The sequence below is a fragment of the Oncorhynchus tshawytscha genome, linkage group LG17, assembly GCF_018296145.1.
Source record: "Oncorhynchus tshawytscha isolate Ot180627B linkage group LG17, Otsh_v2.0, whole genome shotgun sequence".
Classification (NCBI taxonomy): Eukaryota; Metazoa; Chordata; class Actinopteri; order Salmoniformes; family Salmonidae; genus Oncorhynchus; species Oncorhynchus tshawytscha.
In genome coordinates this window covers 22238249-22382427 of record NC_056445.1, presented here as the reverse complement: position 1 = coordinate 22382427, position 144179 = coordinate 22238249, and the positions used below count along the sequence as shown (strand labels likewise).

The 144179-nt window shown below is 41.7% G+C and overlaps 4 protein-coding genes across 9 annotated transcripts; all 4 read left to right on the top strand.

Annotated features, from left to right (window-relative positions):
* The first annotated feature begins 57817 nt into the window (after positions 1–57817).
* On the top strand, positions 57818–60628 carry LOC112234253 (normal mucosa of esophagus-specific gene 1 protein-like). Its single transcript, XM_024402311.1, has 4 exons — positions 57818–57904; positions 58202–58290; positions 58651–58711; positions 60491–60628. The coding sequence occupies exons 1-4, from the start codon at positions 57869–57871 to the stop codon at positions 60626–60628; spliced, it is 324 nt and encodes a 107-aa protein (XP_024258079.1). The 5' UTR covers positions 57818–57868.
* A 10371-nt stretch (positions 60629–70999) lies between these two features.
* On the top strand, positions 71000–73364 carry LOC112217278 (normal mucosa of esophagus-specific gene 1 protein-like). Its single transcript, XM_024377542.2, has 5 exons — positions 71000–71123; positions 71275–71333; positions 71600–71688; positions 72075–72135; positions 72866–73364. The coding sequence occupies exons 1-5, from the start codon at positions 71015–71017 to the stop codon at positions 72932–72934; spliced, it is 387 nt and encodes a 128-aa protein (XP_024233310.2). The 5' UTR covers positions 71000–71014; the 3' UTR covers positions 72935–73364.
* Positions 73365–79373: 6009 nt separating this feature from the next.
* LOC112234263 (normal mucosa of esophagus-specific gene 1 protein-like) lies at positions 79374–81763 on the top strand. The gene is made up of 5 exons (XM_024402319.2): positions 79374–79522; positions 79674–79732; positions 79999–80087; positions 80474–80534; positions 81265–81763. Exons 1-5 carry the CDS (start codon positions 79414–79416, stop codon positions 81331–81333), a joined length of 387 nt encoding a protein of 128 aa, XP_024258087.2. The 5' UTR covers positions 79374–79413; the 3' UTR covers positions 81334–81763.
* Positions 81764–92471: 10708 nt separating this feature from the next.
* Positions 92472–133903, top strand: LOC112234216 (anoctamin-4-like). 6 transcript variants are annotated; one of them, XM_024402253.2, is made up of 30 exons: positions 92472–92741; positions 92843–92918; positions 94093–94173; positions 98349–98585; positions 110699–110893; positions 111163–111299; positions 111625–111777; positions 112633–112733; positions 113102–113146; positions 113256–113387; positions 113735–113841; positions 114187–114242; positions 114592–114713; positions 114971–115105; positions 115404–115500; positions 116123–116183; positions 122743–122825; positions 123915–124055; positions 124323–124487; positions 127262–127298; positions 127504–127615; positions 127722–127779; positions 128309–128406; positions 128506–128648; positions 131877–132029; positions 132346–132493; positions 132638–132757; positions 132856–132964; positions 133066–133269; positions 133620–133903. In XM_024402253.2, exons 1-29 carry the CDS (start codon positions 92694–92696, stop codon positions 133255–133257), a joined length of 3342 nt encoding a protein of 1113 aa, XP_024258021.1. In that variant the 5' UTR covers positions 92472–92693; the 3' UTR covers positions 133258–133269; positions 133620–133903. The 6 variants fall into 6 exon arrangements, with proteins under 6 accessions (XP_024258021.1, XP_024258022.1, XP_024258019.1 ...); XM_024402254.2 differs by lacking the exon at positions 94093–94173; XM_024402251.2 differs by having other exon boundaries at positions 92472–92918.
* Positions 133904–144179: the final 10276 nt, after the last annotated feature.

Here is a 144179-nt window from a genome sequence, read left to right as displayed (position 1 = left end):
CTGTACTGACCTCGCCTTCTGGATGATAGCGGGATGAACAGGCAGTGGCTCGGGTGGTTGTTGTCCTTGATGATCTTTATGGCCTTCCTGTGACATCGGGTGGTGTAGGTGTCCTGGAGGGCAGGTAGTTTGCCCCCAGTGCAGACCTCACTACCCTCTGGAGAGCCTTACGGTTGTGGGCGGAGCAGTTGCCATACTAGGCGGTGATACAGCCCGACAGGATGCTCTCGATTGTGCATCTGTAAAAGTTTGAGTGCTTTTGGTGACAAGCAAAATTTCTTCAGCCTCCTGAGGTTGAAGAGGCGCTGCTGCGCCTTCTTCACCACGCTCTCTGTGTGAGTGGACCAATTCAGTTTGTCCGTGAAATGTACGCCGAGGAACTTAAAACTTACTACCCTCTCCACTACTGTCCCGTCGATGTGGATACCCCCTATCCACATCGACGGCCACGCAGTCGTGCTCCCTCTGCTGTATCACCGCCACGCAGTCGTGCTCCCTCTGCTGTTTCCTGAAGTCCACGATCATCTCCTTTGTTTTGTTGACGTTGAGGTTATTTTCCTGACACCACACTCCGAGGGCCCTCACCTCCTCGCTGTAGGCCGTCTCGTCGTTGTTGGTAATCAAGCCTACCACTGTAGTGTCGTCTGCAAACTTGATGATTGAGTTGGAGGCGTACATGGCCACGCAGTCGTGGGTGAACAGGGAGTACAGGAGAGGGCTCAGAAGGCACCCTTGTGGGGCCCCAGTGTTGAGGATCAGCGGGGTGGAGATGTTGTTACCTACCCTCACCACCTGGCGTAGGGAAACATTTGACATTGGCGCCAGAGAAAATGCTATAACCAATTTAAAAGCTTTTTTTTAAACACAAGCCAAAACAATCTTTGCATACAGTATTTCTCAACTACATTCCCTTAGTTCCCACTCAACTACATTCCCTTAGTTCCTACTCAACTACATTCCCTTAGTTCCTTCACTCAACTATATTCCCTTAGTTCCTTCACTCAACTACGAAATCCCTTCTCTTAGATCCCTCTCCTCCCCTATTCCTCCCTCTCTTCTCTATTTCCCTCTACAGCCAGCTCTTTCCCTCTCCTGCCCCATTCCTCACTCTCTTCTCTCTTTCCCTCTGCAGCCTGCTTTTTCCCTCTCCTTTCTTTCTCTTTCTCTCTATGTGCTCATTCTCTCCCCTCTGCTTTTCCTATCTTCCTCCCTCATCTCTCTTCCTCTTTCACTCTCTCTGACCCCCCCCCCGCCACACTCCACTCCCCTCCCCACTCCTTTTCTCTTGATTATGCCGAGCCTGAGAGGGGGAAAGAGTCACTATGGAAACAGGGGATGAGGAAGTGTGTGAGAGCTCTCTTTCGTAGTGAAGGGAAGAGCACAAAACAGAGGGGGGTGGAAGGTGGAACACCGACTGCAGTCAGAGTCCAGGGATGATCTCACCCGCTTTCCCTCTGGCACTGATAATGGCAGGGAGAGCACTTCACCTTTTCTGCCATCATCAGCTCAATCCTCTGAGTGTGTTTCTGTGTATGTGAAGAGACCACTCCACTACTCTACCATTCAACTGCTACAGTGGCCATAAGCCTACACACACACACACACACACAGCACACCTCAACCTGTTTCTATACTTAATTCATTGTTCCTAAACCACACACACTCAGGCCTGGACAAAGGGTTCCCATCCTACGTATGCAGAGGGACAAGCGATACTTAGTCAACTCCCTCCATTCAGGACCTCTAAATAATTCTCAAATATTCATAGAACATCAGAATTTCATAGGGATAAAAGTGATTCTAAAGATTGAGAGTAGTAGGGTTGTGTAGGGAGGGAGAGAGAGACAAGTCAAGAAAAAGGTGGGCAGAGTAGGAGAGAGAGAAAGAGTTGGCTAGAAAAGGGGGGAATGTAGAGGGGGTAGAATGAGGGGAGGAGAGAATGAGGGGAGTAGGGGAAGGGAGGGAGCGAGACGTAAGGCAGAGAGAGTGGGGAAGCGAGTCAGAGAGAGGGAGGGAAGAGAGGAAACAGCTCCTCTCCTGTTAAAGGATGCCAAGTCTTCAGCTGAGAGCTGTTGAGGAGCACTGATCCATCCATCCTTCCTACTCTGAGAGCCGTTGAGGAGCACTGATCCATCCATCCGTCCTGCTCGTCCAGATGAATCTCACCACTGCGACTCCACAGCCTCGGCACAGACTTATAGGTATGTACCCCTCTGCTCTACTCTCTCCATTCTATTCTCGCCGCTCTACACTCTCCTATCTACTCTTTCTGCTCTATTGTCTCCACTGTACTCTCTCCGCTCTACTCTCACCGCTCTACACTCTCCTATCTACTCTCTCTGCTCTATTGTCTCCAGCTCTACTCTCGCCACTCTACTCTCTCCTCTCTACTCTCGCCGCTCTACTCTCGCCGCTCTACTCTCTCCTCTCTCCTCTCTCCTCTCTACTCTCTCCTCTCTCCTCTCTACTCTCTCCTCTCTACTCTCGCCGCTCTACTCTCTCCTCTCTCTTCTCTACTCTCTCTGCTCTATTGTCTCCTCTCTACTCTCTCCTCTCTACTCTCTCCTCTCTACTCTCGCCGCTCTACTCTCTCCTCTCTCCTCTCTACTCTCTCCTCTCTACTCTCGCCGCTCTACTCTCGCCGCTCTACTCTCTCCTCTCTCCTCTCTACTCTCTCCTCTCTACTCTCGCCGCTCTACTCTCGCCGCTCTACTCTCTCCTCTCTCCCTCTCTACTCTCTCCTCTCTACTCTCGCCGCTCTACTCTCTCCTCTCTCCTTTCTACTCTCTCCTCTCTACTCTCGCCGCTCTACTCTCTCCTCTCTCCTCTCTACTCTCTCCTCTCTCCTCTCTACTCTCTCCTCTCTACTCTCGCCTCTCTACTCTCTCCTCTCTCCTCTCTACTCTCGCCGCTCTACTCTTTCCTCTTTACTCTCTCTGCTCTATTGTCTCCGCTGTACTCTCTCTGCTCTATTGTCTCCGCTGTACTCTCTCCGCTCTACTCTCTCTGTAGTGTTCCCAATATGTCCCTCAGCTGTACTGACTGCCTATACTTAGCTCAGATCAGATGGGCTCTTGTGTGCTTAGCTCTATAGCGAGGGAGTGACAAACTCTACCGAGTACAAAGCAGGTTAGTCAATGGCAGGTTGGAGGAATGTGTGTGTGTGTGTGTATGTGTGTGTGTGTGTGTGTGTGTGTCCGCATGTGCAAGTGTGTCAAAAAGGAAAGTTTGCCAGGTGCACTTTTTTTGAGAATTTGAGTCGGCTAATAAAAGAGAGCAGATTGTCTGTACTTACTGCATTACGTCAACAACAAAGGAAACACTGGATTTACAGGAGATTTACATGAGGTTTACAGTAGGTTTACAGTAGGTTTACAGTAGGTTTTGTGAGAGTCTGCATCATTTTCAGCTATTGTGTTGTGTTTCGTTCAAGAGAGACATGGTAAGTTAGAACATTGTGTCAGTGGTGTACGTGCTCCTCTAAGCCAAGAGAGAATCGATTTGACTTCTAACTGTTATGCTTGCTGATTTATAACCTGTGTGATTGTGGATATATTTTGTGTACATTTTAACAGGATGAATGCTGCTATATATAATACTAAACATATATTACTAAATAGCCCATGTGGTTGTTGCCTTTGTGGTCTTAGGTAAAATATGTTGAAAGATTTCATATAAAGTTGGTTGAGCAGTGACAAAAAAATATTAACCAATGTGCATATATGCGGAGTGAGGCTATTCACATAGGTAGCTCACTGACATTAACCGTCCTCCTGCGGCCAGGTTGCTATCCTTCCATGTTGTTCTACTAAGTGTGCATGAATTTACATACACGTATGCTCTATTCATCAGCTCTGTTCTCTATTTGTATTCATCAGCTCCAGCTATATGTCCAAGAAAAGCCTTGTGGCGGTTTCCAAATGGACAGTGATTTACTTTGTGAAAAATAAAATAGTCATGATACCTTTTCTATCAGTCGTTATGGAAACTGTTCTACAAGCAGTCAAACAATTTGCCAACACAATCCCACAGTCATCATAGGGCACAGTGTAATTCAGTGGGTGGACAAAAGATCAACATTTCATAGTTTCCCTTTGAAATTCGACTTATTATGGAGGAACGTCTAGTTTTGAAGCATTAATTCTGCGCGGTACATGGGTTGATTCCGTGTGGTTACAGAGTTAAAACTGAAACAACTCAAAGGTTAACAGTTTAGACTTTAAGTCTGAGTGGTTAAGGTTAGGGCTATGGTTTGGAGCAGGCTTAAAACAAAATAATAAAAAACAATGCCCTGTTTCCATCAACTATCATCAAGTATTCTCACGGCTTGCTAGAGCATTGTGAACTGCGGTGACGCGGTGGTCGAAGCAGCGCACTCCGGCTCTGAACATCGTGAGTTCGTGTTCAGTGCTGGGCGAGCGCAGAGGAAGGCAGATATCGATGTTCTCAGGACCTTTTCAAATCGAAGTCTATTTCTAGTGATCAGGCTGGGACAAAGGCACCTCATTAGTCCTGTGAAGGTCATGTAAACACTGAGGAATATGTTGAATATAGCTGAACGGAAGGAATCAATACACATATTTGAAATTCAGAAGAGAGACAAGAGCACTGAAGATGCCAGTGCCTTGGGAGAGTATTGTATATACTGTATATGTAGTGCTATAAAGGCCTTATCACATGGGAGAGTATTACTGTATATGTAGTGCTATAAAGGCCTTATCACATGGGAGAGTATTACTGTATATGTAGTGCTATAAAGGCCTTATCACATGGGAGAGTATTATGTTTGAACATAATGAGAAATTCATTCTAAATCTAATTCTTTAAGAGGTATGCTTAAACAGTGGAAAGTTTAACATGCATATATAGGATTTTGTGTCATTTTGTATCAGGCTCACATGTGGCTTATGTTTGAGTGAGTGTGAGTGATTGTAACGAGTTTGTATTTAGGTGTGTGTTTGTTGTGTGTGTGTAGATGTGTGTGTGTATTTAGGTGTGTGTTTGTAGTGTGTGTGTGTAGATGTGTGTGTGTATTTAGGTGTGTGTTTGTAGTGTGTGTGTAGATGTGTGTGTGTGTGTATTTAGGTGTGTGTTTGTAGATGTGTGTGTGTAGATGTGTGTGTGTGTTTGTAGTGTGTGTGTATGTGTGTGTGTGTATTTAGGTGTGTGTTTGCTCAATCTGTTACATCTGTTTCACTGCCCGTCTCTCGTAATGTGATCATGGGTAACTGTGGGTCCCTTGAGAAAGGTTTTCCTCGCTCTCTGTAGACAGCTCTCTTCATTAGCGCCATTAGGAAGTGGCTAACGTTATTCTGAAGATTGGCTGTATCGATCTCCAACCTCTCCCTCTGGGAGCAATGGACGATGCAGCTGCTGATCTGAATGCAGCTTTTCAGTAATTCTCAATTTAACATCTTAACAAACCAAGTGTCATATATTGTATTAATGAGTTAAGATGCTTTTATCACACTGATCATTTGGTAAGTTTAGGAATAACTTCCACCTGGGGAATATTCCTCAGAGATGATCCTAGGTCTGTACTTAGGGTTAACCTCTAGGTGGGGTGTATTCCTCAGAGCTGATCCTAGGTCTGTACTTAGGGTTAACTTCCACCTGGGGTGTATTCCTCAGAGCTGATTCTTTCTCATCTCCTGTCGTTCTCCGGGGGATCATCCCTGGAGGGTTTCCCATGATTCACTGTACCATCAGTTCCTAACAGGCTGTATTATAGATCGAAAAAAAAGAATGTGGTCAACACAGTATTCTAATTTTTAGTAAACCTTGTATACTACTGTAGCCCAGCCTTCCCCCGCCTTGCCCTGTCCTTATTCGTCCAACTCTCTTGCGATAAGAGCGTTGTTAAGAACATGCACTTGTCTTGTTTTCCATGAGCATTTATACTCGTAGATAAAATACATTTAGTACTACCAGCATGGTTACCCTAGCACTGTTGCAATGCCCTCTTTTTGAATAGGTCAGATGTGTTTTACAGCTCTCTGCTTTGCTTCTGAGTGAATGGGACTGTGCAGTCAATATTACATGGGTGATCTGGTGACCACAAGTTGGTGAGCACTCCCTGTGAAAGATACGTTTTGACATGCAAAGCACACTCAAGGTGCTGTCAAAAACAGTGAAAGAGCCATTTTGCATCGAGACCCATGATTTGTCCTTGAATTTCTCTCGAGAATGTCAGACAAATAGCTGTGTTTTATCATCTAACATTCACATACAAGGCTGAAAATGGTGCATCGTATTACTTTAGCAAGCCAGGCCCAGGGGAAATAATTTGCTTATTCAATTATATGATCATGAATTGAAAAATCCATTTGATGAACTAACTAGACTTACTGAGGTTATTTGGTCACTGGAACAAAATCAGCATAGGGTGTTCTCGTAGGGTGTTCTCATAGGGTGTTCTCATTGGGTGCTTTCGTTGGGTGTTCTCACAGGGTGTTCTCACAGGTTGTTCTCACAGGGTGTTCTCACAGGGTGTTCTCACAGGGTGTTCTCATAGGGTGTTAACATAGGGTGTTCTCATAGGGTGTTCTCATAGGGTGTTCTCAACAAAAACCTTGATTTGTTTCTAGGCTTGTCAAATTAGATTGACCTCTTATTTCTGTTCAGTCTTTGTGAAGCAATTCCAACCAACACCACAACCGATGGTTACAACAATGGGAAATATGTCTTTCTATGTACATAGTCCATAACAATCATTTGCCAACGTGTATGTTATGAGGTATGACACGAGATATAAAGAGAGCATGAGAACGTACTGAGTATAAAATAAAATGGAGTCATGCAGAGGCTACAGTTAATGAGGTTTACAGGTTTATACATGTCTGATAGTGTGTCATATTGATTACACCCTTTGGCCTGGATAATGTCATTCTAATCCACTGTAATAACTGACTGTATTGATATTACTAGTTTGCCTGATTTCCAGATTGTATTTGACAATAAACCTAATTTAATAGTATTACAATAGATTTATTATTTTAATCTTCATGTTTTTTTGTAGATGTTCTCATCATAGTTTGGGTTGGTTAGTATTGCAAATTAAGTCAGAGACCTATTTAAATTCTAGGTTGAAATTTGTGTACAATTGACTGCAATAGAGAGCAATAGTAAAGGCGTCTTTTTGTAGGCACTAACTCTAACTGTAGGCATGGCTTGTTGGTCAAAGCCTATTGGGAAATGAATGGATTTTTTCTAGGTGTTTTTGGATAAACACCGACAATAAGGTATGTGGTTAACACAGGCTTAAGAGATCTTATATATTTTGTTCTATGAGATCATCTTCATCAGCGAATGTCACGTTTTGTACATTTTTTCACATTTATGTAAATCAAAAAAAGCACATAAAGGCTTCATAATTCATAAAGGTCATGTTAACTGGCTAATATTATCTCATAGAACAAAACATAGATCTCCTAAGCCTATGTTAACCACAGACCTTATTTTTGATGTTTATCGCAAAACCCTATTCTTTCTCCATCCATTTCCCCCATAGAAATGGCTGAACGAACCTGAGGTTACTTATTTCTGACTACACGTCGGCTCTCTATGGAGAGTTGAATTTAAAAGAACCAATCACTGCAAATAAAAATGTCAATTTACTTTTTCAAACCAATTAATGTTCAAATGAGCCAACTTCTTCACATTTTTATTTAATTTAATTGCTAGATATTATGAAGTTGAAAGGGCATAAAGAAGTAAGTGAACTATAATATAATATATTTAGATGTGGACTTGCATTTGTAATGAGAATCTAAGGGGATCTGAATAATATCATTGATATTAACTAAACCGGAATGATTTATGAGCAACTAGTTTTCCTGCTTTTTCTTTACTGTGTTTAAATACAGCAATGACCTCACGCAACTACGGTAATTCGTTGATTAGTTCGTTGTGACAATACGATGGAAGAGTAAATTAACAAGGCACTTGTCATGGCTGTACTGTTTCTAATACTCTGTTTGGCACCGTGGGGTGTCTACATAGAGGTTGTTCACTTGTGTTTGATGTTTCATCACAGACTCAATCTGCTTCATGCGTAGCTGTGCATGCCCGCGGGTGGGACTGAACGTATGTGTTCGTATGTGTTTCGTATGTGTTTTGTATGTGTTTTATATGTGTGTGGGGGTGCTGCAGAGAGAGAGAGTGTTTGGAGATCAATGTGAGCAGCTGTTCTCTCCTCACTTCAAACGCCGCCTGTGTTGTTGGTGCGGCTGGGCTTCCGACAGCCTTCGCAGGGGGATCAAAGGGTAACGAGACAGGCAGCGCACACACGCCCGACAGCCCCATGAATATTGATATGGCTCGGGAGAGAGATGGAGGCAGAGCGTCTTCAATCGCTCATCAACCTCCGCTGATGAACAGGACAGGGGGGTCGTGGGTAGGTGGGTAGGGGGTGGTGGTGAGGGCTGAGGTATGGGACAACATCTGCGAATAGCTCCATTTGGCCAACAGACTGACACACCCTTAACTTGGGCAGTCGAGTTAATCGAGGTGAGGGATATATTAATTTCTCCTTCCTGTTTACCCTTTAAAATGGAGTCTTCTTATCTGCCCTATGTGACGTCCATTCTAACACAGAAAATGACAGTTTGATTACCCAGACTCCTCCAGGGCAGGTACTTTAACCTGAGCTATGTTGCATATTAGCCATGTTAAATGGCAGACAGACAGACACTGGAGGGTGGACAAGCGTGGAGGTGGGCAGACTGGTGTGAGCATCATGCTAAGCCCCACTGGAGGCAGGTCGTTTGTGGGGGCGGCTGTGGTGGATGGGGGTGCCTCAATCTTGGTACTCTGGTCGTAAATTAAGCTGCCTCTCAGGGGCCGTTATCGTCAGTCTCAGGCCCCAGGATGGCTTGTTCTGTGTGCTGCAACCACGGGGCGAGGCGAGGCAGATGCGACGGTTGTCACAGTGGTTATCGATCGTGTGGGATGAGTGTTGCCATGGGATTCCAGTCCTGGCTCAGTCACTGACATATCTCCTGTCTAGAGACTAGTCGACACAGTCTAACGAATGCAAAGACACGAATGCATTACAGACACAGGTCCGAGTGCTCACTCAGTTTAATTACGACATCAATCAAACATCAGCCAAACACTCTTTTGACTTGCATCTTAATTAACTGAACATAACTTGATAGCCCAAGTTGCCAAAATTATTTTTCAGAAGAATTGTCAGTTATGTTAGACCACCAGGATCTGGAATATTTTGTAGTTATTTGCGAGTCGAGGAGTTGAGGCTCATTGGAGGAAACCTCCCAGATGGTCGAGGTGACTTGGATTGCCTACGTTGGTGTCAAGTGAAACATCAAGCGGATATGAACTCAAACAAAGTCCCCCTCTTCAACACCCATTTAACCCATCATCCTGTTAGGCATCATCAGAACCTCCTAGTTCTTTGTTCTCCAGCAGACAAGTTCAGGAGCATCACCTCATGTTGGGTATCTCTGACTGACAGAATAGTTTCTGAAACTCTACCTTTACAGCTGACAAGAGCTTTGCCACTCGGGGAGGCAGACCCTGAGAGCATTAGAAAGCAATTTCCCTCTAATCAGGTTCACTACAAAGCCCTCACATCCAACCACCCTGGTATGCCGCCATTGTTGCCGCTGTTCTATTCCTCTAGGCTCGTATTGTTTTTTAATGAGCGTTGCATGGTGCAGACTGTCGATTGAAGTTTGAGGTTTTTTTCTCCCATTGCCTTCATGTTCACAGTTCTTTGAAAATGGGGATGAATGCCGTTGATTGACTTCATAGAAAAACCGGGTTTCACCGGATAGCGAGACCCCAGCAAGTCAAAATGACACACTGTTGAAGTCAATCGCTATAGTGATGCACTTCATTGTTGAAGATATTCCTGTTTTTGTTCATCTCTGGGCTGTGGTGTTGACAGCGTACCACCTGACATTCTTGGAAACAGAAGTGCTATCTAGAACCTAAAAGAGTTATTCAGGTGTCCCTATAGTTGAATTTTTGGGATCTAGACAGAACCTTTTTGGTTCCAGGACAGGTATAACCCTTTTGGGTTCCATGTTAGAGCCCTTTCCAAAGAGGGTTCTACATAGAACCCAAAAGGGCTCTCCTATGGGGACAGCCGAAAAACCCTTTTGGAACCCTTTTTTCTAAGAGTACCATATGAAAATGTGCCCAAAGTGACACATCTTGAACCAGTGTCAAGTTGGTTTTAGGTTTGATGTTGAAGACCTCTATTGGTCATGTCAAAGAAAAAAGAGAAAGTGAAGAGAGAGAGAGTGAAGTTAATCCTTCGTTAATGTATTCTTCATGATTGTCCTTCAGGTGGAGTAGACGAGGAGCTGCTCTGTGCCATGAAGACGAAGGTGAAAGTGTTCTCCTGCCCCAGGCTGAGTGGAGTGCACTGCATACAAAGGTGTGCCATTCTCCCTCCTGTCAAATATCCTCATCTCGTTGATGACTAGCTTCAGCCAGGATCGTCGGGTGTCATTGTGATGACTCCAGCCGATGTGATATACAACTACTACTGTTGGGCCTTTAACACTCCATTAAGGTGTGTGACTGACATGTTCCCATGTTCCCAGGGTTATCTGTGATCACCTGTTGGTCTGGGTTAGAGTGCATTACTGGGATGCCTTCTTTCCGTGGGTGTGATGTCACCACTTCTCCCATGCTGTAGTGTTTTGCGATTCTTTCCTCCCTGTTGCTCATTGGCCAGACTGAACTGCTAGTGTAAAATGTCACCCAGAGTGTGTTACTGAGACGGCCGTTGGCTGAGTCACACTGTAATATTTACCAAACCATTGCAGCAGTAGATTTCACAAGACAGTGCTCTGATTCCCTGGCAGACGGATGGAGGAGCTTCACTTAATGCTCCCTATGGTGCTCCCTCTCCTCATCTGCATGGGTTTCAGACTTCTCTCTCTCTCTTCCCTCGTCTTCAGTAGTGCCAGTTGCTTTCTACGATCGACAGGCTCGCCTCCCCATTCTCGGTTTGTGTCGCAAATGTTAATTAAACCCTCTAATTAGCTTTCCTCGCTAAAAGGGTGAATTAAATCAGACCCAGAATGGCAAATGATTCCTGGCATTAGCATAATTGTGTTTTTGAAGTGTAAAGATCCAGGCATTAGGATGCCGGCAGCAGGCGTTGTGCAGTGATTTGTTGTGTTTGTGCTGAGGCCCCAGGGGATTGTGGGATGGCTAGGTGGTGCACTCTGACCCCGCAGGGGTCTTTAATGAGACCTGCTCCAAGACGTGTGTGTGTGTGTGTGTGTGTGTGTGTGTGTGTGTGTGTGTGTGTGTGTGCACCCGCTCTAGGTGACTGTAGCCCAAAATCATATACTGCACTGCAGGTTTACAACATTTTTTGTGAAGGTGTATTGTTAGGACAGGTGTTGTTTTGCCTCAATATCCAATGACATTGTTGGTGGACAGCTTGCAGGGTATGTTGTCTGAATGTAGTCATCACCCCGGATACAGCATTAACATTCTAAGTGAACTTGCAGTTTGGTTTGCCTGCACCTGGTAATTGATTGTTGTGTGCTTGAACGAGGACGTAAAGAAGCAAGTAGCCAACAGCGGGAAGAAAAATAGAGAGATTGGGTTTGTGAATACAGATCTGTGTGTCCGTGTGTGTGAGTGTGTGTTTCACAGGAGGTTGACTTAATTGGGAAGGATGGGCTCGTGGTAATGGCTGGAGCGGAAGTGGTGGAATGGCATCAAATACATTAAACACATTGGTTTCCATGTGTTTGATGCCATTCCATTCACTCCATTCCAGGCATTATTATGAGCCATCCTCCATTCAGCAGCCTCCTGTGGTGTGTATGTGTGTGTGTGTGTGTGTGTGTGTAAGAAACACAAGACTGGCTTCTCTGCTCTTTTTGGAATCCTGACATTCATTTGGTCAGTGTTCCCCACTGTTAGATTGATGGCAGGAGTGCTCTAACAACAGAGAAACCAAGGGCAACGCCACAGAGCTGCAACTCCACTCTGAGAAAAGCAAACAGCACAGGACAGAGACTGAGAAAAGGTCAGAGAGGTCCAATAAAGACGACAGATGGAGAAAGTCGGCTGAGACGATAGAGAGGATTGTAGTGCGAAGACAGAAAATGTATTAAAGAACTAAACGAGCTGAAACGCAGCATACAGTATGTGGAAATGCAGAAACACATTAACAGAACATTCATGTCCAGATCCAATCGCACCACTGACATTATGAGCATCGTAACAGCTGACCTGTATGACAACAAGACTCCTCTAACACATGAACCCCCACACACATAATACACGGTGTCTTCAGAAAGTATTCACCCCTTGACTTTTTCCACATTTTGTTGTGATGAGACACTATAACAAAAGGTTTTAAGGATCGGCCTAAAATGACATACCAAAATCGAACTGCCTGTAGCTCAGGCTCTAAAGCAAGGATATGCATTGTCTTGATACCGTTTGAAGGAAACACTTTGAAGTTTGTGGAAATGTGAAAGGAATGTAGGAGAATATAACACATTAGATCTGGTAAAAGATAATACAAAGAAATAAAACAACTTTTTTTGTATTTTTTTTGTACCATCATCTTTGAAATGCAAGAGAAAGGCCATAACGTATTATTCCAGCCCAGGTGCAATTTCGATATTGGCCACTAGATGGCAGCAGTGTATGTGAAAAGTTTTAGTCTGAGCCAATGAACCATTGCATTTCTGTTGTATCAAGACTGCCCAGATGTGCCTAATTTGTTCATTAATAACTTTTCATGTTCAAAACTGTGCACTCTCCTCAAACAATTGATTGCATGGTATTCTTTCACTGTAAAAGCTATTGTAAATTGGACAGTGCTGTTAGATTAACAAGAATTTAAGCTTTCTGGCAATATCAGATATGTCTATGTCCTGGGAAAGGTTCTTGTTACTTACAACCTCATGCTAATCGCATTAGCCTACTTTAGCTCAACTGTCCCGCAGGGGACCCACCGTTAAGTACTTCAGTGGAATGTAAAGGAAATCACACTACAAACTATCACCCTCATGCACTTAAGGAGATCGCGAATATCATGGACACATTGCAACTAATGGATATACTGTATGGAGGCTAAACGACCCTGGCCTAGTCAGATATACAGTCCCTTCAGAGTGTACTCACACCCCTTGACTTTTTCCACATTTTGTTGTGTTACAGCCTGAATTTAAATTGAGATGTTTCGTCACTGGCCTACACACAATACCTTGTCATTTTCAAGTGGAATTATGTTTTTAAATTTTTTTACAAATTCATAAAAAAATTTAAGCTGAAATGTGTTCAGTCAACATGTATTAAACCCCTTTGTTATGGCAAGCCTGAATAAGTTCAGGAGTAATAATTTGCTTAACAAGTCACATAATAAGTTGCATGGACTCATTCTGTGTGCAATAGTTTTTTAATGACTACCTCATCTCTGTATCCCACACATACAATTATCTGTAAGGTCCCTCATTCGAGCAGTGAATTTCGAAAACAGTTTCAGCCACAAAGACCAGGGAGGTTTTCCAATGCCTCGTAAAGAAGAAGGGCACCTATTGGTAGATGGCAACAACAAAAAAAGCAGACATTGAATATCCCTTTGAGCGTGGTAGGGTTATTAATTACACTTTGGATGGTGTATCAATACACCCAGTCACTACAAAGATACAGGCGTCCTTCCTAATTCAGTTGCCAGAGAGGAAAGAAACCACTTAGGGATTTCACCATGAGGCCAGTGGTGACTTTAAAACAGTAACAATGGCTGTGATATACACTGGTTGCTTACCAAGACAACATTGAATGTTGCTGAGTGGCCTAGTTATAGTTTTGACTTAAATCAGCTTGAAAATCTATGGCAAGATTTGAAAATGGCTGTCTAGCAATGATCAACAATCAGCTTGACAGAGCTTGAATATATTTTTTAAGAATAATGTGCAAATATTGCACCAACCAGGTGCGCAAAGCCCTTAGACTTACCCAGAAAGACTCTCAGCTGTAATCGCTGCCAAAGGCGATTCTAACATGTACAGTATTGACTCAGGGGGTGGAATACCCATCTAGTCAAGATACAGTATATTAGTGTTTTATTTTTCATTCCACTTTGACATTAGAATATTTTGTGTAGATCGTTGACGAGAAATTACAACTAAATCCATTTTAATCCCACTTTGTAACACAACAAAATGTGGAAAAAGTCAAGGGATGTGAATACTTCCTGAAGGCACTGTATGCTTTCTGACATTTTCTCAATACACACACACGCACAACACACACACAACACACGCAAACATACATCTCCCCGAGGCCTGATTGAGTGTAAGTGTCTGCGCTGCTGGTCAAGGTCAGCTGATAATGGGAGTGATTGAGAATGGGGAGCAACAGTCTCAGGTAATGAGATTTACGACCCTGAGCCCCCCTCCACCTCCCCGTGTCCACCCTCCACCTCCCCCTGTCCACCCTCCTCTCCCACTAACATGATTTATGGCTCTAATAGAAGTCTATGCTCCCCAGATAGAGGCTTCACTGCACACATTACCACTGAGGGAAACTCATCCTTCCACAATGTGTGGGTGACCAGAGAAACAACTCTACCAGAGGCAGAACTAGGTTAGAGCTGGCAAAGTGCTATAGCCAAAGCCACACTGCGTAGCCTCTCTACCCTATGTTAACTACTAGTATACCACACAGGAAGAGCTTTCCACCAGGATACTACACAAGTAGAACACCAACATTGGTATTTGTAATATCCCAAGTGTTTGGTGATCACAATGTCAGCACATCTCGAGTTTGCTTTCATGGTGTATACTGTAGCATACATAGTCATAACTTACCAATGGCATACAACACTGCTGTTACTGCCACGCTATACCAGATCGCATCAGACAATAAAAGGACGTGTCCAGATTTACCTAAACATTGATACACATTCTAGGTTGTTACCTTTTTTTAAAATCTCATACACAGAAAATAGTACATTCGTTGTCTTTTCTGCTTTTGTTAACAGAGGCTTCTGGAAACCAAACTACAGCGAAACAGTCAGATAGCATCCCACTAGTTGTGATGCTAATATTTGCTGTGACGCAAACACCAACTGTACGTGTTGAAAATGAAGGTGAGTGGGATTTGGCTTCTTGTTCTGTTGTTTGCACTGAGCCGGTCTCCAGGCTCGTTGTTTTAACGTAGGAAATGAGACCCTGTTATAAGCTCCTCTAAGCCGAGGTTGGCAGTTATTGACGTGCCTTGTCCTTGGCTGGAGGTTTATTTTGTTGATTTTTCCCTCTGCCAATCAGAAAAGTCGCAAGTAGCAGTCACTTTGAACAGCCTGTTAATCTATAATCTCATATCACTACACCCTGGCAGGGAGTGGGTGGAGGGGACTGCATCGAAAAGCAAAAAATAGATGATGGTGTAGCGTAGCCTATGACTGTTGATGTTATATGAGATGTGGTGACTGTTGGTGTTATGTGAGATGTGGTGACTGTTGATGTTATGTGAGATGTGGTGACTGTTGATGTTATGTGAGATGTGGTGACTGTTGATGTTATGTGAGATATGGTGACTGTTGATGTTATGTGAGATATGGTGACTGTTGGTGTTATGTGAGATATGGTGACTGTTGATGTTATGTGAGATGTGGTGACTGTTGATGTTATGTGAGATATGGTGACTGTTGGTGTTATGTGAGATATGGTGACTGTTGGTGTTATGTGAGATATGGTGACTGTTGATGTTATGTGAGATATGGTGACTGTTGATGTTATGTGAGATATGGTGACTGTTGATGTTATGTGAGATATGGTGACTGTTGATGTTATGTGAGATATGGTGACTGTTGGTGTTATGTGAGATATGGTGACTGTTGGTGTTATGTGAGATATGGTGACTGTTGATGTTATGTGAGATATGGTGACTGTTGGTGTTATGTGAGATATGGTGACTGTTGGTGTTATGTGAGATATGGTGACTGTTGGTGTTATGTGAGATATGGTGACTGTTGATGTTATGTGAGATATGGTGACTGTTGATGTTATGTGAGATGTGGAGAACTCTCACTTGGTCATATTTTGGTTTGTCAGAAGCATGTTGTTTGAGACTGCTTTCTAAAGTCTGTTGGTAATTTTACTGCTGACCAGACTTGGGTTTAAATACTATTTTGGGTATTTCAATTACTTTCAAAGACCTCTGAAAGTAAGTATTTAGATATCTTTTTTTGAAAAGTACTTGAATATTGGAATGTATTTGGAAATACTCAAATACACTGACTCAACTACACTTCCATGCATTTAACGCAAGTATTTTAAAAATAGTCTTTGAAATAAGTGTTTGAAAATACTTGAAAATACTTCCAATAGAAGTAGTGTTTTCAGGTCACATTATTTGTATATACTCAAATACACAGAAAATAAGTATTTAAATAACAAAACAAATAGTTGAACCCAGGTCTACTGCTGATTTTTTAAGAGAATAAACCACAATCAAACTGTAACTATGTATTTACATGGTCGTTCTATAGACAGTTACAGTTTAGTTACACATTGTTACACATTAATACCTGTTTGCAGCATGCATCCTATTTCAAGGATTTACAAATTAACTCACAATCCTAATCACAACTAATTACATGATCTGAGGGACACTTATTGTAAAGTGGGACCAGCTTAGACAGAGAGGTCAAAATTGGCCAAAAAACATATTTCTTTGAAAAAGGACCTCCATGTTTAAAAAAAATGTAATAAACACTTCCTTCTAATTTCCAGAGTCACTGGCCTATAGCGGGGGAAGGCTAGAGGCAGATAAAAATAGAATAATTGAGAAGGGAAAAAAATGGCAGTATTTTAAAGGCAGTATGTCACTCCTGTCGGTCTCTAAGGGCTTCATTAGGAGAGCCCCATGTCTCCTCTCTGTGAGTCCCTGTAAGGTCTCTGCAAGCCTCCACCTGGCTTTGGGAGCCCCCCCCTGCTCTGGACTGTTTAAACCAGCTTTAGAGCCCCCATGACCTAGATGGGGAAAAATGTTGCTATTTTTATTGTCTCTAGTGAGGGAAATTCATTCATGGGAGGTATTGCTCTTGCTAAAAATCTGCCTCTGTTTGGACTAACATCCAGATAGGTATTTGTCACAATCATTTGAATTATTAAACTATGTGAAAAGGAACTAGTGACTTGGAAAGTGGATCTACCGATTATGACCAGATTGTCTGTACAAAATCCACTCCATCACCCAATGAATCGTAGATAATAGATTTTGTGGCAGTGTTTGAAAGAATGAATAAATGGGGTTATATGTCTTAAACGATGAAGAGCATGATCCCATTCATGATACCAGACTGGAGACGTGCTAATATCTTCTCCATGGTCTCCCCAGGGAGTTACAATGGTGTTAAGTTGAAAGGGCAGTTTTAATTCTCTGTACAATATATGCGGCTTGCTGTGGCTGCTTTGATGCTCATACTCGACTGGTTAGAGAGAAACTCCTATCATCTCACATTGACTGCAGGGTACTTGATGCTGCCATGTGTCAGAACGGCTGAGGATGCACTGTAGCTGATTTGCCACCTGTCAGCATCAAACGTCTAGAGGAAAGTCAGTAACCTCACACAACTCCCTGCTGAGGTACAGAGTATGTTCTTCTTATGCTGGAGAAATGCGTGTTTGGATATTTTAGTCATCTAAAGAATGTTCACTGCGCTGGTATCGGTTCAAACGTACTATTATTGAGTCTGTGCATGGTACATGTATTGCTCTGCTTCGAATATTACACCCACATTTGTTGAGGTGTTACAATCATAATCACCACCAGCCTTTTCATTGAACTTAACAATAAACGTGGACAGTCCCTGAACCAGTAACTATTTCACTGGGAGAGACTTTGCCTTTTGTAACCCAGCCATCATGTTAGCGTCACACAGATCCCAGTACAGCTTGAGTTTGGACCGGAACGAGGACCAACAGACGGGAGAGAAACGACTAGTTGGATGACTCAGTCAGAGGCAGCAGCTTGTTAGAGTGGAAATGGATTAGCCGTGGCACAATGGGAGTCTTAGGCGTGTCTTAGGCGGCTGCGCTACAGCCTGCCTGTGTCACCCGGGCTGCTAGACTCATTTGTGCCCAGCGGTGCATGCACCAGCCAACTCACACACTGTTTTTCTAATTGCCACAGTTTCACTGTCGGCATCAGCCAAAGCTCAGATTTACCCTACGGCGTCTCGATCTCATTCTGTCTGTGATGTGAAAAAAATGTATTCTTGAAAATGGCACCTTTGCCAAACATTGCTCCTTATTCCATCAGAACGGAAATGATTATGCGGAAATCATAAAAATGACTTGACATGAGAAGCTTTTTATGTTGTATGCTAGAATGATAATGTCTCTTTCACCTAAACCCTTACATACACTGCCATGTCTCTTTCACTGAAACCAATTTGCACCTGCTCTACCACTGGAACTGAACAGCACATCATTTATTATACATTACTTGCAAACTAATGCATATTGCAAATTTCTATATAATACTTACATTGTACTTAGTTACAGCTTATACACAATCTAACAGTTACTTATACACAAGCTGATCCTGGATTTTCAGCCAGTGAGAACTTCTCCTAATCATCATCAGTCTCTATTTAAGCAATAAGGCCCAAGGGGGTGTGGTATATGGCCAATATACCACGGCTAAGGGCTGTTCTTAGGGATGATGCAACGCAGAGTGCCTGGATACAGCCCTTAGCCATGGTATGTTGCCATATACCACAAACCCAGAGGTGCTTTATTGCTATTATAAACTGGTCACCAACGTAATTAGAGCAGTACAAATAAATGTTTTGTCATACCCGTGGTATACTGTCTAGAGGTCGACCGATTAATAGGTAATCTGCTTTTTTGGATGCCAATTATGGCCGATTACATTGCAATCCATGAGGAAACTGCGTGGCAGGCTGACCAACTGTTACGCGAGCGCAGCGTCAAAAGGACCTTGTGGCTGCACTGAGCCGAGGTAAGTTGCAAGCTAGCATTAAACTTATCTTATAAAAATAAATAAATCTTCACATAATCACTAGTTAACTACACATGGTTGATGATATTACTAGGTTAACTAGCGTGTCCTGCATTGCATATAATCAATGTGGTGCCTGTTAATTTATCATTGAATCACAGCCTACTAAACTTTGCCAAACAGGTGATGATTTAACAAAAGCTAATTCGTGAAAAAAGCACATTTGTTGCACAAATATACTTAAACGATAAACATCAATGCCTTTCTTAAAATCAATACACAGAAGTATATATTTTTAAACCTGCATATTTAGTTCAAATAAATGCATGTTAGCAGGTAATATTAACTAGGGAAACTTATCACTTATCTTGCGTTCATTGCAAGCAGAGTCAGCGTATATGCAACAGTTTGGGCCGCTTGGCTCGTTGCGAACTGTGTTTCTTCCTAACAAAGAACATAATTAATTTGCCAGAATTTTACATAATTATGACATAACATTGAAGGTTGTGCAATGTAACAGCAATATTTCCAACAAAATACGGAATGGTTCTGTATTTCACTGAAAGAATAAACGTTTTGTTTAAATGCTAGTTTCCGGATTTGACCATATTTGACCATATTAATGACCAAAGGCTCGTATTTCTGTGTGTTTATTATAATTAAGTCTATGATTTGATATTTGATAGAGCAGTCTGATTGAGCGGTGGTAGGCAGCAGCAGGCTCGTAAGCATTCATTCAAACAGCACTTTACCGCGTCTGCGAGCAGTTCAAGCAGTTAGCAATGCACTGTTTATGACTTCAAGCCTATCAACTCCCGAGATTAGGCTGGCAATACTAAAGTGCCTATAAGAACATCCAACAATCAAAGGTATATGAAGTACAAATGGTATAGAGAGAAATAGTTGACACATCATAATTCCTATAATAACTACAACCTAAAAATTCTTAACTGGGAATATTGAAGAACAGGGAATATTGAGCCACCAGCTTTCATATGTTCTCCTGTTCTGAGCAAGGAACTTAAACGTTAGCTTTTTTACATGGCACATATTGCACTTTTACTTTCTTCTCTCACACTGTGTTTTTGCGTTATTTATACCAAATTGAACATGTTTCATTACTTATTTGAGACTAAATAGATTTTATTTATGTATTATATTACGTTAAAATAAAAGGGTTTATTGTTCGTTCAGTATTGTTGTAATTGTCATTATTAAAAATATACATCAAAATTGGCAGATTAATCGGTATTGGCTTTTTTTGATCCTCCAATAATTGGTATCAGCGTTGAAAAATAATAATCGGTCGACCTCTAATACTATCTGATATACCATGGCTGTCAGCCAATCAGCATTCAGGAGTCAAACCACCCAGTTTATAATCTCAAATATGTCAAGACAGTCAACTGTTTGTCATTAATCATCAACAGCAATGAACATAATGACAGACAAGAAACCAAACATTCTGTCATCATCAATCAGGCACAGGTTTCTATGTGACAGTCTTAACATTTTGCCATAGTTAGGTAGGGACAGGCAGACAAATGGCCATGCAAACATGCTGTCAGCAGCAACCAGAGAATGAGATCCACATCTGCTCGCATCCTCCCTTTGAGATAGATGGTAGGATAATAGCACTTGCTAGATAATGTGTTCTGAATATACATGGAAGGGATTGTAGAGTATACAGTTTTTATGATAAAGATAAGAGATGTCTTACTGTCTTTGATAATGTGTCTCTTCTGTTTTTGTTATGCAGGTAGACTGATGTTCATATTCTACTATGGACGGTGTGTGGTACAGACGGACATCGACTGGAGCAGAACAGGCCCCGAGGACCATTCAGCTCCTCGTGTGGTGTGTCAGATGTGTCATCATGTGTGTGTCTGTGTGCATCAATACTGAAACCATTAGTCTGTATTTATCCACCTACTGCATCATGTTAACTCATTTCAACTGTGAAGAAGTTTTTTTTAAATATATTTTTTAACCTTTATTTAACTAGGCAAGTCAGTTAAGAACAAATTATTATTTTCAATGACGGCCTAGTAACAGTGGGTTAACTGCCTGTTCAGGGGCAGAACGACAGATTTGTACCTTGTCAGCTCGGGATTTGAACTTGCAACCTTCCAGTTACTAGTCCAACACCTGCCTCCCCAGTGTAGCCTAGGCTGTGTTTAGACAGGCAGCCAATTCTTATCTTTTAATCATTATTTTGTCTTTTGACAAATCAGATCAGCTCTGAAAAAGATCCTATGTGAAAAAATCTGATGTTATTGGTCAAAAGACCAATTAGTGTAAAAAATATCAGAATTTGTCTGCCTGTGTAAACACAGCCAAAGTATTCACTTTTTCCTGGTAGATCTGTGCTTACATAAAAAAAATAAAAAAATTCAATAGGGATGTGTGCATACATTGTAAAGTTTTAAAATATTCAACTTTGAACTGTTTTCTTGTTGCTGCATGTAGTTAGAAATTCTAATCAAGTAAAGTTGTTAATTGTCTAAACTCTGAAAGTCATTGGATAATATGGTGCTTAAAACATTTAAAATATTCCATTTATAATGGTAAATACTCAAGAGAATGCTTCATAAATATACAAAATCACATTTCCTCTCTATTACATGCCTCCCAAAAGACCTTGCAATGTCAACCCTTTGTGAGTCTGTGTGATGAATTTGTTTGCTGGCTGCTCGAAGGCAACCAGGTTTGTATTGTAAGGCGGACGTAATCTCTAGATCACCTTGCTTGGATCAAGGACTACAACTAAGGGAAATGTGCAAGATAGAAGTGTTCAGAGCTGGTGTGTGTGTGTGATGTGTTTGTGTTTGTGTGTGTATCTGAGAAGGGGAGAGCTAGCGGGAGCTGGCGGGAGCTGGCGGGTGTGGGTGTGTGTGGACAGCCCAGGTAAATTGTGATTGACAGGCCCTAAAGCCCTCAACATCGAATAGATGAATAATAGAATATCCTGTGGTGCCAGCCCCCATCCAGAGCTTGGAATGAGACACATAGCCTTCTGAGCTCTGACAGATTCTGAGAATGATTCTCTCTCTCTCTGTGTGTGTGTGTGTGTGTGTGTGTGTGTGTGTGTGTGTGTGTGTGTGTGTGTGTGTGTGTGTGTGTGTGTGTGTGTGTGTGTGTGTGTGTCTTTTCTCATTTTGCAACCAATCTTCATCTTTGAGACACCCAACCACATACCTTGTCTCAACCTACCCAGGGTTGGGGCTGTTAAAGACAAGTGTCTTAAGCTGACTGAAACAACCATCACCATTCCAGAAAGAGGAGAGAGACATATTATGATAGATTCTAAAAGATGTTGGCAGGCTCTACTTGGATGTTTGTGATTCTGACCACCTGAGCCAAGACCACATGGGTTCTGCTGTGTGAGCTCTCTAGGAACATGGTGATGTGACGTGAGCGGGAGTCACTCCTGTCTGCACCAATCCGGGGAGGTGGTTTCTTAGCCCTGACAGTGTAGTGTCAGTCTGGGAGGTGGTCTTTAAGGTGCTCTGTGGAGGTTCTGTGACAGGGCTATCTGCTTCTGAATGAAAGAGACAGGCCCAGAGATCTGGTACCAGATGACTAGTAGAGCTAAGGCTTAAGGAAGAAGGAGCCACATACATACAGATGTATGTTATATAGCCACACTGCCAAACCCATTGGCCAAATGCATTACTTACCGGTTCCCTATGGCCTGCTCACTAACTCAATTATTCAGTCACGTGCACACACACACACACACACACACACACACACACACACACACACACACACACACACACACACACACACACACACACACACACACACACACACACACACACACAAAACACACACAAACACACAAACACACATACATACATACATACATACACACACACACTGACCATGTGTCCCTGTCTGCCAGACCTGTGAGGTTTCCCATTAGTTGGGGTGCAGTGTGCTGGAGAGGCGCGCTGGGGCGAGAGACATCAATTTGCTTCCTCTAATGCGCTCGCTGCACCCACAAGACATATTGATTATTTTTCCCCCGCAAAGTGACAAATAGCATTTTCTGGGGCATAATGGAGATGGATGGTGGGTTTATGAACAGCCCTGAGGAGAAGGTGTTGGGGGGGGGCACCCCTCCTTCATACTCTCCAGACCCCCCAACAAAAAACAGCTGAAAACAAACATAGCTAACAGGAAGAGGAAGAGATGAGGCGATGGGGTTGCTGCGGCAGAGGGGGGGTGTAAACGGGGATGGAGGGAGGCAGATGTCGAGGAGCGATGTTCCTTCATTAGATACCTCCTCCCTGGAGAACCCCCCCCAATCTTAATGGCCGCCACACTGAGAGTTGCAGCTGCTTCAATATTAACTCTGCATCAACACCAGCCTCGGATAGGTTTACCTTACATCTAGCCCATCTGCAGTTGAATTTACCTACCAAACAGCTGAAGAGTGATTGTATTTATTTTACATTTATGTGCTGTAGGCTTTATTTAACATGTTTTTAGACTTTCAGTTGATTCATAGTTGAATTTTCTTTTGACAGGATATTTGAGTATTTGTAAGTCTTTTGATATTTATTTAGTCCCCGTCCTGTCAGGAGATAGTGGTGTTTGCTATAGCAGCAGGCACTCAAAGAGCTCTTCACCAATCTAGTTATGCCTAGCAGTGATTACCTCAGGGAAAGGAAAAGGAAGGGTACATTTGAAATGTATTTACACAGAGCTCCGGCCAGGGAATGGAATGAGGATTTCAAGAAATGTTAGAGCTTTGAGACACCATGAGATCGTACATCAGGTAGCCTAGCGGTTAAGAGGGTTGTGCCAGGAACCAAAAGGTCGCTGGTTTGAATGTCGGAGCAGACTAGGTGAAAAATCTGCCGATGTGCCCTTGAGCAAGGCACCTAACCCTAATTGCTCCTGTAATTCGCTCTGGATAAGAGTGTCTGCTAAAAACAACGAAAAAATGTTTTTAAAAACTCACCAACCGTGCTCTCCATCATAGTTAAGACCTTCAGTTGGGATTTTGTTTCCCACTGGTAAGGTGAAAGGATGCCGTCTTTGATCATAATTCTGATCAATACTCTGCTGACAGGTCTTCATCACCTGAGCCAACCTTGCTTTTTGACAGCACTTTGAAATATCTGAATTCCCTTTCTTTCCCACTACTGTATTTTGTTTTAAGAAGTGTCTTTTTTTAAAATGGTTTGTTTGACAGAGCTGACCGGTTCTCCACACTAGACATTTTCTTTATTTAATTCTAAATTTTGCGATATTGACCTTCGACCCTCTGTCTTTTCTACTCTACCTCCTTTCACTCATCACATTTTAAGATCCCCCATAATTGATTTGTTCACTTTTAATTCCACAGTAAAACCCCTAAGTTTGGCTATTAGAAATGCATTAACTGTCACTCAAAGAAATGTTCTCCCATTTGAATGATGCATAATGTTAATAGTGGAGTTAAAGAGAGGTACGCCAAGAATTTGATATGTCCCGATATAGGCTAAGTTATAAACATGCATTTTATAATTGTAATTGTAGCCAACTGGGCATCCAAACCCAACCCCATGTCATTGTTGAAAAATAGAGAGCATGAGACTGGGTAGCATTAACCTTGTGCAGGGCTTTTCTTTGTCATTCACAGACAAACATCTCAGATACCTGAAAATACATCAAACAGAACAGCCCCAAACTGAAAGGAGTCTGACACACGACAGTGTGAGCTTAACATATACATACTGTTACCACACAGAGCAGAGCCAAGCTGTCAGTGATCACAACAGACGCTATATGGGAGGGTTATTACTGGCCCAGCCTGATAAGCGGAATGATCTGCAGTGCTGATAAAACCGGGGGGTGGGATGGAGGGAGGAGGCGTCTGCTGGCTATTATCCTGCATCGATTTACTCCTGTCAAGGTTGGCTGGGCACGTAATGAAGTGTGGGATCTTGGGATGGCGTGCGTGCTCGTCTGCACCATACAGCTTTTTGGTGATATTGGGATTCTACGAGCGTTGGCGTCCGGGTGTGTGTGAGTGATTGTGGACGGGAGTGGAGGTGTTTTCTGCAATCACATTTTATTGCACAAATAAAGTGTTTTCTCTTTCATCCTGTTTGATTGATTGAATGCTTGCTTGTTTTTTTTTATTGATTAAAGATTGTTGCTACCTTTAGCAACAATTCAGTTGGTCAGCCCAGAATTCACTGAACGACTGCAAAGGGTATGTGATTGTCCCTGTGTAGAATTTCCATGACAGGTATAAGGTAGAACTCGCCTTCAACATCCTTTTCGTTTTCTCTCTAGGCACCTCTCTCCCTCTGACTTTCTCTCTCTCCCTCCCTGCATCTATCTATCTCTCTCTCTCTCTAATCCATGGCTCTACAGATTCTCTTTGTACTGCTGTCTGACAAGTCGGCTCATTCTCCAGCTCTAAGGGCTGCCCCGGTGCTTGGGATAATGGGACGATATGCTGGGTGCCGTGGCGCGATAAGCCCGGAGGATGCTGGGAAACACACAGAGAGTGTCACCCAAAGCGATAAAGCTCTATTGTCTTCTGTGTCTGCAGAGTCGGGATTATGGTTTTATGGACGGCTTTAGATTTTCGCAGAGGCTTTTGGAGAACGGCATGCAGCACAGACACCATGGCCATTCAGGCAGACAGCGCGAGCATGAGACAGACGTCTACAGCACGTTTTCACATCTGTCTCATCCAATCGTCCTCTCTGTTTCTCGAAAGACTTGTACCCTCCAATCATGTTATGTGTCCGTATGTATGAAATCACCTCACCCAATAGCCTTGCCTGATGACTTTTTGCTCAGGAAGCTCTCATCCAATAGCTTTTGTGAGAAATACACAATGGCATCTATGCCGTTATCCAGTTATCCATCTCTGTCTCGCGATCTTTGATGCTATGGCGCAACAACCAGGCTATGATATTGATCTAGCCAAGGGGACTATTTATCAAAATGTTTTCTTTCAGTAATACCACCCAAACCTTCTGTTTCCTGCAACACTATAGGAAGTGTTCAATTTGCAAATAAGTGCTATTGTGTGGCTCTAATCCCTAAGTGACTTTTTCTTCTGTTCTTGCAGAAAGGCGTGTTTCAGCACCAGAGGCAGCTAAAGTTCTATTGAGTATGCACCCCAAAGGAGCTTAATAATGTACTTTCTCTTCCTCTATTGCAAGAGCGAAGCATTTTGTCTTGAAATGTTTCTGGTTGTTTAGATAGAGAACAGACCAGTGTAAGAGGATATGTAATATGCATCTACCAAGATAATGCACAACTTGTGTATCAGATAAAGTTGGAAGAAAAACCACCGTAGACTAAGTGTAGACGAAATCTTGCCTCTACAACCCTAAGAATACTGTTATATGCATTCTGAAAGAGCATAGGTTTCAGAGAGAAAAAAAGGTGATTCTGCTTACGCCCATTGCGATATTGGGATATAGAGACTCTTAGTGAGACCGGGAGAGGGGTCCACCAGTTCTAGCAGAGATTGATATCAGAGATCGATAAGGAACACAGATAACCACAGTTCTGCTATAGATAACCGCTGTGCCATTTCAAGCCATCATCCGGGATTTTCCCATTAGGCTGCGGTTCACCCACTCCTGACCCCAATCTCCGGCAGAGACATGATGAAGGGGGGTCGGTGGAGATTCGTGGGCACCTTTTCTCAATATCGCCTACCACTCATCCCTTTGACACAGCCTTAACAATTGAGTAGGGGAGCAGTGGGCTGACCTTGACCGCTCAGATGACGGAGTGGGGGAACGCCTCATGTGAGCAGATCCCCTAAAAATAGCATGGGCGGCAATTAAGCGCCAATCTAATCATCCGCCTGCGTAGACGAGCCGACGATTCCACCCTCATATTCCCCAGGCTTTCCAGACCATTTCCTCATCATCTTTGGCTATCTGTTTAATTACGCCCCCGTCAGCCCCAGATGAGGGAGCGATAGCCTTATCACCACGGCTCATTTCCAAATCCATGAAATTAATCAAGCTAACCTCCCATCAGCAGACTGCTATGGCTTGGTGGCTCAGTGACATAGTGGTATAGTGGAGTCAGTGTGAGAACTTAGCTAACTGGAACTTTAGTGCTTTTCCCAGGGAACAGAGGATGTTCCTAGACCTGGAGCAATGATGTTCCCCAAGGTGCTCCTTACATACAGTTCTAACGTACAGCTGTTTAGATGCATAGTTCACAAAATATTATCATGTTGCCTAATAAACCTGACCATTTGTAAGGTATTAGTGAGTACCTTTACAAAGTGGCATCAGTGGCAGTGCAGCTGTTCCAACTGCCAAACCTCCAGGAAAAGACTGTGCTTGGCCAGCTAAAGCCAGGCTGAGTTTCTCTCTGAGGTGCGCTCCATTCTGACAGCCAGGGTCTCAGACATCGATTTTGGACGCGAAGGTTGGGCGGGTCCGTCACCACGTTGGGGGCTGGCAGCAGAACCAGACAGGCGGATGGAGAGCTCCCTCTAGGTTTGGGACGTCATTTATCTCTAAATGACGGCAGATGGTGGGCTTGGTGCCGGTGCCATCCTCTCAATCTCCCAAGGTGCATTTCTCTGATGTATGTGGATGAGGGGCTGGGAAGTGGCTGTGCACATCTGTGCTGCTCGATAACGGGGGGCTAAGTGTGTCTGTGTGCTAGCCGTAACTTGTTGCACATTAATCATACCACCTTCCTATGAGTTTATTCACTTTTTAGCTACATCTCTCACCTCTTGTCCCTCTCAAGTGGTGAGAGAAGCCCTCCATTCGATTCTGTGGAGGAATTCTTACCGACAAGATTTCACACTGTTACAGCCCAATGGACACTAAATTCTGTTCTGAAGATAAAGTATTCCTTAGTTCAGTTTTAATAGTATAACACAGGGTATCCCAAACTTGGTCCTCAGGAACCCAAGGGGTTCTTGGTTTTTGCCCTAGGACTACAAAGCTGATTCAAATGATCAACTAATCATCAGGCTTTGATCAAGCTGTGTAGTGATATGGCAAAAAAACAAAATGTGCACCCCTTGAAGTCCCGAGGACGAGTTTGGGATACCCTGTGTTACACCATTAAAACTGAACCCCTTGAAGTCCCGAGGACGAGTTTGGGATACCCTGTGTTACACCATTAAAACTGAACCCCTTGAAGTCCCGAGGACGAGTTTGGGATACCCTGTGGTTACACCATTAAAACTGAACCCCTTGAAGTCCCGAGGACGAGTTTGGGATACCCTGTGTTACACCATTAAAACTGAACCCCTTGAAGTCCCGGGGACGAGTTTGGGATACCCTGTGTTACACCATTAAAACTGAACCCCTTGAAGTCCCGAGGACGAGTTTGGGATACCCTGTGTTACACCATTAAAACTGAACCCCTTGAAGTACCGAGGACGAGTTTGGGATACCCTGTGTTACACCATTAAAACTGAACCCCTTGGGGTCCCGGGTACCGACTTTGGGAAACCCTGGTATAACATGTATCAAAGATGATTGTGTTTGTAACACATGAGTTGTAATATATTCTGAGAGCTGTAAGGCCTCAACATCCTGTATTCCTTGAAACTGCTCTCTCTTTGTCACTCACACAAACACTCAAAACACATAGTAGACAGCAGGTGTATTTGGACAGTAGAGGCCCGTCGTCATTGGCTGATCTCCTTGTTAGGGTCATCTCATGGTATTATTAACCCTGGCCTCTTGCCAGAATCATTAGAGTGGAGATAACGCCGTCATTAGCCCATCCACGTCCTAACGCTCACGTCTCCATGGAAACCCTGGGCTCTGGCTGCTCCGTGAGGCACCCTTGGGATGCTCCCTGCGTCGTCATGGGGTGGCAGCTCAGGAGTGAAAGCTGATTTAGAGGCTGCATCAGGGAGCTGGCAGATTGGTGGCAGGGGAATAAGGGCCAGCAAACAGTCAGCACAGTGATTGGCTCAGCAATAACAGAACGCCCCTTTGCCGACAGGGACCGGCACTATGCGGATGCAATGACAAAACAGACAGGTAGCGAACTCCATCGGGGCTTTACGAGGCGTGACTTGCTTTCGCATAGACTTGATTGTAGATGTGCCATTCAGTAGTGTGATTATGTAATGATGGCAAACTGTTACAGAGGACTTGAAGCAGTAAAGGACCCAACACATTAGTTCCTAGGGGACATTAAGCATGGCGTAATGTCCATCTTAATAATACCGTACGTAAACTTACATGCACCTTAATGTTAAGCATGGCGTAATGTCCATCTTAATAATACCGTACGTAAACTTACATGCACCTTAATGTTAAGCATGGCGTAATGTCTATCTTAATAATACGGTACGTAAACTTACATGCACCTTAATGTTAAGCATGGCGTAATGTCTATCTTAATAATACCGTACGTAAACTTACATGCACCTTAATGTTAAGCATGGCGTAATGTCTATCTTAATAATACGGTACGTAAACTTACATGCACCTTAATGTTAAGCATGGCGTAATGTCTATCTTAATAATACGGTACGTAAACTTACATGCACCTTAATGTTAAGCATGGCGTAATGTCTATCTTAATAATACGGTACGTAAACTTACATGCACCTTAATGTTAAGCATGGCGTAATGTCTATCTTAATAATACCGTACGTAAACTTACATGCAACTTAATGTTAAGCATGGCGTAATGTCTATCTTAATAATACGGTACGTAAACTTACATGCACCTTAATGTTAAGCATGGCGTAATGTCTATCTTAATAATACCGTACGTAAACTTACATGCAACTTAATGTTAAGCATGGCGTAATGTCTATCTTAATAATACCGTACGTAAACTTACATGCAACTTAATGTTAAGCATGGCGTAATGTCTATCTTAATAATACGGTACGTAAACTTACATGCACCTTAATGTTAAGCATGGCGTAATGTCTATCTTAATAATACGGTACGTAAACTTACATGCAACTTAATGTTAAGCATGGCGTAATGTCTATCTTAATAATACAGTGCGTAAACTTACATGCACCTTAATGTTGTACTCGTTGTGTTATTGTACTCTTGTTATTCAGTGCTGTCAGCATGTTATAAACCTGCTGCAGTATATCAGAAATTGTCCCATTAGATGCCAGTACATCTTCCAACATCCCTCCGTCTGCAGTGGGTGGAAGAAGAAATGATTTAATGAATTGAGTCATTCATGCCCAAATAAACAAATAAATGATTATGTTTGCGAATGACACTGTGCTTTATTGAGAGTTCAAAGGAGTATCAAACTAGTGAGTTCTTGTATTTGCTTTCCAAGTCTGCTGGTTCAGGCTGTTTGATCACACTATGGGCAAGGCAACTGAGCAGATTGTCTTGACAGATTGGTGTGGAGGATGAATCTGGAACAAACGTGTGGGAAGCAGAAGATTCTGTTGGATAATTATCCTCCTTAAAGCCCCTCTCTTACTAAAATATATCAGTGTAATATACCAATGCATACACTTGGTGGGCCTGCAAGCCATAGCTTTGCATTCAGCTCTCTATATGCTTGCAACACGCCACGGCATGTTGATAAACCAACAGCTGTTGTTATGGTTGTTTTCATTTTTTGAATTGGCAAAAGTCTTTAGTGACGGCAAAACTGAAACGCACCCTTCAATCAATTTCAGCAGCGCCCAATGATGCCAGACGGTTGGAAAATGTATCCCATAACAGGAGTTACGGTGGATCTCCTTTAGACTTTGAAAGTTTTATAGTCGCAGATCCTTGTTGGATTCAAAAGCTAAACCAAGTATGTATTGTATGTCATACCAAAGGGTGACGTTAGGGTTAGGGTTAGGGTTTTAACAAAGTAGGTGTCTAACATAAAACATGAACAGAATAATGGTCAATTTGGGGTGTGTTTGTTTAGCGAAATGTTGAATTGTGAATGCTCCAGACGGTTTACAGAGCTTCTAGGAAAGCTGACACTGACTTAGCCCCAAAAAAACATCTCTATCTAGTCAAGATCCCCCACTGCCTCCTAACATCGATCCTCAGCACAGAGAGAGACAGTTCGGGTCTAAATATTGTCCTTTGTTGTGTGTAAATAATGTCTCTTAGGGACAGACCCAGCTACAGAGGCTTTCCGGTGTACTTCGCCTGAATGTGTTATTGCTGTTACTCTGTGTAGACCACATCATCACTTGATGCAGACTAATAAACTGCTGAAGGAGAGTATTCTGAAACAAGATGTAAAGTATTACAGATTCTAACACAACAGGAAGACTGCTGTATAGCTGGCTCACAACAGGGAGTCACTTTTGGATGAAAACTGACATTTAATATGTTAATTGTCATGCAAAGACAGTTCGTGTCTTTGGAAAGGGCCTTTGCAAATATGTATAAGCAATATTGACAGAGCTTTGGAAGTTCTAGTGCTGTAGTGGTTTCAGACACAGTTCTGAGGACCTTTGGGCAGAGTCGTGGAGTAAAATAGCACCTGTTCTCCAAGGGAGCTGACAGGGTGACCTGTAGAGTATATGGCTGGACGGTATTCTCAAGGTTAGAGTGTCCTCTTCCGCCCTTGAGATCACACGCAAACACTCCGGGAAAGTTTTTACGTTGTGCCTGCCGCCTGCTCCTTGCTGACGGGCAGCTCATTAGGGCAGCGACGCGCCATGCACGTGTTTGCTCCCAGACAGGCCGCGCCACGGGCTGCATGCTAATTGGGGAGGCGTAGCCGGTGTTGAAACGACCTTGTGTCCGCACCAGGCTCTGATTATGTGAGGGGGCGGCTTGGCGGGACGCCCACGCGGGTGATTCGCAAACAGGTTTTGTTGTCTGCCTAGCAGGGGGTCTCTCTCCTCTGCTCTGTCTTGCTACTCCTCACCCCTTATTCCTCTCGCGATGCCTTCGGTCTAATCTGACCTCCAGGTTTCATAACAAAGTCAGCCAACTCTGACCATTCATCCACCTTGAGAGCCGTGAAATGAGAGAGAGAGTGAGAGAAATGAAAGAAAGAGAAAGATGTGAGAGAGGATAAGAAATAACGTTGAATAAGGACAGACATACAGGAATGCTGGAAGAATAGAAGAAAGGTGTAGAAAGAATTCTACAAACAAAGTTAGACTTTTTCAGTCGGAATTAATGCAGTATGTACAGTTATGTTAGTTGTAACCGAATGCTATACTTGCCGAGTCATTCACCAACAGGCAGCGCAATTTAAAGGTGCATTATGTAGAAATCACTCTGCCATTTCCTGGTTGCTAAAATTATAATAGTTTGCCTAATTTCAGTTTATGTGACAAAACAAGCAACTATAGTGTATAGAATCATTGTACCATCTAAATCACTGTGAAATATATTTTCAATAACCAAAAATATTGTATTGTCAGCTGTTTGAAGCTGGTGTACAAAACCGAAAGTAAAAGAAGCAAAAACGACAGATCTATAACTAACATTTCTATGTGAATTTAATCCAGTCGCCCAAAAAATGACATATTGCAGCTTTAACTGCAATATTTTTGTCTTTCATAACATTGTCATCATATGGTAGATATATCATAGCAGGGCTCTCTTCTCACAATGCAGGAGGCAGGTTTTCAGAGTAAAAAATAATGACTAGAGTAGGCTGAATTAAGGCCAATCAATGATCCACATGTGCACACACACACACACACACACACACACACACACACACACACACACACACACACACACACACACACACACACACACACACACACACCGTGGAGAGGTTTGCCAGCCAGAGTGTTTAAGTGCCATCAGTCCTCCTGCCCTGCCCTCGTAGATAAAGAGGGGCCTGCCATCAGCCACACGGCCGTCTCGTTCAGTCCTCATTAAAAAGCCATCGTATTAAGAAATCATTTCAGCTTGTCCTGATGAGCCTTTTATTGCCTACTCTAAAATCTTTTCACTTATCGAGGAGTCGAAGGGAGTGGGAATGCTATGGAGAACGAGAGGTAGAAAGAGAACGAGAAAGAAGCTGAATGGAAGATTGCAGGGGAGGCCAGATTAGATTTTTAAGAGCATTTTAGCATGACATTTTGAAGGCTATTTCATCCTCAGGGGTGAAATGCTGGCTTTGGCTTCTCCAACATCAGATATGGCTGTCCTATCTTGCTGCAGGGAAAGACTCTTCAGAGAATTGTTGGCTAAGTTGGGAAGGGGTCTTCAGGCCAGGTCTTGGTTGTGTTGAATTATTGAGTGCAGTCGTCTGTGTGTGGTGTTGTTCCATGATTTTTTGGGACTTACAGTATTAGGGAAGTTTTCTGACTTGGATGTGTTCTTTGGTCTTTAGCTCAACAGGTGTATCATCGTGAAACGTGTCGTAATAGCCGGGGAGATGCTGGTTGTTAGAAAGTGTTGAGGGGAGATTCCTTCGACTAACATCGCCTATTCTCTTGCATGCAGTTTGGTTTGGTTTTGGGGTGTGGCTCAGGGGCAGCCATTACAGCAGTAGCCCATTACTCATCTTCCTAGCTGCTGTCTCAGGGCTCCCGCTCCAGTGCTAATGCAGATTACAGGGATATATGAGGGCTATTTTGTTCTCAGTGGGGTGGGAATGATCACTAGCAACCATAGCTCTCTCAGATGTATGAGTATACATCTGTTCCCACTGTGAAATCACACCCAAAGATCCATCAGAGCCATAACCCAATCAAATCTGTGGATAGTACATCAATTACACGTTAATTAGCACTTCATAGGAGTTTAATTATTCATGTACAACATGTTAATAGATGGCAAGGCCTTTGTGCAGTTTGGGGTAGTTCCAGAGTCCACTTCTAATGGTTAGAGTGAGTCATTATTCATCTGTTGTGTAATAGCAGATTACAAATAGCCCATTTGTCATGTAGTGCTATTGGAGCTAAAATGTTTGAGCAATCTATCTTTCCAATAGCGTCAGTTTGAGGCAGATCAATCGATCATTTTACAATAAATATGTCACTGCTCATTGTGTGCCATGTAATACTGAACTATTTGGAACAAAATAGGACACTTTGAAAAGAAAACCTATTTTTTGCACATCTATCAAATGAGGTTCATAAGGTCTTAGAGGAGGCTTCAATTGTGCTGCTAATGGCAGTACTACTAACTCAATTTTTACTGCTGCCAATAAACTTCTCTAGGGTAGGGGGTAGCATTGGGAATTTTGGATGAAAAGTATGCCCAAATTAAACTGCCTGCTACTCAGCCATAAAAGCTGGAATATAAATATAATTAGTAGATATGGATAGAAAACACTCTGAAGTTTCTAAAACTGTTTGAATGATGTCTGTGAGTATAACAGAACTCATATGGCAGGCTAAAACCTGAGAAAAAATCCAACCAGGAAGTGGGAAATCTGAGGTTTGTAGTTTTTCAACTCTTGGCCTATCGAATACACAGTGTTTATGGGGTCAAATTGCACTTCCTAAGGCTTCCACTAGATGATAACAGTCTTTAGAACCTTGTTTGATGCTTCTACTGTGAAGTGGGGGCTAATGAGAGGGGAATAAGTCAGAGGTCTGCCAGAGAGCCACGAGCTCAGTCTCGCGCGTTCACTTGATAGTTAGCTCTGTTCCATTGCAATTCTACAGACAAAGGAATTCTCCGGGTGGAACATTATTGAAGAATGATTCTATACTTCGTTTGACATGTTTCTACGGACTGTAACGGAACTTTGTGACGTTTCGTCTGCTCCTAGTGATCGAGCGTTGTGAGTTTGGATTGTGTACTGAACACGCTAACAAAAAGGAGGTATTTGGGCATAAATTATCGAAATTATCGAACAAAACAAACATTTATTGTGGAACTGGGATTCCTGGGAGTGCATTCTGATGAAGATCATCAAAGGTAAGTGAATATTTATAATGCTATTTCTGACTTCTGTTGACTACACAACATGGCGGATATCTGTCTGGGTTGTTTTGGTCTATGAGCGCCGTACTCAGATTATTGCATGGTGTGCTTTTTCCATAAAGTTGTTTTGAAATCTGACACAGCGGTTGCATTAAGGAGAAGTGGATCTAAAATTCCATGCATAACAGTTGATCTTTTAGCAATGTTTATTATGAGTATTTCTGTAAATTGATGTGGCTCTCTGCAAAATCACCGGATGTTTTGGAACTACTGAACATAACGCGCCAATGTAAACTCATGTATTGTGTAACATGAAGTCCTATGAGTGTCATCTGATGAAGATCATCAAAGGTTAGTGATTAATTTTATCTATATTTCTGCTTTTTGTGACTCCTCTCTTTGGCTGGAAAATATGGCTGTGTTTTTCTGTGACTTGGCTCTGACCTAACATAATCGTTTGGTTTGCTTTCATCGTAAAGCCTTTTTGAACACGGGCACTGTGGCTGGATTTACAACAAGTGTATCTTTAAAATGGTGTAAAATACATGTATGTTTGAGGAATTTTAATTATGGGATTTCTGTTGTTTTGAATTTGGCGCCCTGCAGTTTCACTGGCTGTTGACGAGGTGGGACGCTACCATCCCACGTACCCTAGAGAGGTTAAAAATAGTGATGTTTAGCAATGGTGATAGTAACTGTCACAGCATTAAATGTATATTATTTTATATAATAATTATAATTATCTATCCCGCCGTTCTTTTTCAGGGCCCCACAAAATCCAGTCATTTGGAAGAAGTTGTTTCAGCGAACAACATGTCAGCAATTAGCACATTAACAGGTGGGTCGGCTGGTGCCACCATCTCACATAAAGGTAAGTAATGTCTTCAGAAGACATCTATTATAGAGATAGAGCGAGGTTATCGGTCTATATAATACTTTACACATTGACCACGTCTATAATTGTACCTGCAATTGTCTAACCCCCCATCCCCCCTCTTTCTAAAAACAGGTCACGAGATGTGCTGGGCTCACCCTCTATGAATCCCAAGAATAGGAGTTTAAAAGGAGTTTGAAAGCTCCAATCCAGCTCGAACTCAACCTCACATGACTCCAGTTCCCATCACCAACTTGACTCCAGTCCCTTGTTGTTCAGTCCTGCTGTTTCCACCCAGCGGTTTAGTTGTGACAGTGGCTTTCAATGAGAATCCAGTTGGCCTTCCCTCTCTTGTACCCCTCATTAACGTTGTCCCCCATGTCAGAGCCCTGTGGGCCGCAGAGGGGAAGGCTCTCATGGTGTCTCTGCTGTACTGAGAGCCAGGTCTGATCCCAGCCATGAGGAGCCCACAGGCGGGGAGCCCTGTTTAAAATTCCGCTCTGCAACGTGTCGGCTTTCCAATCCACCGGGATTGCATTATTAAACTTACACAAGCTCATTTCCATACAAAGCAGGATATCAGCGGCAGAGTCATGCATATTTATCGCTGTGTGCCTGGCTTACGCACGAATACACTCGCACAATAACCCACACGCAGGCATAACTTAGTCGTGGTACATAAGTGAGGGAGGAAACCGAGGTGCATTCCTAATGGTTTGAGCATGAGAGGTCCTGAGGGAGGATGGTCAGTGAAATCTACATGTCAATCACCTGACAAACCGACACATAAATAGGCAGTTTCTCACACACAAACAGGGGAGATGAGATCAGTTACACTTTGAGATCTGAGGAGAAGTGTTTTACTGATAATCTACATGCAGAGTCATGCACACACGGTCCAGCCAAGCCTCCACTTGTCCATTTTGACTGTTCCCTGCTAGTAGCTAGTTCCCTTAATGTCCCGACTCCCTAGTCTCAGTTCCATTTCCCTGCCTGTGTCTCCCCCCGTTCCTGCTGCCCCACTGTTCTTCTCCTCGTCCACTAGTTTCCGAGCACCGGTTTCTCCTCTCCTCCTCCTCCTCCCCCTCTTTTCTTCCTTGCCCTCCTTCAGGTGATGTCCGTCCCTCCTCCTCCTCCTCCTGTGAGATTGCTGCTGTGTCTTATGGCTTTTTATTCCTACGTGAGGGTAGATGTGTTCATGTAGGGATAGAAGCCACTAAACACACGGTGATAGGTCAACGTGCGGGCCAGTAGAGCCAAAGCTTCCTTTTCTACACAGAGCAAATAGCCTGCGGTGATGTTACAGTGGAGTTTACTGTCTAACTCTAGGCCTACATGCAACCATTAAGTGACTTCAAAACAGAAATGTCAAACACATAGGCCTAAACAGAGTAGCAAATCTCTAAGACCCACCAACGAAAGCCCAGTACTAAAGGCTGTAACAAAGCCAAAGAAAGTCCTAAGATATAGTCCAAAACCAGTCTGTAATTCACTGGTTATCAAACAATCTTGTTCAAGAAATCCTTAAGAAAAGGGATGACATTTCTCTGCTGACAAATGGATGGAATACTTCAAGCTAAGGTAGGTCCACTACATCCATCTAAACTGAGGTGAGTTTCGTCCAGGTTCCCAACCCCAAATAGACTGAACATTAGAATCCTGAGATGAATCATTGTAAAGTGTGAAATGTTATTCTATGTGCTTTATAATGATGACACATAAAAACCTACCTCTAGCTGCCATCATAGCTGAAGTGTAATAATTCAACACCCTCACTAATGTACATGAATGTTCACGCTATAAATCTACATCACAACACATGATAGGAGCATCAATTATTGACAGTGTTTTCTATAGACCTCCAAGCTTTCAGGGAGAATGTGTTGGAATAGATTACTGCCAATGGATTCACTGCCTGAGGCTGCATGTGGCTGTCTGTTTTCCTGAGTTGAGTTGATGCATTAATATGAAGTCTTTGTATGTATATACATGCATCTCTGTCTTTTAAGAATCTATCTTCTGGCAGACTTAGATTTTCCTGTAATAAATAATGCTCTTTTGTGTTTTGCCATTCTTCATTTGTTTTCTTTCATATTTTCAATGGTGGGACTTGATGAATAAATTATGCATTCAGCCAACCTTCTGTACCGTTCTGTTTCTTTTGCTCATCTGCACTGTTATTTAAATGATACAAACACACACACCAAACACACAACACCTAGACAAACTTGGGATCTCAAATGAAATGCTGAAAGGCTGCCGCAGGGGTTGAAAAAGTCTAAATTCCTACTCATTTCGTATGTAAATATAAATTAAAAAACACACCCAATCATGACCTTTGACCCCTAACACCTGTAAGAGCACTGTGTTGAATCTTTTCATAAATTGTCAAAGGAAAATGTTGTACATGTGTGACAGTGTGTTGCCATAAAAAATCAAGGCAATATTGATGGGTAAAAAGTTGACACTGGCTTGGCAAACAATGTTTCGGACATGATTGTCAGGGAAAGCCTGAGAGAGTTTGAGTGATTTCAGGGACAGGCGAACCGTGACAGCAGAGTGGAGCGGAGCAGTCTGGAGTGAGTGATTGAGTTAAAGTGGAAATTTGATAGAAGACCAGCATGTTTTTCTTCTTCACTGTGGTTGGGAGCAACCCACCCACACACACCAGCCATTTGTCTGGGGGATCCAGTTTGTGGTTTCATGATGAAACTAGAGGAAATCGACAGCTGCCGGCACACCACACATTCTCTTTTCTATTTCTTTTCTCCTTTCCTCAACAATTCCTCCTCGTAGCCTTTTCCCCCGAGCGCCGCTTCCACTTTTTACCGCAGTTAGCGGAATGCAATGTCCACTTGTTTGTCAGCACCGAAATAAAATGGTAATTGGATAATCCGTGGAATTTCGGCAGTGTGTTCGTGGAGTTTGTAATTAAACCTGAACTTCTGACAAATATTGATTCAGATGAGCCCAGCGAGTGAAACGCATGCTAAACAACTGCAGGGTGAGCCAAAGGTAGCCTAAACCATGACAGTCTAAGAAGGATTAAGATGTATTTACACAGGCAGATAAATTCTGATCTTTTTTTCATTAATTGGTCTTTGGACCAATCAGATCAGCTCTGAAAAAGATCTGAGGTGATTGGCCAAAAGACCAATTAGTGGTAAGAAATTTCAGAATTGGGGTGCTTGAGTAAATGCAGCCAGAGTCATGTGTGTATTTGTTTCCCCATTAATTCAGAAATTGATACTCAATGGTCATGTCCGAAATCTGTCTTGCCTACTTTTTACTGAAACGGCATACAGTATAGGCTGCTAATCGTAGTACACGCTATTTTTGAAAGTACTGTTTAGTAAAAATGATGCAGTAAGCAAAACATGTCAACATACTAGGACTCACATACACTGAGAATGTGTCATCTAATACACAGTTACATTTCCCGCCATTCGTTCATGTTGGTACAACCCGTCCTGCCAGCGGATTATCAGTTGTTGTCATACACACATGGGTCTGAAAAGACCATTCTCTTCCTCAATAGCATGCAGCCAATTCTACTAGATTAAAGGTCAAAATTAGTTTGACATCGTTTAAACAATGACTGACAGGGGAATGCTGTTTGGATGACACCACACAGCCATTTTGGTACTCCTCCGTTGTAAAAAAGATTTCTGAAGCTACAGAAATGCATTTATTAATGTCTACAGTCATTTTTGACAAGTATATTCTATTGCAGACACCTTAATGCATACTTTACAATTATATTTTGTTAATAAGACATACAAATGAATAATATATAAAAACATATTCCTTAAAGTAGTTTTTAGAGTGTGCTAATGTTACTGTCCCAACAACAACAAGGAAATACATAAATACATGTAATTATGTCCTTGAAACATTTTAGTGAAATAGTATAGCGCCAAGTCTAGGACCAAAAGGCTCCTCAACAGCTTTTACCCCCAAGCCTTTAGACTGCTGAACAATTCATAAAAATCACCACCGGACAATTTACACTGCTGCTACTCGCTGTTTGTTTGTTACCTATATGCATAGTCACTTCGCCCCCACCTACATGTACAGATTGCCTCAACTAGCCTGTACCCCCACACACTGACTCGGTACCGGTGCCCCCTGAATATAACCTCGTTATTGTTATTCTTATTGTGTTACTTTTATTATTACTTTTTATTTTAGTCTACTTGGTAAATATTTTCTTGTCCTTGAACTGCACTGTTGGAAAAGGGCTTGTAGGTAAACATTTCACGGTAAAGTCAACACTTGTTGTATTCGGCGCATGTGACAAATTAAGTTTCATTTGATTTGATTTATAGCATTCCATTCATTCCTATGGAGGACTGAGCCTTCTGAGGAGTACCAATGTGGCAACCAGTGGCTTCAAAGCCTCTCATTGGCCAATACATAGCATCAGCAATCCAGGGTTTATACACATAATTTGATTTAAAGCATGCTCAAATTTTGAAATTGGCTACTACAGTATTTAGAACCCAAGTATACTGTAGGTATGGGTATTCGGACAAGGCCAGTATCTGTGTCCTCAATACCAGTAGTTTAATTAGTCATCTTTGACCTATAGTGAACCTTGCTGCTGAGTCTTATTGGCTAAATATGTCTTAGCAAGACATCTCACAATAACACTTCCTTATCCCAGGTCCTCAAACGAGTGTGTCAGCATTCTGGCAGTGATCACAGTGGTTATGACTTTTTAATGGTTTGTTAATGGTCTTTGCTGTGTTGCATCCCAGCTGCCCAAACAACATTAATTGCTTCAATTGCTGCTGCTGAGTCCAGTACCAAGCTAAACCTGTAATTACTGAGAATGTTAGAGTTTTGCTCAGTCAACACCTGGATAATGTTGGCTAGAAAATAATTCCATTCCTGATAGGAATGGCTATATTCTTTCCCCACAGCCATCCAGACAGGGTTACATACTCATATATCTGCTGCATTTCTATAGGGTTATATCTCTATAGGGTTATATTTCTACAGGGTTATATTCCTATAGGGTTATATTCCTATAGGGTAATATTTCTACAGGGTTATATTCCTATAGGGTTATATTTCTATAGGGTTATATTCCTATAGGGTAATATTTCTACAGGGTTATATTCCTATAGGGTTATATTTCTACAGGGTTATATTCCTATAGGGTTATATCTCTATAGGGTTATATTTCTACAGGGTTATATTCCTATAGGGTTATATTCCTATAGGGTAATATTTCTACAGGGTTATATTCCTATAGGGTTATATTTCTATAGGGTTATATTCCTATAGGGTAATATTTCTACAGGGTTATATTCCTATAGGGTTATATTGCTACAGGGTTATATTCCTATAAGGTTATATTTCTATAGCGCTATATTCCTATAGGGTTATATTTCTACAGGGTATATTCCTATAAGGTTATATTTCTACAGGGTTATATTTCTATAGGGTTATATTTCTGTAGCGTTGCATTTCTATAGCGTTATATTTCTATAGGGTTATATTTCTATAAGGTTATATTTCTATAGTGTTATATTGATATAGGGTTATATTTCTATAGGGTTATATTTCTATAAGGTTATATTTCTATAGCGTTATATTTCTATAGGGTTATATTTCTATAGGGTTATATTTCTATAGGGTTATATTCCTATAGGGTTATATTTCTATAGGGTTATATTCCTATAGGGTTATATTTCTATAAGGTTATATTTCTATAAGGTTATATTTCTATAGTGTTATATTGATATAGGGTTATATTTCTATAGGGTTATATTTCTATAAGGTTATATTTCTATAGCGTTATATTTCTATAGGGTTATATTTCTATAGGGTTATATTTCTATAGGGTTATATTCCTATAGGGTTATATTTCTATAGGGTTATATTCCTATAGGGTTATATTTCTATAAGGTTATATTTCTATAGGGTTATATTTCTATAGGGTTATATTTCTATAGGGTTATATTCCTATAGGGTTATATCTCTATAAGGTTATATTTCTATAGCGTTATATTTCTATAGCGTTATATTCCTGTATGGTTATATTTCTATAGGGTTATATTTCTATAGGGTTATATTCCTATAGGGTTATATTTCTATAAGGTTATATTTCTATAGGGTTATATTACTTTAGGTTTCAGTTACAACAAATAATCCCCCAATCTGCATTTTCCCCAGAACTTGAATTAATAGCATGTATGTATATCCTATTAATGGTCAGTGAAGTGAATGTTATTACTACAACTCAACATTGCCATAAGAGCTACACGTTCCATTTGATGAACCCATCGTGTCTATGCTTGATGAAATATGATTGTCTACCTGTCTGAATAACTTCAAATATCAGTTCACAGCCAAGCCACAATTGATGCAATCCAGTTTGTTGTGGTCCATGTTGAATAAAACAAGCCAATAGCCACTCCATAAAGGTTTTCCTACAAAGAAAATTGCATTCGCCACTGAACAGGTGCTTGAAGATAAATGGGACCTGATTGAATTTCCAGTTGAAGACAATTTGTCCCTCCGTGTCATACATATACAACCACCTACCTACAGCATGGTCTAATGTCAACATAGATCCCCAACACTGTATATTAGGGTAGTGCATAAGCAAAGCAGCTCAGTGATCACACCTGAACCCAATACTAGGTAATGACTGGAATAGACACAGCGCCCCCTGCTGTTGACTGATTCTGCAACACTTATTCACTTTACATGCCACTGTATACTCTTACACTCGCTATCTAGAACCTAAAATGGTTATTTGGCTTTCCCCATAGGAAAACCCTTTGATTTACCCTTTTCGGTTCCAGGTAGAACCTTTTTTGGTTGCATGATAAACCATTTCCACAGAGGGTACTGCATGGAACCCAAAGGGGTTTTACATCAAACCTAAAAGGTTTGGGAACAGCCGAAGAACCCCTTCGGAAAAACAAAATTCTAAGAGTGTAGAATAAACCTTTCTGAATCCATACATGATAAATACAATCAGATTGTGTTACCTAGAGTGTCAGCCATTCCAAAATGCCACAGGGCAAACTTAACCATTAATTAAAGGAGTCATAATGAGACCCAAATTATGTGGTTTAATTGTACAGCTGTTAGCCTACATATGAGCTTATTCTTGTCCTATTTGGACTATTTATGATATACTCTCTGGTTTCTGCAATCGATCTGAAACAAAGTGTATTAATACAAAATGTACTCTCAAACTTTTCGTAACGCTCATGGCAGTGTGTGAATGGGTTTGACTTTCCTCTCACAGTGGGCTATTGATTGTGTCTGTGCCCCAGCTGAAGTCTTCCCAATTAGAAGATGCAATTGCTACACTCGACAAGTGTTCCTCCCTACAGGTGTCATCTGATTTAGCATGGTAGAACAATGATCAACAGTGCTCACAACTGGGGTCTACTTCCATCCCCTCCTTGCACACGTTTGATTAAATGAATTACTGTAACTGGTTCTCAAGCATTCAGCGTAACACAAAACCCCTATTTCTCCACCAAGAGATCCTGAAAAGTCGGAAGTGATTCTATGTTGCAATTGGGTGGTTTGTAAATACAGAGAACCACTATCATACATAAAGAGTGGGATTAGTTAAATGGGAGTGGCTCACTGATTGGTATCATCATGGGAATGCCTGCAGGAGCACTGACTGGGTGTGCAGCCAAGGACACAGAGGAGGTAATTTGGAAAAAAAATCTACCACGGTAAATTTACCGCCTGTTCATGTAAAACAATAAAAAATAGTTGACCGAGACTATCTGGCGCTTCCTCGGAATACTAACAAGAAGTTGAAGTTATATTCTCAAACATTTGTTCTATATTATCAGGCTGTTTTTTGTTACAAATGTTTTTTGACAATGAGCCAGATGTTTCCTTGACACAAGAATGCAGTCATATGCCATGTTCACGTGCTAGTCGGAACTAGAAAACTCAGACATTTTTTACTTACTAAATGGTTGAACACGGCACGTTTATATCTACAAACAGTTAGCAAGTCGGACATTTCTGAGTTTCCTATAGCTCCGACTAGCACGTGAACACGGCATTAAGCCTACTTATAAAATCATAATTTCTGTTACCTGGTTTCAAATGTGTTTTCTTTATAATTGTATTGGTAATCAATAAGTATATTTCCTCCCTCATTCTCTTACTCTAAGCCTATACAAACTGCCTAACAAAAGTAGAGTGGAGGTCATCATCAAATGAAAGACACTAAAAATAAGCCTGTGTTATGTTTAGATCGCAACAGGCTTACAGAGCAACCAGCAAAACAGTACACACATACCAGTGCAAACACACACACACACCAGCCAGGTCACCCGTTATTCAGTACTCAACGTCCATCCATGTCTGAGGATGTTGGGAGATGTGGAAACCGGCCACTAGGGGCAACAGTGAGCGCTGTTACCTTCAAGTAGGTTTTGGTTTTGCTAGGGCGTTGTGGACAGGGATGGTGGATGGGCGTAAGCATCTGCCTCTGATTCCAAATATTGCACGTTCAAAGCATCTGCTTCTGATTCCAAAGGTTGCAAGTTCAAATCCAGCAATAGAAAGTTGTTTGAGATTTTTGTTTTAAGCCTTTCCCAAACTTTAACCCTAACCTTGATCATTTGAAGTTAATGACTAACATTAAGATTTCAAAATTAATGCCTAAATGTAATGTTAAACCATTTGAAATGTGACATTTGGAACAACTTCGAAATTGTATGTTTGAGGAACATGGATGAACGTCTAATTCTGACGTGAGACTGTGAGAGCTAGTTGACACACACACACACACACACACACACACACACACACACACACACACACACACACACACACACACACACACACACACACACACACACACAGTTGCCATCTCCATGATGCCAAGGATTAATGAGCATAGCAGACTATCGGCCCATCTCTTGCCAGAGAAAGCTCCGTCCCTTGATGAAGTTGGCTGTGCCACCTGTCTCAAATATGCTCTTCACCACGTTCCTCCGCTTTTCATTCATTCCCCCATTCCTTACTCATTAATTTAGCAGCCACCCTTTATCCAGGTGGGTTCACCATCGCTTAGCGACAGGGTTAAACGTAAGATGTAAATCCACCTTGTTCATATGCTTTCATTCTTCCCATGGACACTCGGTCATGTTAATGAGGGAAATGTCAAACGTTACCGTGTGCAATTACAGCAGTATGCCACGTTTGACTGTAACGGACAAATGTTCCATTGACTGATAATGATAAAGTCCTTTATTACAGTTTGACTTTTGGGCTCTTTCATTCTAAATGTCCTGACAAACATCTCAAGTGTGTCTTTAGAGGAAACTGTATTGTCATTAGCTTATAGCTTAGTTATTCTTACACCACTGTAAAGTGTCCATACAATCAGTGGCGATTTTAGCATGTACAGTCGTGGCCAAATGTTTTGAGAATGACACAAATATTCATTTTCACAAAGTCTGCTGCCTCAGTTTGTATGATGGCAATTTGCATATACTCCAAAATGTTATGAAGACTGATCAGATGAATTGCAATTAATTCCAGAGTCCCTCTTTGCCATGCAAATGAACTGAATCCCCTAAAAAACATTTCCACTGCATTTCAGCCTTGCCACAAAAGGACCAGCTGAAAATGATGAAAATAAACCTAACATAACTCAAACGGAAAGCATTTGCATTTTTGCGCAGTCCAGGCAGTGCTGAGAGGGATAGTTTGGCCTGCTATTTGTTCTGGTTCTGGTTATTGCAGCAGCATACAATACATGTTAATCCCATGTCAGTGATTCTCTCATTAACACAGGTGTGAGTGTTGACGAGGACAAGGCTGGAGATCACTCTGTCATGCTGATTGAGTTCGAATAACAGACTGGAAGCTTCAAAAGGAGGGTGGTGCTTGGAATCATTGTTCTTCCTCTGTTCACCATGGTTACCTGCAAGGAAACATGTGCCGTCATCATTGCTTTGCACAAAAAGGGCTTCACAGCCAAGGATATTGCTGCCAGTAAGATTCTACCTAAAGCAACCATTTATCAGATCATCAAGAACTTCAAGGAGAGCGGTTCAATTGTTGTGAAGAAGGCTTCAGGGCGCCCAAGAAATTCCAGCAAGCTCCAGGACCGTCTCCTAAAGTTGATTCAGCTGCGGGATTGAGGCACCACCAGTACAGAGCTTGCTCAGGAATGGTAGCAGGCAGGTGCGAGTGCATCTCCACGCACAGTGAGGCAAAGACTTTTGGAGGATGGCCTGGAGTCAAGAAGGGCAGCAAAGAAGCCACTTCTCTCCAGGAAAAACATCAGGGACAGACTGATATTCTGCAAAAGGTACAGGGATTGGACTGCTAAAGACTGGGGTAAAGTTATTTTCTCTAATGAATCTCCATTCCGATTGTTTGGGGTTGCTTCTCAGCCAAGGGAGTGGGCTCACTCACAATTTTGTCTAAGAACATAGCCATGAATAAAGAATGGTACCAACACATCCTCCGAGAGCAACTTCTCCCAACCATCCAGGAACAGTTTGGTGACGAACAATGCCTTTTCCAGCATGATGGAGCACCTTGCCATAAGGCAAAAGTGATAACTAAGAACTTGTGGTCAATCCTCAAAAGGCGGGTGGACAAACAAAACCCACACATTCTGACAAACTCCAGGCATTGATTATGCAAGAATGGGCTGCCATCAGTCAGGATGTGGCCCAGAAGTTAATTGACAGCATGCCAGGGCGGATTGCAGAGGTCTTGAAAAAGAAGGGTCAACACTGCAAATATTGACTCTTTGCATCACCTTCATGTAATTGTCAATAAAAGCCTTTGACACTTCTGAAATGCTTGTAATTATACTTCAGTATTCCATAGTAATATCTGACAACAATATCTAAAGACACTGAAGCAGCAAACTTTGCGGAAATTAATATTTGTGTAATTCTCAAAACTTTTGGCCACGACTGTACATCTTGGTGGGGCAAACTCCCCCAAAGTTTTGCCAGCAAAGCCATTACACAATAAAACACTAAACAATACATTAATTGCACTTCAGCCGTGATAAACGGTGCCCACAAACGGTTAGGGCCTACATAAATCTGTCCCAACAGCAGAGTCCCAACAGCAGTCCCAACACCTTACCACTGCTTCACCTGGCTATCGGCGGAGCCTTGTCTGGCAGTGAAACAGTTCATTCAGCCTCATTTATTGCCTTTAAAAAAACAAAGCTGATATGGCTGACTTGCTTAAACAAATGTGGTTTCTACTGACAATTGAGATGTACAAACTATGGCATAAGAGGATGACGAGCGGAGAAGAGGCTGTTCCGTCAGAACAGTAGGCAAAATGATGAGAGGAAAAGGGACCAAATGATTAGGGTGAGGCACATGGGCTACTAACAGCTTACTACACAACATAGACTTAGTATTACTTTCTTAGCTACAATATATATATCTCCATGGCAGATTACATCATTTATTGCAGCAGCATACAATACATTTTTGGACCTTGTTATGCTGTGCTCACTTGAACCGGAAGGTGGTGCAGCGGTTCTTTGTGGACAAATTTTGCCATCAAACTTTGTTATCAAAGTCTGGCATTCTCTGGATGTATGGTGCTTTCAAGACAAAGATCAATCATGATGACGTCAGTGATCTTCAGGTCGGAGCTCTAGAAAGAGGACTGAGATCCCGACTTGCAATTCCGAGTTGGATGACCGTTCAAAACTTATTTTCCCAGTCGGAGGTTGTTTTTTTCCAGAGTTCCCAGTTTTCATGAACGCACTGAGATGTCCCAGGTCTGAGTTTCTTGTTGTTTTGAGCGTGGCTGAAGTCATGCTGGATTGACCGCATGGCCAATGCTGAATGTTTATCCTTTTAAGCTTGGAAAAGAGACCCTTAAACCACGACTTGGACCATACACACACTCCACTGAATAGCAGGCTAGTGATTGCTTTGTAATGCTTGCAGTTCCTTCCAAACTACTTATTGTTGAATTAGCGGTTTCGAACTTGTTGAGTAATGTTTATGTCCAATTGCCAATGAGCACGTTTTATCTATCATTTCTCTTTATTATTTCTCTTCATATGAAAAGGATTGAAAATTATTTGATTGTCGACTTGATTCCTGATGATGACTACCAGCTTGCTAGCTGAGATTTTGAAACTATGATGTCAGTCCAATTAAAGATACTGTAGATGTAACGTGATTTGACATCATTTTAGCTGTGGCCAATGACCTTGAGCCTTCTTTGATGGGCACTTCTAATGTAACTCTATGGCAGCACCCAAGGGGCTTGAATTTTCGAGCTCTACCCGTAGTTTTTGCTGTGAAGTCGCATCTCCATTAGGGACAGAACACTGAGCCAATCACGGCGCAACTAGAGAACATTGCCAACCCCTATGTTGGCTGCCCCACAACTACAAAAAGCACTGAGCTAGGCTGAAACTCCTGCATTTTGGAGCTGCCTTACTCAAGAAAGCAACAACAACAAAACGTTTGTATGCAGCTTTGTTAACTCCATGAATGTTTTTTTTTTTTTACGTTGTTTGCAAACTGATACATGATACGTATTAATGCCAAAAGTAACATGCAAAACAGGTGCCCCATCTGCACTGAATGACGGGTCGCCACTGCATACAATATAATTCAAATTCAAATTGGCTTAGTAACAGAAGGCATCGCAGAGCTTCAGCCTGATCTGATCTGGCTGCAGAGTGTATTATCCTGCCCTGATCAGTCTGGAGCTGCTGCTAATCTAACCTCAGAGATATGGAGCGGAGCGGAGGCTCCCTATCAGTGCCTGAGTCGTTGAACCTGGTTAAATATAGAAGTGGACGAGATGGGCATCGATTTGACGGCCCAGACTGACAGCTCTGAACGCAGCAGGCTTCACAGAGCCGTCGAGGGAATTTGCCAGACGAAGGTGATGAGATGAGATGGAAAGATCACGGCTACAAAGCTGCACAGCTACGCGCTCCAAGCTCTCTCCACCCCAGCACAGCGACGGTCTCCCCCAAAGTAATTACTGCACACACTCCCACTCTCCAACTCTGAGAATGCAATAGGATTTTGGATGGCTGAGCACCAGCCTGCCTCATCGCACTACTTCCCCCCCCTGTGCACACACACACACACACACACAGTCTCAGTCATCCTTATGTCTCTTTCGGCCCCTCCAGCTACACACCCCCTCCCGTTTACAGACAAATGCCTGTGTAGTAGCAGTGTAATTAGGATCTCTATCCATCTTGTGTGATTAAAAAACTCAACTCAATTGCTATACAACTACAAAAATGTGTTAATATGTTAAAAGGCCTGAATTCATTGTTGTTACTAGTGTCACCAAAAATGATATATTCTGATATGAGGATATAATTTTCTGTCTCCTACTGTACGTTTTAGCTCTGGTTTCTTTCAGAAATGTTTCTGAATCTGCCTGTAGCACAATAAATGCTCCCCTTGCATCCTAATATTCCTCCTCCCCCTACAACTGTCATGGTCAGCCACAGAAGGTCTCACTCTTTGATTGGCTTGAAATGTCCTCAATGTTCAAGAGGGCACTAGGGCAGAGCGGCTGTTTGCAATCTACAGTGGCAGACAAGGGAATCGGTGACCTATTTTCATCACGGTGACCTGGGTGAGATAAACCGCAGCTTATCGTTTTACCTGAGATCGATTGAGGCCAAGTGCAAACGCCCAACTTTGCTGGCTTCCTTCCATGCAGAAAGACAGAAAGTGTTTTAATCTAGACAGCCCTGTCAGTAATTCAATAGCCCTTTGGGCAACCAGGAGAATGGTCTCCTGTTTAAGTCTATGCTGACTAATTTGAAGTCATAAGGTCCTATTCAAACATACTTGGGGTTCTGGGTTCTAAAATATTACCGCAAGGCCCTCATTACAACATGACGTCATGCTATCGTTCAGGGACCATATTGGTATTGCCCCTGGACTATGAACAAAAGTGTCCAAAAATAACTAATGACGCATTGCCCTGTTAAATAAATGATCAAATTAATTAACAACTAGATTGGTGTATATTGAATGGTGGCCTTGCTTTGTCTGAATCATTTCTGACTCATTTCACTACTGGTATGTTGAATCAAATCAAATCCAATTTTATTTATCACATGCGTTGAATACAACAGGTGTAAACCTTACCATGAAATGCTTACTTACAAGCCCTTAATCAAATGTTTACTAAATAAATGAGAGTAAAAAATTAAATACAAAAAAGTAACAATAAAGTATAACAAATAATAATACTTTAATTCAGACTTTGATCTTTTCTCTTTTGAAAATTCACTCAATGTCAATGTGGCTGAAAATCCACTACCAGTTTCACAATTGTGAAATGTATTTAATCAGAATCCTGTACTTTTAATTAAACTACTTTTTAGGAGGGACTTTCTACCTTTTTCAGTCAAATGTCACACTTCTAACTATGGAGAACCACATGACCATTTCATAATACGAGGACAAAATAGAACAGGTTTTTAAACTAATTTAATGAGCCATTTGAGGCCTTGAGACATTTTGCCTAATGAGGCATTCAGGTCGTCTCTCGCTCTTCCTGCCCTTGTGGTCTGTCCACCCCTGGTTAAATTGTCTGAGTATCAAGACAGATCTCTTACTTTTGTCTCATAGCTCAATTATTACCCCAATCAATTGTGATGGGGGCATGAGTTAGACACACAGGTGGTCCGACGGTAGGTCCGCAAACTGACAACACCGCTTGAATACTGATCTATGAAACACATAGACCAATCTAACATAACTCATGAATCAGAAATAGCTGGCAATACCAAGACATTCATAGTAAACCACTGGGCACACAATGTGTGACTACAGCTCCTTTCATGGACGAGCCAACGTGACGAGCCAACAGTGGTAGATGCTCTGTTCCATCTCTTAACAGGTTCTCTTTCAAAAATGACTGTTCAAAGTGATTATCCTATTAACCTGTGTGGGTTCTGTAACGTGTAACAATGTAATTACTAGTAGCAATGTTCTTGTAAGTAAGCATTTCACTCTAAGGTCTATAGCTGTTATATTCGGAGCATGTGACAAATAACATTTGATTTGATTTTAGCTATATGAATGTATGTGCTTCTGAGTGGCACAGCTGTGTAAGGCACTGTATCTCAGTGCTAGAGGCGTCAATACAGACCCTGGTTCGATTCCAAGCTGTAGCACAACTGGCCGTGATTGGGAGTCCCATAGGGGAGCGCACAAATTGGCCCAGTGTCGTCCGGGTTAAGTTTTGGCCGTGGTAGGCCATCATTTTAAATAAAAATGTGTTCTTATCTGACTTGCCGAGTTTTAAAAAAAATTAATAAAATAAAAAATGTCCATCTCTAGTCGTCTTGCCCCAGACCATATCATCCTCTCTATACCAAGGTATTTGTCTCTCTCTGGTGGTGATTACAGGTAAAAGTAAGCCTTATTAGAGCACTAAAGGGACCTCAGAAATATACTGTGTGTGCATCAAATAGACCAGTGCTTCTCAAACCTCTCCTTGGGGACCAACAGCCGTTCCATGTATTTGATCTATCCCAGAGCCAGCACACCTGATTCAACTTTTCAACTAATCATCAAGCCCTTGACTGGTTGAATCAGGTGTGCCAGTTCAGAACTACAAAAAAAATTGTGAAACGTCTGAGGGTCCCCGAGGAGAGGTTTAAGAAGCACTGAAATAGACAACAAAAGTACAAATGGCCGAACATGATAACACAAATTAAAGTAACAACCTGAACGGACACACATTATACACAACCCAACACACACAAAAAAGCCTATACAACTTCTACTATGATTGTTGATCAAATCAAATCACTGCAAATAATCTGGGTAGCTATCTGACTAGCTGCTCAGTAGTCTTATGGCTTGGGGTAGAAGCTGTTTAGAAGCCTCTTGGACCTAGACATGGAGCTCCAGTACCGCTTGCCATGAGGTAGCTGAGAGAACAGTCTATGGCTTGGGTGGCTGGAGTCTTTGACAATTTTTAGGGCATTCCTCTGACATCGCCTGGTATAGAGGTCCTGGAAGCAGGAAGCTTGGTCCAAGTGATGTACTGGGCCGTACGCACTACCCTCTGTAGTGCCTTGCGGTCAGAGGCCGAGCAGTTGCCATAGCAGGCAGTGATGCAACCAGTCAGGATTCTCTCGATGGTGCAGATGTAGAACTTTTTGAGGATCTGAGGACCCATGACAAATCTTTTCAGTGTCCTGAGGGGAAATTGGTTTTGTCGTGCTCTCTTCATGACTGTCTTTGTGTGCTTGGACTATGTTAGTTTGTTGGTGATGTGGACACCAAGGAACTTGAAGCTCTCAACCTGCTCCACTGCAGCCCAGTCGATGAGAATGAGGTCGTGCTCGGTCCTCTTTTTCCTGTAGTCCACAATCATCTCCTTTGTCTTGATTGCGTTGAGGGAGAGGTTGTTGTCCTGGCACCACACGGCCAGGTCTCTGACCTCCTCCCTATAGGCAGTCTCGTCGTTATCGGTGATCAGGTCTACCACTGTTGTGTCATCAGCAAATTTAATGATGGTGTTGGAGTCATGCCTGGCTGTGCAGTCATGAGTCAACAGGGAGTACAGGAGGGGACTGAGCATGCACCCCTGAATTGCCCCTGTGTTGAGGATCAGCATGGCGGATGTGTTGTTATCTACCCTTACCACCTGGGGGTGGCCCGTCAGGAAATCCAGGATCCAGTTGCAGAGGGAGGTGTTTAGTCCCAGGGTCCTTAGCTTATTGATGAGCTTTGAGGGCACTATGGTGTTGAATGCTGAGCTGTAGTCAATGAATAGCATTCTCACATAGGTGTTCCTTTTACCTTAGTGGTCCTTTTCACCTTAGTGTTCTTGGGCACAGGGACTATGGTGGTCTGCCGTAAACACGTTGGTATTACAGACACAGACAGAGAGAGGTTGAAAATGTCAGTGAAGACACTTGCCAATTGCTCAGCGCATGCTAGCAGTACACGTCCTGGTAATCCGTCTGGCCCTGCGGCCTTGTGAATATCGACCTGTTTAAAGGTCTTACTCACATCGGCTGCGGAGAGCGTGATCACACAGTCTTCCGGAATAGCTGGTGCTCTCGTGCATGTTTCAGTGTTATTTGCCTCGAAGCGAGCATAGAAGTAGTTTACCTCATCTGCTAGGCTCGTGTCACTGGGCAGCTCTCGGCTGTAGTTCAATCTTCTGCGTAACTCGTCGATTTTATTCTCCAAAGTTTGCACGTTTGCTAGCTTTTACGAGAATGATGTTCTCAATGTTCATTAACTGAACTTCAATTAAACTACTCGGTCTGCTACCAAGAATTTGTAAGATTCTTGTTGAAATAAAACAGACAGAGGCCAGTGTACAATAGTCAGCAACGTTTATTTACGAGAGATCTACCAATCATATCATGTACATTGGTTTATATATCTCCCATTTCGTCATAAATGTCCCTCCTCCTCTGAGACAATGACAATATAGTTTACAAGTCTTCTCCTATGCATACATTGCTTATCACATCCTGCAACATGTTACACAATCTACTGCAAGCCCAAGGTTTCTCCCCTCCCTAGGTGGGGAGACGTCCTTCCCTGTTGTCAGTTTCACAGTGGTCACAAGTTGTCTGCCACAGTTCCTTGCCTGCTCACAGTCCCTCTTTTCTTATGGACAAACATTCTTCATCATTATACAGAGACACGGTAGAAGTCTGTTAGATATAGTCCTATCATTACTTTAAATGTATACATCATTTAGTCATTATACATAAAATTCATAACACTAGCAGAATGGAGGGAAGTGGGGGTTTATTCAATAGGCTATAAATTCTCAGTAAGGGCTCGTCAGTCGTGAAAAAAAAAAGAATTATGCTAGTCCGTGGTGATTAATCGCAGTCCTGATGTCTAGAAGTTATTTTCTGTCATAAGAGATGGTGGCGGCAACATTATGTACAAAATAAGTAAAAAAATAAGTTACAAACAACTCTTATAAAATAACAAAAAAACACAATCGGCTGGGGGCACGTAAAAACGTCTGCCTTCTTCTCCGGGGCCATCTTACAAACAGTCCAAAACAGAGCACTGATCAACAAGCAACATCACAAAAGCTCAGCTATTCCAAAATGTACTGCTTAAAACAACTCCAGCACATCACACAGCAGTGCATAAGCATGCTTATGCCACATCACAGTATTAAGGTGTACACAGGCTAACATTTAATTGACTGGTCTGCTGTGTCGTGTCTTTGGCTATGCCGGATTAAGTGATATGACATGCTTTTCTATAAAATAATTTCTCCGTAATTAACATTACCTGATTGAGCTAATCATGTAAATGTAATTAACTAGATAGTCGGGCACCACAAAATAATATTTATAGAGTTGTTATCTTCCGAATAAACTCTTAAAGACCTAGTAATATTTTACATCAATAGCAGTCAATATTAATCGTCATCTTAATTCAGTCTCATCTGAAAGTTGTAAATTCTTGGTTATCTGCACCCACCCTGGCTTTATTTACTAAATACCTAACTAATCACAAAGAATTACACATACAAATAATTAAATCATAACTTGATTACAAATTACGTCATAAAGGAAAATGTCCCTAGCGGCAGAACAGATATGACAGCTTGTTACACAAAAGAAAAGGGTCTGGGTCTGAGTGAAGGAGCAGGAAGACTGAGGAACAAAGGCGAAGCTGTGCTATCGTAAATACAGTATCTTATGCATTCTAAATTACCGCCCATTTGGAAAAGGAAAATGCAATAAATATTTACTCTGAGCTGCGCTTCGGTAGGTTGGTGGTAGATGGAAGGCCATGTTGCCCAACCGAGTCCTTTGAAGAATGACTCTGGTTGTCAATTGGATACGTTGTAGTAACGTCGTTGTGTGATTGACAGGATACTCTGTCTGTTCCTTCCTAACCCTCGTTTGCAGCAGCTGTTGCTAACTCAACGGTTAGGAGGTATCACTTCTGTAGTGAATAAGAGTTCAAAGTTCATACCATTCGCAACCAAAGCTCACGCTGATGTTGGCTTCGTTCTGTAGTTATTATCTGAACCATTCTGACATCAGACCGTCGTGCTACATCCTCGGAACAGGAGGTTATATTGTCGTCAAGGGCTTATATAGGAAGGGAGAGGAGGGCGTGATGGAAAAGTTTTATAGCCCATGTCCCTTCACAGGGGCGGGCCACTAATTGAGCAGAGCCCTATCTTATGAAAACCCAAATCTCACATTTTAGAAGCTAAAATCACATTTCATCCCATCACGAATAATTTCATATTCAAACATTTAAATTGAACAACAATTCCATGTGAATCCGATAACTATGATGTGTAGACTTTCCACTGTAGAGTTTATGTCATCTTTTCATTGATGAGAATGTCTCAGATTGTTCAATTGATCGGATTGCCAGAATATAGTTAATTTCCCCCCACCTTCTGATGTTCCCAGAATCTCTATGTTAACCAAGGGTTTTGCAAATGTAACCTCAGTAGGGTAGAGAGAGGAAAAAGGGGGGAAGAGGTATTTATGACTGTCATAAACCTACCCCCCAGGCCAACGTCATGACAGCTGTATACTTCAGAGTTTGTACAGTTAGAGACACTTGAATTGTGCATGTAGGCTATACAGATGTAGGATCTTAATTTGATCACTCTTTTGATGTTGAGAATTTTCCTCCGCAATGCAGATGAGCTTTGTGATTTACATATATTACTGACACGCAGTTATATTTCCCACTTTTCATGTAGCCTCATTTTGACCAGCTAATAACCTAACCACCAACCAAGCAACATTATGGACCAAACTTTCAAATCCTGTGCTGCAGGATTATTTTGCTGTGACAGTACAGATCAAATTAATATCCTACACCTGTAGGCCAACCTAACTTAACAATGAAAAACCCATATTAAGGAACCAGTGTCACGCCCTGACCTTAGTTATCCTTGTTTTCTTTATTATTTTGGTTAGGTCAGGGTGTGACGAGGGTGGTATGTGTGTTTTTGTCTTGTCTAGGGTTTTTTGTATATCTATGGGGTTTTGGTATTGTCTAGGTAAATGTAGGTCTATGGTGGCCTGAATTGGTTCCCAATCAGAGACAGCTGTTTATCGTTGTCTCTGATTCATATATATTCATATATACTCATATATTCATATATACCCATATATACATTTTCTAATTGGATAAGTTATTAAAAAAATATGTGTTGAAACATGGCCTCCCAAGTGGCACAGCAGTCTAAGGGACTGCAATGCAGTGCTAGTGGCGTCACTAAAGACCTGGGTTTGATCCCATAGGGGAGTCCCATAGCGTGGTGCACCATTGGCCCTGTATTATCTGGGTTAGGGTAGGATTTGTCTGGGGGGGGGGGCTTTTTCTTGGCTCATTGTGCTCTAGCGACTCCTTGTGGTGGGCCAGGCACCTGCAGGCTGACATTGGTCATAAATTGCATGGTGTTTGTTTCCTCTGACACATTGGTGCGGCTGGCGGGCAGGTGTTAAGAAGCGTGGTTTGGGGGGTCATGTTTCAGAGGAAGCATGACTTGACCTTCGCCTACTGAGCCCGTTGCAGAGTTGCAGCAATGAGACAAGATTGAAAAAGAGGGTAAAAAAGGGGGTAACTCCCTCATTAATTACTGTTGTCGTCACGTTCAATATTACTATAATCCGAGTGCTCATTTTCGGAACATGCTTTAATTTCAGCACATGTAATTCATTTCAGCTGTATTAAATTATTACTGTTTTAAAATCCACAAAAAAATTACAAAGTTATAAAGTTCTCTCTTTCTTGTGATATAGGTGTCGAGACGATCTGTTAAATCCCCACCAAGCTTCAGAGTTCTATAGATGCAACGGAAAGACAAAGTATTCCATTGAGCCCATTTCAGCCATAACCGGAGTGTGTTTGACCGGTCATTACAAACATTTTCGTGGTCATAAGGTTAACAGGAAAAAAAACAGGTACCAGCAAGAGTATGAGGGAGTCACCGTAGTACAAGGAAAGCAATCAATCCAGTGATATTTAAGTTGATTTTGCACCTTTCAAACACAGGAAATAGATAGCTGAAAAAGACAGATCCTCAGGTGGGTGGGGCATTGGCATTGCTACATTTCTACATCTAAATTCAAGTAGGTTCCAACTAGTTTCTCATAAATCCAATAAAACAACGTGAGAGATATTCTATATTGCAACTTGATGTTCAACATTTAGCCTTTTACTCACAGTTCCAGCTTTGGTTCGTGGAAGACATTGAATGTATTCCAAGCTCAGGAGGCTGGTGAGCGGTGGAAGTCTCATAATAATGGCTGGAATGGAGTGTTATCAAACACATGGAAATGATGTTTTTGATACCACTCAATTAATTCTTTTCCAGCCATTACTAAGACCCTGTCCTCCCCAATTGTTGTTCCACCAGCCACCTTTGATTCCGAGTGATAATGATGGCAAAGGTAAACAAAAAAAATCGCACAAAAGTGATCCATTAAGAATGGTAAATCAAATGATACAAATTCCAAACAAAACAGTAGATAAACATGGTTGAAAACTGTGTCTCTGCTTGGCATCTATCACAGTCTCAATCAATATCACTTTGCTGGTGCAATACAAGCAACTTACCAGGTATCACAATAAACAAATATAAGGTTTTTAAAATGTATTTTATTTACATTCCATACACAATTTCAGCACATTTAATTTTCTATCAAAGTGGCTATAACAAAATGTACTTAAAAGATGTATCTGCTATCGGAATGCTCAGAAAACGTATGCAAAAAATCCATGTAATTTTCACCTTGAATATTTAAAACCACAGGGGAGAGATGTGCTTAGACTGGATCATGTGCCAGCTTTACAAATCATATCACCTTTGGTCAGCTAAGAGTCTACTTCAGACAGACAGGATGCTGTGCTCACAAGCACCTTGGGAATCTGGCAGTAACAGGTGAGACAGACAGTATCTTTTTATTTTTATTTGACCTAACTAGGCAAGTCAGTTAAGAACAAATTCTTATTTTCAATGATAGTCTAGGAACAGTGGGTTAACTGCCTTGTTCAGGGGCAGAGAGACAGATTTTTACCTTGTCAGCTCGGGGATTCAATCTTGCAACCTCTCGGTTACTAGTCCAATGCTCTAACCACTAGGCTTACCTGTTGCCTTACAGGATACTCCTACACATATTAAGGATTTACTATACAGAATAAGAATTGATACCGCACGGACTTTGAAAAGCAAAATGAAGTTTGGATTGATTCAGATGATGAGGAAACAGGTGAGTTTCTCTCTATTTCTTGTTTTGGATCAATGTTGTCTATGGTTTCTGATAAAGGTCATTCTCTCCTCCTATCCTAGCTAGGTTATTCCCCTCAGGAGTTTAAAGGAAATTCCAAATAGAGAATTGAAGCTTTTCTTTACACAGGGTTATTTATTTATGTGAATTTCCCTTGCTTCCTGGATTGAAATAATGTATGAGGACCTTCATTCTCAAAAGGAGTTAAGAACAACCCAGTTATCCACTATAAGAAGTATAAGGTCCCCATCCTGACACCTAAATGCTTCTCTCTCCCAGCTAATTCCTCTGATTGGCATCATGACGTTTGCTGCTGCTGCAGCCACATTTGCCTCCCTCTACTTCTTATTTTCAAAGAATGACGTCATGTGAGATTTGATGTATTTTCTCTCCATGTTTAGTGCTGGTTTCCTGAACCCCAGAAAAAGCTTAGTTTCCATTGCAGATTCTTAGTTCAGAAGAAGTTTTAATCTGGGTTTGGGAAACAGTCATATTCTACTATGTACTATTTAATGTGGATTATATTTGCTTGTCTTGCTATTTGTCTTGTTTCTAGTAATGTGAACTAGAAGTACTAACCTGACATTTTAAAATACTTTCATCGAAAGGGAATTTGCTCAACAGTCTCTGACAGGCCTGCCCGTTTTTTAAAACTTTTTCGTTTGATAAAAGACAAACCCTGGCATAGCAATTATTCTGTTTTAATAATTTCTTTAACTTTCTTTCAGTTTAAATAAAAGTAGAAACCCTGAACCCTGGGAGGGAGTGGACCCATCTAAACCACAGAAGGTGATTGATAACATTATAAGCACTATTTCTATGTCTATTTCTGTCCTCTCTACATTGGCATTGGCATCAGTAGCCATTTGTGTCAGTGGTTCCTCTTCTATTCTGCTTAGTCAAACAAACAGAGCAGCGTTGCCAAGTATAACTATAACTCACTCATCGTGGGTGGGAATTATCCCATTTTAACTGTCATCTAAACGTCATTTAAACTAATCTAAACGTCTGTATTCATGGGTGATTCTCTGCATGGGCACCTATTGGTAAAGGAGGCAGGCGCAAGTAGTGTTACATGATGGGAGATTGATTGACTGTGGATGTAGTGAGAAGCTAGCAGTGTTGGGGAAGCTACTCTGAAAATATAGTTTACCAAGCTACCAATTACTTCACACTGAAAGAAGTTAAGCTACACTAAAGCTACCCCTGTGAAAAATATAGTTCACTTAACTGAAGTAACTTTGAAAATGTAGAAAAGTGAAAAATTATCATATTTAAATCTGAAAATTTGAAATTGCAAGAACAGATCACATATGTTAACAGAATAGGTAATTTAGCCTATTAAACACAAAACAATGTTTCAAGTGAGAATTAGGTAGGTCTTATTCAGAAAAATAAATTAAATGATTGCCTACTTCACCCGTATTTTATTTTATTTCTGCAAAAAAGTTGTGTGTAGCTCCAGTAGTTAGATACACCACTACATGGTAAAAAAGTAGTGTGTAGTTCCAGTAGTTAGCTACACCAGTACATGGTAAAAAAGTAGTGTGAAATTCCAGTAGTAAGCTACACCACTACATGGTAAAGAATTAGTCTATAGTTCCAGTAGTTAGCTACAAAGCTACATGGTAAAGAAATAGTCTATAGTTCCAGTAGTTAGCTACACCACTACATGGTAAAGAAGTAGTGTGTAGTTCCAATAGTCAGCTACACCGCTACATGGTAAAGAAGTAGCATGTAGTTCCAGTAGTTAGCTACACCACTACATGGTAAAGAAGTAGTGTGTAGTTCCAGTAGTTAGCTACACCACTACATGGTAAAGAAGTAGTATGTAGTTCCAGTAGTTAGCTACACCACTACATGGTAAAGAAGTAGTGTGTAGTTCCAGTAGTCAGCTACACCACTACATGGTAAAGAAGTAGTATGTAGTTCCAGTAGTCAGCTACACCACTACATGGTAAAGAAGTAGTGTGTAGTTCCAGTAGTTAGCTACACCACTACATGGTAAAGAAGTAGTATGTAGTTCCAGTAGTCAGCTACACCACTACATGGTAAAGAAGTAGTATGTAGTTCCAGTAGTCAGCTACACCACTACATGGTAAAGAAGTAGTGTGTAGTTCCAGTAGTCAGCTACACCACTACATGGTAAAGAAGTAGTATGTAGTTCCAGTAGTTAGCTACACCGCTACATGGTAAAGAAGTAGTGTGTAGTTCCAGTAGTCAGCTACACCACTACATGGTAAAACAGTTATCTACTTAATAAAAAAATCTAAATAAACTAAGCTAATTCAAAATGTTATTAACTTAATAGTTGAACTACATGTAGTTCACTACTCGCCAACACTGGAAGCTATCAGGGTTGGTATCAATTTCAATTCAGTCAATTCAGGAAACTGCCATTCTAATCAAGCAATGAGGAAAAAAAATCATTTTGCATTGTGAATTGACCAAATGTAAATGGAATTGACCCCAACCATGGTGATTATTTGTAGTAACGTGATCAGTAGTGGTGGTGATTGTTGTAAGTGTTGTTGTTGTGTAAGTGACTGTGTTGTTCCTATTCTGAAGCTGGTCACTATCCACCAGAAGTGGAGGCCGATTGAAGAACTGGAACAAGTGTATGACCAAGTGATCTCACACGTGCGGGCTCTCTCTCTCTCCACCCTACAGCTGATGTTAAGTGTGACAAAAGCTATTTGTTGGTGAAACAATGTACAGTGGCTTGCGAAAGAATTCATCCCCTTTGGTATTTTTCTTATTTTGTTGCCTTACAACCTGGAATTAAAATTGATCTTTTGGGGGCTTGTACCGTTTGATTTACACAACATGCCTACCACTTTGAAGATGCAACATGTTTTTATTGTGAAACAAATAAGAAATAAGACAAAAAAACTGAAAACTTGAGCGTGCATACTGTAACTATTTACCCCCAACAAAGTCAATACTTTATAGAGCCACCTTTTGCAGCAATTACAGCTGCAAATCTCTTGGGGTATGTCTCTATAAGCTTGGCACACCTAGCCACTGGGATATTTGCCCATTCTTCAAGGCAAAACTGCTCCAGCTCCTTCAAGTGGGTTCCGCTGGTGTACAGCAATCTTTAAGACATACCACAGATTTTCAATTGGATTGAGGTCTGGACTTTGACTAGGCTATTCCAAGACATTTACATTTTTCCCCTTAAACCACTCGAGTGTTGCTTTAGCAGTATGCTTAGGGTCATTGTCCTGCTGGAAGGTGAACCTCTGTCCCAGTCTCAAATCTTTGGAAGACTGAAACAGGTTTCCCTCAAGAATTTCCCTGTATTTAGCGCCATCCATCATTCCTTCAATTCTGACCAGTTTCCCAGTCCCTGCCGTTGAAAAACATCCCCACAGCATGATGGTGTTCTCGGGGTGATGGGAGCTGTTGGGTTTGTGCCAGACATAGTGTTTTCCTTGATGGCCAAAAAGCTCAATTTTAGTCTCATCTGACCAGAGTACCTTCTTCCATGTGCCTTTTGGCGAACACCAAACGTGTTTGCTTATTTTTTTCTTTTAGCATTGCCTTTTTTCTGGCCAGTCTTCAATAAAGCCCAGCTCTGTGGAGTGTACGGCTTAAAGTGGTCCTATGGACAGATACTCCCATCTCCGCCGTGGAGCTTTGCTGCTCCTTCTGGGTTATCATTGGTTTCTTTGTTGCCTCTCTGATTAATGCCGTCCTTGCTTGGTCCGTGAGTTTTGGTGGGCGGTCCCCTCTTGGCAGGTTTGTTGTGGTGGCATATTCTTTACATTTTTTAATAATGGATTTAAGGATGCTCTGTGGGATGTTCAAAGTTTGGGATATTTTTTTATAACCCAACCCTGATCGTACCTCTCCACAACTTTGTCCCTGACCTGTTTGGATCTCCTTCGTCTTCATGGTGCTGCTTGCTTGGTGGTGCCCCTTGCTTAGTGGTGTTGCAGACACTGGGGCCTTTCAGAACAGGTGTATATATACTGAGATCATGTGACACTTAAATAAAGTCCACCTGTGTGCAATCTAATTATGTGACTTCTGAAGGTTGGTTGCACCAGATCTTATTTAGGGGCTTCAAAGCAAAGGAGGTGAACACACACTGTATGCACGCACCACTTTTCCGTGAAAACATTTTTTAAACAAGTAATTTTTTTTTTTTTCATTTCACTTCACCAATTTTGACTATTTGTGTATGTTCATTAAATGAAATCCAAATGATAAGCCGTTTAAATTACAGGTTGTAATGCAACAAAATAGGGAAAACGCCAAGGGATGAATGAATACTGTGTGAGTGTGAAATAAGTTATTGCAATGAAAATGGGCATTGCTAGTGTTATTAATGAGGAGTTTGTGCCTGTGTGATCCAATCAAATGCAATGGCTATATGACGACAATGCCACCATCAGAAAAATTGCTTTAAAAGAAGTGGTCTTTCCAGATAAATATATTATACTATAAAAGTAAATACGCACTGATAGTCCCTTCAGAAAGTATTCATACCCCTTGACTTATGCAACATGCTTTTGTTTTACAGCCTGAATTCAACATGTAAATGAATTACTTCACCATGCCCAAACAGATATTCAATGTCTGCTTTTTAAATAATAACCCATCTACCAATAGGTGTCCTAATTTACGAGGCATTGGAAATCCTCCCTGGTTTTGGGGTTGTATCTGTTTTTGAAATTCAGTGCTCAGGACCTTACAGATAATTGTATGTGTGGGGTACAGAAAATCATGTTAAACACTATAATTGCGCACAGAGTGAGTCCATGCAACTTAGTATGTGAATTGTTAAGCAACTTTCAGCTTTTCCTGTTTTATTAATTTGTACAAATTCCTAACAAAATTCCACTTCAAAATGATATATTGTGTACAGTACGTGTAGGTCAGTGACAAAAAATGTCAATTTCATCCATTTTAAATTCAGCCTGTAACACAACAAAATGTGGAAAAAAGTCAAGGGGTGTGAATACTTTCTGAAGGCACTATATTATCTTATTATAAAATAATTGTTTAAGGAAAACCATGACCACTGATCTGACCTATGACCCCTAAAATGCCAATACTGCACTCTGCCTTTGTATGACCTCCAACAACTATATGGGTAATGCAAAAGCAAAGTGCACAAATGTGTTTATCCAACTTTCTTGGCTGTCTCATGGTGTGTGTAAGGGTGTCATGATCGGGATAGCCTGAACTCAAGGTCCATTAGATTATCAAGGCAAATCACAGTAACTTCAGTGAAAACACTAGTAACTTCATTTACTGCTATTTGCCTTGATTTTTACTTGGATTTTGTAGTTAAAGCAAATTTGACACAAGATACGCCGATACTACAAAGACTGATTTCAGTCTTAACTCAATTTTGACCAAATGTGTAGTTACTGCTGTTTTCAATTGTAATGTTTTTTTGTCCATTGTGTATTTCCGTTGGCGGAATATTTAAATAAAGCCTTGAATAAAAGAAAAAGGATACCTAGAATTAAATTGTAAAAATATTTAGCTTCTATATGTGGTAAATGGCATGTGTGTACCTGTATATAGATTGTGTATAGTCTTGTCTCCCATATCAATCTTCTCTTTGTGCCAGACCTGGTTCAAATGCCTTCTGGTTCTTTTTTTCTATACTTATTTATCTGTCTATGTTATGTATGTATGTACAGTACCAGTCAAAAGTTTGGACACACCTACTCATTCAAGGGTTTTTCTTCATTTTTACTATTTTCTACATTGTAGAATAGTGAAGACATCAAAACTTTGAAATAACACATATGGAATCATATAGTAATCAAAAAAGGGTTAAACAAATCAAAATATATATTTTTTATTTTAGATTCTTCAAAGTAGCCACCCTTTACCTTGATGACAGCTTTGCACACTCTTGGAATTCTCTCAACCAGCTTCACCTGAAATGCTTTTCCAACAGTCTTGACGGAGTTCCCACATATTCTGAGCACTTGTTGGCTGTTCTTCCTTCACTCTGTAGTCCAACTCATCCCAAACCATTTCAATTGGGTTGAGGTCAGGTGCTTGTGGAGGCCAGGTCATCTGATGCAGCACTCCATCACTCTATTTCTTGGTCAAATAGCCCTTACACCCTGGAGGTGTGCTGGGTCATTGTCTTGTTGAAAAACAAATGATAGTCCCACTAAGCACAAACCAGATGGGATGGCGTATCGCTGCAGAATGTTGTGGTAGCCATGCTGGTTAAGTGTGCCTTGAATTCTAAAAGAATCACTGACTGTCACCAGCAAAGCACCCCCACACCTTCACACCTCCTCCTCCATGCATCACTGGGGGAACCACAGATGTGGAGATAATCCATTCACCTACTCTGCGTCTCACAAAGACATGGTGGTTGGAACCAATCATCTCAAATTTGGACTCATCAGACCGAGGACAGATTTCCTCCGCTCTAATGTCCATTGCTCGTGTTTCTTGGCCCAAGCAAGTCTCTTCTTATTATTGGTGTCCTTTAGTTGTGGTTTCTTTGCAGAAATTTGACCATGAAGGCCTGATTCACCTATTATCCTCTGAACAGTTGGATGTTTGAGATGTGTCTGTTACTTGAACTCTGTGAAGCATTTATTTGGGCTGCAATTTCTGAGGCTGGTAACTCTAATGAACAGATCTTCTGCAGCAGAGGTAACTCTGGGACTTCGTTTCCTGTGTTTTGGTCCTCATGTGAGCCAGTTTCATCATAGCGCTTAATGTTTTTTTCAACTGCACTTGAAGAAACTTTCAAAGTAAAGAAGAACCCTGGAATGAGTAGGTGTGTATCCAGTATTTTTTTTAAACAATAGACTGTATGCATAGTAGTTGAACATTGATTGCGGTTCCATTGGCATGCATTGGGACGAATCCCAGAGCCAAATAGAGTACCAGTCAAATTCCACAAATGAACTTTTAACAAAGCACACCTGTTAATTGAAATGCCTTCCAGGTGACTACTTCACGAAGCTGGTTGAGTGTGCAAAGCTGTCATCAAGGCAAAGGCTGGCTACTTTGAAAAGCTCAAATATAAAATATATTTAGGTTTGTTTAACACTTCTTTGGTTACTACATGATTCCATATGTGTAATTCCATAGTTTTGATGTATTCACAATTATTCTACAATGTAGAAAATAGTCTAAATAAAAAAAAAACTTGAATGAGTAGGTGTGTCCAAACTTTTGACTGGTACAGTAGGTGAAAAATCTGTCGATATGCGAGGCACTTAAAACCTCTCTAGGGTAGGTGAGACGCTAACGTCCCACCAGGCCAACATCCTGTGAAACTGCAGAGCGCTAACATTCTAAATACACCATTTGTTATAGTAAACATTATTGTAAATACATGTATGTCAAAGATGAACGTCTTATTAATCCAGCCGCTGTGTCAGATTTCAAAAAGGCTTTACTGTGAAAGCAAACCATGTGATTTTCTGAGGACAGCTCCCCGCACACACAAGTATTACTAGCATTTTCCAACCAAGCATTAGCGTCACGAAAGTCAGAAATAACAACAAAATAAATCGCTTACCTGTGAAGATCTTTCTCTGGTGGCAATGCCAAGTGTCCTAACTACACAGTGAATGTTCGTTTTTTTTTATAACATCCATTTTTATAGCCTAACACAAAACATTTGTAAACCGCTTGCGTCGTGATTTCCGTCTCATTCAACTTTGGATGAAGCGTTCGTGGTAATTACACACAATAAACAAACGTTAATCCAGTCATGGTTGGTTTCATTGCAATACTCTGGTTGTTACTAACACAACCATACTTGATGGTTCTTTTCCCGGGACGTATTGACTGAAACAAACCGATTTGAAGACACCAATCAATGACCTCATTGCGCACGAATGGTAGGACTGGTCTATAGTTGATTGTCTGTATTTTGGCCCAATGACCACTGGTCATCTTGAAATCTAGCTTGGAAGATAGCCAATGAGCTGAGGTTAACGGCAATATGTAATGGTTATACGTTCGAAGACCAGCCTTTGTCGTAAACTCTGGCGTAAAAGAGGTTCATTCGCCATTGCAAATCCTACTTGACGGAGCCACGAGTGTTACGCATAGCAGTACATAGTCAATAGCATTTTCAGCCAGTTTATATATTTAAATTATGGCGAATAAATCAGGAAAAGTTCAAACAAAGTCTAGGTATACAGATTTAACACAAATTATAGAGAAAGCGAGACCGAGTTGCTTCAGCACCTTCTGTCCCCTCTACCTCTGTCCCTTCTGCTCCAACCAGTGGTGTTCACCTGCCCAGATTCATCTCTGCAGGCATGAATGTGCCTCAGGGCAAAAAGGGCACAGTAGGGAGATGTGCCCTTTGTCACAGGAAATGCCCCATCACCTGCACCACCTGTTCAGTAAGCCTCTGCTTTACAGCAGAAAGAGACTGCTATGGGCCATGGCACCAGCAGCACAATATTGTGTAGAGGACTGAGGGTCTTCACAATATTGTAAATAGAAATATGTAAATAGTTACCGTTGTTATTTGTGTATGTTTAATTATTATTATTATTTTGTAAATATGTTTTTTTTTTTTGGGGGGGGTGTTAGAATAGCATTTATGTATTTTGTATATAGTTCTTTCCTTCAAAATGTATCACTGCACCAATTCGGCCACTTGGGTACATTTGTGTGGGACACCTGGGTGACTTCATGCTCAATGTCATGTAGCTCGCTCATTTTTTAAGTTATCTGTCTAAAACTTTGCTCAGCTATTGTTGCTATCTTATGTTCTTCATTCAAATCAACCCCAGCATCCTATCTGTATGTTTGGCTGTTCTTGTTCATTTGAAAGATGATGCAGCAACAATAAAAAAATGAAAACGTATGTTTATTTCCTTGCATTTTCTTCTACCAGATCTATTGTGTTATATTCTCCTACATTCCATTCACATTTCCACAAAATTCAGAGTGTTTACTTTCCAATGATACCAAGAAAATGCATATCCTTGATTCTGGGCCTGAGCTACAGGCAGTTTGATTAGGGTATGTCTTTAGGTGGAAATTGAGAAGAAGGGGGGGGGGGGTACCCCAAAAAAGGTTTTAACCCTAATTGCTCCTGTAAGTCGCTCTGGATAAGAGTGGCTGCTAAATGACTCAAATGTAGAATATCATTTGCAAAATAACTATGAATTAACTGACTTATTTTAAAATCATTTTCCACATATAACATTAAGGTGTGGGAAATGTACTGTATTAAAAGGAACAATAGCAGGCTGCTGGAAGTGGTGTTGCAGGGCCAGTAGGAAGCACTCTTTCCTCTGGTCTAAAAAATATCCCACTTCCCTGCGTAGGGTGCCGTCTTTCGGATGGGACGTTAAACAGGTGTCCTCACTCTCTGAGGTCATTAAAGATCCCATGGCACTTATTGTAAGAGTAGGGGTGTTAACCCCGATGTCCTGGCTAAATTCCCATTCTGGCCCTCAAACCATCACAGTCACCTAAGAATCCCCAGTTTACAATTGGCTCATTCATCCCTGTAACTATTCCCCATGTCATTGCTGTAAATGAGAATGTGTTCTCAGTCAACTTACCTGGTAAAATAATGGATAAATAATATTACATTTTGCTCCAGTAGCTGGCATATTAAGACTGGTCTCATAGACTAGATGTAACATAGTAAATGTAAATTAAGCAACAACGAAAGGAGGGTAGTTGGTCGGGGTGGATGGGTTCGAATCTCATCATGTACCGTTTAGCTCTTAGCAAATGCTTACTACTTTATAGCTACGTTGCAACTATGTACTTAGCATGTTAGCTAACCCGCTTTGCATTTCATAACATACTGTACATTTTGCAAATGTGTAACTTATTGTACGAATTGCAATTTGTAACATGTCATTCGAATTGTAATTCGTAACATATCATATGAAATGGATGATGGATATTCACAAATTAATATATTCCATACGTAAATGTAACGTAAGTGTACACTCGTGGCACCTGCTGGTCAAAAGAATTTAGAACAGCCAAATTATTATAGATGACGTCCCACACGCTGTAGCATGTGTGCAGAGTAGCCTTTTTGTCTTCTACCAAAAGCATTACCAAAACAATCAGGTGGTTGTTAGACGACACAAAGCTTTGGACGTCATTGATCACTTGCTTCTGATAAAGAGATACAGGCATCGCCACACTGCTTTGAAGTACACTGACAAGCGACTTTGAAACATGCCGGTATCAAACATAACATCACTACATTGCAGTACTCAAACTGTGGTGATTACCAACTGAGAAAAACTTTTATGAGTTGATTTTACTTCTGTCTCAGTATTTGTCTGGGCAGTGTCTTAACGTCATTCTCAGAGCTGGAAGGTTTTTTTTGCCTTAAAACAGGTTTTAACAGGATTCCTAAGACCTTTTCTGAGATGCTTTGTGAATATGGGCCCTGGTCTCGACTCCACTCCGCATTGGTGAAGCTCATCATAAAGTTTAGTCCGCTAGGTTTGTGAAGGCATTCAATGTATTCCAAGTTATATGATCCTGTAAAAATGGTAAATGAAATTATACAATGATACAATTTCCAAACAAAACAGTAGGATTATATTAACACAATACACATATACTGAACAAAAATATAAATGCAACAATTTCAAAGATTTTACTGAGTTACAGTTCATATTAGGAAATCAGTCAATTAAAATAAATTTATTAGGCCCTTGTCTATGTATTTCAAATGACTGGGCAGGGGGGCATCCCACTTGGGAGCCAGGCCCTGCCAATCAGAATATGTTTTTTACCCATAAAAGGGATTTATTACAGACATAAATACACCCCTCTCCCTCTCTGGCAACAACTCTGGTGGTCATTCCTGCAGTCAGCATTCCATTTGCACGCTCCCTCAAAACTTGAGACACCTGTGGAATTGTGTTGTGTGACAAAACTGCACATTTTAAAGTGGCCTTTTATTGTCCCCAGCACAAGGTGCACCTGTGTAATGATCGTGCTGTTTAATCAGTTTCTTGATATGCCAGTGTCAGGTGGATGGATTATCTTGGCAAAGGAGAAATGCTCACTAACAGGAATGTAAACAAATTTGTGCACAACGTTTGAGATAAATAAGCTTTTTGTATGTATAGAACATTTCTGGGATGTTTTATTTCAACTCATGAAACATGGGACAAACACTTTACATGGTGCGTTTATACACTGCTCAAAAAAATTAAGGGAACACTTAAACAACACAATGTAACTCTAAGTCAATCACACTTCTGTGAAATCAAACTGTCCACTTCGGAAGCAACACTGATTGACAATAAATTTCAAATGCTGTTGTGCAAATGGAAGAGACAACAGGTTGAAATTATAGGCAATTAGCAAGACACCCCCAATAATAAAGGAGTGGTTTTGCTGGTGGTGACCACAGACCACTTCTCAGTTCCTATGCTTCCTGGCTGATGTTTTGGTCACTTTTGAATGCTGGCGGTGCTTTTACTCTAGTGGTAGCATGAGACGGAGTCTACAACCCACACAAGTGGCTCAGGTAGTGCAGCTCATCCAGGATGGCACATCAATGCGAGCTGTGGCAAGAAGGTTTGCTGTGTCTGTCAGGGTAGTGTCCAAAGCATGGAGGCACTACCAGGAGACAGGCCAGTACATCAGGAGACGTGGAGGAGGCCGTAGGAGGGCAACAACCCAGCAGCAGGACCGCTACCTCCGCCATTGTTTAAGGAGGAGCAGGAGGAGCACTGCCAGAGCCCTGCAAAATTACCTCCAGCAGGCCACAAATGTACATGTGTCTGCTCAAACGGTCAGAAAAGGGGGGTGCTTACAGCACAACACGGTGCAGGACGATTGGCATTTGCCAGAGAACACCAAGATTGGCAAATTCGCCACTGGCGCCCTGTGCTCTTCACAGATGAAAGCAGGTTCACACTGAGCACGTGACAGACGTGACAGAGTCTGGAGACGCCGTGGAGAACGTTCTGCTGCCTGCAACATCCTCCAGCATGTCCGGTTTGGCGGTGGGTCAGTCATGGTGTGGGGTGGCATTTCTTTGGGGGCCGCACAGCCCTCCTTGTGCTCGCCAGAGGTATCCTGACTGCCATTAGGTACCGAGATGAGATCCTCAGACCCCTTGTGAGACCGTATACTGGTGCGGTTTGCCCTGGGTTCCTCCTAATGCAAGACAATGCTAGACCTCATGTGGCTGGAGTGTGTCAGCAGTTCCTGCAAGAGGAAGTCATTGATGCTATGGACTGGCCCGCCCGTTCCCCAGACCTGAATCCAATTGAGTACATCTGGGACAACATGTCTCGCTCCATCCACCAACGTCACGTTGCACCACAGACTGTCCAGGAGTTGGCGGATGCTTTAGTCCAGGTCTGGGAGGATATCCCTCAGGAGACCATCCGCCACCTCATCAGGAGCATACCCAGGCGTTGTAGGAAGGTCATACAGGCACGTGGAGGCCACACACACTACTGAGCCTCATTTTGACTTGTTTTAAGGACATTACATCAAAGTTGGATCAGCCTGTAGTGTGGTTTTCCACTTTAATTTTGAGTGTGACTCCAAATCCAGACCTCCATGGGTCGATAAATTTGATTTCCATTGATAATTTTTGTGTGATTTTGTTGTTAGCACATTCAACTATGTAAAGAAAAAAGTATTTAATAAGAATATTTAATTCATTCAGATCTAGGATGTGTTATTTTACTGTTCCCTTTATTTTTTTGAGCATTGTATTTCTATTCAGTGTAGTTCAAAATGATGTGTTTGCTTGGTGTCTATCATTGACTGACTGCAACATATTAATTTGTTGGTCCAGTACAGGTGACCACCAGAGGTCACAATAAACAAAATATAAGGGTTTTCTAAACATATTTATTTTCCCTAAATAATAGTCTCTTTACATTTCATACACAATTTAAACACATTTTATTTTCTATCGAAATGGTTCTAACAATTATATTTACTTGAAAGAGTTATCTGCTTTCAGGACGCTCAGAAAAGGTGCAACAGAAATGCACTTGGCATTTTCACCTTGAACATTTGAAACCACAGGGGGGCGATGCGCTCACACTCACAGAGGAAAGTTGATCAACCGCCGGCTCAATTGAAACGCTGTGAAGGATTTTGAAAGCGAAAATGTCTAAGTGCTTTACAACTCGTATCACCTCTGGTCGGATAGTAGCCTACTTCAATAGACGATCACGATGCTCTGCTCACAGGGACCTTGGGACTCTGGCGGCAGCAGGTGAGACGGACAGCATCTATTGACCTGTTGCCCTATAGGATGGACCTACACAGATTAAATATTTGCTAGACAGAATAATAGTTGTTACCAGATTAATATTCAACTCAATCATTTAAAACAATCCTACGTGTTTTCTTTTAAATACCTGAAGGGAATTTGAAAATAAAAATGAAGTCTGGATTTATTCAGATGCTGAGGAAGAGGAAAGAGGTGAGTTTCTCTCTATTTATTCTATGTGTTTCTATGTTTTCTGCCGAGGGTCATTCGTTCTTCCTATCCTAGCAAGGTTATTCCCTGCAAGAGTTTAAATTAAATTACAAATAAATAATTTAAGTTGTATTTATTTATGGGAATTCCGTTTCCCTTGCTTCCTGAATTCAAGTATGTAGAACCCAATTCTCAAATAGAGTTAGGACCAACCATGCTATCCACGTATGAGGCCCTTATCCTGACAGCTACCTGTTTCTCTCTCCCAGCTCATTCCTCTGATCGGCATTGTGGCATTGGCTGCTGTAGGAGCCACCTCTACCTCACTCTACTTCCTATTTACAAAGAAGGATGTCATGTGAGATTTGATGTATTTTATCATGTATTTGCTGTACATTGTTATGGCTTCCTGGACCCTATTAAACCTAGTACTTTACTAAAGCATTTTTAGTAATTTTAGTATAGGGTAAGATTTAATCTTGGTCTGGGGAATCTGCATTTTATCTTATTTGCATGTGCATTATATTTCCTTGTGTTTCTAGTAATGGGTACGATTAGAAACTTGAAGTACTAACCTGGTATGATCTAGCTTTAACTGTAGCCCCATGCTGATTTCATTAAGTGAATTTGTTTATCAGTCTCTGACAAGCCTGCCCCTTTAACTTTATATTTCGATAAAGACAAACCCTGGCATAGCAGGCAGAGATATATTCTGTTTTAATCATTTCTCTAACTTTCTTTCAGTTTAAATAAAAGCACAAACCCTGAACCCTGGGAGAGACTGGACCCATCTAAACCACAGAAGGTGATTGATAACATTATAAACACTTTTTATGTCTGTCTATTTCTAACCTATCTGTTAGTATTGACATTTTCTTGCTTTTTTAGGCTTAATTAGTGTGCTGTGTATGCTTTACATTATAAACACTCTTCATATGCCTAGTTATTTCTGATAGAGGACCACTCTAAGTTGATATTGGTATGGGTATTGAGACCACTCTGTGGGTAACGTTATGGGTATAGGTTGTGTGCCAATGCAGTGGTTCCTCCTCTATTCTGCTGAGTCACACATCAGAGAAACGTTGCCAAGTAGGACTATAACTTACCATAAAGGGCTGGGCACCCATCGGGGGGCGGGACGTCTCCCATTTCTACTGTCATCTAAAAGTAATTTCAACTGTTATCTAAACATCTGTATTCACAGTTGATTCTTTGCATGGGGACCTATTGATAAAGGAGGCAGATGCAGTAGGGATGATTTGATGTCCTGTGGGATTGATTGACTGTGGATGTAGTGTGAAGCAGCAGGGTTGGTGTCAATTCCATTGAAATTTTGTCAATCCAGGAAGTTGACTGAGACTGTAATTCTAATCAAGCAATGAGGAAAACTGGAACTTGAACTTTACTTGACTTTGTCAATTGACTAAATCTAAATGGAATTGACCCCAACGCTGGTGAGTATTTGTAGTAACATTTGACCGATAAGTGTTATTGTTGTTGTTGTGTAAGTGGGTGTGGTTTTCTCCCAACTGCAGCTGGTCACTATCAACCAGAAATGGAGGCCCATTGAAGAGCTGGAGATGGTGAAGAGTATGACAAAGTGATCTCTCTATCTTTCTATTTCTCTCCATTCTCTCCCATTCCTCCCCCCCTCCATCCTGAATGAGAGCTGCCTCCTTGCCCTTCCTGCACCCCTTCCCAGTCTAGCAGAATCCTTTCTGCCCAGACTAGATTCTCTGATACTTAGTGTGCGGAAACGCTTCTGCTATACTGGTGGGGTATCACTGTGCTCAGTACTGTCCCCAGGACTGAGGATGTCCACAGCTGTAGTGTTACTTACATCGCCAGGCTGTAAAGAGTAAAAGCTTTTGTCTTCACTGTAAACCAGCTGTCGGTCTGTCCCAGTGATGTTACTGCACTGTACTGCACTATAGCTGACTCTAAATGTGACCACAGCTGTTTGTTTGTGAAACAAACTGTATGTGTGTGTGAAATAATAATTATTGCAATAAAAATGTACCATTGCTCGTGTTATTAATGAGGAGTTAAGTATGTCCATTCTGGTGGTTGTTTTCAAAAGCTTGTGTCCCCAACTATCATCAAGGTAACTTTATCACAGCTCTGTCTGGCTTCTCTCTGTCTCTGTCCCCAGAAGTGTGTCTGATGGAGACATTAACCTGTGTAACAAAAGCCCTTGTGCCAAACTGTCCATAAGGTGACATCATAGTTCTGTCTGGCTTCTGTCTGTGTCCCAAAATGTCAGTCTAGAATTAGTATTCAGAAAACATGCATTGTCTTGACTGATGGAACAGTCCTAATGCACCAGACTGGGCTGCTTGGAGCCAATCCCTCTCTTAACATAATTACTGATTACAGTAATCAGGCAGAGGGAGAGCAGGATGGGGATAGAGTTACCCTTAAGACACTGTGTGTGTCTGTTGTGTCTGTGTGCAGAGACAGTCCTCTTACGGATTGGTGGAGCAATAACACCTACATGTCCCTCTCATAAAGCATTATTATTATATCACCACTTACTACATGTATACACTGAGTGTACAAAACATTAGGACCACCTGCTCTCTCCATGACATAGAATGACCAGGGGAATCCAGGTGAATGACCCCTTATTGATTAACTGTTGAATCCACTTCAATCAGTGTAGATGGAGGAGACAGGTTAAAGAAGGATTTTTTTATGCCTTGAGACAATTGAGACATGGATTGTGTATGTGTGCCATATAGAGGGTGAATTGGCAAGACACAATATTTAAGTGCCTTTGAACAGGTTATGGTAGTAGGTGCCAGGCGCACCAGTTTGGGTGTGTCAAGAACTGCAACGCTGTTGGGTTTTTCATGCTCAACAGTTTCCTGTGTGTATCAAGAATGGTCCACCACCTAAAGGACTTCCAGCCAACTGTGAAGAGCAACAGGCGGGCTACAGTTAGTCAACTGACAGTCCAGTACAATATTTGTACCCAAGGACCTATAAAAGAATGCACAACTAGTCATACATGAGTGGGAAGCATTGGAGTCAACATGGGCCAGTATCCCTGTGGAACGCTTTTGACACCTTGTAGAGTTCATGCCTCGACGAATTGAGGCTGTTCCGGGGGCAAAAAGGGCTGCAACTCAATATTAGGAATGTGTTCCTAATGTTTTGTACACTCAGTGCATGTGTGTGGTACAGAGATGAGGTCGTCATTCAAAAATAATGTTAGACACTATTATTGCACACAGAGTGAGTCCATGCAACTTATTATGTGACTTGTTAAGCACATTTTTACTCCTGAAATGATTTAGGCTGACCATAACAAAGAGGTTGAATAGTTATTGACTCAAGACATTTCAGATTTTAAATTTTAAATAAATTGTATACATTTCAAAAAACAATTCCAATTTTTAACTATTTCAATTCAGGCTGTAACACAAAAAACTGTGGAAAAACTCAGGGTGTGAATGCTTTCTGAAGGCACTGTAGCTGCCATTACCACAGATGAGCATGTGTCATTAACCACTGGGTGAGCCTGGACAGGTAGACTCCCTGTGAGAAAAAGTCTGAACTCTTGTTACCTCGCTACCCATATATCAACAGATATTTTTCTATAACCATATCAATTTGAGATCTCAAGTAAAAAAGACTGTCCATATTACCTTGAGGTAATCAATGATCTGATATGACTGGATGGGTGAAAGCTATACAACAGAACCCTTGCTTACACCCATTCGATTGTGTGAGATCTTACCTAGAGGAAAGAAATAAAAGGTGCACATGTAAAGGGTTTGAATAGGGTCTGTGTGTGTACGTGACAACAGTCTCACATACCCACATCCTGCCCCTGTCTTGTGATCAGGAAGTCTAGCTCATTGTGACTTAGGCGTCTGCTCCACTCCATAACCAGGGCAGAACTCTCAGAACACTGACTGTGTTTCCTCTTGGTTATTGGGATAGGCAGGGTTTGTATCCGTTCTAAACTGATCACCCAGGCCAAGAGCAGAGTGCAGTACTAAAGCTTTATGGTGCTCCAGAACAAAATGTCAGGTGGAGGTTGTAAATCTCTCGTCTGAGGGAAATGTAAACAAGAAGATTGCCTAACTAACCACGAACAGATTTGCTCTGTTGCCTAGAAACCAGACTGGTCACAGTGTGGTGGTTATTAGTATAGAAGGAAAACAGGCTAGTCAAGTGTAGTGGTTATCAGCATGAGTGTTTGCTTCACTTCTTCCTAACTGTGACACCTAGGCTAAAGTCTGGACAGAACACACCATACTGCTGACAACTACTCCATCTAGTGGTGGTAGTGTAATACAACAGCACAAACAGTACCTCACCACTGTAGTCTTCCATAGAAGCAGAAGAGACCACAGACAGCACTCTTGTCCTATAATATATCAGTCAATGTCAAAACCCGGATGTATGCCCTCTGTCATTACCAAATTATAACTAATCATGTTAATCTGACTCACGTCTCTCTGCCTCTTCTCACAGGGCACACACTGGTTGAATCAGCGTTGTTTCCACGTCATTTCAATAAAATCACGTTGAACAAACATGGAATTGATGTTGATTTGAAATCTGTGCCCAGTGGGGTCCTTGTATCTAATAATGTATCAACTTTTTAGGTGAGTTTTCAAAATACTATATTTATTATTTCAGAATGTACTAACAGGTTCTTCATTCACATGTTTCCAGCTAACATATCTTCCAGGTGAGACAGTGACTGACAGTTATGCTGCATTGTTTAGTAAAAGAAAGCATGAGTGACAGACACAAAGACAGATCTCACTCTCTCTGTCTTAGTCTAGTGATAATTTAACTCAAGATTGATAACCAAGGCTCATTCACAGACAAACTAACAGCTGATCATGTGATCAATGACTGGCCAGTACTGCATCCTGAGGTTATGAAGGGAATGGGGAGCCTGGTGGAAGGAGCTATAGGAGGACGGACTCATTTTAATGACTGGAATGGAATAAATGGAGCTGAGTCTAACATGTGCTGTCCATGTACTGTACACTTCCATTTATTCCATTCCAGCCATTACAATGAGCCTGTCCTCCTGTAGCTCCTCCCACCAACCTCCTCTGGAAGGAGGAGGTACCACTTAGAATGCATTCCAATACATAGTCTGCATCCACATTTTTTATTCTAGGCGGTGGACTCTCTGCAGTTTGTGCAAGTGTGTGTAGCCCTATTTCTATGAGTCAGGACCTGCTCGATGCAGCTGGTCAGGCTGTAGGTATGGAGCAACAGGTGTCGGGCCTTGGCCTGCACTGGCACCAGAGGGCACTAGATTCACAATACACACATAGAGAGCGTTAGGACATTGTCTGTTTCTCAATTAATCTTTCCTCGAGTCCTCACATCCCTTCTCCTCTGTTGATGCCTCCTTGGCCTTTTCTCAATTGGATTTCCTCGATTCCTCACGTCCACTCCCTCCTTCCTCTCCTTGCCTCCTTTTTTAAGAAGTCTAAAGGTAATGGAGGAGGCGAGGAGAGGAAACATGGAAACAATTGCTTGCATAAAATTAAACTCCTTCTCCACTAGCGCAAATTATATTTACATAATTGCATGCATGCTTTTCTCCTCTGAGAAAACAAGATACCATTTTTTTAAAATTGACATCAACACATACACTGAGTCTAATGTATTTTAATTGACAAAAAACATAGCCCGAAAAATGTCTGCTCACTGCACAGGTAAAGTAGTGCATGAGAGCACTTTTGAGAACACCGAACGTGATACTTTCAAGATGGTGACACGGTAGAAATGTTACAAAATTAACAGTGTTTTATAGACAAACTGAGCATGGTAATGATTGCGTCTTAGCATGAATGTAAAAAATCACTTTATTACAGACAGAAATATACCCCTCTCCCCTCTGGCAACAACTCTGGTGGTCATTCCTGCAGTCAGCATTCCATTTGCACGCTCCCTAAAACTTGAGACACCTGTGGAATTGTGTTGTGTGACAAAACTGCACATTTTAAAGTGGCCTTTTATTGTCCCCAACAGGAATGTAAACAAATTTGTGCACAACGTTTGAGATAAATAAGCTTTTTGTATGCATAGAACATTTCTGGGATGTTTTATTTCAACTCATGAAACATGGGACCAACACTTTACATGGTGCGTTTATACACTGCTCAAAAAAATTAAGGGAACACTTAAACAACACAATGTAACTCTAAGTCAATCACACTTCTGTGAAATCAAACTGTCCACTTCGGAAGCAACACTGATTGACAATAAATTTCACATGCTGTTGTGCAAATGGAATAGACAACAGGTTGAAATTATAGGCAATTAGCAAGACACCCCCAATAAAGGAGTGGTTTTGCTGGTGGTGACCACAGACCACTTCTCAGTTCCTATGCTTCCTGGCTGATGTTTTGGTCACTTTTGAATGCTGGCGGTGCTTTTAATCTAGTGGTAGCATGAGACGGAGTCTACAACCCACACAAGTGGCTCAGGTAGTGCAGCTCATCCAGGATGGCACATCAATGCGAGCTGTGGCAAGAAGGTTTGCTGTGTCTGTCAGGGTAGTGTCCAAAGCATGGAGGCACTACCAGGAGACAGGCCAGTACATCAGGAGACGTGGAGGAGGCCGTAGGAGGGCAACAACCCAGCAGCAGGACCGCTACCTCCGCCATTGTTTAAGGAGGAGTAGGAGGAGCACTGCCAGAGCCCTGCAAAATTACCTCCAGCAGGCCACAAATGTACATGTGTCTGCTCAAACGGTCAGAAACAGGTGGGGGTTGTGCTTACAGCCCAACACCGTGCAGGACGATTGGCATTTGCCAGAGAACACCAAGATTGGCAAATTCGCCACTGGCGCCCTGTGCTCTTCACAGATGAAAGCAGGTTCACACTGAGCACGTGACAGACGTGACAGAGTCTGGAGACGCCGTGGAGAACGTTCTGCTGCCTGCAACATCCTCCAGCATGTCCGGGTGGCGGTGGGTCAGTCATGGTGTGGGGTGGCATTTCTTTGGGGGGCCGCACAGCCCTCCATGTGCTCGCCAGAGGTATCCTGACTGCCATTAGGTACCGAGATGAGATCCTCAGACCCCTTGTGAGACCATATACTGGTGCGGTTGGCCCTGGGTTCCTCCTAATGCAAGACAATGCTAGACCTCATGTGGCTGGAGTGTGTCAGCAGTTCCTGCAAGAGGAAGGCATTGATGCTATGGACTGGCCCGCCCGTTCCCCAGACCTGAATCCAATTGAATACATCTGGGACATCATGTCTCGCTCCATCCACTAACGCCACGTTGCACCACAGACTGTCCAGGAGTTGGCGGATGCTTTAGTCCAGGTCTGGGAGGAGATCCCTCAGGAGACCATCCGCCACCTCATCAGGAGCATACCCAGGCGTTGTAGGAAGGTCATACAGGCACGTGGAGGCCACACACACTACTGAGCCTCATTTTGACTTGTTTTAAGGACATTACATCAAAGTTGGATCAGCCTGTAGTGTGGTTTTCCACTTTAATTTTGAGTGTGACTCCAAATCCAGACCTCCATGGGTCGATAAATTTGATTTCCATTGATAATTTTTGTGTGATTTTGTTGTCAGCACATTCAACTATGTAAAGAAAAAAGTATTTAATAAGAATATTTAATTCATTCAGATCTAGGATGTGTTATTTTAGTGTTCCCTTTAGTTTTTTGAGCATTGTATTTCTATTCAGTGTAGTTCAAAACGATGTGTTTGCTTGGTGTCTATCATTGACTGACTGCAACATATTAATTTGTTGGTCCAGTACAGGTGACCACTAGGTGTCACAATAAACAAAATATAAGGGTTTTCTAAACATATTTATTTTCCCTAAATAATAGTCTCTTTACATTTCATACACAATTTAAACACATTTTATTTTCTATCGAAATGGTTCTAACAATTATATTTACTTGAAAGAGTTATCTGCTTTCAGGACGCTCAGAAAAGGTGCAACAGAAATGCACTTGGCATTTTCACCTTGAACATTTGAAACCACAGGGGGGCGATGCGCTCACACTCACAGAGGAAAGTTGATCAACCGCCGGCTCAATTGAAACGCTGTGAAGGATTTTGAAAGCGAAAATGTCTAAGTGCTTTACAACTCGTATCACCTCTGGTCGGATAGTAGCCTACTTCAATAGACGATCAGGATGCTCTGCTCACAGGGACCTTGGGACTCTGGCGGCAGCAGGTGAGACGGACAGCATCTATAGACCTGTTGCCCTATAGGATGGACCTACACAGATTAAATATTTGCTAGACAGAATAATAGTTGTTACCAGATTAATATTCAACTCAATCATTTAAAACAATCCTACGTGTTTTCTTTTAAATACCTGAAGGGAATTTGAAAATAAAAATGAAGTCTGGATTTATTCAGATGCTGAGGAAGAGGAAAGAGGTGAGTTTCTCTCTATTTATTCTATGTGTTTCTATGTTTTCTGCCGAGGGTCATTCGTTCTTCCTATCCTAGCAAGGTTATTCCCTGCAAGAGTTTAAATTAAATTACAAATAAATAATTTAAGTTGTATTTATTTATGGGAATTCCGTTTCCCTTACTTCCTGAATTAAAGTATGTAGAACCCAATTCTCAAATAGAGTTAGGACCAACCATGCTATCCACGTATGAGGCCCTTATCCTGACAGCTACCTGTTTCTCTCTCCCAGCTCATTCCTCTGATCGGCATTGTGGCATTGGCTGCTGTAGGAGCCACCTCTACCTCACTCTACTTCCTATTTACAAAGAAGGATGTCATGTGAGATTTGATGTATTTTATCATGTATTTGCTGTACATTGTTATGGCTTCCTGGACCCTATTAAACCTAGTACTTTACTAAAGCATTTTTAGTAATTTTAGTATAGGGTAAGATTTAATCTTGGTCTGGGTAATCTGCATTTTATCTTATTTGCATGTGCATTATATTTCCTTGTGTTTCTAGTAATGGGTACGATTAGAAACTTGAAGTACTAACCTGGTATGATCTAGCTTTAACTGTAGCCCCATGCTGATTTCATTATGTGAATTTGTTTATCAGTCTCTGACAAGCCTGCCCCTTTAACTTTATATTTCGATAAAGACAAACCCTGGCATAGCAGGCAGAGATATATTCTGTTTTAATCATTTCTCTAACTTTCTTTCAGTTTAAATAAAAGCACAAACCCTGAACCCTGGGAGAGACTGGACCCATCTAAACCACAGAAGGTGATTGATAACATTATAAACACTTTTTATGTCTGTCTATTTCTAACCTATCTGTTAGTTTTGACATTTTCTTGCTTTTTTAGGCTTAATTAGTGTGCTGTGTATGCTTTACATTATAAACACTCTTCATATGCCTAGTTATTTCTGATAGAGGACCACTCTAAGTTGATATTGGTATGGGTATTGAGACCACTCTGTGGGTAACGTTATGGGTATAGGTTGTGTGCCAATGCAGTGGTTCCTCCTCTATTCTGCTGAGTCACACATCAGAGAAACGTTGCCAAGTAGGACTATAACTTACCATAAAGGGCTGGGCACCCATCGGGGGGCGGGACGTCTCCCATTTCTACTGTCATCTAAAAGTAATTTCAACTGTTATCTAAACATCTGTATTCACAGTTGATTCTTTGCATGGGGACCTATTGATAAAGGAGGCAGATGCAGTAGGGATGATTTGATGTCCTGTGGGATTGATTGACTGTGGATGTAGTGTGAAGCAGCAGGGTTGGTGTCAATTCCATTGAAATTTTGTCAATCCAGGAAGTTGACTGAGACTGTAATTCTAATCAAGCAATGAGGAAAACTGGAACTTGAACTTTACTTGACTTTGTCAATTGACTAAATCTAAATGGAATTGACCCCAACGCTGGTGAGTATTTGTAGTAACATTTGACCGATAAGTGTTATTGTTGTTGTTGTGTAAGTGGGTGTGGTTTTCTCCCAACTGCAGCTGGTCACTATCAACCAGAAATGGAGGCCCATTGAAGAGCTGGAGATGGTGAAGAGTATGACAAAGTGATCTCTCTATCTTTCTATTTCTCTCCATTCTCTCCCATTCCTCCCCCCCTCCATCCTGAATGAGAGCTGCCTCCTTGCCCTTCCTGCACCCCTTCCCAGTCTAGCAGAATCCTTTCTGCCCAGACTAGATTCTCTGATACTTAGTGTGCGGAAACGCTTCTGCTATACTGGTGGGGTATCACTGTGCTCAGTACTGTCCCCAGGACTGAGGATGTCCACAGCTGTAGTGTTACTTACATCGCCAGGCTGTAAAGAGTAAAAGCTTTTGTCTTCACTGTAAACCAGCTGTCTGTCTGTCCCAGTGATGTTACTGCACTGTACTGCACTATAGCTGACTCTAAATGTGACCACAGCTGTTTGGCTGTGAAACAAACTGTATGTGTGTGTGAAATAATAATTATTGCAATAAAAATGTACCATTGCTCGTGTTATTAATCAAATCAAATCAAATCAAATCAAATTTATTTATATAGCCCTTCGTACATCAGCTGATATCTCAAAGTGCTGTACAGAAACCCAGCCTAAAACCCCAAACAGCAAGCAATGCAGGTGTAGAAGCACTATTAATGAGGAGTTAAGTATGTCCATTCTGGTGGTTGTTTTCAAAAGCTTGTGTCCCCAACTATCATCAAGGTAACTTTATCACAGCTCTGTCTGGCTTCTCTCTGTCTCTGTCCCCAGAAGTGTGTCTGATGGAGACATTAACCTGTGTAACAAAAGCCCTTGTGCCAAACTGTCCATAAGGTGACATCATAGTTCTGTCTGGCTTCTGTCTGTGTCCCAAAATGTCAGTCTAGAATTAGTATTCAGAAAACATGCATTGTCTTGACTGATGGAACAGTCCTAATGCACCAGACTGGGCTGCTTGGAGCCAATCCCTCTCTTAACATAATTACTGATTACAGTAATCAGGCAGAGGGAGAGCAGGATGGGGATAGAGTTACCCTTAAGACACTGTGTGTGTCTGTTGTGTCTGTGTGCAGAGACAGTCCTCTTACGGATTGGTGGAGCAATAACACCTACATGTCCCTCTCATAAAGCGTTATTATTATATCACCACTTACTACATGTATACACTGAGTGTACAAAACATTAGGAACACCTGCTCTCTCCATGACATAGAATGACCAGGGGAATCCAGGTGAATGACCCCTTATTGATTAACTGTTGAATCCACTTCAATCAGTGTAGATGGAGGAGACAGGTTAAAGAACGATTTTTTTATGCCTTGAGACAATTGAGACATGGATTGTGTACGTGTGCCATATAGAGGGTGAATTGGCAAGACACAATATTTAAGTGCCTTTGAACAGGTTATGGTAGTAGGTGCCAGGCGCACCAGTTTGGGTGTGTCAAGAACTGCAACGCTGTTGGGTTTTTCATGCTCAACAGTTTCCTGTGTGTATCAAGAATGGTCCACCACCTAAAGGACTTCCAGCCAACTGTGAAGAGCAACAGGCGGGCTACAGTTAGTCAACTGACAGTCCAGTACAATATTTGTACCCAAGGACCTATAAAAGAATGCACAACTAGTCATACATGAGTGGGAAGCATTGGAGTCAACATGGGCCAGTATCCCTGTGGAACGCTTTTGACACCTTGTAGAGTTCATGCCTCGACGAATTGAGGCTGTTCCGGGGGCAAAAAGGGCTGCAACTCAATATTAGGAATGTGTTCCTAATGTTTTGTACACTCAGTGCATGTGTGTGGTACAGAGATGAGGTCGTCATTCAAAAATCATGTTAGACACTATTATTGCACACAGAGTGAGTCCATGCAACTTATTATGTGACTTGTTAAGCACATTTTTACTCCTGAAATGATTTAGGCTGACCATAACAAAGAGGTTGAATAGTTATTGACTCAAGACATTTCAGATTTTAAATTTTAAATAAATTGTATACATTTCAAAAAACAATTCCAATTTTTAATCTATTTCAATTCAGGCTGTAACACAAAAAACTGTGGAAAAACTCAGGGTGTGAATGCTTTCTGAAGGCACTGTAGCTGCCATTACCACAGATGAGCATGTGTCATCACCACTGGGTGAGCCTGGACAGGTAGACTCCCTGTGAGAAAAAGTCTGAACTCTTGTTACCTCGCTACCCATATATCAACAGATATTTTTCTATAACCATATCAATTTGAGATCTCAAGTAAAAAAGACTGTCCATATTACCTTGAGGTAATCAATGATCTGATATGACTGGATGGGTGAAAGCTATACAACAGAACCCTTGCTTACACCCATTCGATTGTGTGAGATCTTACCTAGAGGAAAGAAATAAAAGGTGCACATGTAAAGGGTTTGAATAGGGTCTGTGTGTGTACGTGACAACAGTCTCACATACCCACATCCTGCCCCTGTCTTGTGATCAGGAAGTCTAGCTCATTGTGACTTAGGCGTCTGCTCCACTCCATAACCAGGGCAGAACTCTCAGAACACTGACTGTGTTTCCTCTTGGTTATTGGGATAGGCAGGGTTTGTATCCGTTCTAAACTGATCACTAACCACAAACAGACTTGCTCTGTTGCCTAGAAACCAGACTGGTCACAGTGTGGTGGTTATTAGTATAGAAGGAAAACAGGCTAGTCAAGTGTAGTGGTTATCAGCATGAGTGTTTGCTTCACTTCTTCCTAACTGTGACACCTAGGCTAAAGTCTGGACAGAACACACCATACTGCTGACAACTACTCCATCTAGTGGTGGTAGTGTAATACAACAGCACAAACAGTACCTCACCACTGTAGTCTTCCATAGAAGCAGAAGAGACCACAGACAGCACTCTTGTCCTATAATATATCAGTCAATGTCAAAACCCGGATGTATGCCCTCTGTCATTACCAAATTATAACTAATCATGTTAATCTGACTCACGTCTCTCTGCCTCTTCTCACAGGGCACACACTGGTTGAATCAGCGTTGTTTCCACGTAATTTCAATAAAATCACGTTGAACAAACATGGAATTGATGTTGATTTGAAATCTGTGCCCAGTGGGGTCCTTGTCTCTAATAATGTATCAACTTTTTAGGTGAGTTTTCAAAATACTATATTTATTATTTCAGAATGTACTAACAGGTTCTTCATTCACATGTTTCCAGCTAACATATCTTCCAGGTGAGACAGTGACTGACAGTTATGCTGCATTGTTTAGTAAAAGAAAGCATGAGTGACAGACACAAAGACAGATCTCACTCTCTCTGTCTTAGTCTAGTGATAATTTAACTCAAGATTGATAACCAAGGCTCATTCACAGACAAACTAACAGCTGATCATGTGATCAATGACTGGCCAGTACTGCATCCTGAGGTTATGAAGGGAATGGGGAGCCTGGTGGAAGGAGCTATAGGAGGACGGACTCATTTTAATGACTGGAATGGAATAAATGGAGCTGAGTCTAACATGTGCTGTCCATATACTGTACACTTCCATTTATTCCATTCCAGCCATTACAATGAGCCTGTCCTCCTGTAGCTCCTCCCACCAACCTCCTCTGGAAGGAGGAGGTACCACTTAGAATGCATTCTAAGTACCACTTAGAATGCAATCCCAATAAATAGTCTGCATCCACATTTTTTATTCTAGGCGGTGGACTCTCTGCAGCTTGTGCAAGTGTGTGTAGCCCTATTTCTATGAGTCAGGACCTGCTCGATGCAGCTGGTCAGGCTGTAGGTATGGAGCAACAGGTGTCGGGCCTTGGCCTGCACTGGCAATAGAGGGCACTAGATTCACAATACACACATAGAGAGCGTTAGGACATTGTCTGTTTCTCAATTAATCTTTCCTCGATTCCTCACATCCTCTCTCCTCTCTTGATGCCTCCTTGGCCTTTTCTCAATTGGATTTCCTCGATTCCTCACGTCCACTCCCTCCTTCCTCTCCTTGCCTCCTTTTGAAGAAGTCTACAGGTAATCGAGGAGGCGAGGAGAGGAAACTTGGAAACAAATTGCTTGCATAAAATTAGACTCCTTCTCCACTAGCAAATTACAAATTATATGTACATAATTGCTTGCATGCTTTTCTCCTTTGAGAAAACAAGATACAATAAAAAAAATGACATCAACACATACACTGAGTCTACAAAACATTATGAACTTCTTCTGTTATTTCCATGAAAGACTTACCAGGTGAATCCAGGTGAAAGCTATGATCCCTTATTGATGTCACCTGTTAAATCCACTTCAGTCAGAGTAGAAGAAGGAGAGAAGACAGATTAAAGAAGGATTTTTAAGCCTTGAGAAAATTAAGACAGGCATTGTGTGTGTGCCATTCAGAGGGTGAAGAGGCAAGATCAAATATTTAAGTGCCTTTGAATGGGTATGGTCGTAGGTGCCATGCACACTGGTTTGAGTGTAAAGAACTGTAATGCTACTGGGTTTTTCACGCTCAACAGTTTCCTGTGTGTTTCAAAAATGGTTCACCACCCAAAGGACATCCAGCCAACTTGAAACAACTGTGGGAAGTGTTGGAGTCAACATGGGCCAGCATCCCTGTGGAACGCTTTCGACACCTAGTGGAGTACCATGCCTCGAAGATTTTATGTTTTGTACACTCAGTGTATAATGGTCATGGAATTAGTATAATGCATTTTAATTTACAAAAAACGTAGCCCAAAAAATGTCTGCTCACTGCACAGGTAAAGTAGTGCATGAGAGCGCTTTCGAGAACACAGAACGTGATACTTTCAAGATGGTGACACGGTAGAAATGTTACAAAATTAACAGTGTTTTATAGACAAACTGAGCAAGGTAATGATTGCGTCTTAGCATGAATGTAAAAAAGCACAATTGCTAACACATACAAGTGCGAGCTCTCATCATTCAGAAATACCAATAGACCTATTCCACTCCAAGATCACTCTGCTGAATGACAATATAAGAGGCACGAGGTCATACTGTAGTACCTGGTGGTAGGCTATGTGCAAAAGCGTGTTCATAACCTATGGCACACAGCATTTACTTGCTGCAGATAGCCTTGGAGATCTGTTTAGTGGGAATCTGTCATGCTACACATAGCCTTGGAGTTCTGTTTAGTGGGAATCTGTCATGCTACAGATAGCCTTGGAGTTCTGTTTAGTGGGAATCTGTCATGCTACACATCAAAATCAAAATCAAATCAAATCAAATTTATTTGTCACATACACATGGTTAGCAGATGTTAATGCGAGTGTAGCGAAATGCTTGTGCTTCTAGTTCCGACAATGCCGTAATAACCAACAAGTAATCTAACTAACAATTCCAAAACTACTGTCTTATACACAGTGTAAGGGGATAAAGAATATGTACATAAGGATATATGAATGAGTGATGGTACAGAGCAGCATAGGCAAGATACAGCAGATGGTGTCGAGTACAGTATATACATATGAGATGAGTATGTAAACAAAGTGGCATAGTTAAAGTGGCTAGTGATACATGTATTACATAAGGATGCAGTCGATGATATAGAGTACAGTATATACGTATGCATATGAGATGAATAATGTAGGGTAAGTAACATTATATAAGGTAGCATTGTTTAAAGTGGCTAGTGATATATTTACATCATTTCCCATCAATTCCCATTATTAAAGTGGCTGGAGTTGAGTCAGTGTCAGTGTCAGTGTGTTGGCAGCAGCCACTCAATGTTAGTGGTGGCTGTTTAACAGTCTGATGGCCTTGAGATAGAAGCTGTTTTTCAGTCTCTCTGTCCCAGCTTTGATGCACCTGTACTGACCTCGCCTTCTGGATGATAGCGGGGTGAACAGGCAGTGGCTCGGGTGGTTGATGTCCTTGATGATCTTTATGGCCTTCCTGTAACATCGGGTGGTGTAGGTGTCCTGGAGGGCAGGTAGTTTGCCCCCGGTGATGCGTTGTGCAGACCTCACTACCCTCTGGAGAGCCTTACGGTTGAGGGCGGAGCAGTTGCCGTACCAGGCGGTGATACAGCCCGCCAGGATGCTCTCGATTGTGCATCTGTAGAAGTTTGTGAGTGCTTTTGGTGACAAGCCGAATTTCTTCAGCCTCCTGAGGTTGAAGAGGCGCTGCTGCGCCTTCTTCACGATGCTGTCTGTGTGAGTGGACCAATTCAGTTTGTCTGTGATGTGTATGCCGAGGAACTTAAAACTTGCTACCCTCTCCACTACTGTTCCATCAATGTGGATAGGGGGGTGTTCCCTCTGCTGTTTCCTGAAGTCCACAATCATCTCCTTAGTTTTGTTGACGTTGAGTGTGAGGTTATTTTCCTGACACCACACTCCAAGGGCCCTCACCTCCTCCCTGTAGGCCGTCTCGTCGTTATTGGTAATCAAGCCTACCACTGTTGTGTCGTCCGCAAACTTGATGATTGAGTTGGAGGCGTGCGTGGCCACGCAGTCGTGGGTGAACAGGGAGTACAGGAGAGGGCTCAGAACGCACCCTTGTGGGGCCCCAGTGTTGAGGATCAGCGGGGAGGAGATGTTGTTGCCTACCCTCACCACCTGGGGGCGACCCGTCAGGAAGTCCAGTACCCAGTTGCACAGGGCGGGGTCGAGACCCAGGGTCTCGAGCTTGATGACGAGCTTGGAGGGTACTATGGTGTTGAATGCCGAGCTGTAGTCGATGAACAGCATTCTCACATAGGTATTCCTCTTGTCCAGATGGGTTAGGGCAGTGTGCAGTGTGGTTGAGATTGCATCGTCTGTGGACCTATTTGGGCGGTAAGCAAATTGGAGTGGGTCTAGGGTGTCAGGTAGGGTGGAGGTGATATGGTCCTTGACTAGTCTCTCAAAGCACTTCATGATGACGGAAGTGAGTGCTACGGGGTGGTAGTCGTTTAGCTCAGTTACCTTAGCTTTCTTGGGAACAGGAACAATGGTGGCCCTCTTGAAGCATGTGGGAACAGCAGACTGGTATAGGGATTGATTGAATATGTCCGTAAACACACCGGCCAGCTGGTCTGCGCCTTGGATATAGCCTTGGAGTTCTGTTTAGTGGGAAACTGTCATGCTACACATAGCCTTGGAGTTCTGTTTAGTGGGAATCTGTCATGCTACAGATAGCCTTGGAGATCTGTTTAGTGGGAATCATGCACCATGGCCTATTTATGCATCTCCTCACCGGCATAACCCCACCCCCTGCTGCCAGAGGGAGAGTGTGAGGAAGGAAGCCTCTGAGTCAGCACTCCACACAGCCTTAGTGGAACATGCCCTCATATTGCAGACACGTGAACCCAGATAGAAAGGCAACGATGAGTCCACCTCTCTGTCTCTCTCTTCTTAGGTAACACACAGGTTCCTGCTTGATGTGTGTGGGCTACTCCATCCTAACAAATGGCTTTCATAAGTGTTGTGTTGATGTGGCTAATAAGATTAAGATTCAATTCAAACACAATAACTACAACAAAGTTTATTGTCAAAGTTTCCAACACAACAACTTGTACTACACATGTTCTGCAGCTTGACATGGTCACATGTCTTTTGTACTGTTTGGCTGAGCTAGCCAAAGAAGCTGTGACTGCATAGTTTTCCAGCTTCAAGGATGATGGCTTCGGGGCCTCTTTCTGTATCTAGACTATACTCTTTGGCTGTAAGGAGGCACTTTAGGCTACTTGGTGAGTGAAATGAAGACATGCAGCTGTGTAGTGAGGCCTAATACAACTCAAGCAAACAAAAGACACTGCTGTTTTCATGCAGCTGCTTGTTGTGAAGCGACTGACATTGATCGTTTCTCACCTTGACACAAACACACATACACACACATTTAGTGTCAGGTTGCCTTTTACTGAAGCTGTACCATGGGAAGAGCCAGGTTTCCAGATATAAGTGACCGACTGATGTCCCTTTTCGACATAAGAGGAACCCATAGTCTTGTTTCATTCATATCAAATGACTATGATAATGTTGTAGCTCATCAGGAAAATATAAATTGTGTTTCACAGAAATTAGAAGTAAACTTATCCCACTCTTTATGGGTCTGATGGTGCGACAGTGCAGCTGCTAGTGACCCCAAACAGTCTCTTCAAAATGTACTTTGAAGAGAGATAACTGTTTCGTGGTGAATAATAACATTGAATGTAATTGTGTGAAATACACTCTTAGAAAAAAGGGTTCCAAAAGGGTTCTTTGGCTGTCCCCATAGAGGAGCCCTTTTCGGTTTCAGGTAGAACCATTTTTGGTTCTAAGAGTGTAGACACTGATATGTGAAGTACTGACTGAATTCAGCATAAGAGAAGCAAAGCATGTGGCAGCATAATCTGCCAAACATTAAAGGATGGTTTTCCAGCCGAAGATTTAGACTACTAGTCCTGAATTTAAAAAAGACTTTACTTGGAGATTCTCCATTGAGCACGCTTTAAGTCCAGGACCCCGGGGGTGTCCTCGGATGGGGCCACAGTGTCTCCTGACCCCTCCTGTCTCAGCCTCCAGTATTTATGCTGCAGTAGTTTATGTGTCGGGGGGCTAGGGTCAGTTTGTTATTTCTGGAGTACTTCTCCTGTCCTATTCGGTGTCCTGTGTGAATCTAAGTGTGCGTTCTCTAATTCTCTCCTTCTCTCTTTCTTTCTCTCTCTCGGAGGACCTGAGCCCTAGGACCATGCCCCAGGACTACCTGACATGATGACACCTTGCTGTCCCCAGTCCACCTGACCGTGCTGCTGCTCCAGTTTCAACTGTTCTGCCTTATTATTATTAGACCATGCTGGTCATTTATGAACATTTGAACATCTTGGCCATGTTCTGTTATAATCTCCACCCGGCACAGCCAGAAGAGGACTGGCCACCCCACATAGCCTGGTTCCTCTCTAGGTTTCTTCCTAGGTTTTGGCCTTTCTAGGGAGTTTTTCCTAGCCACCGTGCTTTTACACCTGCATTGCTTGCTGTTTGGGGTTTTAGGCTGGGTTTCTGTACAGCACTTTGAGATATCAGCTGATGTACGAAGGGCTATATAAATACATTTGATTTGATTTGATTTGACTAGGCTTAATCTGGGTCAGGGAGACCATCCCTCAACCCTTAAAGGCCCAATACAGCAGGATATGTTACCTGAAAACTAGCTGTTATTGGCAGAGGTTTGGAACTTTGTTTGTTATTGGTCTATTAACTTTACCACCTGGAGGAAAGCCAAAACTCCACCCATGCAAAACCTGCTGAAATTTCAGGCGGCCTTTTCAAACAGCTCTTACACTAAAAGGGCACTGTCATAATTTTCAAAACAAAATAGCATATAAACACAGGAAAATCAGGTTTTTGACTGCACTGGCCCTTTAAAACAGCCCAGCTCTAACTTTTCTATATTTTTCACCCTTTTACATTGAAAGATGTGAAGGTAAAGCGAGGGATACTTGCAGAAGTTCCCTGCAAAGGCGAAACCCTAACTTCAAGTCCCCGGGTCCTTCATCTTATGTTTGGAAATGTAGAACACGGCATTGAGGATATCGGCCTATGAGTAATGACCTGACGGATCTGGGCTATTTCCCCTGGGCCAGAGGGCCTTCCTCCACAGTGCTGTGCTTTGCTGAGGAGCTTTTCCACCCAAAGTTGATAAACACGCACACAAAAAAATTATGAAACATGCTCCACATTTTTCCTGTTTTAAGATGTTGCAAATGCAAACTGTGTCCTATAAATTCGTTTTTTATGCCCAAACTGAAAATCTATTTTAGATACCTCCATGATCGTTTTAGACATCGATTTAGCTGAGATTCCACTTCACAGCATCTGAGCAAGCATATAATGCACATACTTTTCATCCGCTGCACCAAAACGTTTTAGCCTAGTTTTTAAATGACTCGTTAAGTGCAAGTGGCCAACAATTTGTTTTTAACAAACTTGCAGGAGTCAACATCGTGCTTTTAAGCTGTACAGGGTGGCAGAAGCTGCTATATCATATCATATCATTCATGTAGTCATTCTGTACTACATGAAACTGAATGGTGGAGCAGAAACATGGAAACAACATTTGTCTTCTTGACCCAAAAGACCTTGACCTTAGCCTAGATGCCATAAGTAGATTTGCTCATTAACCTCTTATTACAAAGGAAATTCACATGGACATTTTAGGATATGGATTGGTTGTGAATCATATCAAACTCACAAGCATTTCACTACACCCGCAATAACATCTGGTAAACACGTGTATGTGACCAATACAATTTGATTTGGTTTGATCACGACAGGTGTGTTGTAGATATCCTGTTGAACACCAAAGATCAGTTCCTGGTGATCCAGGATTATACCATTTTGATGACACCACTCCACAGGTCGATAAACACTGGTATTCCTCATTGGTTGAATCATCTGAGAATTTGATTGTATAAGTGTTTTGGAACAGTTGCATAATAAACAGCTCCCTCCAATGTGAAATCCTGACTAAAATATTGAGACTCAAGGTTATAGCACAATCTGACAGTGCTGAAAGATGCTGTGGACCAGCTCTGCACCTAGGTGTTTATCTGTGTTAATGATAAAAGCCATCTGTACTCACTGTACCATGCAAACCATCCACAATTTAGATTTGATGTGTGATGCATTAATCTACTTATATTTGACTGCTGATTCATTCATACATTTTTATGTAGACATTTTGTGCAGGATAATCCCCTCTTTGAGAGAGTCCGTAATTGCATGTAACCACAGATCTGCAACAAGAATAATTTGGTGGGTGCTTATAATTATTTGTCCTATTTTTGTGCATTTCCCAACTCCACCTGAGACACCCTCGGAGTGATATCACGGTTTACGCTATCCCTATCCCAACCGTATCATTTCGGGTGAAAACTCAAACACTGGCATTAGAACTAGTGAAATTAAAATAGGCTACTTAATGCCGCCATATTGTTTTATAATAGCATTATACACACAATGTGCTATATGCTACATACTTTGTTATTTGATGTCAGTCAAATGTAGGCTACTTTTCAATAAAAGGTTGTGTGCTTAATCAGAAAATGCCTCCAAGGTTCAAATATATTTAATGGGCTTAGGCTACAGCAATATGCTACACTCATGTTTAACTTATAAAGATACATCTTTTGTAAGTCTCTAGCTGTAGGAACACGTCCATCTATTGATCTGCAGCCTATGATCACTCAGGAGAGTGTGGCAGGGTGCCACCTGGATGACGTGCATGAAAACCACGCCTGTCCCAAACTCCTCGCCCACTGCTAAATCCATTGACCGTATTCTCCAAGCTTTCTGGAAGGACGAAGCCAGGGTGGACGATACCAGACTGGCAAACTAAATTATACATAATAAAACGTTATATATCCTGAGTAGTTGTAGGCTAGGTTCTGTATTTATTTATAGTCATTAAAATATTACCTACACGAGTGCTCGAGACATGTAGGCTGGCTAACATATCCCAGGCTTTGAATTGAACTTGCTGGTGATGATGCTCGTGGATCATGACTGTTCTGGGACTGATGTTCGGTTGGTTCGTCAGCTCAACAAGGGTATGAGGATTCAACCAGGGATATGCAACGGGGGGACCGAGCAGCAACGGGCATGTAAAACTGGAGACGTCAATGAACATATTGTTTGTATGCAATCTCAGGATGAAACGGAACGGGTGTGTCCTGGAAGCCCAGCACTGGCGACAGACACGCGGCTATCCTCCTGTTCCACAGCAGGTAAAGTCCAAAAACAGCATTGTATATTTTTTTTCTGTAAGGTTTTCAAAGTAGGCGACAATAGATTAATGAAAACAAACGAATACCCCTTTACACAGGAGCGCTTATATCTGATTCTGTATATAAGTGTTGGTGCATGGGTGGTGATACAATGTAGCAAAACATTCCACACTAACTTTAAATTAACAATTTAAGAGCAGCCATAAGCAAGCACACAGAGGCTTAATATAAATCATGTATAGTCCTGATGAAGCCTAAATGTGATTGTTTTTCTATAGGCCAACTCTTAGAGTTAATAAAACGTTAACATTTTAATTTCCCTTGATGACCCAGATTTAATTGGTTATTTCTCATCAGCCATAGGTTTCAGGGTTAATGTTTTATTTGACTGGGTGACCCTCATAATCGTAGCCAGCAAAACTGCTCCCTATTCGCATTCATCCATTATGGAGTCATTGACATGCATGCACACCAGTATTCCAATGTGACACCAAGTGTGGAAATACAAGATGTGAGTCTTTTTAAACCTTTTGCATCATGTTATCTGAAGTAGACCTAAGTCATTTTTTGTAAATGTTGGCACCCTTTCCCCTCAATATAATTAGGAACGCTTCCAAAATGTTAATGGCTTTTTGGCTAATGAATGACCATTGCATCTTTTGAGCAGTCTGACTCGACATAGGTCTTGTAGTGGACGTGGAGACAGTATTGTAATTTAGGACCTATCTAGTGTGCCTTTACTTTAAATACACATTGGATAGTTAGGCAAAAATGTTTTCAGTCCATTTTCAGTGGCAACAACAAACATCCTCCTGAATTAAAGGAATCATGTATCTCTGAGTACAGTATTGATTATATTGCATCACTTTCCCCAACCCAAACACAAAAGTCCATCCAAAAACAGCCGTTATTTATTTAGTACGTTTCAGCAGCCTCTGGACAGATTTAGCTCCTCCATAAAAGCTAATCGAACCAATGGGGGCGTTTTTGTCTTCTGTTCTAAAACACAAAAATGTCCTCCAAGAAAGTCCAACGCAGTAAATCAACTACTGTGTGTGACCTTGCATGGGATAAATCCAGGTTATCTGGGGTGAATAAACATGTTCTTGAAGGTTGAGTGTGATGTGAGAGTGGCTCTGATCAAGGGCAACCAATGATGATGTTGTCTTTCCAGACCGTGAACCAAGCAGTGGCAGTTACAACGTCTCCACTGGAACGGGAACCTTTTACAGCTGCGTCAGTCAGATCACCATCGGTAATTGTACTTTACAGAATGTCTTACTCTATATCAAAAAGAGACCGCAAAGGGAGGCCATATTTGGTTTGGCGGGAAAAAGTCACGCTGAAACTTTCAGAAATGTTTGGAAAAAGTGTGAAAACGCTGACCACACCAAGAAATCAGACTTTTTAAAAATACATCTATCCTTTCAGGTAGAAGTAGACCAGATCCAATATCATGTATCTTTCACACCTGCACATGAACAATTCCTCAGGTGCTGTATGTGGAGTTCTTGACAATGAAATTGATATAGAGTAGCCTAGATAAAAAGCTAATGTTTAATGGATGCATGGATGAGTTTTTGACCAGGCACAAGTCATCCACAGATGGATCATTCTAAATGTAGCCCACATTCTTTACCTTGAGCCACCTCTAGACTTCAGAAAATGACAAATCAATAGCCTTTCTCAATAAGCTGCCTTCAGAGGAGTCTATATACCCCCTGGATGAGCGTGATTTAAAATCTTTCCCCATTGTTTGGCCAGGATAGGGTACTCTGCATCACTATGGGTCCCCTAAAGTGCTAATTGACAATCAGTTCCCCCTTAATTCAACTTTATTGGTTCTTTGTAGTCTTTACTCTAGTAAGGGCTGTTGATTATTGGAAATGAATAAGCGTATTATAGCCATGGACAATTCCTGGATTACAAGCAAATGGTGTTCTAAAGTGATGAGTTACATCTAATCAAATTTATTGAATTGATTTATTGATGCAGAATATTCACCTGGTCAAACATACTGACTGCTGCACTCACCATTGTTTGAATTCACTTATTGACCAGGCCAGCTGATCACAGCCCATGATGAATCTATTTTACTGTAAACAAATTGACAAGACTTTCAGCCTGCTTATAGGGAAGGACGTTCAACAAGCACTTGCACAAATGACTGACGATTGGCTAAGAGAAATTGATGATAAAAAGATTGTGGAAGCTGTTTTGTTAGACTTCAGTGCTGCGTTTGACGTTATCTATCATAGTCTGCTGCCGGAAAAACGTATGTGTTATGGCTTTACACCCCCTGCTATATTGTGTAAAAAGAGTTACCTGTCTAACAGAACACAGATGCTTCCTCTCCAACATAATTCCCAGGGCAGCTGTCTAGGCCCCTTCTTTTTCAATCTTTGCTACTGATATGCCACTGGCTTTGAGTAAAGCCAGTGTGTATGTATGCGGATGACTCAGCACTATACACGTCAGCTACTACAGCGAGTGAAATCACTGCAACACTTAACATAGAGCTGCAATTAGTTTCAGAATGGGTGACAAGGAATATGTTAGTCCTAAATATTTCAAAAACTAAAAGCATTGTATTTGGGACAAATCATTCACTAAACCCTAAACCTCAACTAAATCTTGTAATAAACCATGTGGAAATTGATCAAGTTGAGGTGACTAAACTGCTTGGAGTAGCCCTGGATTGTAAACTGTCATGGTCAAAACATGTAGATACAACAGTAGCTAAGATGTGGAGAAGTCTGTCCATAATAAAGCGCTGCTCTGCCTTTTTAACAACACTATCAACAAGGTAGGTCCTACAGGCCCTAATTATGTCACTCTTGCACTGCTGTTCAGTCGTGTGGTCAGTTGCCACAAAGAGGGACGTCAGAAAATTACAATTGGCTCAGAACAGGGCCCTTAAATGTACACCTTCAATGTTTTGTTACCCTTTCCCAGATCTGTGCCTCAACACAATCCTGTCTGGGAGCTCTACGGATAATTCCTTTGACCTCATAACTTGCTTTTTGCTCTGACATGCACTGTCAACTGTGGGATCTTATATAGACAGGTGTGTGCCATTCCAAATGATGTCCAATCAATTGAATTGACCACAGGTGGACTCCAATCAAGTTGTAGAAACATCTCAAGGATGATCAATGGAAACATGATGCACCTGTGCACAATTTTGACTCTCATTGCAAAGGGTCTGAGTATTTCTGCAATTTTTTGTGTGATATATATATTTATATTTAAGTTGTTAGTACTTTTTACCCCTTTTTCTCCCCAATTTCATGATATCCAATTGGTAGTTACAGTCTTGTCCCATTGCTGCTACTCCAGTACGGACTCAGGAGAGGCATATTGGGCTACAATATGTAGATTGATGAGGAAAACATTAAATTGAATCAATTTCAGAATAAAAAAGTGTATAAAAAGGGAAGGGGTCTGAATACTTTCCGAATGCACTGTAACTGATGATTTAAAAACAGATAATAATACACCTTATGGAACAGCGGGGATGGTGAAGAGACACACACACAGACCTACACATTATAATACACCCACTCTACACACACATGGATTCTGTATTGTAGATTTGTGGGAGTAGAGTAGAGTAGAGCCTGAGGTAACATACTTAATGTGTTGTGAAAAGTGTTATGAAATGTAATGTCATGTATATGTTGCCTTAATGCAATTTATTTTTTTACTTTGAGATGTGTGTATTGTTGTGAATTGTTAGATACTACTGCACTGTTGGAGCTAGGAACACTTGCATTTCGCTACACCCGCAATAACATCTGCTAAATATGTGTATGAGGCCAATAAAATTTGATTTGATTTATTGTTGCTGGACTCCAGAAAGAGTAGCTGCTGCCAAGTGGGGATCCTTAATAAATACAAAATAATACAAATCTAGCCCAATTCTAGTCACCTGCATTGTAGTGTACCTTGGTCCCTCTAAGAGGCAGGAAGTGCTGGCGGTGGTGATCTGGGTCCTCAGAGAGCTAGGCAGGGCATTTATTTTTATGATGACTGCGACAGAGATGTTGCTTAGAACACACCGTATCATTCAAACAGCTCATTACATGGATGGTTTTAGAGGGCACCCTGAAGCACACACGGGTGCGGATTACCTTGTATGCTATAGCATTTCAAGTAGCATACAGTTGCAATGGAGGTTGAGATTTCCCAGGGATCCACTACATTTGCAATGATAGGAATAAAGATTTATGTTAATGAATAAATAGTAGTAATATAGTTGCCACCCGAAGAGGTAATACATTTTTTTCATTTTAGTGCTTGCTTCAGTGTAATGTATAGCCTAATAAAAAATGCAATGAATTATGCATTACTGCCTACTGATGCTTTACACAGCATTAATAAGAAGGCTTCTAGCTCTTCAGTATGGGCCATTCTACTGTCAATGTTTGTCTATGGAGATTGCCAGCAACAGTTGTGGCTGAAATAGCCAAATCCACTCATTTGAAGTGTATCTTATAATGCGCTGGGGTTGTGTTTCCAGAAAAGCTAGAGAAGGCTCTCTTTGCTCTTTGGTTTGATGCCCGTTGAGCGTGGACAGAGACATTTGAGTTCCTACAATGCCTTTAGGAATGTTGGGTTTGTTGGCAACTTTCATGTGGCATGCTTCAAAAGGAAAGTCAAATGCATAAAGTAAACTCTGTTAAATCAATTCAAGTTAAATGTACACTCTGCCGCATGCTATCAATGTTACCATATTTTTCTTATTTAATTCTACAGAATTGACAGACTTCCACAAAGGTGCTTGCAGGTGGAAATGTTTCACAACATACCTTTTAATATAAATTTAGTTGTCAACCGTCAAAACATACTTTTTTGTCATAAGTAGCCTCCTCATACTTAGTTATGATACTTCCCAAGATGTATGTGGAAGTAGACCACTGACAAATGAGAAACGAAGATGGAAAGGGAAAGGACAGTCATGGAGTTGGCAACATCAACCACTAGAGAGCAGCATTGTTATGGACATAGCACCCACATTTTTTATTTTGATCTGGGAGAGCGAAATATGTCAGCATTTTGCTGAATTGGTTCAACTAGGGAAGCGGAACCCTGAATTTCTGAGATATGGGATATGTAACCGTAAGTGGAAACTCAATCCTCCAGAGAGCAACAACCTTAGTTTCATTATGAAACAGGAACTTATTTGAATAATATCACTAATTTCCCTTTTCAAGGAATGGATTTTTCTGCAATGTCTGCCTTTCTGGGATCTATTCAATATCAAGGATTTTCAAAGAACCCTGACATTGCTGTAAGACAAATAGACTAAGTATGCAAGTTGCAAGGACAAGTGTTTACATTCATATGCTTTCCAGGGTTATGTGTTATAGGAAGGGAGTCTATGTTTTGAGAAACTCTTTCAGTCTGAGATATTAATATTCCCTACAGGTTTTGATCTCGGGGGCCAAGTGGCCATTGGTATCTCTCATTGGAACAGTCCATTCCCTCCCAGAGGTCACCCCCTGTGTGACAGTCCTGATGGGGTTCGCTCCGAGGCCTCCGCTGCCGCAGCCCTGCAACTCCCTGAGTACCAAGAGCCAGTGTCCTGTCCTGCCTCCCTGTCAATCAACCCTATATCATCCCACTGCAGCGCCAGCCAGGAGACCATCAGCGATAGCAGCACAAGTAAGGTTTCACTTTTCAACTTTGAACCCTGAGTTCATTCTAATCTCAGCTCTGTGGTTTGGTCACAAAAAAATCCCGTCTAGAAACAGCTTATCCTGCCCAAGCTCAGAACCTTTGGCATGACTGTAATCAGTGTAGATGGCAGTAGTGAGCGCCATCAGGAGATGTATACTGAACAAAAATATAAATGCAACAATTTCAATGATTTTATTGAGTTATTAATTTGAAATAAATTCATTAGGCCCTAATCTATGGATTTCACATGACTGGGCAAGGGTGCAGCCATGGTTGGGCCTGGGACGGCATAGGCCCACCCACTTGGGAGCCAGGCCCACCCACTGGGGAGTGAGGTCCAGCCAATCAGAATTTGTTTTTTCCCCACAAAAGGGCTATATTACAGACATAAATACTCTTCAGTTTCATCAGCTGTCCAGGTGGCTGGTCTGATGATCTCGCAGGTGAAGAAGCCGGATGTGGAGGTCCTGGGCTTGTGTGGTTACACGTGGTCTGCGGTTGAGAGGGCAGTTGGACGTACTACCATATTCTCAGCAATGTTGGAGGTGGTTTATGGTAGAGAACTGAACAGCTCTGGTGCACATTCCTGCTGTGCCAATTGCACGCTCCCTCAAACCTTGAGACATCTGTGGCATTATGTTGTGAGACAAAACTGCACATTTTAGAGTGGCCTTTTATTGTCCCAGCACAAGGTGCACCTGTGTAATGATCGTGCTGTTTAATCAGCTTCTTGATATGCCACACCTGTCACGTGGATTAATTATCTTGGCAAAGGAGAAATGCTCACCAATAGGGATGTAAACAAATTTGTGCACAACATTTGAGAGAAATAATATTTTTGTGTGTATGGAAAATTCCAGGGATCTTTTATTTCAGCTCATGAAACATCGGATCAACACTTTACATGTTATGTTTAAATATTTGTTCAGGATAGATGTGCTTATTCAAGTGATAATGAGAGTAGTGTCTGTGCTTTTTGGAGTTAGGCCAATACAGTGTTTATCAGTGCCAATGGTGATGAGTTATATCGAGTCATTCTGTTGGTTCTGAGATTCACAGAAGAGAGTATCCTGGAATCACATTATAGTATGAACACACCTGGATCGTTCCATGTCATTTCAGCAAGCCATGACACCCACTATCTCAGATTGTTCTGAAATTATTTCTGTAGTTAGAAACAGATAAAATGTCCTGCAACATTATTTTGTTGAAATATTCTTTGTTGAAATAGAATTTGATCTCTGAGAAATTAAGCTAATTGATTGCACCCAAATTGGCAATTTTTAATTTAAAGGATTCATATAATACTCAAATAAATTGGCGTGGGGTGTTGGTGGTCCGTGAGTGGCTTTTGACAATTTCTCTGGATTCCTCATGTCTAACTCATTGTTAGAAAAAAGTTTGGTCCAAATCGGATGTTTGGCACTATATTTATTGAATATTATATGAATCCTATACATTTAAAATCGCCAATTTGGGTGCAATCAATTAGCTTAATATATCAACAAAATAATGTTGCAGGAATGCTAATCTTATGTTTCTAACAACAGAAACGATTTCAGAACAATCTGAGATGGTGGCTGTAAATCCTCTTTCATGTGCTTTTTGAGGTGGAACAACCAACCGCTGACCTTTTGAAATAAAATGTGGATGCTTTCCACCTTATTGGTTGACTGTGAATCCAATATTTGAAATACCATACTGTACATCACAAAACCTAACCAAACACATGCACACACAGTGTATTTCTGGTTAGTACCAGTGGTGGAAAAAGTACCCAATTGTGATACTTAAGTAAAAGTATAGATACCTTAATAGGAAGTTACTCAAGTATAGATTAGTCACCCAGTAAAACACTACTTGAGTAAAAGTCAAAGTATTTAGTTCTAAAAATACTTAATACTTCTTATGGCTGCAGGGGCAGTATTGAGTAGCTTGGATGAAAGGTGCCCAGAGTAAACTGCCTGCTCATCAGTCCCAGTTGCTAATATATGCATATTGTTTGTATTTGTATTGGATAGAAAACACTCTGAAGTATCTAAAACTGTTTGAATTATGTCTGTGAGTATAACAGAACTCATAGGGCAGGCAAAAACCTGAGAAGAAATCCAAACAGGAAGTGGGAAATCTGAGGTTGGTCGATTTTCAACCCAGCCCCTATTGAATAAACAGTGGGATATTGGTTATGTTGCACTTCCTAAGGCTTCCACTAGATGTCAACCATCTTTAGAAACTTGTTTGAGGATTCTACTGTGAGGTGGGACCGAATGAGAGAGGAATGAGTCAGAGGTCTGACAGCAGTCACGCGCTGGTCACACGCATTTCACATGAGGTAGCTGCGTTCCTTTGCTTTTCTGAAGACAAAGAAATTCTCCGGTTGGAATATTATTGAAGTTTTATGTTAAAAATATCCTAAAGATTGATTCTATACATCGTTTGACATGTTTCTACGAACAGTAACGGAACTTTTTGACATTTCGTCTGCAACTAGGGAACGCGCTTCATGACTTTGGATTTGTTTACCAAACGTGCTAACAAAAGTAGCTCTTTGGACAAAAATGATGGACATTATCGAACAAATCAAACATTTAATGTGGAACTGGGATTCCTGGGAGTGCATTCTGATGAAGATCATCAAAGGTAAGTGAATATTTATAATGTTATTTCTGATTTATGTTGACTCCAACATGGCGAATATCTCTATTTGTTTTCTGAGCGCCGTTCTCAGATTATTACATGGTTTGCTTTTTCCGTAAAGCTTTTTTAAAATCTGACACAGCGGTTGCATTAAGGAGAAGTGTATCTATATTTCCATGTCTAACAATTCTATTTTCATCAACATTTATAATGAGTATTTCTGTAAAATGATGTGGCTCTATGCAATATCACCGGATGTTTTTGGAACTAGTGAACATAACGCGCCAATGTATACTGAGATTTTTTGATATGCACTTTATTGAACAAAACATACATGTATTGTGTAACGTGAAGTCCTAAGAGTGTCATCTGATGAAGATCCTCAAAGGTTAGTGATTAATTGTATCTCCATTTGTGCTTTTTGTGACTCCTCTCTTTGGCTGGAAAATGGCTGTGTTTTTCTGTGGCTTGGCTCTGACCTAACAGAATCGTTTGTGCTGCTTTCGCTGTAAAGCCTATTTGAAATCGGACACTTTGGTGGTATTAACAGCAAGATTACCTTTAAAATGGTATAAGATACATGTATGTTTGAGGAATTTTAATTATGAGATTTCTGTTTGAATTTGGAGCTCTGCACTTTCACTGGCTGTTGTCATATCAATCCCGTTGACGGGATTGCAGCCCTAAGAAGTCTTTATATCACAAGTAAATGTAATTGCTAAAATATGCTTAAGTATCAAAAGTAAGAGTATAAATCTCTTCAAATTCCTTATATTAAGCAAACCAGACAGCACCATTTTGTTTTACAAATGTACAGATAGCCGGGGGCACCCTCCAACACTCAGACATTACTTACAAATGATGCACTTTGTGTTTATTGAGTCTGCCAGATCAGAGGCAGTAGGGATGACCACATGTTCTCTTGATAAGTGTGTGAATTTGACAATTTTCCTGTCCTGCTAAGCATTCAAAATGTAACGAGTACTTTGGGTATGAGGGAAAATGTATGGAGTAAAAAGTACATTATTTTCATTAGGAATGTAGTGAAGTGAAAGTAGAAGTTGACAAAAAATAAATAGTAAATTGCAGATACCCCAAAACAAGTCTTAAGTAGAACTTTAAAGTATTTTTAATTAAGTACTTTACACCACTGGTTAGCAGACTGTGTTCCAGTTGGATCCTGCCTGAAAACAAATAGTTAAAGTGTTACTAACATGGTAAAGCGTACAACAGACTTTTGAAAACACACTTTTGGAAAGCAGCCAGCTATTATATATGTAGGGTTTGTTTCATTTGCAGTAGCGTGACACTCGCTCTGAGTGTTGCATGCAAGTAGGGTAACTAATGGTAGAATTTTCTAAGGGATTGCTCCTTTAAAATATACACACTACACAACAATTATGTATTTGTGTGTGTGTGTGCGTGTGTGTGAGGTGCTGGCTTTAAAAACACATTAACACCCAGAGCAGCAGCAACTGTCATTCCTTTGGTCAACAACCACACTGATAGAGCCAGCCCTGCTCCGATTGGCTACCCTCAAAGCTCCTCTCCCACGGATTGGCTGATGGGGATAACTGATTAAGAATACTGATTGTCTGCAGCGCTCTTGCTCTCCCCCTCGCTCTCTCCCTCCCTCTGCATAAACATTCTGCTTGTATTTTTCCCTGAGAGAGGATCTAAGCTGGTCTGCATCTGTTTCTTCCTGAGCTGTGCCTCGTGCCAGCTGGACAGAGGTTTATATAATCTGAGGGATGTTTTGGGGATGAGCAGAGTGTTTGTGTCTGTATGTGAGGGAGCTCAGAAGCTAGAGCAGAGCACCGCGGTGCTCGGGAGTGGAGGTAAACATGGGGAATGCAGCTGATTGCCTCTGCAGAAGGTCCTTTTCCATTTCCCCCTGCGGGGAGTAGGGGAGCCAAGTTTAGCTAGTGTAGCGCTTGCGGAGCCTCCACTGGGTCGGCCCCCGAGCTGTCGTCCTCTCCTCCTGTTACCCTTTGAGAGGTTGAAGCTCTCTCCCTCTCCACCTCGCATGGTGAGTGCTGCAGGCAACTTGTTTTAGACCCACAGCAGTGTCCCCCCCCCCCTCCCCTCTGTAGTGGTTTTGCTGCAGTAATCTCTCTCTCTCTCTCTCTCTCTGTCGCTCTCGCCCCCCCTCTATTTCGATCTCTCTCTTTCTCTGTCCCTCACTCATATGCTATGACCCACATGTACTCTTCTTTTACTGTCTATCAACTCTGTTCTCTTTTCACACTGTTGTGTTCCTGAACCGTACAGTCATTTGACCTTCACACGCGCATACACACACACACACTCTCTCCCTCTTTCTCCCATCTCTCCTTAGCTCCCGTTCCCCCCTTCTCTCTCTTTCTCCCTCTCTCTCTCCCGTATCACCCTCCCACACAGTTTCACTCTGAGGGTTGTAAATGAGCTGTGTGTCCTAGGTGTAACACTCCTCCATTATGCATGGTTCAGGGAAGGAGATGTGGGTCAGAGCTCTGTTGCCCATCTGGCAGGCGTGAAACAGCCATTGTGTTGCCCCGGGGCCTGACTGAGCTGGAGGTCTGTTGTCCCCTGACTGTGCTGGTGTAGTGGTCCAGAACCCTCCTCTGTCTTCCTGATACCTGGTCCCGAGGGCAACTCCTCCCCCTTTTTATTTTCCGCTCACTTACCCAACCAGCTAGCCTACTGTGAGCTGTCATGCTAAGGCAAGGTTATGTCATATGAACTGAGGAGGCGCTAGCGATCTCATTGGAGAATAATTTTTCGCACAGACAATCATCAGTGGTTGTGATTCAGGGTTACAAATCAACTAGCAATACTGTTATACTGTAGCAATTTTCATTAAATTCAAAAGTAATTTACGCTACATAACTACCAGTTCATGCACTTTGTTGCAAAACATCTTAATATTCAACAAAAGTTTTAGTGTACCCAATAACTATTTCCGCTAACTAGCTATTTGAAAGGCAACTGAAACTACATTGCTTCTAACTTTGACTATTGATTTGAACCCTACTTCTGATTTTAAATATTCTCATGTCGCCTAGATTGTTGGTTAATCGGTGTATCATGCAACATTTGCTGTTGTCTGTCCTGTTCAACAGTTTTAGATTGCTTGTAGATTCCATGATGAATATATTGTGTAGGTGGTCTAGTTTTTGACGAGTTCACCATTTCCAGACATTCAGATCCAAAAATGGGCGTCCATCCCAAAATATCTCGGTGCTCTGTCTGTTTGTTCTGTCAATTCTGTCAATGTGAAGCATTGTTGACATATTTGACATTTGTATCAAAGTGTAATTGAGAAATAATTCATACGAGTTGGCATATTTATTACATTTTGTCCTGGTTTCGTATGGAATCACTCAAATGCAGGTGTGACAGAGAGTCTTATAATGCTACAGATCTAATGAGTGCCGACTGTTTAAGCCATAGAATTACATACAGAATCAATGTGAAAGAAATATTCTGAATCAATACTAACGATCTCTTTTTCATCATGTAAAAGGTGACATTTATGTGAATGAGTGACAGAATTATTATTTTGTAGGAAACACTATTGTTGTGAATTGTTAGATATTACTGCACAGTTGGAGCCAGGAACACAAGCATTTCGCTACACCCACAATAACACCTGCTAAATATGTGTATGTGACCAATAAAATTTGCTGTGAATTGTGAGCCAGGCTAAATCATGTTAGCTAAACAGTGGCGATTTTAGCATGTAAATCTCTGTGGGGCAAACAAACAAAATGTGCATGCATGCCAGCAAAGCCACTACACAACACAACACTAAACAATACATTAATTGCACTGTAACGGTGACAAACGGTGCCCACAAACTGTTAGGGTTAAAGCTGTCCCAACAGCAGAGTCCCAACAGCAGTCCCAACACCTTACCACTGCTACACCTGGCTGTCAGCTGAGCCTTGTCTGGCAGCGAAGAAAGTTACTCAGCCTCATTTACTGCCATTTAAAAAAACATAGCTGATATGGATGACTTGCTTAAACAAATGTGGTTGCTACTGACAATTGAGATGTACAAACTATGGCATAAGAGGACGACAAGCGGATAAGAGGCAATCCGTAATTTCGATTAAGACAACTTGTTAGGGAGGATGTTCCTGTGGCGGGATCAAATCAGCGGATATTTTAGAGCGCCACCTATTGTTTTCGATAAAACTCAAACTTTCATTAAAACACAAATGCAAGGTAGTGAATTAAAGCTACACTCGTTGTGAATCTAGCCACCAAGTCAGATTTGTAAAATTCTTTTCGGCGAAAGCATGAGAAGCTATTATCTGATAGCATGCACCCCCCAGAATACCAGACCGTCAACAAAACAACAGATTTTGCGGTAGCCGGCGCTACCCAAAACGCAGAAATAAAATATAAAACATTCATTACCTTTGACGAGCTTCTTTCTTGGCACTCCTATATGTCACATAAACATCACAATTGGGTCTTTTTCCCGATTAAATCCGTCATTGTATACCCAAAATGTGATTTGCTGAAGACCGGTCTGATCCAGAAAAATGCCCCTTTACATGACGCAACGTCACTTTTTAAAATTACAAAAGTTACCTATATACTTTTACAAATCACTTCAAATTACTTTTCTAAACCAACTTTAGGTATTAATAAACGTTAATAGTCTATTAAATTGATCACGGGGCGATCTGTATTCGATAGCAGCAAGTCTTGAAATCATCGTCCATGTTTTCACATTCAAAACATCCTGTGGTGAGCCCAAAGAAAGGAAATGCGTCACGTTTCCAAACCAAGGATAAAGCCGCCCCTAAATGACAGCACTGGCGACATCGTGTGGAAGCTGTAGGCGTTTACAGGGGCTTGACATGTATTTTCTTCAGCCTTAGACAATACATTGACTGGCGGATGGATATTATTTTTGTGTTTTTGGTGAGCAGTTTTTCGAAGGATTTTGACTCCTAAACACGTTATGTTCTAGCCACAGACACGATTTAACCAGTTTTAGAGACTTCAGGGTGTTTTCTATACACACACACTTATCATATGCATATACTATATTCCTGGCATGAGTAGCAGGACGCTGAAATGTTGCGCGATTTTTAACAAAAAGCTGCGAAAATTCGCAGCCTCCTTAAGATAATGAGCGAGCGACGACGGACGTAGTCAATATAACTATTTGTTCAGCACTTTTGAAATGTACAGCGACAGAATTCAGAACATGGGCCGTTCTTACAGTGTTCTCCCTGTACAACAAGTCAGAACCGTAGGATAAATAAAGGGGGCACATAAACAGACAATGAAAGCTCTTACAATATTCTCTAAAACAGGTTATAGGCTACCTGTGCACCACCAAGCTAGAACAGTAGGCAAAATTAAGAGGTGAAAATAGACCAAATTATTAGGGTGAGGCACATTGAACGCCGTTTGGGTCGTTGTGTGTCAAAAAATATACACGTCATATAACACTATTTGACGCAATAAATAAGCTTTTAATTTGACACGTCAAATAACACAATTCTATTACAGAATGTTGTGTGTCCTGAATCTGCATGTGCAAGCCAAGCGCCACCACTACTATCAGTAGCACTGTCAAAACTGTACAAAAACGTTAGCAAGTAACCACACACCTGCCACAAATGATGTGTTTACAATGCCACGTTGGTGAAAATTAACCAAGTGATTAGGGTGAGGCACATGGGCTACTAACAGCTTACTACACAACATACACTTAGTATTACATTCTTAGCTACAGTATACATATCGCCCTGGCATATTACATCATTTATGCAGCAGCATACAAAACATTTTTGGACTCACCTTGTGAAGGTGGCGTGGAGGTCCTTTGTAGCACATTTTGTCATCAAACTTTGTCATCAAAGTCTGGCATTCTCTGGATTTATGGTGGGAACTCTGAAAAAAACACAGCCACTCCATTGAATAGCAGGCTAGGGGTTGCTTTGCAATGTTGCAGTCAGCCACTGATTTCTTACAAACCACTCATTGTTGAATTTGCGATTTCCAACTGGTTGTGTAATCTTTATGTCCAATGGCCAATGAGCACTGATACGTTTTATCTATGATTTCTCTTCATTATTTGTCTTCATATGACGAGGATTAAAAATGATTTGCCAGTAGATTGTTGACTTGATTCATGGGGATGACTTGCTAGCCAATACTTTGAAAGTAGGATGTTGACATGATCAGTCAAATCAAAGCTACTGTACATATAACGTGATTTGACAATTTTATCTGTGGGCAATGATCTTGAGACTTGTAAATATAACTCTATGGCAGGACCCTAAGGGCGTAAATTTTGGATGTCTACTCTTACTAAGGACTTAAACTTGGCAATGACGTATTGTCCCCATGAGTGATTGAACACTGAGCCAATCACGGTGAAATGCTCCTATTTTCTGCTGGCTCGCCCCACCACCACAGAAAGCACTGAGCTGGGCTGAAACACCTGCATTTTGGAGCTGCCTCACTCAAGAAAACAAAAAGAGACCGTGCTTGTCGCCACTGTAGCTAAATAATGTTAGCTACATGGTGCAGCTTTACTCACAGATTAGCAAATAAAGTCACCTAAGAATCACTGTAGTCCCATGTTACATTTCCTGAGTATAATTTCATTACATCCACTGAATGTAACTTGCATCTTGGTAATGTTCCCCATCCCTGGAGGAATAAAACCTATTTTTCCCTCCATGACTCGATCACTAACTTAATAACACCCATAATAACGTGCCAATAACTTAATAACTTGTCAAGTAAGACTGCTTCCTGTTCATGTGCAGAGGCCATGAGCCACTGTTGGTGCTATCTGGGATCCTTGGAACTTCCCTGCCCTTACTCTAACCATTAACCGTTTATAATTTCAACTTTAATGGGGTATCGTCAGAGTTGAGAAATCCCAAGGAGCCCATTTAGACTTTTCCCATGAGCCACTCTTATTTGTCCTGTAATTAGCTGCTGATGTGATGCAGCACACCTGAGTGTGATGAACTTATTATTATCAAACAGACGTTTCTGATACTACTATTCAGTGAAAAGGAGAATTATGTGTTTTGTGACTGTACAATGGTTCTGTGTGGAAAACTATTTAAACCAACTAGCTTAGCCTGATTATCCTCCTGAGATAGCTAGCATAGCAAAATGCTGGCACCAACTTGGCCTCCACTGTTATGGCATGGATTACCACATGACAATTGGCATTTTGTGTGTGTACCTTCGGTCAGGATTTTGGCCGATATGCTCATTGACTCTGCTCTGTGACTGTCTGACTCTGTAAATCAGTTTGGGTTTTGTGCATTCAGTGTCTCTAAACAAGTTGTGTGTGCATGTGTGCGTGCGTGTGGCTCACTTGGTAGAGCTTGGCGCTTGCAACACCAGGGTTGTGGGTTTGATTCCCAGGGGGACCAGTATTGGAAAAGTATGAAAATATATGCTCTAACTACTGTATGTTTTTCTGGATAAGAGCATCTACTAAATGACTAAAATGTGTGTGTGCTGCTGCCCAGTGGTCACTCAGAGGCAACAAAAACACTGTTGTTAATTATTGATTGGCTTTATGTTTCTCTATGGACACCTAGGCTTCTATGCTTATATTATATCTTATCATCCAACAAAAATCAACCTAATGGTCTATTAGTAGGCCAATCATCTTGTCATGTTCAATATTTATAATTTTCCAGGGTCTAATCTACTGACTAGTTAATATAAATCATGTAAAGTATATCTTAAATGTAAAGTGGTTTTCTCAATGTTGTGATTTATGCTTAATCTTGAAATTAGAGGGTACTGTGGTAGGCGTGGTAACAGCACGATATAGACCTTGTGTTTGGAAGTAGCAGGTCATTTGGATTTTGATTGGCACAGATGGAATTTTAAAGTGTGCAAATGATATGCTTTGATGTGTGAAATCAGACCGGCAGAGCTGCGTTCGACAACTCTTTAAAATGTGATGGAATCATTCGATTTCTATAGTGCCCTGGCTTTTATCACTCACATCTCCTCTGGGGCTGCAGTAACCTCTACTCGCGCTATAAAATACCTCCTAGCAGCTGATGGCTGAGTGAAACGTTTATTACAACTGAAGTCATTGAGGGAACCCGCCCATTGATTTCTTCCAGGAAGAAAGAGTTTGTGGTGGTTTTATTACCTGCTGTTATTTCAATACCTCAGCCACTGCGGGAAGGGCGTGAGTGTTGAGCGTTCTCCCTCGCACTCCTTCTCTGTATGTCTGGGGCTCAGCAGAAATTCTGCTGAGTCGCGGAGCTGTCACAAAGGGAAATTCAGCGTTCAGACCAGCGACGACCTTCCCCAGAGCCTCGTCAGATGGAAGAGTGGGTCGCAGACCTCTTCAGAGGGGTTGTTGTTAACCTACTCACTAGGCCATGTTAGATAATGGCTCCTCTCAGCGGGTGCACAGGATCACTTCAGGGAACACAATTTATTTGTCTGATCAATTGCATTAGTATCAACAACAAAAATTCGCAAACAATATACCTCAGTGTTTGTATTGCTTATTTTATACAGTATTTTTTGCTCATCTTTATTAAGGGTGTCAATCATCTCAGACACGACTGTATAGCCATAGATATATCTCCACATCTTATTTGTGGCCACTGTAAAGCTTACTCATGATTTGCATGTCTGTATAATAGTGATTGGGGGGGTGCATTATTTTGGGACAATATTATGTCAATATTTGACACAAAGTATTTTTTCAAATGTTGCTACTATAGGTAGCGTCAGCTAGCGCTATCGGCTGTGGGCCAACCTGCGCCAAAACTCAGGTATTTACATCCTATAGCTTGTTCTCCGTCTTCTTTTTAAATAGTAAGCCAACATGGTTTCAGCACTTTTATTTCCCTGACTGATCAAAACTAGTTTTGTCATGGCTGGCGCTCGTCTCTCTGCAGCAGACATGGTGAGCAATATGTTTGAAACATCAAATCACAGTATCGAATCGCATATAGAATCACCATACATATAGAATCGTGAGATTCGCCATACATTATAATGTCGGAACCTAAGTATCGAGATGATAACATCGTATCGTGAACTCCCTGGCAATTCCCAGCACTACTATATAAGGCTCTGGAATCACCTATCTCCCATTTCCTAACCAACAGAGGTTGTCTTTTGAAGTTTTGATAAGGTCTCAAACGTTACAACGTAAATGTTCCAGCTCCCTTACTGTTAGGTTTTTTTTATTTAAAAAAAACTATTTAACTATGTGGGTTTTATTTTACTTTATTTACTGAGCTCTGATAATAATACCTTTCACCATCTTTTCTGTCATCTCTGTTTTTCACTGAATGTGGGGCCTCAGACTTTACTGATGGTTGATTATATGATTAATTCAATCCCTCTCCTCACTGTCTTTCTCCGACTGTCTCTGTCTCTCACTGTCTCGCTCTCACGGTCTCTTTTTCTCTCTCACTCAGTCTTTCTCTCTATCTATCTCCCAGGTGTGAGTATCTCTCTACATGGGGCTGACCTCCAGTGGCAGAGCCCCCACAGACGCAGAGTTCTGCGGGCCCCGGCCCCTGGGGTTGAGGCTGCGGATTTCTCCTTCCCCCCCAACAGGTCGCCAGTCAGAATGGAGGTGTCCTTGGCTGGGGCTCCTGATTCCCCCAGCACACAGGACAACGTGCCACCCCACGGTAAGCCATTTGGCACCTCCTTAGTTAAAGGGGTACCTCAACCAAATAGCATTGCCATAATGTAACTGTTGTGCAGCATCTTTTTAAAGAGCAACTTTTATGAGACAAATTTTTTTTTGTGAAGTTGAATTCTGAGTGGTAGTCATGCACTTCAGTAAATGTTTTTGTTAGATTAAGTGAGTTAGGAAGTAATCTAGTTGTTCACAGAATCAACATCATATTGAGGGTTTGATAAGTGACACTGGGTTTTCTGCTGATGTTCTATCCAGTTTTGAAGGATGTGAAGTTGTTAATGGAGAGTTTGGAGGGGCTGAGCACTCCGTCCAAAGATGGCGACTCAACCCTGCTTGACCCCGGGACCAGTAGCATCCTGGACGACAACACCAGGACTGACCCGGAACCAGAGGTGAGAGGTCAATTACAGGTGTGTCCGTAACCCACGTATGGTCGATGTGGGTTGAAGCTGGCTGCTGTCAGTGTTGTTCTTATCCTCCTTGGGGGAACTGTAAAGACGTTTAGTCTTCTTAGGGTGAGCTCATTGGTTTCTTACTACGGTAGTGTGATATATAACCCTTGGAAGGGCATATTTAGATATTATGCTTATGAGCAAAGCACTTTAGCTCAACCGCCTCTGTAAATGTGAAGCAGTGCTAATGGTAAAATATATTAAAGTCACTTTGGGTCAAAACAACCTTATAGTGGTTACTCCCTCCCTCTGTTTCTCTCCCCAGGTAGGGAGAAGTAGGTCCAGTGGCTTGTGCTTCAGCGATGGCAAGTGCCACATCGACTACATCCTGGTTTACAGGAAGTCTGGTCCACAGTCGGAGAAGAGGGAAATATTTGAGCGCAACATCCGGGCCGAGGGCTTGCAGATGGAGAAGGAGGCGAGTACTACGGAGTATTACAGTAACAGAGTATTACAGTAACAGTATATTATAGTATGACAGTATTACAATAGTCACTGAAGCTCTGCCTGTCACTCATAAACCAACACAAGTGTGCTGATGGCAAGTTTCACCCTCAATCCTGTTTAGAAGGAGCAGGGAAGCAATTGTGCTGAGTGTGTGCGTGCGTGTGCTTTTGCATGTGTCTGAGTGGCTGACGCCTAGTGTGCTGACGCAGTAACATCAAGGTCATCATGTGGAGCATTCAAAGAGACTATGCCTCTTCTCTCTTTTAACATCATCATTTGCTTATCTCCTGCATGGAGATGCTTTGTTATTTTTAGGTCCTGCGAGGGTAGCTTTTTCTTTTACCTACTGTATAGTCAGACTGCTTATGATGACAGCAAGATGCAAGGTAGAATTCTTCTGGAAATTAGCAGAGAATGCAGTACTGACTATATAACTGTGCTACTGGGATTTTGAAGAAATCAAACACACATAGTTTGGTATCTTTTAAAGATCCTAGTAAAAACTATTTCGCGGCCATGACAGCGAATGTCTGTTAACTGTTCTGAGATCAGTCACAGGAAATTCATGTCACAGGAAATGATGAGAGAGAAAAGAAAATCAATATTTCAACTGTCCCTTTCCTCTTTATGCCCAATTATGAAGTCCATAAACCTCTCTACTGAAGCTGGATACATGTGTGGCAACATGATTTAGAATAGAAGCATTTTTATTTAAAACATTAGATTTTATATTATTCAAATGTTTTTATGTGCTAAGAAACTTTTCTAAGAAATGGTATCAACAGGACGTAATACTTCTAATGCTGGGTCTTTTCCCCTCAAACAGTTGTCTGTGTGCAACAGTGATGTGATCTTCCTGAAGCTGCATGCTCCCTGGGAGGTGCTGTGTCGCTACGCAGAGCTTATGAACATTCGGATGCCGTTCAGGTGGGGAGACGAACACACAGCCTCTAGTTCCGGACACTCACACACATAAATCACATCAACAGACAGGTTCCCACCACACACACATTGCCTGCCTGTCTCTCTCTCTCTCTCTCTCTCACTGACTCTCTCTCGATCTGTCTCTCTCTCTCTCTCTCTCTCATACTATGAATCTACAGTTATTTGCAATGCACTTTTATTAGGTAGAATGGTAAGGCCTCTGGAGGGGTCAGATTCTAACACGAGCACCGGTACATGTGTTTCCGAGGCATAAGTGACCTAGACTGCTAGACCGCCCAGGCCACTGCAATGCATTAATGCACTGAGATTTTTTATAGTTTAATAGTTGATAATGTTGTGGGGGTTTTCAGGAGGAAAATCTATTACATGCATCGACGGTACAAGTTCATGAGTAGGTGAGTGCTAATTGATTTATTGATTGAATTTTGGGGCACAACACTAATGTTAATGCTCTCTGGCTGTGTGTGATGTGTGATTTTTGGAGGTCTTTCTGTCACCATCCAGGATGGAGAAGAGAATCAACAGATTTCGAGGATGGCTGCCTCGCAAACCCATGAAGTTTGACAACAACACCCTCCCTGACCTGGAGGAGAATGAAAGCTTTACCGCCCCCTTCAGTCGCTCCAGAATACATCAGTGAGTGTGTGTGTGTGTGTGTGTCCACCACCAGTCTGGTATATGTTTTTTCCTTACTAACACAAAAGGTGAAGATGAATCAATGTCTTCCATCTTTAAACCACAATTCTTAGTTTTAGGGTACCACATTTTTGCAATGTAAACAAATGAACAAAATTTCCTTGTGGGTGAGGTCTAATTTTAGGGCCCTTTATGGGGGGCTCACAAGCGCCCGTCGAGGCACAATGATATAGAATGCACTGAGATGACATCAGGCCAAAATGGTGTGCTTTTCAAAAGCTCAATAAATGGAACGATCTAGAAGAAATATGATCTAGGATCTTTTCTGTATCTATATTATGTTCCAGTTTCACCATTCACAACAAAGACACGTTCTTCAACAACGCCACCAGGAGTCGCATCGTCCATCATATCTTGCAAAGGGTCAAATATGAGGAGGGCAAAGACAAAATGGGTGAGATTGTTATCATCATCATCTAACACAGTTACAAATGGCCTCTGGTTAATACATTTACATTGTAGTCATTTAGCAGACACTCTTATCCAGAGAGACTTGCAGGAGCAATTAGGGTTAAGTGCCTTGCTCAAGGGTACATTGACAGATTTTTCACCTAGTCGGCTCAGGGATTCTAATCAGCAACCTTTCAGTTACTGGCCCAACGCTCCTAACCGCTAGGCTACCTGGCACCTCTCCAAGTAGTACAAGTCCACTGCTAGATGTGTTCCACGTTTGAGATACAGCATGTCTCTGGTGTGTAGAGTTATTGACGGTGTCTTCATGTTCTTGTTTATGCTCCAGGGCTGAATCGTCTTTTGAGCAATAGTTCATACGAAGCAGCTTTTCCCCTTCATGAGGTAATGCACTGACACTTCACACATTGGCTTGGCAGAGAAATATCACGTGTAGGGTCTTCATTTGAGCCAGTTCGCTACAGCAGGAAAATGATCCTGCGGCAACCGGGAATGTGAATTATGTGGTTTATAGGTAATTGACATTTTTGTAAGGGTTGATATATTTTTCGTTAGGGCAAGTCAAGTCTGATATTTCAAAGTGGAAATGACAAACTTTAGAAGCATTTTTAAAACTCAAATACACTACAAGTTTGCATTTCCTGTCAGCAACAAAGAGTGATCAAATTAAGATCCTACATCTGTAGTTATGATGGTACATTACGTGTGTGTGTGTGGGTTTTTTTTTTAACAGGGGAGCTACAGAAGTAAGAACTCAATCCGGACGCATGGGGCAGAGAACCACAGACACTTGCTGTATGAATGCTGGGCCTGGTGGGGTGTGTGGTACAAGTACCAGCCACTGGACCTCATAAGGTACAACACTGTGTTAACACTCCTGCTCTAGAAGGACATCACGGGTCTAATACAATGTATTATCTGCACCTTGCAGGTTGTCCCTAGATCCTGCAAGCAATACAACTTCACCAGCCACGTGTATTAAAGCCACATGAATTAATCAATGAAGGAGTGAATTTACTAGATCATTAAAAACGTATGAAGCCTCAACATCATTGCAATGGTGGTACATAATGATCTGTTTGTTGATGTTTGTCTCCTGGCGGTGTTGTCAGGCGGTACTTCGGGGAGAAAATTGGTCTCTATTTTGCCTGGCTGGGTTGGTACACTGGGATGCTGTTCCCTGCGGCGCTGGTTGGGCTCATGGTCTTCCTCTACGGCTGGTTCACCCTAGACCACTGCCAGGTCAGGTAATGTGAGCTCACCTAATACCCATTGGTCTTCTTTAATTAGGTTTACCCTCATTGTTTTATCTTAGTATTTTATACATATTTTATCCTTCACTGTTTGGTCTTGTGTTCTTCCACTAGAAAAAATACCAAACGGACGCATGCTTACACTGGTGTAAATTTGGCCTTAGTCTGGTAGAAGTCTATTACCAATGCTATCAATGCCTTAGTCGTGTGGCAGCACTGACACAGGCTGATAAATGCATTAAGAATTGATGAGTGTATGGAACCAGGCTAAAGGTTGTCTGTGATTCTCCAGTAAAGAAATCTGCCAGGCCACTGACATCATCATGTGCCCCATATGTGACGAGTACTGCCCCTACCTGAGACTCTCAGACAGCTGCATCTATGCCAAGGTGACTTCCGTACTACCATGTTAAACGTTTGCCCCAGACTGAGCACTGCTGACAAACATCAGGGCAGTTGTGGCTAATTCTGATCCTGGAGAGCCACTGGGTGTGATTCAAATTATTAACTAATAATGGTCATAAATTTAGACCACAATTATTTTGCGTTAGAGCTGGGCTGAAACAAAAGCCTGCATACACTGCAGCTCTCCAGGAACAGTGATTTTGTCATACTTTTTAGAAAAATATTGAATTTTTTGACAAACATTTACTCCAGAGCTATGCCACAGTAACATAAGTTTAACACATTTAGCAAGGTAACCTTTTTACTTTACATTTTTGTCATTTAGCAGACGCTCTTATCCAGAGCGACTTGTAGTAGTGAATGCATACATTTTCATACTGGTCCCTCATGGGAATCGAACCCACTACCCTGGCGTTTCAAACGTCATGCTCTACCAACTGAGCTTACACGGGACTACTTTGGGAGCTTGCTCTGGAAAATGTCTAACGAACAGCCCTCCTTTGTAATCTTTATTTACAAATGTGACTACTGTATGTTTGTACCTAATTCATGTTTTCAGAAATCATTTCTCTAAGCAATTGCTATTGATCTGTTTCTTGGCTTTAGGTCACCCATCTTTTTGACAACGGAGCAACAGTTTTCTTTGCTGTATTCATGGCTGTGTGGGGTGAGTTTTTATCATTTAGTATAAATATTATAGGTTCAATTTAAAACAAATCTTATTTTATTGTAAAATAAAGTTTAAGAATTAACTCACTTAACAGTTTAATGGGTCAGGATTCCATGCACACTATATTGAAGTTACATTATTTACAGTGAAGTGTTACAGGGTCCTCCTCAGCATTGCACAAGATCCCAGGGAAAAGGTGTATAGGGAGAGTTAGTGCAGGGCCCGGCCTCCTCATCGTCATAGCAGCAGGGTCTAGGCAGGGAGGATTCAGCCGCTTCTACGTCATAACGACAGTAAGCCGGTGGTTTCAGACTCTTCAAGTCCTCTGGAAGTTGAATGATGGAGGAAGGGACTGAAACATATGGAATACAGGTGTTATTAACATTGCCTCCTGTTTAGTCAAATGAAAGGTCACATTTCAACCTGCTTAACTTTTGTTTTCAGAATGTAGTGCGATTGAAAGTGCTCAGTGGTTTTGATAAAACAAAAACAAAAGTTTTTGTCAAACTACATATTTGCCATGGTCAGTTCATGGATCACTGCACTGTGTCAACATCCCTGGAATAGGCCTACCTGTTGCGAGGAGCTTCCCCGTATAGGGCAGGTTTTTAAGAGCCTGCTTTAGCCTCGTGTCAAAACTCCAGCACTTCAGCAGGCAGAACACAGCTAGGTAGAACTGCAGGCCAAAGGCCAACAGAAGCACCAGCCAAATGAAGACCAGGGCGGCTGTGTGAGAAGACAGGTGGGGGAAAAGAGTTAGGGAGAGAAAGAGTGAGTGAGATAAAGGAAGAGAGCAAAGCTGGTAGACTGACATGGAGGAAGGGATGATCAAATGTCTACAGTTTATCCAAAATGTCCCTGGGGAAATGGACCGGGATTAGGCCAAGCACCTCTGGACAAGCGCTCCTAATGGCCAGGGCCAAGCCCTCTGGACAAGCGTTCCTAATGGCCAGGGCCAAGCCCTCTGGACAAGCGTTCCTAATGGCCAGGGCCAAGCACCTCTGGACAAGCGCTCCTAATGGCCAGGGCCAAGCACCTCTGGACAAGCGCTCCTAATGGCCAGGGCCAAGCACCTCGGGACAAGCGCTCCTAATGGCCAGGGCCAAGCCCTCTGGACAAGCGCTCCTAATGGCCAGGGCCAAGCCCTCTGGACAAGTGCTCCTAATGGCCAGGGCCAAGCACCTCTGGACAAGCGCTCCTAATGGCCAGGGCCAAGCACCTCTGGACAAGCGCTCCTAATGGCCAGGGCCAAGCCCTCTGGACAAGCGCTCCTAATGGCCAGGGCCAAGCACCTCTGGACAAGCGCTCCTAATGGCCAGGGCCAAGCACCTCTGGACAAGCGCTCCTAATGGCCAGGGCCAAGCCCTTTGCAACATATAACACAGTAACCATACAGAAGTTGTAGACTGTAACCAGTGTGGTGGAAAAAGGCAGTCTGATCTCAATATAAAAAGCTTTATTATGAGCATGCATGCAAGGGAAAACCAATTTGACTCGCTATTTGTTCTCCACAGACATTTTATACAGACCAAGGATGGGTGGGGTGTTTCACATGCCCTTCAAATGAGTCCGGTACTTCTACTTATCACCACAGATAGTGGACCTTGAGAAAGACCAATCATATCAAGGACATATCCACTCCCCCATACATCCTTGGATAACAAGAACCATGAAATATTGACATGAAATTAGAACAGGGCAGTTTAGAAACAGTTCTAAAACAGACTGGTTATATTACATATCAGGGAACAGAACAACCTTAAAGACAAGACGAAGAACAGGATGGCCTGTGTCTAACAGGTCATATAAGATTACAAATCTAATTTACTCTTCCACACCAGTCCTCTTCCATCTGTATTCCAGAAATGTACACAATAGGCATGAACTATGGCTTTAATACATTGTAGATACCGGACTGTAAACTGCCCAAACACTAATCCATATTACCAGTCCTCTCTATTTTCCAGATAGTTCAAATGAGAAATACAAGTTGTGTAATGTATCTTCTATTCTTCTCAGAGAGCTTGGTAACTTCCAAATCTCAGGCGGTGAGCGCTGCCAGACTGTGACTCATATTAGACTCATTAAAATAGCTGTAGTTCTTAGTTTTTCAATTATTGATTGCACTGCAAATTCAGACATTGTCTTCAGGGCTAATGGAAACCACTCTAATAAATGTCCCTGTCGTTCATCTTTTATGGTGAGCAATTTATGGTATAGAGGGATTTAACTTCAACATACATTGGATCGGGTATTCATTAAACACTACATATAATACTGTACTGTAAGTCAACTATTTAGATTCAGTTTAACCAAGAAGAATGAATTAACCAACACACACAATGGAGCAATAGTCCAAGGTGCATTCTAGGCCATTTTCACGTGGAAATATAGCACTTGATTTATATGAGTGTGTCACCACAACGAATGTGATTCACTCACCTGCCATTGGCTTGGGTTCTGTGTCCCAGACCCAGACGTCTGGCTGGGAAAGGTCCAGAGAGAAGCTGTCATTCTGGGGATGGCCCATCGATCACCTCCTTTACACAGGACCAGGGCCTATCTAGACAAGACGGAGACATTAGCATGTAGTGTTAACCACAGTTTGCTTTAGATAACATTTTGGATTTGACAGAGGCTGTCATAATTATTTCATAAGAGTTTGTGACAGTAGGGTATGCATGTTTCTTCTGTGTAAGTTAGTACCTATGGTTACTGATTGCATACTTCTTCATGAGTCATGATTTTGTCATACTGTTTAAAATGGTTACGTGTTGATCAGTGGTCGTTTGTGATGGCTTTACGTAGGCTTCATGTGGTCGTTGGTGATGGCTTTACGTAGGCTTCATGTGGTCGTTGGTGATGGCTTTAAGTAGGCTTCATGTGGTCGTTGGTGATGGCTTTAAGTAGGCTTCATGTGGTCGTTGGTGATGGCTTTAAGTAGGCTTCATGTGGTCGTTGGTGATGGCTTTAAGTAGGCTTCATGTGGTCGTTGGTGATGGCTTTACTTAGGCTTCATGTGGTCGTTGGTGATGGCTTTACGTAGGCTTCATGTGGTCGTTGGTGATGGCTTTACGTAGGCTTCATGTGGTCGTTGGTGATGGCTTTACGTAGGCTTCATGTGGTCGTTGGTGATGGCTTTACTTAGGCTTCATGTGGTCGTTGGTGATGGCTTTACGTAGGCTTCATGTGGTCGTTGGTGATGGCTTTACGTAGGCTTCATGTGGTCGTTGGTGATGGCTTTACGTAGGCTTCATGTGGTCGTTGGTGATGGCTTTACTTAGGCTTCATGTGGTCGTTGGTGATGGCTTTACGTAGGCTTCATGTGGTCGTTGGTGATGGCTTTACGTAGGCTTCATGTGGTCGTTGGTGATGGCTTTACGTAGGCTTCATGTGGTCGTTGGTGATGGCTTTACGTAGGCTTCATGTGGTCGTTGGTGATGGCTTTACGTAGGCTTCATGTGGTCGTTGGTGATGGCTTTACGTAGGCTTCATGTGGTCGTTGGTGATGGCTTTACGTAGGCTTCATGTGGTCGTTGGTGATGGCTTTAAGTAGGCTTCATGTGGTCGTTGGTGATGGCTTTACGTAGGCTTCATGTGGTCGTTGGTGATGGCTTTACGTAGGCTTCATGTGGTCGTTGGTGATGGCTTTACGTAGGCTTCATGTGGTCGTTGGTGATGGCTTTACGTAGGCTTCATGTGGTCGTTGGTGATGGCTTTACGTAGGCTTCATGTGGTCGTTGGTGATGGCTTTACGTAGGCTTCATGTGGTCATTGGTGATGGCTTTACGTAGGCTTCATGTGGTCGTTGGTGATGGCTTTACGTAGGCTTCATGTGGTCGTTGGTGATGGCTTTAAGTAGGCTTCATGTGGTCGTTGGTGATGGCTTTAAGTAGGCTTCATGTGGTCGTTGGTGATGGCTTTACGTAGGCTTCATGTGGTCGTTGGTGATGGCTTTACGTAGGCTTCATGTGGTCGTTGGTGATGGCTTTAAGTAGGCTTCATGTGGTCGTTGGTGATGGCTTTAAGTAGGCTTCATGTGGTCGTTGGTGATGGCTTTAAGTAGGCTTCATGTGGTCGTTGGTGATGGCTTTAAGTAGGCTTCATGTGGTCGTTGGTGATGGCTTTAAGTAGGCTTCATGTGTACTTCAAGCTGGACTCCAGCATTGAAACTGCCACATCCGTTTGCGATATTACAACAACAAAGACGTTACTTCAAACAACTAATTGTTTTTCCCTCGGGCATCATTGCACACACCAGAGAACTGCAGAGTATGTACTACGATGTACTTTTACCACGATGCCGGTTGCTCATTTCCTCAAAACAATAACAAATGCGGGTGGGGTGTCCAGTGATGCCGTTTCACCTATCGCGTATCACTTCCCTAATGTGTTATCAAACTTGTTATCTAATGTGTTAGCGAGGCTCATGGTGTAGGTTAATGTGGTCAAATGCAGGCCATTGTTACACTAAATCTCCACAATTTATCGTTCTCTTGAGTGCAATGTCTACTAAAAATATGTGTTTTATCTAACCCTGCCTTTAATCAGTCACAAATTGGCAATGTTATCTCCTTGCTACAAAGGTACAGTACTTCAAAGGTCAAATTTATTGCGTGAACTGTGCTTCACTCAAATGCATACAACAAAGTAGATCAGCTGAAAACGTTAAACAGTTGTTGCTAGAGCAAATTATGGAAAATCTACAAGTGATAAACAACCTAACTGCATTCAGTGCTCATTCAACTGGTAGGTTCTAAGAATTTTCTGTAGTGCAATTACATTCACGTTTACATTTTAGTCTTTTATCTGACACTATCCAGACACACTTATAATCATGTAGGTGCATACCAGTGGAACCACAGCTATAACATGACAATAAAGCAAAACATTTCAAATACATTTGGAATTAATCGAGGCTATATAACTGCATAGGTCCTAAGATACTTGATACTGCATAGTTCACCAACTGGTGGCCTGTGGACCGAATTTGGCCTGCGGGTGGATTTATTTGGCCCCCAAAGTTCTGAGCAAAACAATGTTGGGGGGGATTTTGTTGGACAGAAAAGACTGTAAAAAAAAAAGAACAGTTAATCAGCTAGAAGTTTTTTAAATTTAAGGAATCTGTTCCCAAGTATTCCCACGCATAATAGAGAGACACGACTTGATCATATACTAATGCAAGCTAGGTTTTAAATGATTATGTTTTAGTCAAACATCTGTTTGGACCGTCTTTTTGCAGTCTACAATTTATTTCTAATTATGTTCTGATCCCCTGACGATCCGCTCAAGAAAAAAATTGGCCCAAGGCTGAATCTAGTTGAGGATTCCTGCAATACAGTATTGTTGGACTGCCAGTAAATAAGTATACAACTCAACCTACCTGGGTTTGTCTGGAGAGCAGGGGATCTTGCTGCAGGGCCTTGCTGTTGTCCAACACGGACTATTTCTTGGCATTCACCTACAGTAGAATACCCATTGAAATCGCTTCATTAACATTCCTCTGAAGTGTGCTCCCCTGCTGCTGTCTCTGCAGAAACATGCCTTTCCACCAAAAGAGCCCGCTAGTCACTGGCCGGCCTCATGGAACTGTCTGGAACTACTAAAACATGTGCCTTTCCATTCAGAGCTACTAGTTAAACTGATCTTAGTCCAGCCTCTGCTCTGATTGTCAAGTGACACACTGGTAAACAGATTTGGATGGGTTACCCATTGCCAAGGACTTTGTTCAGGAGAACCTACCCTCTCTCTCCAGTGCTTTAAAGGCAGCAGAGGCTTGTTGGTGAAATGACCTATTGCACAGTGTCTGTCCTAAATAGCTAAAATAGTGAATTATTTTAGACAACTGTAACAGTATGAATCCTGGCACCCAACAACTGTGCTGCAAAATAATTGTATTATCTGTGTAATGAATATTCAGCGAGAAAAAGGTGTAGATTTACTCGCAGAGTGCGGCAGGTGTTTATTTCACCTTTGCAGAAGGCAGGAATCATGGTCACACACAGGTAAAGGCAAACAGGCAGGTAAATCAAAACTAGGACTGAAGGCTGTAACTGGTTCTCACAAACGAGCTAGGAAAAGGCTTAGTAGAGTCAAAACTAACAATACCTCACAAAGCCACAAACAGAATGAACTGAACTAAATAAGGAGCTGATGAGACAAGGTGAGTAACTAACACAGGTGAAATCAATTAACAAAAATGAAAGACAGGGCTACGTTCAAAAACACAACAAAACAGAACACAAGGTTGACTAAGAAAATAAATACAGAACCTTACAATCTGAATGTGGAGAACTACTTGAAGTGATAATTGAATAATTTTGAGTCATGCAAAACAACCTTCCTTCAACTAAGAAAGTGATGGTTGAATTTAAATGGTTCCTGTTTTTGGGAGCAATGTAAGAGATGGTTGAATTTAAATGATTCTGTTTGTAACACATTGCCAACATTGTTTTATAGCTTGAACACAAGTGTACATATTTGTCCCACATTCAATATGACACATACTCACCAAGCCATAACAACCCTCAAACACTAACCTAGTTGTGTATTTTAGCAACCGTGTTTCTCGAGTTCTGGAAGAGGCGGCGAGCGGTCCTTGCATATGACTGGGACCTAATTGACTGGGAGGAAGAGGAGGTAAATATACATTCATTATGATCAGCATCATCAAATTAGAAATAATCTCCCAGGCATAACATGTGTTTGTGTTGCAAGAAGATCTTTTCAGATTTAAAAAAAAATATATATTTCTTAAAAGATTTTAACAATCATGCCATGAAGGTCCTAGGGACATTCCACTTTGCCATATTACAAAAGGAAGCATTGCCTTGAGATTCCCATTCGGGTTATGACCCATTCGGGTTATGATTCCCATTCGGGTTATGATATGCCATGTCTAAATCTTCTCTATGCTATCGCATATCTGCACGATCAATCAACAACGCTCACGTTGGGGACAGACAGCCCGTCTCAGTATGGAGCACAGAACTTTGTATTTTTGTATTTCTTTTTAATGTTGAGGGACATTGATATCATATTTTTTTATAAACACCCCCTTTCTAAAACCCCCTTTCTAAAATGTGGGTTTTAATTGAATAACAATAATATATACATTCTGCCCACTTATTTTCCTTCCAAATGTGTTTGCCAGTTTTGCACATATTTCAATCTTACCCAAGCGAGGAGATACGCTAATACACACGTCGCACAACATTACGGGAAATATTATGAAAGGTGTATATATATATAGGTGTAAGTCTACTAATTCATGTAAAATAGGCCTTACTACATTAAAAAATAATCTAATTCACTTGCCTATAATTGTAGCTTTGTAGGCCGCATGTCCTACACCAGCATAACAGCTTCTCTCCCAGCGTCATGGTTTGAGCAATGTCCATATAATACAGTGACACAGTCCACACTCCAAAAATTTGACACTTTAGAACGACACTTCCAGTTTTGGCGGGAAATACCGGGTTACCCGTGAGAAAAGTGGTTTTATTCTCGGGATGGAACATTTGTAAAATACCAGGAATATATTCAACCTTGGTTATGGACACTTTGCTGTGTTCTTGAAATACCCACAGTTGTGTGTTCTACAGCTGTTTCAAGAAAGCCAAGGAGACGTGTCATGATCATGTTCCTAGAACATTTTGCAGACGTTTGCAGAACATTCTGGGAGCGATTGTGGCGATTGTGGCTCAGCCAGCTTTCTGTGTGCTGCAGGAGGAAATCCGCCCCCAGTTTGAGGCCAAATATTCAAAAAAGGAGAGGATGAACCCCATATCTGGAAAACCTGAGCCGTACCAGGCCTTTACAGACAAGTACAGCCGACTCATCGTCTCAGCTTCTGGAATCTTCTTTATGGTAAGTCCCTGGAGTAGGTATAGTGAATATTTCAAAATAAATTCATTTGAGTAGGGACAGATTCATTAAAATGGTTTGCATGTTGCCTCATGATTGCTGCTTGTCAAACCAGTTTCCCACTGGTTTTTGTTTGAATTTATTAAAATCTTCAGTAAGTGGCCCATGCAGGATATTGCAAGAAAGCCAACTCAAGCCAGTGAGCTATCAATCAGATTTGCCTTGTTGCTATCGGTGTGTCTGACCAGAATGTTTTATTGACCTACTCAGATCCTGGTGGTGATCGCTGCCGTCTTCGGCATCGTGATTTACCGCGTGATCACAGTCAGCACTTTTGCCGCCTTCGGCTGGGCTCTCATCAGGAATAACTCTCAGGTGGCCACCACCGGCACAGCCGTGTGCATCAACTTCTGCATCATCATGCTCCTCAATGTGGTAAGGGCTTTGTTGAGAAATGCATTTAGGATTATGAGATAAAAAAAGTGGCATATATAGGGTTGAAGTCGGAAGTTTACATACACCTTAGCCAAATACATTTAAACTCAGTTTTTCAAAAATTCATGACATTTAATCCTAGTAAAAACTTCCCTGTCTTAGGTCAGTTAGGATCACCACTTCATTTTAAGAGTGTGAAATGTCAGAATAATAGTAGAGAGTGATTTATTTACGCTTTTATTTCTTTCATCACATTCCCAGTGGATCAGAAGTTTACATACACTCAATTAGTATTTGGTAGCATTGCCTTTAAATTGTTTAACTTGGGTCAAACGTTTCAGGTAGCCTTCCACAAGCATCCCACAATAAGTTGGGTGAATTTTGGCCCATTCCTCCTGACAGAGCTGGTTTAACTGAGTCAGGTTTGTAGGCCTCCTTGCTCGCACACTCTTTTTCAGTTCTGCCCACAAATTTTCTATAGGATTGAGGTCAGGGCTTTGTGATGGCCACTCCAATATCTTGACTTTGTTGTCCTTAAGCCATTTTGCCACAACTTTGGAAGTATGCTTGGGGTCATTGTCCATTTGGAAGACCCATTTGCGACCAAGCTTTAACTTCCTGACTGATGTCTTAAGAAGTTGCTTCAATATATCCACATAATTTTCCTGCCTCATGAAACCATCTATTTTGTGAAGTGCACCAGTCCCTCCTGCAGTAATGCACCCCCACAATGATGTTGCCACCCCTGTGCTTCACGGTTGGGATGGTTTTCTTCGGCTTGCAAGCCTCCCCCTTTTTCCTCCAAACATAAGAATGGTCATTATGGCCAAACAGTTCCATTTTTGTTTCATCAGACCAGACGACATTTCTCCGAAAAGTATGATCTTTGTCCCCATGTGCAGTTTCAAACCGTAGTCTGGCTTTTTATGGCGGTTTTGGAGCAGTGGCTTCTTCCTTGCTGAGAGGCCTTTCAGGTTATGTCGATATAGGACTCGTTTTACTGTGGATATAGATACTTTTGTACCTGTTTCCTCCAGCATCTTCACAAGGTCCTTTGCTGTTGTTCTGGGATTGATTTGCACTTTTCGCACCAAAGTACGTTCATCTCTAGGAGACAGAACACGTCTCCTTCCTGAGCGGTATGACGGCTGCGTGGTCCCATGGTGTTTATACTTGCGTACTATTGTTTGTACAGATGAACGTGGTACCTTTGGAAATTGCTCCCAAGGATGAACCAGACTTGTGGAGGTCTACAATTTTTTTTCTGACGTCTTGGCTGATTTCATTTGATTTTCCCATGATGTCAAGCAAAGAGGCACTGAGTGTGAAGGTAGGTCTTGAAAGACATCCCCAGGTACACTTCCAATTGACTCAAATGATGTAAATTAGCCTATAAGAAGCTTTAAAGCCATGGCATCATTTTCTGGAATTTTCCAAGCTGTTTAAAGACACAGTCAACTTAGTGTATGTAAACTTCTGACCCACTGGATTTGTGATAGTGAATTATAAGTTAAATAATCTGTAAACAATTGTTGGAAAAATTACTTGTATCATGCACACAGTAGATGTCCTAACCGACTTGCCAAAACTATAGTTTGTTAACAAGAAATGTGTGGAGTGGGTGAAAAACAAGTTTAAATGACTCCAACCTAAGTGCATGTAAACTTCCGACTTCAAATGTATAAATATACACACACACTGAGTGTACACAACATTAGAAACACCTGCTCCACCCAAAGGACATCCAGCCACCAGCAGGCCAGAGGTTAAAAACGGGTCATTGATGAAAGGGGACAAAGAATTGTGCAGAGCAACAGACAGGCTACAGATAGTCAACTGGCAGTCCAGTACAACATTGGTGCCCAAAAACCAATAAAAGAATGCACAACTCGTCGTACCTTGACACGAATAAGGTATGGCAGCCGACAACCTTACAGAGTTCCACTTCTTTCATTAAAAACAAGAATCTGTGGTTGCAGTGGGCTAAGCAACGACGACACTGGAGAATTGGAAAAACATTGCCTGGTCTGAGGAATCCTGGTTCCTGCTGTTTCACACTGATGTGTAACAACATTGCAGGCTGGTGGTGGTGGTGCGATGGTGTGGGGTGTGTATTCATGGCACACATTGGGCCCCTTGATAAAAGTGGAGTAACATTTGAATGCCGCAGGATATCTGAACATCATTGCCAATCAGGTGCATCCATTCATGGCAGCAGTGTATCTGTCTGCGAATAGATTTTTAACAGCAGGATAATGCCCCGTGCCATAAGGCTAGGATTGTCCAGAAATGGTTCCACGAACATGAATGAATTCAGCTGACTGCAGTGGCCTGCCCAGTCATCAGATCTCAATCCAATTGAGTATCTGTGGGATGAGATGGAACAAGCTATTTGGAGTAGAGATCCACTACCAACAATTCATTGGGGAATCATTGGAGTCAACATGGGCCAGCATTCCTGTGGAATGCTTTCGACACCTTGTCCATGACCCAATGAAATGAGGCTGTTCTGAGGGCATAGGGTGGTGCAACTCAATATTAGGAAGGTGTTCTTAATGTTTTGTACACTCAGTGTATATTAATGTCTTATCAGTGGTGAAACCCTAATGTCATGTGGCGCTTTTTGATATAGTTAAATACAGTTGCGCTCAAAATGTTGATAAAAATGAACGCCCTTCAATGCCACGGTGTATCGCGTTTTAGGTACAACAGCATGAGAATCAAGAGAATCATGGAAAACAAACCCTATTAACTGGTAACCTTGTTTTTTTCAGTTGTATGAAAAAGTTGCCCTTCTGCTCACCAATTTAGGTAAGCTACAACTGTTCCTCCATCTGTCATCATGCTGTAACATGCCATCCTCAGAGGTAATTACAGTCAATATAATGCAGGGGCTGTCGTTTTATACACATCCTCTCTATTTCTGTCGCCCTCTCTTTGTTCTTCTTTCTCTCTTATTCTCTATTTTCTCCCTCTTTCTGTTTCTCTGTCTCTCCCTCTGGCTCTGTGTCCACAGAGCAGCCGAGGACTGAGTCCGAGTGGGAGAACAGCTTCACCCTGAAGATGTTCCTGTTTCAGTTTGTCAATCTCAACAGCTCTACCTTCTACATAGCTTTTTTCCTGGGCAGGTGAGGAAACGGCTCTACTTCATGGTTTAAATCATAATACCCGGCTATATGTCACACTATATTTCATAGAGATTATTTAGTAAAATGATGTGACCACCTTTGTCAGGTTCACTGGCCGGCCAGGAGCCTATATCCGCCTCATTAACCGCTGGAAACTGGAAGAGGTGAGTGAACTTTCATGAGGCTTTTCAAATGTGTTCAACGTGGAACATTTCTAGTGAAAAGTACTCTCGTGGACAGATGCACGTAACATAAATGGATGTAGCATCTGTCGACCGCCTGTGGGATGCCACAACGAATTAGGAACTTTGTTCCAGTACGTCGATTTTTCATCGCTGATCACATCACAATTTCGCAGGTGCGAATCTAGGAAGTGGAGGGGACATTTTGTCCCGTAGACTTGCCAGAAACTGTCTGAGAGTTTCAGTTTAGAGGGGTGGAGACTTCAGTAGTCTCTTTAGTATATTTTCTAACACGTCTCTGCCCAGAACTGAATTGAGTTTATGCAGCAAATACTCAACATTTTAGTTCTGGGTGTCCCAGATAAAGTGGAAAGTAGCTTGGAACACTGTATTCTCACTCTAACCTCTGTGTTATGAACCAGATAATTAGGGTTACTGGATAGTTAGTTGAGAGTTATGTTAAGAGTTATGATTGAATAAAGTGTCGGCGCTGTTTCCCCTTTCTGTGTAGTGCCATCCCAGTGGTTGTTTGATAGATCTCTGCATGCAGATGGGTATCATCATGGTGCTCAAGCAGACCTGGAACAACTTCATGGAGCTGGGCTACCCGTGAGTATGGCCTGGCTTAGCCAATTAGACGCAACTAGTGCCTAGTGTGTCATCTCCACCAGTCACCCCCGTGACTCTTTATAATTGGTTGTTTGTCAGGCTGATCCAGAACTGGTGGACGCGGCGAAGGCTGAGGCAGGAGCACGGCCCCAACGCCAAGGCCAGCTTCCCGCAGTGGGAGAGGGACTACAACCTGCAGCCCATGAATGCCTACGGACTGTTTGACGAATACCTGGAGATGAGTATGTGCCCTTTGACCCTGAGGCCACGTTTAAAGCAACTGTCCAATGGAAATCTCACTTTTAAAACTTAATATTCTGTTAACTCATACCCTAATAATGTTGTTGACTCATCCTATACTTGTATTTGTGGCCAAAGCATACATGGGATAAAAAGAGGAAAAAAACACCTCAAATAGACTGTTTAAAAAATGCTTGCTATTTCCACATAGAGGATGATGTCATCCTCCTGAGAAGGAGGAGCTGGCGAATCAGTGGTTTACTCATATTAAAAAAATGTTTTTACCAGTGTACACCCACACCTTTCTGTTGTTGGGCTACACCGTTCCAATACGGAAAGGCTGCTTTTTAACTTCATTTTCATTTTTTGGAAGGAAAAATATTTTCTCGTATTGTAATTAATTATAAGTTATATTCCATAGAAATCTGGAACACTGGACAGTTACTTTAAACCGCAAATAATTTCTATCTCACTATCAATCAATTGACCAATCAGAAGAAACCAGTGTGGCTCGAGCCATATAGACCTGTGTGAGACCTGAGTGAGCAACCAAGTAAGCCACTGCTCTGCATTGAGAGCACTGAGAATCATTGCCGACATTACCTTGTATACAGTTAATACATAAATGCAGAAAACATAGCTAACTCCTCTGTGTAAGATGGATGTAAAAATGTGTTGGTGTTGTCATCGATAGATCCTCTTCTTTCTGTTTGTCCCATTCCCATCAGTGGTGCTTACACTGTTCTGTTTGTTATGTTCACACGCTTTGACTAGAAATGTCTCAATTGTTATCACTTTGGAATGATTTGGACATGAAATACTAAGCATGCCAATATTGGGGATATTAAGTTACATTGGTTTTTGGACAAAAATACTACAATGTTAGCATTTGGAAATTGTGGCCACTGGCCAGGTATATAAAACCAAAGGATGGATTGATGTCTAATCTTTTCTCCAGACTTCTTACAGCATAAGGAATACAATGTGTAAATTGGCTGAACCATTTCCTTAAACAATTTGGGTAACACTTTTACATGGGGTTCTTATTACTGTGTAATTATTCCTGTGAGTACAGTGTAATTATTCCTGTGAGTACAGTGTAATTATTCCTGTGAGTACAGTGTAATTATTCCTGTGAGTACAGTGTAATTATTCCTGTGAGTACAGTGTAATTATTCCTGTGAGTACAGTGTAATTATTCCTGTGAGTACAGTGTTAGTGTTACAAGTATTTGAATTACTCATTGTTACACTCCAACTTACAGCAGCACAACTAACCCTAGCAGCACCTAGACGTAACCATTAGTTACGCTAACAGTAAGTACAGTATAGCAATGACTAATTACAATTATTTTTGCACTGCTTACAAAAGTAATTAAACAGTAATAAGAGTAGTGTAATGTAAATTGTTAATAAGTTGAGAGAACCTATTGGTCAGATGTGGGACACCAACTCCGTTGTCATTTTTCCCTGATTGCCTGATTGCTTGCAGTGAACATGAAAGGTACTGTAGAACAAAATGTTGTTTACTAGTTAGGTCATGAATGCATGTGCCAAATATGTTTATTGCGCTCCTTGCCATCATATTCTGCTTTGCCAGGCAAACTGCACATGGAGAGGAGAAAGGCCATGAATATTAGCTTAGGACCTAATTACTTCTATAGAAAAAAAGATTTCCACTGGGCAAAACAGTGTCCTATGAGGGGCTGTGGGTGGTTCTGCAGTGGGCAGGCAAAGTGCTGGTGTTAGTGGCAACTTTTTCTCCAGGCTGCCAAGACAATAACACACCTGACAACAGTCTATTGATGACTATAGATCACCTCAGAGGGTGTTGATTAACCTAGATAGTTTCTGGGTGGTAGAAATGACCTTTCTGTCTGAGAGATTCCAGACTGAAATACAGCCTACTTGAATAAGTGGCCAGTTCATAGATTAAACGTCACAGGGCCCACATAAGGCTGAAAACACCTGTCATAAGAATACATAATTTCTAACAATATATACCAGTATTACAAATGACTTGAGAATGTAATTTACCAAGTAAAGACTGGTGTAAGAATGAGCGGTTATTACCCTTGTATGATGTCATTATTGAAAAGTTATCTCATAGTTAACTGAAGTATAATGCTATGCAATTATCCATGTGAAATGTCCACATCAATCTGTAAGCTCTTCACCTTTACAGGAATGACATCCTTCAAAACAGCATGCAGCCTCTGCCAACTTCACTAACTAGGAGAGATCATTATTGAAACGTCAATTTCAATATTTCACTACTTTATAATCCTCTAATATAGTCTAATATTTAAGAACTGTTAAATAAACAACTGAACTTGTTTAGACAGTAAGGACTCTAAACTGCTGTTGTTACATTCCAGAAGAAGTTGATCTACATGACTGATTTATCCTCTTTGCCCCCCTGGGGAGCTGGAGGTTGAAGGTCAACCATAAACTAGCATTCATACTGTGTTTGCTTAAACCATTCTATACATACCATGTACTGTATATATCATGTTTACATTTATTTACCAGTAATGTGAAAGTTGAAAGTTACATATCTTGAAAACTTGAGTGCTGACAAGCAAAACCGTTTGGAACTATGTCAACAATGGACTAATTTAACAAATACCAAAAGATAGTTTTTGGGGTGGAGTTGTCCTTTAAGTATGATTATGTGAGGTACATAAAGCAGGCACATGCCATGTATTAATCACACAATGGTTACTTGAAGCATTTATCCTACATGTGTTTGGTGTAGACAGATTTATGTATGACAATGGCAGATGACCGTGACATTTATGACAATGACAGATCAGTGCAAAGCTTAGGCTAGGATTCCGTGGTTTCACACAGCATGCTGCTATGTCCACATGCATGTGTCACTGTTTATTTTAGCCCATCATGCTGCATAGCTCCATTATGTGGTGTCTCTGTAGGCTTTTTGAATGCTCATTTGTAATTACGCTCAATGTACTACCATCTGTGACTTCCTTGGCGAGGCTCTTCACGAAGCACAAAATCTAATGGCTAACTTTGTCCTGTGCAATGCCCACACGCACTGACATACAGTAACAATTGTGACATTGAATGGTATAACCTCAAATCATATTGCCCTTTCTGAGTGAATATGGCTTTGGGGTGGCCATCTGTACAAAATGTAATGGGGTTTTTGAATGGGGTTTTGAAATGGACTACTGGCGACGCTTTACTCTCTGTGTCTGTGTGTTTCAGTCTTACAGTTTGGCTTCACCACCATATTTGTGGCAGCTTTCCCCCTGGCCCCGCTCCTGGCCCTCCTCAACAACATCATCGAGATCCGCCTGGACGCCTACAAGTTTGTCACCCAGTGGCGGAGACCCCTGCCCTCTCAAGCCAAAGACATAGGTTAGGCTCATCTTCCAGTCTGACAATCCCCTACTGTAGGGCCATTTTCAAAGGAACGCAAAACATGCCATATAGACGTCATTGTTTTACGCCAACAATCGTGCCTCAACTATTTTCACTCAATGGAACCCTATTTCATTAGTTTCAGCACAGACAGACCATTTTAGCCGACCAGTCTATTATACTTTATACTTTTGGAAGCATTTTCATAACCCTTTATAAGTATTCTTTGAAGAAGTCCTGACAGGCTGCTTGCTGGTGAACTGTAATAAATCATTTGCATCGGAGCAAGAACATCGTTTTATTTTCTCTCCAGGGATCTGGTACGGCATCCTGGAGGGCATCGGTATCTTGTCCGTCATCACCAACGCCTTTGTCATCGCCGTCACCTCCGACTTCATCCCACGCCTTGTCTACGCATACAAGTACGGCCCGTGTGCCGGGCAGGGCCGGGCCGGGGAGAGGTGAGCGAGCCTGACCACAGTGACCACACAGGCAAAGTGTCTACTTTTGACATTATTATGGCTAGTAATAGAGGGCAGCGGCATTGTCCTGCATCACAATGTCAAAGCACTGAGATTTGATTAATTCCTGTTTATTGTTTCCAGGTGCATGATGGGATATGTAAACGCCAGTCTATCGATGTTCAGAGTGTCTGATTTTGAGAACACTTCGGTGCCCAGGACAGATGGATCGGATATGTTTGGAGAAGCAGTGAAGTACTGCAGGTAGGTTTGGTGACCAAAGAGTGTCTTGGTATGCTTGTGCTTGTTTGAACACAAAAGTTATAGCCTTTGACCTTTCGACCCTGTGTTTGACCCCCCAGGTACCGTGACTACAGAGAGCGCCCGGACTCGCCCGGTGAACCATACTCCTACACGCTGCAGTTCTGGCATGTCCTGGCCGCACGGCTGGCCTTCATCATAGTCTTCGAGGTTAGTTTGTACAAGTCATTCCATTCAACAAAACCGTAACACAATATTCAGCCGAGATGTTTCTGTAATTACTGTACCTTTGGTGTTGTGTTCTTTTGTAGCACATGGTTTTCACCATCAAGAACCTGATCGCCTACCTGATCCCAGACCTGCCCAAGGACCTGCGTGACCGCATGCGGCGGGAGAAGTACCTGATCCAGGAGATGATGTACGAGGCCGAGCTAGAGAGACTGCAGAAAGAGAAGAACGAGAAGAAGAAGAATTACAGGGCCCATCATAACGCATTGCCCTAAATGCACAAGCAGGTGATAAATAACTACACTGCACTGAAGGGACCAGCACGGAATACAGACAGACAATCTATAACAGTTTGCTGGCTGCAGAGTGTGGCGCATAGGAATTACATTTATATAAAGGAAGGATAACTCGCCTGCATGACCAATGTCTTGCACCACTCATCTGGGTGAAGCACAGCTGTCATTTTATGCTCAACACACATCAGCTATCGAAGTAAGATTTGCCAATTGAAGCACGGGACGACAAGGGACCAGGTTGGGCAAGGAAGTGAAATAAGTCATGTCCCTTTTGTTCCTGTTGTCTAGAGGTTCCACTACTGTTGTGATTATCTACTGACACTCTCTCTATGACTCCACAGGTCATACTGGTGTCCATTTTTGCTCGGTGGTGTTGTGAGTGGGAATGACAGAGAACTGGCTGCATGCACGCCAGGGACTGTCCTGCCTGTCTGCGTCTCCCACTGGACCAGGTGAGCGCCCCCAAGAGGACCGTCAGCATGCTCCTCGCCATGGTGTTCAAACGTACTGTACGTCATTCTGAATCCGAGAGGCCAGTGGGTGAGGGGGAAAAAGAGGACATACATTGGAACATTTGACAATGGGTTTACTACTTTTTTCCAGATTGCTCCTTCTACTTTGGACTCACAACTATACATTTCTTCAAAACCTGAATGTAGATTTCAAAGAAACACAAAAACAATCTTTTGCAGTTCTATTGTCACAACTTTAAAAAATATTCTGTCATCCTTGCGGTTGAATGACAAACCCTGTTTACAATCCTAGCCTTTTTGTTTTGAGGACAAAACTCATGAGAAATCATGATCAATTGCTTTCACAAGGTTGTGAACCTTCAGCCATGTTCTCTGCTTACATTGTGTGCTGCAATAAGATGTTATTTTGAAACGATGTTCCATCAGATCTGTGTTAGTGGACACAGACTGCTCAAACATCCAATGCCTTCCTTTACAATGGATACTAACAACAAGACTAATAAAAATTCATATTTACTACAAACCGGTTTTGTAATTGTCCCATGTGCACTTTGATGTCATTTTAAAACCATCTCAACATGTTTCCATCTGACAGAATGTGCCACTATGAGAATCTCCATGGAGGTTAGCACATCCTTAGCGGGTAGGTCAGGTTGTCAGAACACAGTATGCATCACTAACACTGATGTCTCCTCCAGCTCGTTTAGAGGCTGCCCACCAAGTAACTGTAACTGCAGCCACTGTCTGCCTCTAGTGTCTAGTGTGGTAACACCTGATTCCCCTCTACAGTTCCCTACTTGGCCACCAAGGGGCGCCAATACACCTATCTTCTGATGCAGCCACAGGCCTCAAAACAATGAGAGAGAGAGAAGGGAATAGGTGTACAGTTAGTTCTCACATTTTTTTGTCAGGTGTCCAAAGATAAACACAGTCATGTTTTGATACTTTGAAGCTGAGAAGTATCTTCATTTATGTTTATTTTAGGAGAAATACAATGATGACGGTGACATTGTAGAGTGTTTTTGTGCTCCTGGTGGAATTCTTGTTTGGTTTACACCATTATTGGTATAAAATATCTGTCAAATACTTCAAGCTTGGCAGCTTTCTCCTGTACATTTATATAATATTAATACACATTTTGCCAAGGGCAACTGTTGGTTCCCCAAGCACCGCCTCAATATCGACCACTTTCTTTCATATCCATAGGAATTGTCAGACTTCTGGCGCTACAATTATAATAATTTTTGTTTATTTTTTTTCCCACCTTTATTTAACCAGGTAGGCTAGTTGAGAACAAATTCTAATTTGCAACTGCGACCTGGCCAAGATAAAGCGTAGCAATTCGACACATACAACAACACACAGAGTTACACATGGAATAAACAAATACAACAGCCTATCAAGGTGAACTAGCTTGTTATCCCTTTCTGTGATAGGTAACACTTACATTGAGGATAAGATGTAATTTAACTGAGGATAATTGAGGATAAGATGTCATTTATTCATGATTGAGGTTCAGGGGTCTAATAAGACAAAACAAGAAGATGGCTGAAGTGGCCAGTCAAGGTCGTGCTGGCAACCAGAGCACACTGAAAGGGCTTTTCAGCAGCAACCACAGGGCTGGATTCAAGCAGAAATTGCATGTTCCTATTTGAGCACAAAATACACAAATGTTGGGGGGAAATTTCTTGGCTGAATGTCATTGAAGAGAGACAGCATTTTGGTTGGAAGTTGATTGTCTTGACAACGGAATCACAACCATCTTGCAACTCTCTTGACCCTGGAAGCCTGAGAAAATGGCTTTGTAATGCCACTGGGAAGTTCCAAACCATTCTGTATGTTATATGAAAACCACTTTTACAGTATGTTGTCTATGGTCATATTGTGTGAGCATTATAAAGCCATTCTGAGGTTACATAGAGTATCCCTTCTTAGTCTAACGGTCTGATCTTGACTGGAACTGATACATGTGGAGATGGAAGCTGTTGGAAATCACATCAGCATCTGAGTCATTGAGATGTAGCTTCCTTAATAATACATGGATGTACTAATCATCTAATAACCACCATTTCCAGAAGGGTGTCTTTCTACATTGTTTTTAGCTTTACAACTTTTCCATATTATTCCATTTTCTATATTCAAAATGCTTAATCCTCCTGACCCTTGCAAAATGCTTGTAATCTGCAGTGCAGATGTAAAAACAAAATGCTTGTACATGATGCACATCACTACAAATTGGAGGCTGCAAGTTCTATGTAGTCCAGTGCCATGTCCTTCAGGTTGGTTACTGTGGTGTGGTGGAGGAGTTAGCGCAGGGTGCACATCCACACGTAAACTTTCCATTTTGATGATTAAAAACAGGAGAGGGGAAACATGGCGTGTTTGTTTCCTATTAAGGCAAGTTTTCTCCTCTAAGAGGATTATCCCTGACACCGGCTTTGAGTTGCGTAAGGCTATCCTGGGAATCTGCGATCATATCAGCCATGGCCTCATATCCTGTATTTTGGCAGCTATGTCAAATAGAATGAATGAATAGATTATATTTCTATGTCCAGGCTACTGTCTGATGGGGATGTAAAACTTCATTTTAATTTTCATCCATTTCGTTCAGACTGGTGACCAGTCTTCCTTGACCCTTCTGGGGTTTTTTTCTTCAAATGTGTATCCCTCTCTAGTCTTTTTAATCAATCCATTCAAACTCATTTTCTAATACTTTTTCACGCAGGACTACTCTGTCTGCCTCTCCAGTCTGTCTCAGCCACGATTCAGACATCAAACACAATGTCTCATAATGTTATACCCAGACTTATTAAATGTTATTGAACACCAATAGGAGTTCTCAAATATAGACTTTCAGATTTTAATTGAAGAGACCCCCTGCTTTGTGTGGTTCCTTGAATTTTGCTTGCCTAACAATCAACCATGCCTGATACCTGAAAACCCATGTCAGCTCCTAGAGCTAATTTGAAGGCTTTAGCTTGGTGGGCTACCACAGACAACTTAGGTTTGATACTGGTCAAATTTGTATACCCCAAGATCAAGGCTCACAGGTAAAAACTATTTTGTCAGGATCCAGAACTTCAATGTGAGGGTGAAAAAGCTCTAGCACACCTGAATCACAGTGATGGTCCCTCAGGCATTTCCCAACCCCAGTGAGAGCTTTGCCAGAATAATGCATAGGCACTTTGAGCAACAGAAAGCACAAACACACAACTGATGTGTGTTGGTTTCTAACATGGTCTTGTATTTTTATCATATGTCATAAATGATTTCAGCACTCCCGTGGCGACAGTGAAATGGTGCACGTCCTTGAATGTCAGGGCCCCAGCTGTCGGCCCTAATGTTGCTGATAAAGAGCCCTCCTCGCAGGCTGTTTGCACAAACAGATTAGATGTATGACTGTCTTCCTCTGTCCCTGCTACAGGGAGAGAAAGAACCACTCACTGGTTGCCTGGAGCGACACAGCAGCCTGTTCCATCTCACACACACACACACTTAAGTGTGTCTACAACCCTTGTAACAGCGGATAGATAATAATGTAGTCTAATAACATGGTTGATGATGTGGAAAGCTCCTCTCATCCTGTCCAAACCGTGACCTGCTGCGTGCATCCAATACGTTGAAAGAGACCATTTGTAAGGGTAAATCTGTCGGCGCTTGTCCCTGTGAAAGTGGCAATTAGGTCAATAGTGCACCACTTTTCACCTTCCCCACACAAGAAACTGGGTCAAAGGTACCACATTCTATTTATTGACTTGTCCATGGAATCCATTTCTGTTTATATTAAATGTTATGGCACCAGTCCTGTTCTAGGAAATAGTGTCACAACAAGAGTCTTATTCCCCTCACTTTTACAGGTCCACCGACCGTACAAATTCATTCATTCTGAAAGAACACATGGTACTGTTAAAAATTGATGCAAAAAAACAAATTATGAAATTAGTTCCATATTTAATAAATCAACAATAATATAGTGTGTGCTGCATCTCTCTCAGTCAAACATTTTGAAATGCTGCTTAATAGTTTCATAGCCAATCATGTCTGACCTTTCTCACACATGTAACTGAATGTCATTTAGAGATTATGGTCAAATGTCAAACGTGAAAGCTTTCAGAGGAGGCATGTAAGAAATCTAAGTGAATAAATATAAAATGATAGATCTGGCTAAATTTGCTAATGCAGACAAATCATAACAACTCTTTAATATATTTGTCTACAACGGTTTCACAATCTCCTGCTAAACTAACCTGTTCATTTACTTGTTTACTTTCCGATCTCCTTCTCGCTGAATGTTTTTTTAAAACTATTATTTGTACCTTTATTTTAACAGGGAAGATGTGCCCTGTATAATACAACATAAATATACACATTATACACACACATTAAAATACAAAAAAAACAGTAATGGGAAGCACCAATAAAACATCACAAATCAACCAGAAAAACAGCTACGTTCCTCCACAAATAAGTCCTGTCCCATGTCAAGTGCATTGTACATATGTCACAGTCTCTCCTCTCACTGTCACCCCATAGGTCGTAAATAAAGTTAGGTGGGAACTTTGAAGGGTGGGCTAAAGTTACACCTCTAATGTCATTGCCTTGGTGACCCCTGACCTGCAGGGGATGAGGGGATGTATGAAATACCAATAACCCAGTAGCACATCCCCTTACAGCCGTGACCTGCAGAAGACACTACTTACCAGACCCAATGTATTACGAACACTAACACATACAAATACACACGCACAGAAGTGCACACACACAGGCACTTAGCCCAGCATCTACCTTAGGGGTTTGTACACATGCAGTCAGGTGTTTATCATAATCTGCCAGTATTTCTCTGTCTGTGTTTTCAAAATCTTCCATATGTTTCACTATGATAATTCACCCATGTAAAGTTGTTTTTTTTGTATTTTATTTGTATTTTATTTAACTAGGCAAGTCAGTTAAGAACAAATTGTTATTTACAATGACAGCCCGGCCAAACTAACGACGCTGGGCCAATTGTGCGCTAACCTATGGGACTCCCAATCACAGCCGGTTGTGAAACAGCCTGGAAACAAACCAGGGTCTGTAGTGACGCCTCTAGCACTGAGATGCAGTGCCTTAGACCGCTGCGCTACTCGGGAACCCAAAGGTGATAGAATACATTGGACATTAGATTTTTATTTGGTACATGAAAACCTAAGAGGAAAAAGTACATTTTCTGTGCACTTCATCATCACACACTGATTTTTATCCACAACAATTCAGTTTGGTGGGAAATGTATTGGATGGAAACCTAGCTCCTTACTAACTTTAATCACTCTGTTCCAGGAATGAGCAGCAGGTGCAATCAATCGGGCTTGATTGACGTTTTTGTTTTCTTTGGCATGGGCGATAAAAAGTGTTACACAGGAAGAAGGAGAGCCAGGTGGGAAAGATGGTGGGCAGTTTGATTTAGGGAAGGAGTATTTGGCCACTTTGATGTAGGGACGGAGTATTTGGTCAAGTGTTTAAAGAGGGACAACTTGGGAGACCATAAGCATCGGAAGGGTTAGCAGCATAAACTAAATACATTTTTATTCACCACATCCTTTGTAAACTAACAGTGAAATGCTTACTTACAGGCCAATCAGCAACAATGCAGAGAGAAAGAAAATTAGAGAAATAATTGTAAAGTAAAACACTTAATAATAATAAATGCACAGTGAGTAACTAACTTGGGCTATATACACAGGGCACCAGTACCAAGTGGATGTACAGGGGTACGAGGTAATTTGAGGTAGATATGTACATATAGTATAACTAGAAATAAGTGACAGATAATAAACTTTAGCAGCAGCTTATGTAATGAGTCAAAGTTATTGCAAAAGGGTCAATATATTTAAAGATAGCTATTTGGCTAACTATATAACTAACTATTTAGCATTCTTATGGCTTGGGGATGCAGCTGTAGAACATATTGAGGATCTGCGGAACCATGACAAATCTTTTCAGCCTCTTGAGAGGGAAGAGGCGTTGTCGTGCCCTCTTCATGAATGTGGACCATGATCGATCCTTAGTGACGTGGACACCAAGGAATTTGAAGTTCTCGACCCGCCCCACTATAGCCCGTCAATGTGAACCCGGTGTGCTGGGCCCTCCGTTTCCTGTAGTCCACGATCATCTCCTTTGTCTTGCTGAAGTTGAGGGGGAGGTTGTTGTCCTGGCACCACACTGCCAGGTCTCTGACCTCCTCCCTATAGGCTGTCTCATCAAGTCGGTGATCAGGCCTACCACCATTGTGTCGTCTGCAAACTTAATGATGGTGTTGGAGTCGTGTGCGGCCAGAAAGTTTTTGGTGAACAGAGAGTACAGGAGGGAACTAAGAACAACCCTGAGCGGCCTCCATGTTTAGGTTCAGCGTAGCGGATGTGTTGTTGCCTATCCTCACCACATGGCGGCTGCCCTTCAGGGAGTCCGGGATCCAGTTTCAGAGGGAGGTGTTCAGTCCCAGGGTCCTTAGCTAAGTGACAAGCTTGTAGGGCACTATGGTGTTGAACAATGAGCTGTAGTCAATGAACAGCATTCTCACATAGGTGTTCCTCTTGTCCAGGTGGGAAAGGGCAGTGTGGAGTGCAGTAAAGATTGTGTCATCTGTAGATCTGTTGGGGCTGTATGCGAATTGGAGTTGGTCCAGGGTGTCTGGGATGATGGTGTTGATGTGAGCCATGATGGAAAACCCATGTTTTACTGTAGCTACTACGGTTCCTTTGGAGGAACTCCTCGCAACTAATTCCACTCCATTGACTTTTCCATGTACATGTACGTACTCTGTGGATTTGCTGAAGGAAGAACATTGCATATGCCATTGTTGCTTGTTTTTAAAGGCCCACTACTGCAGCCAGAGCACAGAGCTCACCCAACCTGAGGATTCATCCATAAGAGTTTAGTCATCAGAGTCGGTGAGTCCATGTGCCAAGACTTTTGTTTAGTTTGTTGACATTTGTAATAACAGGTATATGAACCCAAGTACTCATTGTTGCTAAGATAGTGAGTGAGGTGGAAACCAACGCTGAATGCCGCTTGGCAGCAATAATTATTTTTCTTTGGGCAACTCAGAAACAGATTTCTTGAATCAGGTCCTGTCCAGTCAAAAATGAGTATTTCCCTGAAATTCAATCATATTTGTACAGTCAGCATCACCAACGTTTTGAAAAACAGAAGATAAAACTTCATCTGAAATAACAAGGCTTCCAAAAAGCTGTTATATCTGACAAAAGATAATATATACAGGTTATATACAGGTTATACAGGTTATATATATATATACAGGTTCAGATCATCGAGACGCCCCTCGGTGTGACCAGACTGTAAATGCAGCAGGTGTCTGAGGTAAACCATCCCATTTCTGTCATTCAATCCTCGATGTGTCGTGGTGGTTGGACATTTTGCAGAGCTCTCGAGACCATCCCCTTTGATGATGATTTCCATGACAACCGTCCCTAAGGCAGAGTGTGTCTGTCATGGTGTCCGGGATGGGAAGCTCATAATTACAAGTGCATAGTGATTATAGAGCAAGTCTGGATTACCCTGTAGGCCTCCCATTCAATTCCCATATGGCTAATGGAATTGACTTCACTTTGGGTGCGGGAATTAAATGGACTCAAGCTGCTCTGTAGTTTTATCAGGTACTATTGTCACTGCTTCCTAAAGCATCACTTGTGACACTACAATGGTGTCAGGTGCGCCGGTGCACATGCAATGGGTGTCGTGACTAAACTTGTCTTTATCCAAAATGGAGGCCTGCTTTCAGAAAATGTGTCTCCCAGTTTACCTATATAGTAGGACCTGTTTTGCTATTGATCTAAATTAATATCTGATCTGATTGCCCGGCAAGCTAGCAGCAATTTGGATGTAGGCTGCATTCAAGTTTACAGCGGGCAAGGAGTTCACCCTTAACACTTTGTAACATTGTCCAAAACCTCTGAAAAGTTAAGACAATCATTATGGAAAGCAATGAAAGCTACAAAGTTAATTGGCATTTAAAGGCTATGTGATGGATTAAACAAAGCTATATGATATAACTTCACATAGGGAGATTTTGTCTTGGCTGTTACGGTAAAAATCAACCTACAGTCAGTGGTGTAGTGGAGGGTATACCCCGTATACCCACTTATTTTTCAGTGGGCATTACGTATACTCACTTTTGAATCCCCACGATGCATATCAAAGTAGGACTAGTGTAGTGGAGGTACAGTGTACGCTGTATAAATTAATAAGGCTGATGGAACAGACCATTTTATCTTAAAATGTTGATAAACTGTTATTTCTTCACATTTTAAGAGCACCAATGTGCACACGGAGTTTAACCTAATGTAGCAGGCGTAAAATAAATGCCTGAAACTAGATCCCCTAGATACTGGTCTTGACGAGAAGGAAAAAATCTGTTGGGAGAGGTTCTCTTCTGCAGCATCACCTTGTTAACATCCAAAAGTCGCATCCCAGGCTCTATTTCCCTCAAAACTGAACATCTGGTTGTTGGGGAGTCCGCAGAGGCTACAGAGCAGTCCGCAGAGGCCTACTCGCAAATGTTCCAAAATGCAATTTGCGGGAAAACATTGTTCTGAAATGCCCACCGCACATGCGAGCAGTTTCATGGACAGAGATCTAAATATCCGTAAGACATTTTAAAAGAGAGGAGATCTAAAGATGCAACATCATGGGTTGCTAATATGACTAGGATTATGCCTTTGGTGGCAAGACAATGAAAGAAAGTTTAAAGAAAACCAATAGAACAGGAGTATGCATATGAGGAAGTCTTTATAAAGTAAATGCCACCAATTGATGGGACTAAACACCTTCTGGTATATGGAAAGGCTTTCCCAAAACCTTCTCAATTAAATGTTAACCGGCTACAAAGTAGCCTACCTGTCTGAATGATATCATGAGTATTTGCATCAATCCAGTGGCCATTTGTTTTGAAAACTCCATCTCATGTGCTATAGAAGCACCGCTAACCAAACAACAGTGCTATGTTCTTGCACACTTGAATAAAAGGGTAACTACAATCAAAAATCAGACCTCAAAGGTGGTCTCCTGATGTGGTTTAAGCATTGTTGTTGTGGACTTAGAAGAGGAGGTTCAAACTCATTCCAAGGAGGGCCAAGTGTCTGCAGGTTTTAGTTTTTTCCTTTCAATTAAGACCTAGACAACCAGGTGAGGGAAGTTCCTTACTATTATAATTAGTGACCTTAATTAATCAATCAAGTACAAGGGTGGAGCGAAAACCCACAGACACTCAGCCCTACATGGAATGAGTTTGACAAATGTGACTTAGAACCTCCAATTATTTTTTATTTTTTAATAATTTTAGGTCATTCAGAGTGTATGTCACTGTTTCTCATAGAAGTTTTCACACAGGGTGCCTTTCCGTTGCCGGGTGGGCCATTTGGATTTCTTTTTCTTTCACAGAGTATATCTACTTCTCCAGGAACCACTACACCACTGCACAGCATGTCATATTTAGGGAGGGAATCTGTGTAGGATGGGTTGTATCATTCTACCTAATCAGATATTTTATATTCAATGCTAAAAGCTGTTAGGTGGGTGAGGTGTTTCATATTGGTTATGCTGATCAAACCCTTCAAAGTTAGATTTATACCATGCACTGAATTTGTTAATATAATGTTATTCCTAATAGGATATGTGGGTAATACTACCCCGTGGGAGGCATATAACATCAATATAACACCACCAGGCATTGGTCATGTCAGCAGGACCTTTTCGAAGCACACAGTCACAGGAAATGAGGCACATGAGTCAGGGGTATGGGCTGAATTTAAAGCTCCATGGTCTTTAGATTGTCCCAAAAGACTTGAAACGTTGCCAGATAGGCCTAATAACTGCTGTTCAATAGACATGGCATACAGTATGTCCTTTGTTGTGACAGTAAGAGTACTTCATATTCAGTTATGAAATATATTATGTTTTATCCAAAGTAGACAAGTGTTGATTATTTGGTATTAATATATACTGTAGGCCTGTAATTATGTTATTATACAATCAATCTATTGTTCCATTTTCAGGTGCCAAATACAGTTCAATGCACCAGTTTGTTACAGTGGATGTCTGTTGAAATTCTTCTCCACTAAAGACTGTGGTAGAAGACATATGCTGATTTCCATAACCATGCTACTCTCTATTCCGATTGAAATAGGCCACTGTCTTCGTATGATTTGAAGGGAAAGGTGGGATACCTAGTCAGTTGTACAACTGAATGCATTCAACTGAAATGTGCCTTCCGCATTTAGTCCAACCTCTGAATCAGAGAGGTGCGGGGAGCTGCCTTAATCGACATCCACGTCATCGTCGCCCAGGAACACTGGGTTAACTGCCTTGCTCAGGGGTAGAACGAGGGGCAAACTGCAGTTGCTGCATCCATTTTTGGACTCATAAATGAATTAT

What these genes read in the sequence shown, in the direction of transcription:
- LOC112234253 (XM_024402311.1), top strand. Translation starts at nt 57,869, where the DNA reads ATGAAGTTTGGATTGATTCAGATGATGAGGAAACAG. An exon ending in TTCAGATGATGAGGAAACAG is followed by an intron (nt 57,905 to 58,201) that starts GTGAGTTTCTCT and finishes TCTCTCTCCCAG; the next exon opens with CTAATTCCTCTGATTGGCAT. An exon ending in TTTTCAAAGAATGACGTCAT is followed by an intron (nt 58,291 to 58,650) that starts GTGAGATTTGAT and finishes ACTTTCTTTCAG; the next exon opens with TTTAAATAAAAGTAGAAACC.
- LOC112217278 (XM_024377542.2), top strand. Translation starts at nt 71,015, where the DNA reads ATGTCTAAGTGCTTTACAACTCGTATCACCTCTGGTCGGATAGTAGCC. An exon ending in TGCTGAGGAAGAGGAAAGAG is followed by an intron (nt 71,334 to 71,599) that starts GTGAGTTTCTCT and finishes TCTCTCTCCCAG; the next exon opens with CTCATTCCTCTGATCGGCAT. An exon ending in ACCCATCTAAACCACAGAAG is followed by an intron (nt 72,136 to 72,865) that starts GTGATTGATAAC and finishes TCCCAACTGCAG; the next exon opens with CTGGTCACTATCAACCAGAA.
- LOC112234263 (XM_024402319.2), top strand. Translation starts at nt 79,414, where the DNA reads ATGTCTAAGTGCTTTACAACTCGTATCACCTCTGGTCGGATAGTAGCC. An exon ending in TGCTGAGGAAGAGGAAAGAG is followed by an intron (nt 79,733 to 79,998) that starts GTGAGTTTCTCT and finishes TCTCTCTCCCAG; the next exon opens with CTCATTCCTCTGATCGGCAT. An exon ending in ACCCATCTAAACCACAGAAG is followed by an intron (nt 80,535 to 81,264) that starts GTGATTGATAAC and finishes TCCCAACTGCAG; the next exon opens with CTGGTCACTATCAACCAGAA.
- LOC112234216 (XM_024402251.2), top strand. Translation starts at nt 92,678, where the DNA reads ATGATGCTCGTGGATCATGACTGTTCTGGGACTGATGTTCGGTTGGTT. An exon ending in GGACAACGTGCCACCCCACG is followed by an intron (nt 110,894 to 111,162) that starts GTAAGCCATTTG and finishes TGTTCTATCCAG; the next exon opens with TTTTGAAGGATGTGAAGTTG. An exon ending in ACCGCTGGAAACTGGAAGAG is followed by an intron (nt 127,780 to 128,308) that starts GTGAGTGAACTT and finishes CTTTCTGTGTAG; the next exon opens with TGCCATCCCAGTGGTTGTTT.